The sequence below is a fragment of the Artibeus jamaicensis genome, unplaced genomic scaffold (assembly GCF_021234435.1).
Source record: "Artibeus jamaicensis isolate MK-2021 breed Jamaican fruit bat unplaced genomic scaffold, CSHL_Jam_final contig_3182, whole genome shotgun sequence".
Lineage (NCBI taxonomy): Eukaryota > Metazoa > Chordata > Mammalia > Chiroptera > Phyllostomidae > Artibeus > Artibeus jamaicensis.
The window spans coordinates 3,834,925-3,979,103 of NW_026521742.1; positions in this window are offsets into that span (position 1 = coordinate 3,834,925).

A 144,179-nucleotide genomic window follows, 5' to 3' on the forward strand; every position below is an offset into this window, starting at 1 on the left:
GAATGCTGAGAGGGCAATGTGCCCATTAGGTGATCCGTTAGAACATTTGTCCGCAAATGTATTATTTTGAGATAAATTAGCAAGTTTTAATCTATGTAAGTGATCCAGTTAGGTACAGGTTTGTTGTGGTGATTTTAGGCAGAGACCAGAAACCACTCCAGACACTGTCATCAGGAAAGGACTTAACACAGGCAATCAGGTGCTAAACAGGAAAAACCTGTCTTTTCTCCTGGGTCCCCATTTACCCTCTTAGTGCTACCACGCTCACAACACAGGATGGGGCAAAAGGAGGTTTAGTTGTGAGTATGTCAGACACAGAGTATATTCTTGTAGTATTATTATTTATTATATTATTCTCTATATGAACAATTGTAAACCTCCTTTTGCCCCACCCTGTACTTTTGACACTAGATATGTGGGACTTCTTTCCACACTAAGCAATTCTTTGTGATCCCAACTGGATAGCCCACAATTTAACTCAATTCTGACACTATCTACCTATGAAATAGCATCAGATCCCACAGGTTAAGTAAGGGCTCAGTCTCTCAACACTGCCCCTACTTCAATGTCAATTGCATGTCCAGGTTGTCACCTGTGCTTTTGACCAATGGGCTACAAATCAATCACAGGTTACTACTACCTACTCCTTGCTTTTGATTAACTTGCTGGAGCAGCTCAAAGAACTGAGAGAACTGTTAGTTACACTGACCAGTTTATTGGAGGATGTGATAAGGGATGCTGGTGAACAGCTAGATGAAGAAGTACATAGGGCAAGGTCTGGGAGGGTCTTGAGTGCAGAAGCTTCTGTCCCTATGGAGTTGGGGTATAGCACCCTCATGGTATGTGGATATGTTCACCAACCTGGAAGCTCTCTGAATCCCTTGCTATTGGAATTTTATGGAGGCTTCATTACATGTGTATCATCAATTACTAATTCCATTTCCAGCCCCTCTCCCCTCTCTGAAAAATGGGGGATGAGGCTGAAAATTTCAAGCTTCTAACCATGACTTTGTCTTTGTGGTGAGTAGCCCCCATTCAGGAGCCCATGTAGTCATATCATTAGAACAAAAGGTACTCCGAGTGTCTTTATCACAAGAATTTACAAGTGTTTCAGGAACTCTGTCCCAGGAACAGGGATGAAGACCAAACATATGTTTTTATTATAAATTGCAACATCACAAATGATCCAAAGAACTTTTGGCAGACATCAGGAGAAGTCATCAGTGATTCCAGGAAATTGGGCAGTTTCAGGAATTATAGGAAACTGCTACCCAAAGCAGGTAATTCAGGGCAGAATGCTTGGAAAGCATCAAAAATATTACACAGACTTCTGCAGAGATCCACACACCTGTGTCCAAGCATTGTCATTGATCCTGCTTCCCTGTGACCTTCCACATTGGATGTGAGTGCCTGTCATTGGCAGAATCTAAAGAGTCCAAAAAGAAGGGGCCTGCTAACTGTAGTTTTGGGGTTCTTAGCAGTGTGGCAGGTCAGAGGAGAGCTTAGAAGGGGTGGTGCTTGCTACTCAGTATCAAGACACAGAGTGGATCTTATTATGTGCAGATTTATTTGTCAATTCATCTACTCGCTTACTAAAATTTATTTGTGACCCCCAAATCAATATCCACAGTACTTTTGTGGTCATTCACAGTCATGTGCAGAGTAGTGGAAGTTTGAATTGCTTAACATACACATTTTCAGCTGAAGTCAAACAAGAAGACACTCTGCCTTGTTTCAGCTCTGATACCTTGAACAAGTGTGCTTATCCTGTTCAGTTTATTGCCATGTTTTTTGTTTGTTGGTGCTTTTTTGTTGTGGCGGTGGTGGCAGTTGGTGGTGGTAATTTTGCAAAAATAAAATAACCCCAAACACAGGAGCTGACATGCTGTCTAGTGTTCCTAAATACAAGGAGGCTGTGATGTGTTAGACAGGCTTGGTTCAGGCATTAGTTATGATGCTCTTCTATGGTCATGAATCACAATATATAGTAAATAAGGGATCTGTAAGCAGAAACACATATAATACAAGTTTATGTATTGATCTGTTGATGAATATGTGACAAGAGACTTGCAGAAACCTAACTCTGTAGGTACCCTAGGAGTGCTAATTCAGTACTTGTTAATTCACTGCTTGCTGTGAGTTGAAACCTGTAATTATCACAAATAATAAGAATCAACCGTAATATTTAGTATCTGATCAGAGATGCTATAAATGCATCTTTGATATGTTTCTGAGCTTGTGGTCCTCTTCTCTGTGGTGGTGAGGACAAGAGGCCAATCATTTGATCTTTTAGGACCTCCTTGTGAGAATGCCCACTTCAGAAGAGAAGTGATTCTGTTACAGAACCCCTCCAATGCTGTTTTGGAATAACTGTGGGGTTCGATTTTCCATAACCAAGAAGTGTGACTCCCAGTGCAACAGTTTGGTGAAAAAGGAAAGTTGTTTATTTAAAGGTTATACAGATTTAGAATAAAGGCAGATTTCTGCTGTTAAGTCCTGCTCCCTTTAAAAACATGCAAAGACACATATTCCTGCCTCCTTTTGCCGAGCCAGGCCAGTTTCAGAATACGCCAGTCAGGGGTTCAGTCTTTCAGAAAAGCAGAAGTCTGCAGCTCAGCACTCCTGGTCAGGGTTTAGGTCCAAGCCTCCCTCAAGAGTCTGGGTGTCTAAGCAGGTCCTGCATGGCCCCATCAGCTCTAACACCATCTTCTCCAATCAGATTCCAATCCTGGTATCTGGGCAGGAATCCTCCCACCTACCCCCCACCTCCAGCTCCAGTGACTCACTGGACTTGACTTTCAGACCACTTTTCTCTTATTCCAAACCATGTGGTAACCTCATATCCTGCCCTTCCTTCAGTGTGATAGTGTCCATGTTTTTTGCCAGTTCCCCAGTATCTTCTACCTTCTTTTGCCTGCCATCTTTAGTCAGGGCAAAAGTTCCCAGCAGTGCACAGAGATCCAGGGTGGGCATGTGCCCCCTGCCTCTTGCTCAGGCACTATATCCCAGCTATGTCACTGAATGTTCTGTCATATACACAATTGCCCTGGGCAGTAGCCCTCTTCCCTTGAGGAAAATATGGCTATTAACTTGCCCATTGTTATGCAATGTATCTTAAATGCCTCCCCTCTCCCCCCAAACAAGGATTGTGGGGGTTGTTCTCCTACTTTCAGGGAACTTATCCTCTGCACCCTGTTACAGTTCAGCATGGTTTTGTTAATGAAAAAACAGCACCAGATGTTGGACTGGGTTTAGCAACCTTGGTTCTTGAGAGTTTGGCTAAGAAAGAATTCAGAGCCAAGGAACTCAAATACCAAGAGAAAATTTATTTAGAAACCATGGAGGTAGAAGATGTGGGATCTGGAAACAAGTTACAGAGGCAAAAGAAGGGCCCTTGGAACATAGGAGAAACAAAGCAAGGATATAAGCACATGGGGAAAGGACAGAGGGAAAGGCTGAGGATTGGAGAGGGAGAGTGGGATAGAGGAGTGGAGGGGGTAGGGAGTGAGAGTCTTTGTCTTAGGGGTTTTATCTGTTTCCCAAAGTCAGGGATTTGAGGGGAGGTTTCAGGGGAGGATCTCAATAGAATATTCATCAGCTTTCCAGGTGTGTCAGTCATCTCAGGGTCATGGGCTCTAATGAGTGGTTGGCACCAGGGTAGGGGGTCATTAGTCACTGCAGTTGGTCCTGATGTCAGCCATGGCTTCTCTATGCCTGGCTTTGCTGTTCTTCTGGGCCTGGAGCTGAAATACAACTGAGGCCTGGATGTTATCTCTAGAGCTTAATGCTTAAGGGAATGGTCATGCAAGGGCTTGTATGGGAGTTCTATGAGGCTATTCTCCAACATTTCTTGTTCCTGCTCTAAGGGGATCTTCCACATGGCTGGTGACATGCCAGAGAAGGAAAGGTCAGGGGAGGGTCTGAATCATATGACCAACAATATGAAAGGTCAAGGGGTCTAAACTGTATGACTAACAATATATTAGGGGAGAAAAGGTCACCCTGGGGGCAAGGCCCACCCTAGTTTTGCTCCTTGCTAGATATCTGGAGCTTTCTGACCTGGTGACCTTCAGTACCTGGCCTATCTTTGCTATACTGCTCATGCTTGTCTAACTGCCTGCTACACTTTGATATAGTCAAGGCCAGCCCAAGTTCATGTACAGGCACTGACTTTGAAATTGAGACTCTAATTTTCAGCATGATTTCTCAAAGTCTATGCATCTTGTAGATTCTTAAAAAAAACAATGTATGCAATTAAGCAACCTTTGTCCTGAACTCCCAATGTTCTTCAAACTTTAAAAGGAAGAACATATAAGAATTCATGTCATATAGGGGGGGTAGAGAGATACCAGTTTAACTACTCCACAGTCCTCAGGCAAGTTTGCCCTTGTTTTAAATATAACCTGAAGCTCACCAAAGTTAAGAGGTTTGCCTGTGGCCACCTTAGGTCAAAAACCTGCCTCCTATTTTAGTGTCTTTTCTTTTTGCTTGGTTGCTTTAAAATAAAATTCAATTGTTTATAAAATAAGGAAGTTGAACAAGCAGATCTCTGAGATCTCTTACCAATCTAAAATTCCATGACTTTATGACACTGGCATCCATTGAAGGCTAACACTGTTCAAATACAAAGAGAAAGTTTATCTAGAAAGTCAGGGAAGTACAAGAAGTGAGCCATAGAAGCATTATGCTGGGGGCTGGGGCTGAGTCGATAAGGGAAGATTTAAGAAGAGAACACACTGAATATGTCATGGAGAGTTTATGTGTGCAAACAGGTCACAGAGACATAAAAATTTAAGTGATAGAGCATTGCATTTTTTGTGCCTTTGATCAAATGAAAACTCCTCTAGGAAGCCAGCCTTGATTTCTGCCCTCTTCCCAGCTAGAAATGATTCTATGATCTTCACTGTTATAGCATTAGCCTGATGTCTCATTAGTACTAATGACTAACATTCATTGATTGTGTATTACAATTATTGTACTTTACGTAGAGTTAAAATTAATCCTCACGATAGCCCTATGAGAGAGATGTTCTTACTGGCTTCATTTTACACAGGAAAACATTATCTTTCCTTTTCTGACTCTGACCTCCTGTCAGCATCGCAGGCTCTGACCACATTCTTTCCTGAGACCCTACCTTCCCTTTGCCTTTCATCACCCAGCATCTCCTGGTCTTTCTCTGCACTCCCTGACCATTACTTTTCCATTTTAAAAGTTAAAAAAATTATTTTGATCACCTTTACTGAGGTACAATTGCCATATAGTAAACTGCTGATGTTTTTAAAGTGCACCGTTTTACAAGTTTTGACATATGAATATACCTGTGAAATCATCATCACAGTCAAGAGGTTTTTGGTTTTTTTGTTTAAATCTGTGTGTCCTGTTGTATTCTCCGCCCTCCCATCCTCACTGCAGGCCACCACTGCTCTGCTTTGAGCCATTGAGTCAAGGCAGTACTTCACATTTTCTAGAATCCTATATAAAGGAAAATTCATACAGCATTTATTCTTTTTTGTATGACTTCATTCAATTCATAGAACATTTTGAGATTCATTCTTATGGCATCTACCTGTAGTTAATTCCTTTTTATTGTTCAATAGTATTCTATTGTATGAATATATTACAATTTGCCTATCTATTCCTCTGTTGATGAATATCTGGGTTGTTACTAATTTGGGACTATAACAAATAAAGCTGCTATGCATATTCAGAAAGTAGAAGTCTTTGTATACACACTTTCTTAATGTCTTCAGTAGATACCTAAGGGTGACATAGCCCTAGGGGTGCATATTTAATTTTTGATGAAGTGATACAATTGTCCTCACAAGTACTTTTTTAACTTCCCACCAGCAAGGTATATGAGTGTCAGTTCTGCTATACCCCTGTCAACACTTGGTATAGCTAGTCTTTTCATATCATTTTAGCCCCTTTATTAGGTGTATAGTTGTATCACATTGTGGTTTTAATTTTCATTTCCCTGATGGCTAATAATGTTGAACATATTTTCATGTGCTTATTTGCCAGCCTTACATATTCTTTAATGAAGTATCTGTTCAGATATTTTGCCAATATGGTTTTTAGTTTGTTTTCTTTTAATTAAATGTTGAGAGATCTTTCCATAATCTGGATGAAGTACTTTATTAGATATATGCTTGGCAAATATTTTTCCCAGTGGGTGACTTTTATTAATAGTGACTTTTGAAGAGCAGAGTTTTCTAATTTTGATAAAAGCCAATTTATTAACTTGTTCTTTTATAAGTAGTACTTTTGATATTATATCTCAGAAGCCTCTGGATAACCAAAGTTCACAGTGAATTTCTTCTGTTTTCTTTGAGATGTTTTACAGTTTTAGGTTTGACATTCAGTTGTCTGATCCATTTTTAGTTAATTTTTTATATGCTGTGAAGTATGATTATAGTCTTATTTTTGTGTGCATGTAGGGGGGTCATCCACTTGTTCTAACATCATTTTTGAAAAGGACACTATTTCTCCTCTACACTGCCTTTGCACCTTTGTTGAAAACAAGTTATGTGTATGTGTGTGTATAGTCTGTCCAGAAAACTTCCAGCCATCATTAATATAATGAGAATGGTTTGTGCAACACTGATGTAACCTGGCAGCCAAAAAGAGTGGACTGAAATGTGCATGTATGAACAATGATGACTTCACTGTACTAGTCAGTGGGGATGGTAGACACCACTGAGAAAGCATGTGTACTGTGTGGCTGTCACATTCAAAATGACTGAGCGAGTAGAGCAATGAATCTGCATCAGATTTTGCATTGTGCTTGAGCATTCCTCCATGAAATCTATTTAGATGATTCAGAAGGCCACATATGTGGGCAACTGGTGATTGGATGCTTCATCATGACAACACACTGCTCATGCATCACATCTTGTGCAGAGTTTTTTGGTGAAACATCAAATCACCCAGGTGACTCAGCCCCTCTACTGCCCAGAGTTGGTATTCTGCAACTTCTGTTTTTTCCCAAAACTAAAACCACCTTTGAAAGGGAAGAGATTTCAGACCATCAATTCAGAAAAATATGATGGGGATCTAATGGCAATTCCAACAAAGGATTTTGCAATGTTTTGAACAGTGCAATAGATGCTAGGAGAACTGTGTGAGGTCCCAAGGCGCCTACTCTGAAGGGGACTGATTTGTCATTATCCTATGTACAATGTTTCTTGTATCTGCTTCAATAAATGTCTCTATTTTTCATATTACATAGATGGATAATTCATGGGTAGACCTCATATATGTTACTGAACTCTCTTGTTTCTTTGATCTAGTTGCTTATTTTGAAATGAATATCATACTGTCTTGCTTACTGTAGCTTTAGAGTAAGTCTTGAAATCAAGTAACTTTAGTCCTTTAGTTTCCTAGTTACTTTTCATAGATGTTTGGTTACTCTAGGTATATTGTATTTACATATGTTTACATATAAGAATCACTTTTGTAATTTTTACAAAAAAGCTCACAGAGGTTTAAATTGGGATAGTGTTGAATGCATAGATCAATATGGGGAGAACTGACATCTTAGCAATATTGAATCTTCTGATCCATTAGCACAGTATATTTCTTTACACATTTAAGTCTTCTTCAATATATCTCCGAGTTTTGTAGTCTGTTGAATATAGGTCTTTTCCTTTGTCATAGTTTTTAAAATACTTAATATTTATTTCTGGTTAGTATAAATATTTTTAATTTTAATTTAATATTAAATTTCCATTTTTATTTATAGTATATAAAATTATAATGATTTTCATATATTGGTTTGTAACCTAAAATCATGATAATCTCACCAATCGGGTTTTCAGAAATTTCATCCTATTTTCTATATCAATTGTAGAAAAGGTAAAACTTTTCCTTTACCTGCTTAGTTTCTGTGACAGGGGCCTGTGGATTAAAATGACAAAAGACAGATTAATAGGAGGAAATAAATACAGATTTAATTAATAGTTTTAATTTTACATGCATAGAAATAAAAACTCAAAGAAGTAATTAGATTCAGAAACATATATACCATTTTAACAAAGTGTGATAAAGAGAAGTCACTAGACAAAGGAAAGGGGAGTTTGGGTTTCTTGGAAAGTAATTTGTGGGAAGGTAAATATATGGGGAAACTAATGAAAGTAAGGGTTATTCTAATAAAGTTTGTTTTTTATAGACTCTTCTCAATGCTGACTTTCTGTCTTTTTGATGGTCATAAAATTCCTCTGGACAGGGAATTTACAACAGCCTCATCTCTAAGAAGTGTCTGCTTTTAGTTAGATAAGGGAACCTCCAGGAAGGCTTCTTTCTGCCTCTGCTGATTCTCAATTGCCTTCAACTCAAAATAACCCAATACCTAAGTGGCATATTCTGGCCCCCTCCACAATCATGTCATCTACTTCATTCTTCTTAAGCTGAATGTCTTTTATTTCTCATGCTTTATGTTCTTCTTCACCTAACATTGCTTTCTGTATTTCTCACATGGGACCCAGTTCAAATACCACTACCTCTCTAAGGTCATCCCTGATTACCTAGACAGATTTAAAGTCTCTCTCCTGTGGTTGTTGATGGCATTTTGCGTATACCCCAATTATATGTATCATAATGCACTCTCATCATTCATTTCCTGTTTTTGTCTCATCTACTAGAAAATGAGAAAGACATAGATAATGAGACTATTTTTTTTATCAAAGGACATAACACAAGGCTTGGTACAAAAGCTAGATCTCAACAAGGTTTAATGAAAAGAAAGGGAGAATTGTACACCTTTCCTACGGGCAATGGGATTTCTAGAATTAATTAATCTTTGAAGCCAGAGAGAATGCCACATAGAAATGTAGATCATCCAACAGCATTAGACATGTTAGAAGTAGAGGACAATTATATTTAGAGAATACGCCTATGTTCAATTCTTCAGGCAGACATCTGTTTCTTTTGATCTACATCTAACCACACTGGATAAACTCCTTGCTCTACAACCATACAAATGCACAGTGTTTGTTGACAATGGACCACAAGATATCACAATGAATTTAGATGATTGGAAGGACAGGTTTGTTAACTCAGCATCTCAAGACACTGCCAAGTACATTCACATCAATTTGCAAAGCCACTATTCCAGTTAGAAGTGTCATCTTGAGAAGCTGCACTTGGAGCTCCAGAATTTCTTAAAACAAAATAAACACAAGGGTTTAAATATCAAAGGTTGAAAAGTCAAGTAGACCTTTGCTGACAAAGAAGAATCTTTCTGTTCCCAGTGCCCAGTAAATATGATCAAGATCAGACTTTGAGCATAAAAATTGGCCTCAGAGTTCTTATGAAAGGAGTTCTTAAGAATCTATGGATGGCCAGGCCTGATTAAAGAAATTAAAATCCAGTCCTTTGTTTTGCAGCCTTGGAATGGTGAGCTCTCTAGACTCTGAGGGCTGGCCAGTGAATCAGGGCTGAACCATGCCACTTGGGGCACCCATACTCCAGCTGCTGCTTGGGGTGTGGGAGTGGTGACATTTCAATGAGCAAGAGATCACCACTGACTTGAGCAGGCAGTAGTTTCTGCTGGCTACCTGGAACTTCTGCTGACATAACATTTGCTCAAGTTTTGCTGTGAGTATGCCAGGATATTAGATGATGACCAAAGAGAAGGAAATTGAGGTTGAAGGGAGTCAGCCCTTAGGAATTACTCAGTCTTAATAACTGATCACCAAACAGGCATGAAATGCTGGGACTAGGTATTGATTTCCAGCTTCTCCATTATGGATGAACTTTGGGGGTGAGGATGGATATTAAGTTAGGGCAGTAGGTACACCTTAGTGCTTGGGCCGAAGGATTCAGTCCATCTGCTGTAATGTAGAATTCTAGTTTTTCACACAAGAACACCTCTAAGAAGGCAGGAATAATTGTAATACAATATCCATTGTGTAGAATGTGTAACTAAGACCAGAAAGGATAATTGTTCTTGCCAAACATCATTCATTCATTCACTCATCCAGTGAATACTAGGTGTTAATGATGTTTAGAGGACACAGCTGTTTGCCTTAAGAATTCGTTGGACATAAAAATGTCTTCTAAACATAACTGACAAGTGTCAATCCCTTTGCAGTCTTTGGAGATATATTGGAGAAGAGGACAGAATGGATCCCTGCATTTCATTAAGTGCACACACTTAATTATCAAAGAGCCCATGTAATTATAACCATGATAAAATGCTCTGAATGAAAAGAATGACAGGTTGGGAGGGTATCAAACAGGGTGTGGACAATGACTGGTCTTGGATAGGTTGGCAGATCTAATGAGCTCGTCCTGGAGGGAATGGCTGCCTGGGGAAGAAACAGTGTACCTGAGATCAGGTAAGTAGGCATTTTCAAGAAGACAGATGGGGGAGGTTTTAAAGAGCATTTCAGACAGAACAGTGTGTGCCAAGACCCAGGGGACGGCCATAACTCAGTGCATCATGACGATGAAGAGAAAAGGATCAACCATACCCTGTAACGACAGGAGACTGCATTAAGAAATGTTGCCATTGATCCTCCAAGAAATGGGAAGCCATTAAAGAAAGAAATAACATAATCTTATTGTGTTTGTAAAAGCTCACACTGAAGAATGATGTTGGGGGTTAAAGGAGATGTTTATCAACCAGTAGGAAGGCCATTGCGATGGTGCAGTTGAGAGAAATTATGACTTGGATTTGGGTGGAGGCAGGAGAGATGAACACAAACAGACATCTTCCAAATATATTACAGAGCAAGATACATGTGGAAGGACTTACAGAGAAAGTAAAGAGGCCAAAGATGAAGGGGAATGGACACAAAGAAGGTAGGAACAAATCTTTTGTCTTCTGCTTGCAAATCCAATGCTCAGAAGTAAATGGTCGAGAGCAAGATTCAAGGCGCAGGAGAGATGGGCAGATCCTGACATATTATTCACGTCACTGTCACCTCTGTTGGCCTATCCTGTCACTCTCATAGCTGCTGTCATGAATACTAGTAGACAGGGGACTGTGCTCTAGTGGGGAAGCAGCAGTGGGAGAGGACCACTCAGAGAGACAGCCAGGAGCAGAACAGACCTGACTGAAGGATGCAGCTGCCAGAAAATAACCCTTCCCGAACAGTTAATCATCATTACAAGTCACCCTGTAATGGATTAATAAAACGTCCACTCCCCGGGCCACTGTGAACAAGGTGATGCTATCCTGGGGAGAGAAGGAGAGAGGCGGGGAGGGGAGGAAAGAGCACAGCCCCTGCCACATCCCAGAGCAGTGCCCACCCACTTTTCTCGTGTTTGAATGCCTCGGTTTATACATTTAATGGTAGAGGGTATTTCCTTTGCTCCTTCCAAAATAACTATAGAAGTCATTATCATCATTTTGCATCAAGAGTACCCATCACAATCTCATTCTTGGAAAGTTAACAAAAACATATACATGACTTTATTTAGCACACACATTTCTGGGATCCTATCTATTTAATCTTCTCAAGGATTCGAGGAATGGCATTTTGCAAATAAGGATCCTGAGGCTCAAGGAGGTTTATATCACCTACCTCAAAGTCATTTAAAAGAATAAATTGGCAGAGCCAAGATTTACACAAGGTTTCCTAAACCAAGCAAGTTGAATAGTTGACTCTGCTTTGAACCTAAAACCCTCGAGTCTCAGAACTTTACCCTTGTGATGCCAAGATTACAGGGCTTGGTGGGGTGGGTTCTGAGCTGAGTGGAGTGCTGGGACTTACTTACCCTGCAAGGCACTAGAGCTTAAAGCATCCTCCTTTTCTTTGAACTGCAGTGAAAATCCCCCGGTCCTCCTTCCACCCTCCACAGACTAAAACACACACTGAGAGGAAAATATAACATATTTTCCCAGTGTGTCATCTCACAGGAAAGGGTTCTCGGAGGTGCTCATGTTTTCTGTCCAACTGGAGCTCTAATGAGCCCTGCAGGGGAGAGTGCGTGTGGTCCCAACTCAGCAGTTCCCTCTCACAGGGTCATTGCTGTTTCAGCTGCTCAGGAGTCTCTGGGGTCCCAGAGGAGCCTTGGCTGCTTCCCCGAGATGGAGCAAAACTTCTGGGCTGACTACCCATTTGTCCACACAAATAAAGAGGAATTGCAAGGTTTCTTGGTCACTTCTCCATCTTTATTCATCTCACTGATAGAGGTGAATAAATATCTTCAAGAACAATTGTTTTGTGTGGTGGCTCATTGAAAAACAATGCTCCAGTCATTGCTCTTTGCAGGTCTAGCCCTTGATCCAATGGAGCTGTGTAGGCTCCAGGGCTGCTGTGTCTGCTCTGTGCTGCTGTGGACTCCATGATACAGGATGCAGCCGGTGGGGGGGGGGCCCAAAAAAAGATTTGGAATGGTGTCCAGAATTCAAAGTGTATAGGAATATTGGAGAGACATATAAGATGTCCTCACCCCCTCCCCCCAGGGGGAAGAAAGGAATGGAGCCAGGCCATTGAGAGCTGTTTTGCATAGCAACAGTTTTGTAGCTGGAATGATTATTTAACATATCTATAACCTTTAACTGGTTTCATAGATATGTTAAATAGCAGTGGCCAAGTTTGGAGCCAGGGAGAAGGTAGTGGACTGGGACTCAGGAGGATGTAACTAAGGTCGGCACTCCTGAGTGAGAAGGGCTTGGGGACTCAAGATGGAACTAGGGTCTGCGCTCCTGAGTGAGAAGGGCTTGGACTCAGAATGTAACGAGGGGCTGCGCCCCTGAGTGGAAGGCCTGTGAGGGAGAGCCACGCAGTTTCAGCAGAGTGAGGACCCCCTCTTGGTGAGGTGAAAGGAGCCACGTGGTTTTGGCAGGGTGCGGACCCCCTCTTTCCCAGGTGAAAGGGAAAAACCACGCAGCTTTGCCAGAATGCAGATCCCTGCAGCCAGGTGAAGAAGAAAGCCACATGCTTTTGGTGGAGTGCGGACTCCTGCAGCTTTAGTAGAAGAGGCCCACGAGGCTTTGGGGTGCCCCCTTTGGCCGCTTGGCCTGGGAAAGCAAGAGAGACTTTGACTGGAACTGGGTACAAAGAACTCTTGCCAGTGGACCATGAGAGGGTACCACAGTACTTTGGATTAACTCGAGATCCTGCACAGTGACACAGCTGACGGTGCCAGCAGCCTGCAATACAGACGTGTGCTCTTTTCCTGATTTACGGTACCCGGAGTTGGGACAGTGGGAGAAGGGAGTGCTGTGTGGGTGTAGGTGTATATATAAAGGACTTTGATATTTTAGTGGTGGCATTAGGCCTGAATAGCATTAAATAAACATTTTGTTTCCTTTTCACAAATCTCTGGCATTAAGAGATGTCTTTCCAATTGGCGGCAGACAGAAGGGCCCAGTAGATTCTAGTATTTTGTTTTTGGGAGGGGCCCCTGTTGTATAGCAGTTTTGGGCATCCCTAGGTGGGCCAAATATTGTATTGCCCCTCCCTCGGACCTCTTGTTGTTCAGTAACATCCAGACTGCATTTACCAACGGAGGAGTCAGTGGAAAACTAAAGGCAGTAAATTAGAAGGCACCAGAGTACTGCTCTGTGTCCCTTTCCCATCCCCCACATCCAGCTGCATGTCTAGCACAAGCTGTATCTCCCTCAAAGCTTTCCTCTCCTCTCTCCTTTCTTCTCCTCTTCTCTCTCTTCCCCCTCCTCTCTGTCTCCCCTCCTCTTTCATCCCCTCCCCTTATGCCCGTGGGAAACCTAGCCTTTGACCTACAGAACCACCCACAAAGGGCTGTCACTTCAAAAGACTGCTTATTTCACAAGTGAGTACATAACTATTCTTGCAAGATAATCTTAGAAACCATGGTGCTACTCAACATTCCGTCCCATTTTGGGGATGGTGCTGGCCTATGCAAGCCTTTTCTAGGCCTACTAATTCTCATAGGTTAATTAATAATGTATAGCACTTAGGCAATTTGGCTTGTAACATGATAGTCCATTTTATAAACTCCACACACTGGATATTCTAACATAACACTTAGCTGTGAAATGACCACAGATTTAGAACTCTTGGCTTGTCTTTAGGGCCTTGAGATTCCTGTGACTCCCAGATTTGACCCCTAAGTATGTTTAGGGAGTGGGCTTTTGGTTTTTGTTTTTGTATATCTCTCTATTTACTTTCCTTCTAGGACTCAAACACTTATAAACCTACACTCCAGGTTATTCTCTGATAATACTATGGTGTGAGATTCACCTTAAACACAGGTGCACAACAGGGAGCTACTTATAAAGAAGCCATTAATTTAAAATGAGTAAAAAATAAAATAAAAAAGGAGGTATAAGAGAGAAAAAAGAGTTTCATTGTGTTACTTTTTCCTATTCTCTTCTGAAAAATTGATTTTTTTGAAGGAATATTAAAAACCTTTTTGTTTAAAGAAAAAAAAGAAGTCCCATATTTGTGGCAAAAAGAAACAACAGGAAATCCATGTGCCTTCAAAACCTGTAGAAGAAACAACAAAGTTTTTATCCCTGAACATCTCTGTCTTGAAGAGTGGGATTCAGAGTGATTGTGGGGTTCCAAACACTTTCTTACTTCCTATGGTCCTACTGTGCATCAGTGGACATGCTAGGTGCTAGACATGTAGACATTCACCAGGCTCAGTTGTTCCTCAGGTATCTCACGATGGTGGGGAGGCAAAAGCAGCAAGTAAACATGTAATTATTAAAGTTAATTTGAAATGTGCTGGGGCCAAATCATAAACTCAGACTTAGTGATACAGGGTGCAGACAGGGGGGCCCCCAAAAACAGATTTGGAATGGTGTCCAGAATTCAAAGTGTATAGAAATATTGGAGAGACATATAAGATGTCCTCACTGCCCCCCCCCCCCAGGGGGGAAGGGATGAATGGAGCCAGGCCATTGAGAGCTATTTTGCATAGCAACAGTTTTGGAGCTAACCTCTGGAGGAATGGTTATTTAACATATCTATAACCTTTAACTGGTTTCATAGATATGTTAAATAGCAGTGGCCAAGTTTGGAGCCAGGCAGAAGGGAGAAGGTAGTAGCTGGGACTCAAGATGGGATCTATGAGCTGCTCTCCTGAGTGAGGAGGGCTTGGACTCAGGATGTAACTAAGGGCTGCGCCCCTGAGTGGAAGGGCCGCTGTGTGGGAGCTTGGAAAAGACTGGCTCCAGGACATGAAGGGTCCCTGCTTGGGCAGATGAGAGAGAGCCATGCGGTTTCAGCAGAGTGAGGACCCCCTGTTGGTGGGGTGAAAGAGAGAGCCACGCGGTATTGGCAGGGTGTGGACCCCCTCTTTCCCAGATGAAAGGGAAGAACCACGCAGCTTTGCCAGAATGGAGATCCCTGCAGCCAGGTGAAGAAGACAGCCACATGTTTTTGGTGGAGTGCGGACCCCTGCAGCTTTGGTAGAAGCCCACGCGGCTTTGAGGTGCCCCCTTTGGCTGCGGGGCCTGAAAAGCAAGAGAGACTTTGACTGGAACTGGGTACAAAGGACTCTTGCCAGTGGACCATGAGAGGGTACCACAGTACTTTGGATTAACTCGAGATCCTGCCTGCACAGTGACACAGCTGACGGTGCCAGCGGTCTGCAACACAGACGTGTGCTCTTTTCCTGATTTACGGTACCCGGAGTTGGGACAGTGGGAGAAGGGAGCACTGTGTGGGTGTAGGTGTATATCCTAAAGGACTTTGATATTTTAGTGGTGGCATTAGACCTGAATAGCATTAAATAAACATTTTGTTTCTTTTTCACAAATCTCTGACATTAAGAGATGTCTTTCCAATTGGCGGCGGACAGAAGGGCCCAGTAGATTTTAGTATTTTGGTTTTTGGGAGGGGCCCCTGTTGTATAGCAGTTTTGGGCATCCCTAGGTGGGCCAAATATTGCATTGCCCCTCCCTCGGACCTCCTCTTGTTCGGTAACATTAGCAAGTTGGGGGAGACTTCATCAAAGGGACTGAAATGTGAGATGAATATGGCCCAGGGGAGGCTCTTGGTCCCATTTGTTGACTGAATGTGTGAGCATGTGAATGCTGAACAAGGTTTATTTTCAACACTTAGAAAATTAGGGGTAAACCCAAGGAAAGACCATATTCAAATGCATCAGAAGAGAACTTGTCTGTTCTAAACCAGAGCATCCGCATGTCCTTTTGTAATCATTTTCCTGGCCGTCTCTGAATTGGAATCTGCATTCCTGGAATTTACAGGCTTCACAGTAAATAATATGACAGCTGTGAAAAGAGTGTGCCTCTTCCCTGGCCCAGGTCCCAGGTTTCAGAGGGCCTCCCTGGCAGTGCTTCAGGAATAATGCAAAAAGCCCTTTGTGGGTGAGCAGTGGTCAGCTGTGGCAGTCAGGGCTCAGGACTGGAGGTCAGAGCTGGGAGTTCCCTCACCTCACCTCCAGAGCTCTGGGTGGGCCTCGCAAGGCACTCAGCCTGCCTGCTTTCTCTCCTACAAGCCTGCCAATGTGCTGGTCAGTAAGTATCGGAGAGGGCAGAGCCTCTACTGTTACAAATAGCAGAGAAGCCTCACTGATGGCAGCATTGCTCTATTCAGAGTCATCCCCTTCACTACCAGAGTGCCTGTTCACCCATCATTCATTCATTTAGTCAGCTGGAATTTACAGAACACATACACGTGCTTCCTGCCACCCTGGCTCCTGGGTGTAAAACAGTTTGGGTCTCTGCACTAGCATAGATCCCATTCTTATGGGAAAGCCAGGAGAGGAAATACACAGTTACAGGAGTGTTTGCTCAGAACTGCCCCATATGCATGGGCTGTGAGGAGACTCTGCCTAGAATGTGAGGGCTGGAGACATTCCACAGGAGAGGCACTATGAGAGGTAAAATGTTATCTCTTGTTATGTTCACAGCTGAGAATAACATTTGTGTGTGTGTGTGTATATGCTTTCTGCCAGCAAAAGATGAAATGAAAAGACAAGATAAAACCTGGCTTTTGCTCTATGGCTCTAATCTATGGCTATCAGCCTTGAACTATGCCATGCCTTCATTTAATTCTGGAGATCCAAAAGATGTAAAAAATTAATAATATGGGAACATTTTGTGGGGATGTTGAGGGAAGAGGAGATGAAAGGTTAACTTTGAAAACAAGCAGGAAAAGAATTTGACATCTGAATAATGTGCCTGGGCAGTGTGCATCAGGTGTAAACGCTTTTGTTCTAAGATACATCAACTTTATTCCACCAGAGACCTAGGGATCAGAAACAAGGAGCTGATTTTAAAATAATAGTTATGAAAAATGATAAACCCCTAGAGATGTTTTGCATAAATTTCCAAAGCCAAGAAATTGTCAGCCGGGGCCATGGGTCAACACTGGGCTTTCATGGGCACTCTTATTTATTTTTTAAAAGATTTTATTTATTTATTTTTTAGAGAGAGAGGAAAGGATGGAGAAAGAGAGGAAGAGCAACATCAGTGTGTGGTTGCCTTTCCCATTGCCCCAACTGGGGCCCTGGACTGCAATCCAGTCAATTGCCTTGACTGGGAATCAAACCAGGGACCCTTTGGTTCACAGGCCAGCACTCAATCCACTGAGCCACACCAGCCAGGGCATGCTTACTTATTTTTTTTTCCAGTAAAATTGGGAATTACTTTTTATATATTTCCTGAGCTAAAGTGGTTCAAGTCACTGGCGATATATCATTTGCCCTTCATGTCCTAGTGGCCAGCTGTGAAAATGTGGAAAATAGATTAAAGACATCTTTTTTGGCTGTTTTTATGGCGTGCCAAAGAACTGAGTCCAGCTTTCTTGATAATTAAATCAAAAAGTCACCCAGGCTTCTCTGGACTGAGTGTTTTTGTTATCTTAAAATTTATACATTGAAACCCTAAATCCCATTGTGATGGTATGTCAGGGTGTGGTCTTTGGGAGGTAAGTACGTAGTCGTGAGCACGAAGCCCCATGATGAGATTACAGTCTTTATATGGAGACCAGAGTGGTGGGTCTGTCTCTTTCCCACATCCTCAAACCCCATTCACCAAGGAAAGAAAAGGTAATGTAAGGACACACACAAGGGAGATTGTCTGCAAGGTAGGCAGAGAGCCCTTACTGGGAAGTCATTTCGTCCCCACCTTGATCTCAGAATTGTCAGCCTCCAGAATTGAGAGGAATTTTTGTTGTTTATAAGCTGCCTAATCTATGGAATTTTTGCTACAGCAGCCAAGTGGACTAAAACACAAGCTAACTTATTTAATTGTTTTTAAGTATATCCCAAACTCAAACTTACCAGCTTGCTCCCTTAATCAGCTTTCTTATTTAGTTATCTAATTGTCCACCCCCCCTCCCCCCCCCCCCCCCCTGGTAAAAAAAAAAACACCCCCCCCCCCCTAGAATTCCAGTGATATGTACCACATTTGCAGGGGCCCAGCCCCAAGACAACTGAGTTACATGTGGCCTTTTCTCATAAGATGCATTCAGTGACCAAGTCCAGGAGAACTCCACTCACTGACCTTCCAAGACATCTGTCCTCTCTTCCACAGACTGTTACCTCAGCCCCCCTCTACCAGATGCATTCTAGCTTTAGTCTTTGTCTTTTTAAAAAAGAGTTTATTTATTCATTTTTTAGTGAGAGGGTAAGGGAGGGAGAAATAGAGAGAGAGAGAACAATAATGTGTGGTTGCCTCTCATACACCCCTCAGTGGGGACCTGGCCAGCAACCCAGGCATGTGCCCTGTGAGGGAATCAAACCAGCAACCCTTTTGGTTCTCAGGCTGGCACTCAATTCACTGAACCACACCAGCCTGGGCTAGTCTTTGTCTTTCAAGACATTTCTCTACATCACCTTTTCACAGTGACCCTCTGAAAGCAATCCTGAACACTATTTGTTTCCCCTTTGTCTATAATAAACAAAGATCCTCAAAACAGCATGTAAGACCTTTCCCAGTTTAGCTGTAAGCCCACCTTTCTTGTCTCATCTACCCCTCCCCCCTACCTCTGCATTTTTTGCTGTGATTAAAAGGACTTGCCTCTTTCTCCCTCTTTACATACACCTACCTCCTTGTCACTGGTTTTTGGTCCTTGGCACATATTTTCCCCAATGTTCAAAAGGCCTTCTCCATTTTTCTTTGCCATAATATCCCACACTCAAGGCCAAGAGTAGGGCCAGGCAATGATGCATCTATGACACAACCACAGGCTCTTCATTCACAGGCTATTTTAAGTGTTTGAGAACAAGTGCCTTCTTCATTTTATTCCCTCGGCCCTCAATTTTCTCACCCTTGTCCCAGCTCCACCCAGCACCTTATTCCTCAGTGCAGACTAATGCTGCCTCCTAAGAAACCCGGCTCCAAGGCAGAGATAGTAATGCCCTCCTTTTCAGCCTCCTGAGCTATGGAGAGTAATTTCCTCACATCTATTCCTATTATATATAGTACACAAATCTGTTCCAATATGTATTCAGTTTAATCCATCCAACATCCATTGAGAATTTGTCATGTTGTATGGATAAACATACTACACTGTAGTCATTTTGCTGTTACTTACAACCTCCCAAGACAGCTTCTTAAATTAAGTGCAGAACAAATGCTGATCGATACATTTTTGCAGCTACTTTGGGGTACACTTATTAATCCATTGGCATCAATTGTTCTCTGTATCTGTGACTATAGATGGTTCTGGAGGAAGATCCTAAAACATGAACAAGCTAATTTTGCAAGGCCCTTAAAACTCATTCTTTCATTACAGGATAAAAAAATATAATAAATTCAACTATTTGGGAGGTAATTTATGAAGGGTAGTAGATAACTTCTCTTTTCAGTCATACAAATTATTAATTGTGTCAAATTCCCCAAAACATCAATGATAAGCAAGTAGGAATCTACTTGAAATCCATTTGGCTTGAGTTCTATGTACGTCATTTGTGTTTCCATGATGTGGGAAGAGCGGTTTAATACTCCTGTACCTAAACTCACAGCCTTGGACATTGAGTAAAGAGTCTGGGAAAAAGGTAAGTAATCCTCCTGTGAGAAATAACCAAGAGGGAACTGCTAATAGTTGAGAACACCCCCTTGGGGGCTTATTAATATGTCATGTGGGAATTAGAGGGTGCAGTGTTTCATGAACAATATCCATCAATTGTGAAGAGTTGAAGGCACCTTTCTATATCCTTTCTGGTTTATGAGTTTGCAAGAGTTTCTCATGGTTGAAAAAAGAGGTTAGGAATCAGAAACAAACTCATTGAATGGATATATCTTATTTCAACCAATATTATGGATTATTTGGAAAATAATTGGTTTGTTACTTGTATTAGTCAGGTCTATTTTGGCTGAAAATGATAGAAACCAAAATAAGGGTTTTTTTTTTTACTTAAATAACTAGAAAGACAAAGTGTATATGGCTTCAGGCATGCATGGATCCAAATGGTTAAAATGATGACATTAGAAATGTGTTTACATTTTTTAGCTCTGCTTGTTCTATGTTCTGTTCATTATCAAACAGGCAAAAATGGCCACCGGAAGATGGAGGTTTATATTTTATCAGCTTAGAAACTTGTAAGAAATAAGCTTTTCTTTCCCAATATTCCAGCTAATGCATTGGCTGTGACTCAGTATTGCTTGGGTCGTATGTCATTTTCTTAACCAGTGACTACAAATGGGGAGAAATTGTGCTCTGCATGTCCACATCTGGCTTCCATGCCCAGTTTTGGAGGCACAAGTGGGATTAGACCCACCATTACATTGTGTGAACTGAGAATGAAGAATAATAGCACCTAAGTGGTTTCTAGTAATGATGAAATAATTAACTAACCCAATTTGATCCATTTTTTCAAGATAGTTTGTTCATTCATTCATTCATTCATTCATTCATTCGTTCATTTTCAAATCCAGTCTGACATACTTTGCTTTATAATCTGAGTGTTTATTTATATTTATGCTTAATGTATTTATTGATATATAGTTGATTTAAGCTGTTTTGTTGTTTTATACTTGTCTCATCTATTTTCCTTCCTCTGTTCCTTCTCTCCTTATCTTTTTAAATTAATCAAACACTTTTAATATTTCATTTTTAATTCACTGAATAACCCTTTGAGCTGTATTTTTCACATTGGTTTTATAGTGATTGCTCAAGGTATTACAATATACATCCTTATCATAGTCTCCTTGGATTTAACATTGTACCATTTTCTATAAAATGTGAGACTCCTGAAACTGCACCATGTAACTCCATTTACTGTGCCTTTGTGCTTTTTAGTGTTGCCACATATATTTTACAGGTCCTTAAAGCTACAAAGTAGTATTAACATTTGTATAGTAAATAGCCATGTGGCCTTAAATAACTTAGGAAATAATTGACTTTTCTATGTACTTACATAAAGTTGAAACCCCATTATTTCTGGTAACATTCTATAAAGTTGCTGTGAATACTACTACACTGTTGTTCCTAGAGGAAATACAAGGTTGGGTTCCTATGAGACTCTGGTCATGTTTTCATCAAGTGATCAATACCTAACCTCGTTTTATGTGTGTTTATGGACAAAGACACCTTAGTTAACGTATATTGTTGGTTCATTCACATTGAAATCGCAGCCAACAGTGCTGTAACTAATGCCTGAACAAAGTTTACTTGCACACAGTTTCACATAGGCACCTCACAGCCTGCTTGCACTTAGAAGCACTAGGCAGCGCTTCAGCACTATCTAAGGGCCATTTTAAACAGCAAAATCACCAACAAAAAATAGCACAAAAATGTGAAGAATGTGGTACTAAATAAAACATAGGAAGATCACTTGTTTATCGTGTGAGAGCTGAAATAGGAAGGTAGTGTGTCACCTCAGCTGGGAACACCAAACATCACAAATATGTTGTTGCTCTACACATGTCTATGAAGGGCTGCCAAACAACCACAAATATTCATTTCTAAGTTAAACATAAATATTAATGAATAGGCAAATTTGCAAATACAGAATCCAATGAATAATGAGAATTTAGTGGACTTACCATTTCTGGTGTTCTTCATTTCTTCTGTAGTACTTAATTTCTATCTGATTTTATTTGCTTTCAGGCTGAAGAAATTTCTTTAGCATTTATTTAAATTCAGGTCTGGTGAAAAGGAATTTTCTCAAATTCAGTTTATCTGAAATCTCTATATTTTGCTTTCATGTTTGAAGAATATGTTTCCTAGATATAGAATTTTAGGTAGAGAGTTCCATTGTCTCCTGATCTCCATTGTTCCCAAAGAGAAGTAATTTATAAATAGAATCCTTGTTCCCTGTATATAATATCTAATTCCTCTCTGGCTCCTTTGAAGACATTTTCTTCATCTTTGTTTTCTGGCCATGTAACTATGATGACGTACTTACAGTTTTCTTTCTACTTAACCTGCTGAAGGTTCTCTGAGTTTCTTAGATGTGTGAATTAATGGTTTCATCAAATTTGGAGAAGTCAACAATTACTTCTTAACATATTTTTTTCTGGCTTTTTCTCTCTCCTTTGGGGACTCCAGTTACACATATATAGGGATATTTGATATTATTTCACATGTTTCTGAGAACCTCAATTTTTTACAATTTTTTTCTCTTTCAAGTTCATAGTGACTTTCTTTTACTTTATATAATATTTTGTTAACCCCACTCAGTGAATTTTCATCTCAAATGTTATATTTTAAAGTTCTAAAATGTAATTTTAATTCTATTTTTTATAGTTATTATTCCTCTATTGGTATTCCCCTTCTGTTCATTGCTGTAACCACCTTTTACTTTATGACCTTGATTATATATTTAATTACTGCTTAAAAGTTCTTGTTTGTTAATTACAACATTGAGTCACCTATGGCTTTAGTCTATTGGCTATTTTTTCTCTTGACTATGGAGCATATTTCACTGTTTTTTCAATGTACAATAATTATTTGTTCTGTACTGGACATTGTGGATGCTGCAAAAACTCTGGATCAAATTATCTTCCTTGGGTGGTTTGGTTTTTGCTCTAACTGTGATTTAACCACAGGGGTACCTTTGTACTCATCATTAATTCATTCTAAAACTCATGACCAGTGCTGAAACCTAGGAGTACCAAATAATGCCACAACAAGGAAGGGTTGTGGCATTACTCACATAAATTCTAATAAGTGCCATGAGTCCCAAGCAGGTGCTGAGTGCTGAAACAAGTTTTTCTCATCAAATGTGACAAGTACAAGTTTTGATGAGTTCTGAAGATGATGAGCACCTAAGTATGACTGCTGGCAAATTATCTTGAATTTGTGGTTGTTTTTATTTTATCCTTTGTTAGCATGGGTCTGTCTTCATTTTTCTTTAAGTCTTAGGATAAATCCTCAGTCCTGGGAAATGGTCTGTACATAAGGCTGGGTCTTCCTTAGAAATCAGCAGAAAGCCCAAGTTGTTTACTAACACTCTGCAACTTGATGAGATTCAAACTCCGAACTCTATCTCTTCTCAAGTAGGTCACAGCTGAAATTTCTGCTCAAGTTTTCCAACTTTTCAGCTATTCTTCTCTGCCAGATGTTTTGGCATCTCCCCCACATATGCATGATTCAGATGTCAGTCGAGGACTTGAGAGGAATTTACATGCAGATTTGGAAACTTCTCTTCTGGTGGGTCTCTTCTTTAAACATTTTTCTCTCCCTAAATTTTCAGCGGCCCTGAGAGCCCCAAATTCTTCCCTCTAAGTGCATTCTCATTTCTACCTGCATTGGATTGTTTTCTAGTGCCACAAGAAAAGTTGTTTTTGTTTGTTTGTCCCAATTTATCATTATAACTGCATAAAGTTTAATGAGATATAAACTATTTCACAATTACTGGAATTGAAACTTTCATTTATTCTGTATTTAATCCACTTACTCAATGAGATACTTCCAACCTATGATTTAAATCTGTCAATGATGGTATGGGCAACTCATGGGGAAATGAGGCAGTGACATATTCAGAGAGACCCTCTATAGATGGATGGAGAAAACCTCTTCCTGGCAAGAGAGAAAACTAAGTAGAAAATACTGGAGGAGAGAACAAAGATTTCTTCTTGGTAGTGTGCGTAAAGTCTATATGATATGAAAAACAATTGTTCTCAGAGCAAAATGATTCTGCATAACTTTGGGTAGCCAGTGAGTGCTGGAGAGGTTTACATTTAATGAACTTTTGTAGATTTGTTTATTTGTTTGTTCTGTTTTGTTTTTAAACAGCTTTAATGAAAAATAGGGGTTAAGAATAACATAATAAAGTTTCATTTAGTGCACTGATTTTCTCTGAATATCTTTTCATTTTTTATTTCCCATCTTTCCCATTCAAAATAATAATTTTGAGATACATATATATCTATATACAGTGAAGATAAAAAAGATATTCATACTTTGGTTCAAGGAAATAGAAGTTTATTTAGTATTCAGTTAAATTTCAGGTCATCTGGGTTCTAGCCAGGTGTCTCAGTTTGTTAGAGCATCATCCTATTCACCAAAAGGTTGTGGGTTCAATCCCTGGTCAGGATGTGTATGGGGAGGCAACTAATCAATGTCTCTCTCTCTCTTTCTCTCTCTCCCTCCTCCCTCTCTCTCTAAAATCAATAATGTCATAACATAACTTCAAGTGAGGGTTAAAAAATTTTTTCAGGTCAGCTGGGAAAGGGGAAGTTCATATAGTCACTCATGCACCCAGGCTAACAAGTCTCTTATATTTCCTAATCTTGTGTTTTCCAGTGCCACATTGGATATTGCAGGTAGCACTAAGGAAAGTCAAATATTTTTTGTTCGTTTGCTTTGTGTTTTTTTGTATGTTTGTTTCTTTTTGAAAAGAAACTGTGCACCTAACATTAATTTACCACGTGATTTGAGCTGCACATCATGGCCTTTTTCCAGAATACCTGTCTCATCTAACAACCAAGGAGTTAAAATAGACGCATTCATCCAGACTGGTAGGAGGGGCAGAGTCGAGTGGCCAAGCAGAGAGCAGTCATGGAAAAAAAGTGGTGGCTGGTGGACCCCAGGGCATGCAAGGTAGCAGCAGGCGGAGCCAGTGAGGTGGCAGATTGTGGAGGGGCATGGTGCACAAAGTGGCTGGCGGACCAGGTGGTTCCACATTCGCACACAGATAAACCAGGCAAAACTGGGAAACAAGATGGACAGCACAACCCAGAGCCCCAGTGCAGAGAAATAAAGCCTCAAAACACCTATTGAAAACACCCGTGGAGGCTGAGGTGCTGGGAGACATCCCCAGCCTCACAGGAGATTTCATAGGAGAGATCTACAGGGTCCTAGAATGTACACAAGCCCACCCAGCTGGGAATCAGCACCAGAAGGGCCCAATTTGCTTGTGGGAAGTGGCAGAAGGAACTAAAATCCGGCAGAGAGGGGACCAAGGGCCATTGTTCCCTCCAAGGCCCCTCCCCCACATACAGCATCACAACCCAGTGATGTGGGTTGCCCCACCCTCGTGAACTCCTAAGGCTCTACTCCTCACTACGTAACAGGCAAGTCAGGACAAAAAAAAAATGGCCAAAACAAAAGGATAGATCAAAGCTCCAGAACAAATACAACTAAGTGATGAAGAGATAGCCAACCTATCAGATGCACAGTTCAAAACACTGATGATCAGGATGCTCATAGATGCTCAGGTTGAATTTGGTCACAAATTAGATGAAAAAATGAAGGCTATGGGAAGGAAACTGGGACTCTAATCAATGGAGTGGACCAGAAGGAAGAAAGAAACAATCAACCAGGAAAGAATGAAGAAACAAGAATTTTTTTTAAAGATTCTATTTACTTATCTTTAGAGGGGAAGGGAAGGAGAGAAGGAGAGAAATATCAATGTATGCTTGCCTCTCTCATGGGTCCCCTGCTGGGAACCGGCCTGCAACCCAGGCATGTGCCATGACTGGGAATTGAACCACGATACTCTGGTTCTCAGGCCTGCACTCGATCCACTGAGCTACACCAGCCAGGGGTAAGAATTTTTTTTTAAATGAGGAGAGGCTCAGGAACCTCCGGGACATCTTTAAATGTTCCAACATCCAAATTATGGGGGTACCAGAAGGGGAAGAGGAACACGCACGAGCGGAACACTTATTTGAACAAATAATAAAGGAGAACTTCCCCAATCTGGCAAAGGAAATAGACTTCCAGGAAGTCCAGGAAGCTCAGAGAGTCCCAAAGAAGTTGGACCCAAGGAGGAACACACCAAGGCACATCATCATTACATTAGCTAAGGTTAAAATGAAGGAGAGAATCCTAGAAGCAGCAAGAGATGAGGAAACAGTTACCTACAAAGGAATTCCCATCAGACTGCCAGCTGATTCCTCAAAAGAGACCTTACAGGCAAGAAGGGGCCAGAAAGAAGTATTCCTGATACCGGGTGCAGCCAAGAGGAGGGCCCCAAAAAGGATTTGGAATGGGGTCCAGAACTCAATGTGTCTAGGTAGTATTGGAGAGACGTATAAGATGTCCTCACCCCTTTTCCCACAGGTGTGAGTCAGGGGAAGGGGCACATGGAGCAGGAACATGCAGGGCTGTTTTGTACAGCCACAGCCTTGCAGCTAATTTATGCCATGGTCACTTAACATATCTATAGCCTTTGGCTGGTCACTTAAATATGTTAAATAGCTGTGGTCAGGCTTGGAGCCCAGGGGATGTAAGTCACTCCCCCCCATGATGTAACTGGGCAGTGGGTCCTTCAAGTTACAGCACCTATATGGGAGCTTGGAGAATATTGGCTGCATGACATGGGGCCATACCTGCCCAGACTCACAATGGCAGCCCAGTAAACTTGGAATAATACAGGAATGCTGGCAGATGTAACTGATTGTAGGAGGAGTGGGAAATGGGACTGTAGAGGAGGATTGGTGCAGGGATTTAAAACCCAGACTCGGCAGCCATTGAGGGGAGAAAGCCACTCACTTCTGGCAGAGTGGAGACCCCTGTAGCCATATGAAGGAGAAAGAGAGCCATGAGGCTTTGCCACAGTGGGGACCTCCACAGCTTTAGCAGAGAGAATCACCATGTGGCTTTAGCAGAGAACCACCACCTGGCTTTGCCAGAGTGGTGACCCTACCCTCTCCACAGCTCTGGTGGAGAGAAGAGTCATGTGGTTTTGGCCAGAGTGCAGACCCCTGCAGCTTTGGTAGAAGAGGACCGTGCAGCTTCAGGGTGCTCCCTTTGGCCACATGGCCTGGGAAGCAGGAGAGACTTTGCCTGGAAATTGGATACAAAGAACTCTTGCCAGTAGACCATGAGAAGGTGCCACATGACTTTAGATTAATTAGAAATCCTGCCTGGACGGCGACACAGGTGATGATGCCAGTGGCCTGAAACATGAATGCATGCTTTTTTCTGGAGTTACAGTGCCCCGAATTAGGGCAGGGGGAGAAGGAAGCACTGTGTGCATCTGTGGGTATCCTAAAGGACTTTGATATTTTAATGAAGATGTTAGGTCACTACTTTAAGTCTGTATAGCATTAAATAAACATTTCCTTTTCTTTCCACAAATCTCTGGCATTGAGAGATGTCTTTCCTATTGCTGACGAACAATCAAGCCCAGTAGGGGGTCCTTTCAGTATTAGTATACCGTCCTCAGCCCCTGTGTTCTATGACATTACAAGTCATGAAAGTCAAGGACCTACGTCCAAGATTGCTCTATCCAGCAAAGCTTTCATTTAGAATGGAAGGGCAGATAAAGTGCTTCTCAGATTAGGTCAAGTTAAAGGAGTTCATCATCACCAAGCCCTTATGATATAAAATGTTAAAGGAACTTATCTACGAAAAAGAAGATAAAAAATGTATAGTAAAATGACAGCAAACTCACAATTATTAAGAACCGCACCTGAAACAAAAATGAAAACAAACTAAGCAAACAACTAGAATAGGAACAGAACCACAGAAATACAGATCACATGGAGGGTTAACAGCAGGGGAATGGGATGGGGAGAGAGGGGGAAAAGGTACAGAGAATAAGTAGCATAGATGGTAGGTAGAAAATAGACAGGGGGAGGGCAAGAATATTATGGGAAATGTAGAAGCTAAAGAACTTATAAGTATGACACATGGACATGAACTAAAGCAGGGAATGGGTCGGGAGAGATTGTGCAGGGAGGAGAGGAGTGAAGGGGGGGAAATGGGACAACTAAAATAGCATAATCAATAAAATATACTAAAAAAGATGGTCAGTTTACTGAAATTGAAATATCTTAGGTCTGGTTTACATACAATTGCTCTGCACAGTGTTCAGTCACCAATCTGAAATGAACTGCTGTGGTATTACATTATACCACTTATCAGGAATATTCCTGAAAGATGCTTTAGGCAGCCATGTGATTGGACTAAGAGATCAGTAATTTGGATCTACCCTGATTCATGTGCAGTGGCTAAGTATCCAGCTAGATGGTCGGGAATCAGAATGTACAGAATAGAAAGATTGGCAAACTGTGGGGGCAACTTTGCCAGCAAGTCCCCCCATCTACCATGGATGAAAGTGAAACTACCAAGACATGACCTGCTTGGGGAGGAGAAGTGGTCAATCTCTCAGAGGAGAAGGGCCAAGAGCCCCTTCCTCAAGAGGCTTTATTGGGTTGTAATACACAGGAACACAGGTAAAGCTCATCAATCACTGCCAGGCATCCAGGATCAAACAGTAGATAATATTTCAAAGAAATCTGAGGGCTTAGTCTGAGTCAGTGTCTGTCAGGTAAGGGAGTTGCAAAAACTTTGGGAGACATACTCATTTCCTGCTTGGACCCTTATCATATGAATGAAAGCACTCTTAGCAAAGCAGGTTTCATAGGACTTTAGGAATTCTTTCTTATGCCTGATCACCCCGGATCCTGCTCTAGCTGGCAAGGGGCTGCACCACCTTCCCATCATAGGTTTTTGAGGCTTAAGTGGATTAGAGTCAGGAAGCACTTCTCCCAGATGGAAATGGGAAATCAGGCTATGTCAGAATAGCTAGTGGGTGAGGGTCCTTCACTCCCTCTTTGTTGCATGAGTCCTTCCATGATGGCCTCCCAGGTGATTGTGTCTGGCTTAGGTTGCCCCTCCTCTGAGGGGTCATACATGTCTCTGACTAACTGACCAAGTGTTGGGGGCAGGGGACCAGCTTTGTCTCCTTAGTGGCTCACATTCCAGAGGTCGCTCACTCAGCCTTAGCCAAGGGGGGCAGTGACAATTCCTGAAACCAGTCAGAGCAGTTCCCAACAGCAAACAATCTGGGAAAAAGATATGGAAGGAGCACAGGCTGCCAACATATTTATGTTCTGTATTAATGCTAAGCAAAGGTCACCACTGCCCAGGAGTCTGTCAGTAATCATATGGACAAAATGATACATTCCACAGATGTCAGTCTGTCACTTACCAAGCCATCCTGTGCTCTCTTAATGGGCTCAAGTACAAAGTTCCCATAGGACAGGGATAAAGACTATGGATTAGCTCACCAATATGGTCTGAGGTCCTAGGTTTCAAACAGCGGACCTGCTTTGGTGTCTTTCTCCACAGGGACCAGCCAGCTGCTTAATGAAAGATTGACCACATTGGTCCACTTCCTACATGAAGAGGGCAGATATACATTCTTACCAGAATAGACATATACTTGCCTTCCTTTCTTTCAATCCTTCTATCAGCACTAAAACCTGTGAACTTAATGAATGTCTTATTCTCAGTCATTATATTCTACAGAGCAACACTTGTGATGAGGGAACCTATATTTCACAGCAAAATAAGAGTGACAATGGACTCATGCCCATGGAATTCACTAATCTTACCATGCATCATATTACACAGAAGAGCTGGTTAGATAGATGGGGAAATGGCTCATTTAAGAGTTGATTATTGTGCCAGTTGGTAAAAAGTACTCTAAAAACCTGATGTTGGGTATAGTTTCAATAATTGACCAAGGTATGGAGCTCTTTCTTATTAAAATACCCAGTAAACAACTTGCAGATTTTTACTTCCCATCTTCGCCATTTTGCACTTAATTCCCACAGAAGCAGTGCTTCCCACAGAGTGCACAGCTAGGGTTCCATTAAACAGGAAGTTTAGCCTACTACTTGGCCATTTGGAGGATGTTTATGCCTTTGAACCAACAGGCACAGAAGGTCACTATTCCGGTGGCTGAAGTGGTAGATCTCAATTATTTAGGAGAAATTGGGTTACCCATTGTTACATAATGGTGATATTTTTCTGGTGAAATAATTTCTTAGTTCCATGTTGAATAGAAAACTGTAACAATGAAATAAAGACAGGATCACTCAATATTCAGTCCCTTCAGTAATGAAGGTTCACAGCACCACACAAGGTCAAGAACTGTGACCAGCTTGAGACCTGATTGAAAATCAATGGAGTGTGGAATGGTAGTGGAAGAGGAAAATTATAAATATCAACAGTGACTAGTTCTACAAGTGTAACTTTGCCTTCATGGGTTCTGAGTAATACATCCAGAAAAAAGGGATACTGATTTGGGTAAACTTCTAGCAGTCTCTACCACATTGCAGCATGGACAATTGGTCTTATATAATTAGTGAGCATGGTGGAAGTGAATTTGAACGTGGTTCACTCCAAAATTAGCCTCACTTTGCATTCAACATGTTTTGGCTCTAACCATGGACCTAAGCCTGTGTGATGTTCTAGAATTTCTCTCCAACAGCATGGAGACAAGTCTGGAGATCTAGCTCCAGGGACCCTAGAAACGTGACCAGTCTTATGTAACCTGGTCTCCTCTGAAACCACATCATAAACTGTTCTACGATTCTATGTATCTCAAAATGGTACAGAATATGACTTCCATAGCTACAAGCATGCCCTCTCCCATTGTCTCAGAAAAACAAAAAAGTGAAAAATTCAGGTTTTACTGTTTTCCAACTAGCATGCAGATAACTTGAAAATTAAGTGCCAGTGGAGGGAGAGAGAAAAGTCAGACAGCAGGTAATAAAGCAGAGTAGATGTCGACTGTCAGTAAGCTTAAAAACATGATTTACTGAGTTGATGTATAGTAGAAAATGGAATTTGCTGATCCAGGGCCAGCCATTCACTGAGCCATCAAACCCATGCCCCTGGCTGTATTTTTTTTTTCAGGGAAAGCAATTATCATCTCTCTCTAAGAGGATCCCACTTAATATGAACAAAAGACGACTAAGGCATGGTGTGCCATCCATTTTCCGGAGCCTCTGAAAGCTGCAGCTGGTCGGAAGTCCTAGCAAAATCTCTGGGCCTGAAATGGCAAGCAGCCTTTTCTTTCACTCCATCTGAATGACCACCTTGAAGGCAAATCACCAGGAGTGACAGGGAAGAGAGAGCCATGCGCTGAGCCGTCTGCCAGCCAGAAGGGGGAATTCAATAGCTCTCTTCTCAGAACTGAGCCCCAAGTCAGCCTTTCTGAGATCTGGTGACATTTCTGCCTATTAGTGAATGGAAACACATGCCTTTCATTCCCGAGTTGAGCGGTGGTGTTTTGTCTGCAGTGTCCTTGCTCTCCCTGCCTGATTGTTTGCTGAGAAAAAACAATTAAAGCTTCCATTCAATTATGGCCTGTTTGGGTCTGAAGAGCTATTTAAAACCAGAGAGCCTTATCATATTAATGAGCACTACTGCCAAGATTAATACCTGAGAAAGGGATTCCCTGGAGAATTGAGGAGCGGAGCGGAGAATATAAGGATGTTATGATCTTCACATGATAGAAAACTACTGATAAAATGGCACATTACCCCCAGAGATAGTGACTTTTGTGTTAAATAGGCAGGAAAATGAACATATATACTTCACATAACCTGATAGAAAATATAAACTCAGATGGTATGTGCAAACATTCATAACTCTAATTATCTGCCTAATATCCTCATTGCAGGAGGCCCAATGCTGGCTTTTTCTGGATGTTAGGCATCAAAACCAGGAAACTAGGAAGAAGAAAGAAAGGGAAGCCAGCTCAGAGTAGTCAAGGACTGTTTACATCAAACACTAGGAGAAACCAAGAATTAACCCAAATTTAAGAACTAGAAGCAGGGTTGAAGACAACACTATCACTCCAGGAGTTTGGAGTACAGCTGGTAGCAATAGGATTTAGGAGAGAGCAGATCAGCAGAAAGGGAGGCCTAGGCCATGCAGTAGCCCTGAAGAGTTTCTCAGGTTGGGGCACTGGGCATGGTCACCTCGCTGGAGAGGTGATGCATGCCCCAAGGTAGAACACCTTCTCAGCTTCTTACACACTGAGCTTTAAAAAAAATACCCTCATAGTAGCTCAAAATGGCATGTGGTCAATTTCCCCAAGTGTGGAATTATTGTAGAGAATGCAAATTGATTGACAACAATGTTTCAATTATTGGGTATTTTTAGAGAAACATATGTGCAAATACTCTCAAGAATAAAATGTATGAAAATATAAAAGTTCTATTAGTTTTGCTTGAATGGCTCCAGGTCATTGGTGATTTGTTTATTAAATACCAATGAAGTTCACCAGTGTTTAACTGTTTAGTTTTGTTTCGTTAGTTAAATGCCCATATTCTTATGCCTCTGAACCTCAGGAAGGCCCAGGCACTGGGAAAGCCAACTGAAGAAGTACCATAAACCAAGTTCATTGTTATTAATGGATTATGAAATTGGAAATGGGAGACATGATAATAATAGAAAATTCCCCCATTAGAGAGATTCTTAAGAATTGCATTGTGGTATCAGTGGAGGAGAGTAAAAACTAAACCTAAAGTCACTCAGTCAGCGGTCACTTAATAGCTGTGTAGCTTTGGGTGAATTTGTTACCTCTATGAACACAAGCACTGAGGAAAAAGGCAATGACTACTTTAAAGGGTAGTTTTGAGAATAAAAGAAGATTAAAGGAGGTATATTATGCAAAGAACTCAGCACAATGCCCAGAATGCAGTCAATTCATATTAGAAGGCAGTCATTGTGTCCATAGGTTTCAAGGTAGTTGATCACCTTGAAATCTGGTGGCAGGGGATAAGAAAGTAATTATATCTTTATTTTTCTCACTGGGTTGATGTGCCCTTGAAACGAGAGTTAAGAATACTTCATACTTCTTGAAAAAAATTGGCTTCAACAAACCCACATTTTGGAATTAGCATCCCTCTCTGCTAAAGTCAGAAAAAGATTGGGATCTGTTCTGAGCCCCACTAGCTGTGGATGAGAAGGTTGGGAAATGAGGACAGGGCTGGCAAGAAAATGGTCTCAGACCAGCAGTAAGCAGCCAAGTCTTGTGGTATAAAGCGTGCTAGGGGGCAGGTCTCCAACACTTCACTTTTGAGAAGTCAGGAGTGTCTAACAGAAGTGCACCATGAAAGAAGCTAAAGCAGCTGCTTACAATGCAAGGGAACATCCTACCTCTGGTGATGTCTGCTTGAGTGTTGCTCTTGCATGGTGATGTCAGCAGGAAGGAAAGGCCTGATGAACCTGAGTCCAAGCAGCTGGTGATGCTAGTGGGGGATGGCCCTGTACCACCTCTTACAGTGGCTATGGAGAAGGAGGTGGAGCCTAGCAGAGCCCAATTTTGTTGGAGAGAGAGAGAAAAGCAATCCCTCAGGAAGAGCTGGATGAAAATGCCGACAGCTCAGAGATGATCATTTGGCTGACCAGAGAGAAAAGCATGCCTCCCTAATGTTCTTCACCAGGACTTACAACCAGAAATTTGACAATTAGGAGGTCAAGTTCATTAGGGCCTAGAGCACTGGTTGATTAAAGTCTCTGCTCACCACCACCCTCCCACCCACCACCCTCTCCACATAGGAGTGGCCCTCTCAGAGTAAACTGAGGACCATGCCTATGTGGAGAAACCTTAGGGGAACAAGCATCCACAGCAAGATTAGCAAGACCCATGGGTCAATTCATAAGAGGAAACTGGAAGGGAGTCTTAAAAGCATCAGTGGAGTTTAGGGGCACTGGTATCTTTTTATTTTTAATGCTAGGCTCAGGTTACTTTTTCCTATACATGTACTTCAAACCTGTACAGAGATATGCCCAAAGCAAATTTGTGTGCACTGATAACTCAGTTAATATTTCTCTACTAAAAAGATAAACTTTAACAATTGACCAGGATTAATAATCATAAAACTTAGATTATTAAACTTAGCCAGGCATGGCCATTCTGTTGTATGTTGTTTTTAGGACTGTGACATGAATTCTATTTTACTGACTCAAATGCTGGCATTTTGGTGCCTTATAAATTTCCTAGAACATTTTCAGCTTCAAATAATCTGTCTGATAAATACATTCACTTTTTAAAAATAGCTTCACTGGAGGTTTCAGCCAAGATAGAGGCATAGGTAGAAACACTTCACTTCCTCGCACAACCAAAAGGAAGATAATGACCTATTTAAAAACAATAAACAGCCAGAACTGCCAGAAAATCAAACTGCATGGAACTCTGACAACCAAGGATTTAAAGACACATTCACCCAGACCAGTAGGAGGGGTGGAGATGGGCAGGTGGGCAGGCACGGAGGACCCACAGCATAGCTGTGGACTGCATGGGAGAGGTGGGGCTGGCTGACGGGGAAACTAAAGATTCTAAACCTCTAGCTGTAAAATTCCATAGGGGTTGTGAAGGTGGGAGAAACTCTCCTCCTGGGGGAGGAGAGTCATTGGAAAGGGGGGCTAGAGCAGAGCAAGCAAGCTGCACTGTTCCCTCTATAACCCACCCCCCACAGACAGCACCACAACCACAGCAAAGAGAGTTGCTCTGCCCTGGTGAATACCTAAGGCCCACCCCTTACAACATAAACAAAAACAAAGAAATGTGGCCCAAATGAAAGAAGATCAAAACTCCAGAAAAAGAGCTAAGCGAGGAGGAAATAGCCCACCTATCAGATGCACAGTTCAAAACATTTATAATCAGGATGCTCACAGAACTGATTCAGCCCTGTCACAAAATAAAGGAAGAAATGAGGCTAAACAAAGTGAAATAAAACAAAATATAAGGGGAACTAACTGTGAAGGAAAGGAAACCAGGACTCAAATCAATGATTTGGAACAAAATCAAGAAAGAAATATTCAACCAGAACAGAATGAAGAAACAAGAATTCAGAAAAATGTGGAGAGGCTTCAGAACCTCTGGGACAACTTTAATCATTCCAACATCCAAATCATTAGGGGTGCCAGAGAAGAAGAGGAAGAGCAAGAAGTGGAAAACTTATTTGAACAAACAGTGAAGGAAAACTTCCCCAATCTGGTGAAGGAAATAGCCTTCCAGGAAGTCTTGGAAGCCCAGAGAGTCCCTAAGAATTTGGACTCAAGGAGAAACACACAAAGGCACATCATAATTACATTACCCAAGATGAAAGATAAGGAATCTTAAAGGCAGCAAGCGGAAAGGATAGAGTTACTTACAAAGGAGTGTCCATAGGACTATCAGCTGATTTCTCAAAAGAAATGTCGCAGGCAAGAAGGGGCTGGAAAGAAGTACTTGAAGTCATGAAAGGCAAAGACCTACATCCAATATTACTCTATCCAGCAAAGCTATCATTTAAAATGAAAGGGCAGATGAAGTGCTTCCCAGATAAGGTCAAGTTTAAGGAGTTCATCATTACCAAACATTATTATATAAAATGTTAAAGGGACTTAACTAAAAAAATAGAAGAAGATAAAAAACTATGAGCAGTGAAATGACAACAAACTCATAACTATCAATAACTGAACCTAAAAAACAAAAACTAAGCAAACAACTAGAACAGGAACAGATCAACAAATGGAGATCATAGGGAGGGTTATCAGTGGAGGGGGAGGGAGGAAGATACAGAAAATAAGATGCATAATTGGTAGGCATAAAATACACAGAGAGAGGTTAAGTACAGTATAGGAAATAGAAAGGCTAAAGAACTTACACGCACAACCCATGGACATGAGCTAAAGGGAGGGAAATACTGGAGGTGAGGGTGAAGGACAGAGAGGGAAAAAGGAGAGAAAGAAATAATGGGAAAACTGTAATAATATAATCAATAAAATATACTTTCAAAAACAAAATTAAAATTAAAATAACTTCATTTATATATAATTGACATACAATAAGTACACATATTTAAATGTAAAATGTAATGTTTTAATGCCCATAGAACCATTATCTCTACCAAGGTAATGAACATATCCCTCACCTACAGAAGCTGTTTGTGCCCCTCAGTGATCTCTTCTCCACTTCTCTACCTTCATCCTATTCCCAGGCAACTGTTTACCTGCTTTCTGTCACTATGGATCAGTTTGCATTTTCAAGAATATTATATAAATGAAATCATACCGTATGTACTCTTCTGTCATCTACCATCATCCACTCAGCATAGTTATTCTGAGATTCATCCATGATGCTGCTTGGATCCATAGTTCTCTCTTGTCCATTGCTGTGTAGTATTTTATGATAAGGATATACCACATTCTGTCGATCCATTCTCCTGTGAATGGGCATTTGAGTTGTTTCCAGTGTTGAGCTATTACAAATATAGCTGAAAATGTAAGTCTCAGTGTAGAAATGTACTTTTATTTCTCTTGGGTATTTTTCCAGGAGTGGAGTGACTGGTGAAATTTGGAGTGATTGATATATAATAGTGATTCTGAGCTAGATTTCCAATGATGTGACTTAGTGAAACAGTTCTGATGTAAAAATAGCCAATGTGATTCTGTGTACAATTTTGTAACCTGTCAGAAATCTTTGTGGCCCAACTACCCAGGGGGAGGAACCCATAATCTGTGAACACTTTGGCTTCAGTGACTAGATTTTGATTTAGTCACTCAGCAGAAGTTTAGGAAACACAAATATCTCTCCTGCAAAGGTGATGATACCATATGCCTTGTTCCATTGACTCAAAATAGGCAACTAACCCAGTAACATAGTACTAAGGGAAAGGCATGCCTGCTTCTTCTACTGTTGCTTTCAGCTCCCTGTCCTAGCTCCTAGGAGGCAAGGGAAAGGACAACAGGAGTGCATCCACATATTGTGTAGTGACAGAAAGGGACATTTCCCACACATGCTGCCAGGTTAAGTTCAGTGGAGATCTAATCTCAGTATCTGTGGATTCTTTTCCCATTCATTATGTTCTAATCAGGCATGGCCCTTTTCAAAAAGAACACCTCTGAGATTCTCAGGGTGAGCAAATCTATAAAACAAACACAGTGGAATTTTGTTATTGGTTGTTTTTTTTTTGTATCTGCACATCTCCTTTGGCTTGGAAAGGAGGTGAGATATACAATGTCTAAGCTAGTGGAAAACAGGTGTCTGGGAACAGTGTAACCAACATTATGAAGAAGCATTGAGCCTAGAGAACTATGTCCTATCTGATGCAGTCCGTTATCTCATTTATCTCAGAACTTCTCATGGACATTTTATCAACAAGACCTTTGGCTACACCATAGACAGACATCAGAGGTCAGTTACATAAACTGGATATAAAAGGTATGGAACTTAGGATTTCCGAACCTGATACAGCCTGTCTCTTTTTATTAACATCCCTATTTCTAAATAAAACCTATTGACCTGCACAAACCAAAACATTTTTCTAAGCAATTCAACAGTATAAACACAAGCCCCAGGAAAATGATTAAACTACTTAGGAGATAAACAACTCCTTAAGCTTTGCAGAAGTACCCCTTCTTAAAAAAAGAAGTCATGCTTATCTGATGTTTTCTCTATTTATTAAAAGCAGGTCCCCTAAGAATCTTTGTGAGACAATGTTTTGTTGACCCAATTCTAATTATTCTGTGCATTTGGAAGAAACAAAATTACATTAATTTTGAAGTGTTCTGTAATCCGTAATCCCAGAATAATGGTTTTATTGAGTTGGTTTTGACATGATAGCCTCAACTTTTATTGAGAGATGTTGTACGAACTATGACTAACTTTATTATGTACTCTCAGGATTTTGTTCAGAGTATCATCTATGTATATCACATTGTCATCAAGATAATAAATTTATTTTAGAATTAATTGATGACAAAAATTTAGCTCCCCTGATGAATATATATCAAGTTTTCTTGTGAAGAGTGAAAGGTATACAGGCAGCATGTTTTTACCATGGTATTTTCTTCACTCTTCTTAGGGGAAATGTGCTCATGCCACTATCTTCTAATGGTATGAACTGAGTCTTGGTGAACCTCCCACAATTCATATGTTGGAGCCCTAATCTCCCAGGTGGCTGTCTTTAGAGAACTTTTCTCTCTCTCTCCCTCTTCCTCTCCACCTCATACAAAGAAGAGATCGTGTGAGGACACAGCAAGGTAGTGGCTGCCTCCCAGCTACAAGCCACAAGAAGAGGTCTCGGAATGAAACTTATCTTGCCGGCACCTTGATACCATAATTTTGGACTTCCCAACCTCCAAAACTGTGAGAAATAAATTTCTCTTGTTTAAAACCCCCAGTCTATAGTATTTTGTTGAGGCAATTCAAGCAGGCTAATATACCACAATACATTAAACCCATTCCATGATGGACAGAAACAAGTTAAGTATTAAAATATGAGGATTTTATTTCTATTTTTAGTTAGTTTATTGTCTTACTGTTTAATACCACTTTTTCATCTCATTCACCTTAGTGACTTGCAGAATATCTGAACTAGACAATAACTTTAATGAACTTTATTTCTTTTGAATACTTATATATAGATTCTTTAGGATTAGAAGAGAACTTAATAATCATCCAGTAAAAAAACATTTCATTTTGTAAATGAGAAAACTCAAGTCCAGAGAGCTAATTGGTCATAGAACCAAGTCCAAAGCTGATGTCCCTGTATTCTCTCCCAATCCTATTGGTTATTTCTTGATGCCAACATATAGTACCAGCTCCAAGTTCTTGATTGCCTACAAGGTAGCTGGTTAGAATACAGCTATATTCCAGACCATTTTGTTATTCAGTGTAACTTGTCTTGTGGGCAAGCCAGCCACAATATAATTATGCTGCAATTTATATTTTAAAAAGACATAGGAAGTCAGCCAGACTTAAGTTTGAAGTTGGCACAGGCCCATAATAACAGGGTGACAAGGACAGTTGCCTAACTTTTATGAAGTGCAGTTTCTTATTTGTGATAGAGAGGAATCAATACCTGTGTCATGAGCTACTTGTAGGAATTTAGTGGATCATTCAGTGGAAGCACCCTGCATCGTGTCTGGAGTGTTCAATAGATGTTGGCTATCTGGACCATGTATCTTCTTTTTCCATACAATCAACTACTAGTTGGGGGTAAACTTTTACTTGAATTCCCAGCTGATAACTTTCTTTGCCATCCGTGTGGTTTGGAAAGGCATGTCATGAAGTAAAAGAAGAAGAGAGAATTTGAGATTGATCTGCCGATAACTGCAGCAGAGGAGAGTGAGCAGTCGGGGATAAATGCATAGAGCAGGAAGGAGGAGAATTAGAAGTCATATTGGGAAGCCTCTCTATGAGATGAATGCATGTGCTATCTGAAGGTCAGTAGCTTACATGGAAAAAGAACAGGAGCAGGAAAATGAATTTCTCCTAACTGATGGGGCCTCTGAATGTGATTTATGAGAGAGATCAAACTGAGGGGTATTTGATAAGCTGACAGTACGGTGCACTGGGCCTTGGGTGAGGAGGTTTCAAAAAAGCATGCTATTCATACATACGATGCGACAGAAGTTAAAAGGAAAGCACAAGAATCACTGCTGCATTTTTATTAATTTATGAAAATTCAAGTTGTGCAGGATTTAAGGTTCTCAGACTTGGCCTGAAGCAAATAAATCTGTTATCTTGAGGTGAGTCACAATTTCCTAGGTGAGCATGTCACTCTTGAATTATTGTTTTCATTTTCTAGAATAATGTTTTATTTTTTAATTTAAAATTTAACCAAAATACTAGGTGCATATGTAAAAAAAAAATTAAATAGTTCAAGTGAAAGTTGGCCATCAAAAAAGAAACAGGCCCCTCCTTCTTCTAATCCCCATTTCTGACCACAGAGGCCACCACACTAAACTCTTCCTGCTTTTGTTTCTCTTCCAGATAATATGCCTCTAAAAATATTTCCTAATTTATTTGCTGACTTGCTAATATACAAAAGGAAAAATGTCAGTCGCTTACGGTATCTCTCCTCTTCCCTCCAGGGTCACTGCATTTATTTCATATAGAGCATAACAGAACCTACTTCAGTCCTATTTTTTTCTGTCTGTAATTTGTATTTTTTCTCATGGTTATACTTATAATTTTAAATAATATATTTAAACCTCTGTTTCTTCTTTTATCAATGTTATAGCAGATGCCCGACTTCATAACATCAATGCTGAGCCTTTCAGCACTCACACCCCTTTCTTTACTTCCCATCCAGCCCTCTCCCTATTATCCAACCTTCAAAAGCTGTAACATCATGTATTTACCAAGATCAAAAACACAATCCTAACCACAACCAAAATGAAGGCTTCTTTACTTCTCCCATAGATTAATTCTAAAGCTTGAAAACAAAGCAAAATGAAACCATTTGCTTTATCCTGACTGTATATAATTTTTAGTCTTCAGAGTCAGATAGGATACCAGGATTAGATTTCCATCTTGGGAATCATGCCACTCAGGAGAAAAGTTTCCTAGCGTGTAGACTGAATATATTTCTCTTTCCTTTTTTGAAACACTCCATTAGTGGTTCAGGGGAGCTGTTTAATTTTGTTTCATAGTTGGATCCTAGTTTCTTTCCCCCATTTGGAGTTCCTCCTTCTCTCCCTCCTTCTTCCCCTCAGTCTTTCCTTCCATCTTTCCTTCCTTCTTTCCTTGCACCCTTCCTCCCTCCCTTTATCCCGTTGATAAAACAATAATATGCCTTTACCACATCCTCAGAATCATCCAGTCAATCAAAGAATCCATCTGATAGAGCATCCAGCTTCTTTACTAGAAACACACTTCCTGGATCCTCCCAAACTCCTTCTTCAACCTCAGTCCAGCTGCATCCTGACTTCCATTTTGGAACTTCTCTCATTTCTGCTCTATAAGGACAAGTGGAGAAGGGAATGTTAAATGGCATATCTGTGGTGAGGACAAATATATATACAACTAAGTTTTTTGTGTCTGCTCCTCTCACGGCCAACATCTATTCTTTCAGACCTCTAGTTTAGACTCTTTCCTGGGTTATTCTCAGAAGGCAAGCTTCCCCACCAATTAACCCTTTTTTAGTGTATTCTGGGCTGATACTTGTTATGTTTAATCTATCAGTTTACTTTTATCTGATTTTCATTTTTTCCAATGTGTTGAAATATCTCAACCACCCAAGACAGCATCCAGCTCTTCCATCTCTTCCGTCAATTTGAGTGGGCATTGTTTTTATTTTACTTGGATTCCTCTGGGAGTCTCATAAGTGAAGTTGGTAGTGATCATTTTGTTTCCTTGGAAGAGAGAAAGCAGAAGGTAAGCCAATGACAGGTGTTGAGTAGAGGTGAACAAACTTGGAAGGTGAGGAGCTGGATGGGTCTTGTTTGATTCATTGATTCTGAATGTTACCAAAACCAAAGTCCATATGCCTGATGTTTAGAAAGACCAAAACACAAACATCAGAGTTTGGAGAAAGGAAAGTTTTATTCACTGAGAAGGTACCAACTGAGAAGATGGGAGACATGATGGTGCTAACAGCTTTTAAGGGGTTGGGGAGGGGACAAGTATGGGGAAGCGCTGGTGGGGCAAATTGTAATTGGAGAAATTTGGAGCTTGGTCATTCGTGGTAAAAAGGCATCTTCCGGGACAATAAACCCTTGGCTTCTGAAAGGGTTCTGATGCTTAGCTGCTAGTTATGCCCTGGTCCTTTGGTTCCATGAGGGTGGGGGGCAGGCGCTGGTTCCAGTTGCGGCTGGAGGCCAAAGTTCTCTCCTTTGCATATGTCCCTGATGCACAACTTTCAGTCTTGATCTGTTGTTTCTGAAAAGCAACTCAGTATTTTGTTAAACAAGACAGGACCATTTTGAGCTGGTTCTGTGACTACGTGAACTCCTCCTGCTATTTCTTTCTTGTCCACAACTCTCCACTGGCCACTTTTCTAGCCACTCGTTCACGAAACAGATGGAATATAAAGTGATCAAAAGTTGAGGAATCCCTCTTGCCATGGTTGTTGTTATTTTGATCTATTTTCAAAGTTAGCATTCCACTGATGATGGGAAGCTGGTGATTAATAAAAATCATGCCTGCCTTCTGGAAGTACAGTTAAGCATTTGTATTAATTTAAATAGTCACTCAGAGACACTTGAAAAAGTAGGCAGTTTTGTTGCTTTGCATGGCAATGAGTAGAGCATGAATTTATAAACCATTTCTCAACAACAAATATGAATGTATGATATCAAACTTTTATGGAGTGGGGAAGGAAGGGGTGGCAGGTTGGCCAGGGCTGCTTTTCTGTGCAGAATCCTAAGCATCAAAGTGGAGATTCCCCTGTGGTGGAAAAACCAAGAGAACTATGAAGATGGACATGGCTAAAAACACAGGCATCTTGGATAGCAGTTGTGTGGTCCTTAGATGGGCACATTGGGAGAATATAAAGAAGTCAAGATAGAGTAGGAAATTCCAAGTTTCTGGAGTCACTGACTGTGTTTTCTCCCTTCATGCCTCCCTGCCTCTACTGTGCCTACCATTCCAAGTTGAGTACAAATGAAGGGGGCATCTTATGGTTGACTGAATTCAGGCCTTGGACTATAGATCTTTCTTAGCTGCCTTCATTTGCTATTTCATCTTGAACGACTTATGTAAATTCTCTGTGCTGCAGGCCCCTCATCTGTGAAACAGGAAATGAGGATGAAATAATGAGGAATGAGGGGAAAATAATGGCCATTAAAAATGGCAACTCATATTCAAGTGTTTTGTTAGAATGGGAAAAAAGAAAAAGAAAAAGAAAAAGAAAGCATGGTCAGTAACTTGAAGGAAAAATCACTCAGGAAAGACTCCACATTTCAATTTTTCAGTTTCCTAGAGTGACTTTGTCATGACCTCTGGCCTGCCTTTCTCTGCCAAGAGCATGTGATGCCTGGGTGGGGTTGACTATAGGCACCGGATTTGAACTTGCTCTCTAGAGGCCTCTTCTAAAGGCATTAGCTTTGGAAGGTTTTGTTTAGTTGTATCTTCAAGATGATGGGCTTACATAGTTTTGACCTTTTAGGGTCTCTCACATGGCTATGTGTAGCAGGAGATGGATGAGGTGTGCAGGGGGAAATATAAGGAGTCACTCACAGGGTTGTACCTTAGTCCAGGCCCAATATCTCTCAGCTAGGATGCCCGAATCCCCCTCCTTCTCACACACACAAGTTTTTGTTCTTGTCATTTGTCACAGGCTTCTTAGGGAAGGATCTTTACACAAACATGACCCAGGAAACTAATGTCTAATGTTTATGAAGCCCTGTCTATTGATTCGACTTTCTTAGGAAATTTAAAAACGAATTCTAGGTTCAACATTGAATGATGCTCTGATGATTTTGGGTACCTTAGCTGCCTCCCCTGTAAAATGGGGATATTAGTGGTGAGGTTTCCCTGAGTAACAGCATGTGTAGTGCTGAGAATCGTGCCTGACACAAATACTCAGAACTGCCAGCTGCCTTTACTCAAATCCTACCTTTTTAAATAGAACTAAGTTTCTAGCCCAGATGCTTAGGATTACTGGGGGATTCCCTATAAAGTAATAGAAGATTACACTTCAGAGTCAGAAAGGAGCTGATCTTTGTTGTCCACATACTTTGTAACAGGCAGTGTCTACAGACTTGGCCTGTGCTATCCTGTCTCCTCCAAGAGTTACAGCCAATTTTTCTGATGAAGAGCTCATCAGGTTTGGGGAGTTAACCAAACTTTCCAGATTTCAGATTTATAAAACCAGAGGCACAAAAGGGCAAGGAATTATCCAAGGTCATGAGTTCCTGTTCATGTATTTGGTTTTGCTGGTCTGACAAATTTTGGAAAATAAACCTATTAAAAGAGATTGTGGAGCAGAAGGACTAGTTGGTGAAATGTGGGGGAATATTTCTCATTTTCACTAAACTGACATCCCCTTTGCAGAATTCTACAGTCCAGAATGGATGCCCTGTCTTTCCTACAGGACCTGGGCAAGGTCTTCAGCCTAAATGAAAATCAGACATTTGTGTGCACACCTTTGTGTGTGTGTGTATGTGTCAGAGAGGGGGGAGAGGAAGGGAGGGAGAGACAGGTGAGTCATTAAAGAAGTGGTTCAGCTAAATAAAGGATCTCATTATGTGTGCTATTTTTATTCCTCAAATGCCTGCCTTTCTCTCCCCCCTTGAGGTTCCTACTGAAATCTGACAATCAGGGTTGAACTTCACTGTCAGCTTCCATTAGGCAAATCAAGCAGGAAAAAAGGAGTGTGAGTCTGGCCTTGGCAGGGAGCTGATTCAGCAGTGATAATCTGCTTGAGCTTGTGGGGGCCAGCTACCAAAGGGTTTAATTAGTCAACTGAGGTGCTGTCTCCCCCCACCTTTCCTTCATTCACCAGCCTCTGAATCTCTCTCTGCCTTCTCTGCCTCTGATTCCTGGGAACCGAACAGCACAAACCCACTGCTGGCCCCCAGCACAGGCTGCCCTGTCTAGGGCATTTCCTCCCAGGCAGTCTGATGGGCTTGCATCTACTGTCTCTTTCCCTCCATCCCTTGGCTCACCCACTGTGAGCAAAGCTTGACCCTTCCTGGGAAAATGAGACTGCACAGGGGCCAAAGCCACAAGGATCTCTTTCCCAGAAACTAAAAAGTACCCATTTTTCTCCCTGACTCTGTCTCCATCTTTTCTCCTTCATTGGTCATGCAGCCATTCATTCAAAAATGAAATCACTGTGTCAATAGTGTGTGAAGCATTCTGGTTGGCTTGTAGGGAGATTCAGAGATGAGATCTCTTCCCTCAATGAGTAGAGGATCTAGAAGGAGATGGTGAATTTGTAAAGAAAGGAGAGGAACACGAGGCTGGTGGTTGTGTAACCAAGCAAACAGGGGCCCATGCATGTGGTGCCTTGACCCATGACCCAACAATTAGTGTTGGAAGAAAAAGGTTTTTATTCATGGGGTGCAACTTCAGAGGGGCTGAGAGCACTTCTGCTCAGAGCCCTATTCTCCCATGGGTCCCAGAACTTCCCCTGCTCCCTGCCAGGCTTTAAGCCAAAACCAAGACCAATCGTTTCCCACATCCTTATCTTACTCCAGCTGTGCAAACAGTTCTCCAGTCCCTCTGGTAAGTGTACTCATGGGCTTCAAAGTTGCCATCTCCTTACAGCAGCTCTCTCCTTCAGGATCTGGGGTACATTGTCCTCAGCCTCCATGTAATAGTGCAGGAAAGCATGTGTCATGATGCACTGGATCATGGTGGAGTCTGGGAAGGCACGAGTCCCAAGAAAGTGGCTTCTTCATATGTCCCAAGTCCCAAGGGTCCAGATAGAGTCCAGTTCTGTGAGGCAGCAGGTCAGTGTCTTGCAAGGCAGAGTTTTTGATGGCTTTGTAGTCAGCTAGAATGGGCACAATCAGAACAACAGCATGCCTTCTTCCGTACTACACCAGGTTGCATGGCCGAATCTTCTGTACAAATGTACTAGCTACTACATCATGGCTCTTTCTCCTCTACACTCACTGTGCCCACATGACTCCTATCTCACTACCCACAGCATGGATGAATCCCTCTCTCCTTCAGACCTCCCTTAGTTTAAATCCTGACCCAGAGCTTCCTACATGACCTCATACTTGGCATTATTCATTCTGAAAGTCACTACACCTTTTGTCCAGGGGCAGTAGTGCAGCTATTAATTAGCTATCAGCTTGCCATAGACATGCAAAGTATTTTAAATGCTCTATCAATCTCTTCCCCCACCCTCCAGCCCCCAACCATGGGCTGTGGGGACTTTGGGGACCCCTTGCTTGGCACCCCATTTCAGTTGTGGTCTAGAAAAATTAATTGGGTCAAGTGGACCTCAGGCAGCTGAAGTACAAGATGGAAAATAACATGTACAATAAGGTTAAGAGTGCTGGGAGCTCTGGGAGTTTGGAGGAGGATGACCCACTTCTAGAAAAGAACATTTCAAGAAGTGTCCTTGGAACTGGGTATTAAAAGTTGAGTAAGACATAATCAGATAGAGAGGGGAAGCTGCTGATCTCCCATGGTATCATCTCAGAGCATCTCGCATTACATCTTGGAGGTCACAGAAGGTCTCCATCTATAGCTGCTCCCTTGAGCTCTGTCCTACCTCCTAACCTCAGCCACTTCTGCCTCCTCAACTACTCTGGAGTCACATTTGGACAGTACCATTGTGCCCCTTCCCCTCTCCCCCACCCCACTGCTAGGTCACACAAGGACTTCCACCATAGAGGCTGATCTGGTGTAACTTCCTTTTAGTTCTTGCAGCTCCCCCATGCCATTTACTCATACTGGTGTAGGGGAGAGCCCTCTCCATAACTATGTGGCATATCTCCTTTTAGTCTTCTGCATCGTATGGCTCTGCTCAACTCAGTTTCTTGTAGCACCTAAATTTCCTTAAGTCTTACAGTCACTCTCTTTAAAATTTTGGATCAATTTCTTTAAGCTGAGATTCAAAAATGATAAATGCAATGCCAGCCTGAAAATACTTCCAACTTGCTCCCCATTGACCATCTTCTCAGGTCTGTGTCCCACACCTTGTATCTTTATCAGGTGGTCTGTAAGAGGAGGTTAGGGAAGGTGAGCTGATCTCCAGACCTGAGAATCTCATTATTGGGTAATCATAGTCCCAAGGACTCTTATCTCTTCCTATCCACAAAGTTTATAAAAACTTCAGGCAATTAGTGCCCTTTGTGCAGAGTCACTTGGTCAGCCACTACCAATTCTCATGATACAGCCTGCTCAGGGCTTCCATCTCTGTATTTTTTTAATCTGACTGAGCTGACAGGTGACTAGGATTCATCAGGGACCCAATCAGAGGCTAGATTCTGTCATTTCTCATGTGTCTTCTGGAAAGCACATACACACAAGGCCACTGCTTCTTCCTCATGGCAATTTTCAACTTTTCAATGGCAATAATCATTTCTTCCCAGTTCTGCCCCATCAGTTCCAGGCTATATATTCCAATTTCTGCTGGGTGAGGTCAGGTGTCAATATACACAGATGGGAATGTGAGACACCTGGCACCTCCTGAGTCCTCAGGTCTCTTCCCTCCCTGCCAGACTGCTGCTTATTCTCCAGGGTTCCAGCACTTTTCTCCAAACAACTGGGAATACTATCCTAGCTATGCGTGTCTTATGATATATCCTTCAGCATTAGATGAGATGAGGTGGGATTAAGGGTTCAAAAAACATAAAGCTCTAACAAATATGAAGTATCAGTGTTATTATTAAAAAGTTAACACTCTTTGGGATGGAGTTGGTTATTCCAGAGAATAGTATTTAGGGAGCCTGGAGGGTGGCTCCTAAAGGATTTTGACCTTGGACTAGTATTGTCACTAACAATGCAGAGGAAAGAATGGTCTTGGGTAGAATCCCAACTACGTTCCCAGCTAGCTGCTAGCCTCAACTTCTGTCTATAAACTGGGGACAAGTGGCTCAACTTACACTGTGCTCATGAGGGGCTTTAGGGAAAATGATCTGAGGATATGCCCTGCACAGAGCAGTTGAGCAGCTGCCAGGCTTCATTGACAAATGAGCTTGGTTCTCAGCAATCCAATGATGAAGGGGAGGGAGAGAACAAAACCCCAAATAAAGCCCTGCCTGTGTTCCCAGAATAATCCCGGAATTTAGGGCACTAATCAGACAAGCCAGGCTTTGCTGTGGTCTTTCATCTCCAACAAAAGTCTGTGACACGAGGATATCATTATCACTTGTAGCTCATCAAAGTAAATTCAGCATTTGTGGGTAAATAGAACAGATCACAACGAGTGTCCCTTGGAGAAGGATGCCCCGGCAGCACAGACAATGCAGATGAGGTGATGGAAGTGGGTCACACGTCTGCAGGGCTGCCTCAGCCAGCCGGCTGCCTGTGTTGTGCAGAATAGGACAGGGCCATTTTCTTTCTCTGCACGAATCCAGATTTTGGCTGCCCTGGGCAAGCACGCAGAAGGAGACAGAGGGGTGGGATGAGCCTCCACACAGCAGCGTGCTAGCAAGAGCCGGGACATTTTTACCCTGCCATCCCATCGGATGATCTGGCTACACAAAATGAGTGTGAATTATGGGGGCCTGCTGAGCCTTTGATTTCCCTCAGCTGCCATCCCAGCAGCTATTCTCCCAGAAATTAAGTGCATGTTTTATCTGCTTGCAGAGGGAATAAGAGTTCCATGTTTGCCTATTGCTTTGCCACCAGTGGTCCGTAGCTGCTCCTCCTTCCTCCCCAATTTCAAAGTGGCACTTTCCAAGGACACATGCCCTTCCTTTGGGGGCTGACTAGGGCCTGGAAGGCTTCCACTTAGAGATGCTGCTGATTTCACGAGACAGGACTTAGATGGAAGAAAGCCTTTAGGGAGAAGGATGCTTGTTTATTTATGTGAGTCATTATGTTTTTTCTTCCCCTCCCCTTTCTTCTTCCTCTTTCCCCTCTCTCTACTTCTCACCTTTATTTTTTGATGAGAATTTTTTTAAAACACTACTTTTTTCCTTTGACAACACAGTGAACTTTCTAAAGCAGGTCTTCTGGAACTTAAACGTGCGCACAAATCACCTGGGGATCTTGATGAAGTGCAAGTTCTGATTCAGTGTGTCTGGGGACTGACCTCAGATTCTCTAGGTTTTATAAAAACTCAGGTGATGCCCTGGCTGATGAGGCTCAGTATTCTGTGAACTGAAAAGTCGAGGGTTGGTTTTCCAATCAGGGCACATGCCTCGGTTTCAAGTTCAGTCCTCCATCAGGGCACATGGGAGAGGCAGCTGATCAATGTTTCTCTCCTTTTCTTTCTCCCTCCTTTCCTCTCTCTCTAAGATAAGTAAGCATGTCCTCAGGTGAGGATTAAAAAAAAACTCAGGCAATGATGATGCTATCTAAACCATACTTGGAGAGGCAAGGGTCTAATCACCTACATAATATCTTATTTCTCCTCTCAAAAACTCAAGGTGACTCAATGTTGCCTATGAAATCTAGGCTCTAGAAACCATGTGAAACTTTTCAGCTCCTGGTCATTCATTCATTGAATCATTCACTCATTCATACATTCACTTAGTCAGCAAATGTTGTGCCTCCTGAAGGCTGGAGTGCTTATATTTCTTTCCAGTGGCATCCCCTATCAGTCCCAACTATGGACATCATGTCCTGCCCAGCGCCCCCTCCTAAACATCATGAGTTTCTGTCTCTGGGTCTTGGTCTTGAACTCTGCTTGCCTTTTCAAATTACTTTTCATCCTCCAAAATGGTTTTTAAATGTTGGTTCTGCTAAGAAGTCTTCTCTGAGTCCTTCAAACATTTCTTTGAGTATGTCTAGGCATCACACACAAAATATTGGCCCAGCACTTATGACCTTACAGGGCAATTGGGGGATTTTGTGTTTATAACTTCCACTAAACTGAGATTTTTAAAATTATATTTTATTGATTATGCTATTACAGTTGTCCCAATTTTTCCCTTTTGGCCCCTCTCCCCAGCACCTCCCACTCCCTCAGGCAATCCCCTCACCATTGTTCATGTCCATGGGTCATGCATAGGTTCTTTGGCTCCTCCATTGCTTATACTGTATTTTACATTCCCATGGCTATTCTGTAACTATCTACTTGTACTTCTTAATCCCCTCACCTATTCACCCATTCCTGGCACTGGAATCCAGGGTTAGGGAACGTGGTGTGGGGCGGGGACTCCTCACTCCCAAGATATCCCTCCCAAATGTTTACCCACCACACATGGGTGTGGAACCAACCCTTCCACATCTCCACCCTTACTCCCTGTCTGGATGGATTCTGATAGATTATCAGAAGTTGGAAGTAAATAAAGTGTCCTTCACTACGATGAATAAAGTCTGGTACGTCCAGATAACAGGCTATTATTCTGCACTAAAAACAAATGAGCTATTAAGCCATAAAAAGACATGGAGGATTCTTAAATGCATATCAGTAAGGGAAAGACACCAGTATGAATAGCCTATAGGCTATACTATTCCAATTATATCTCATTCTTAAAAAGAGAAAACAATGGAGACAATAAAAAGACCAGTGGTTGCCAGGGGGTAGGAGGCAAGAGAGGCATAAGCAGATGGAACAGAGTATTTTCAGGGCAGTAACTACTCTGCCTGTTGCTGTAATGGTGGATACATGTCATTATACATTTGCCCCAACCCATAGAATATGTAATAGCAAGAGTGAACCCCAGTGTAAACTATGGACTTCGGGTGATTATGATGTGTTCATCAACTGGTTCATCAACTGTAACTAATGTACCACCCTGGTGGGAGAGGTTGACAACAGGGTAGGCTGTGCCTGTGTGGGGGCAGGGTGCATATGGGACATCTCTGTACTTTCCTTTATTTTGCTTTGAACCTGAAACTGTTCGAAAAAAATAAAGTCTTAAAACAAAATAATCTACACGTTGTATTTTAAAGCTTCTCCAGCAATGCACCTGTTCCATATCTTCGAGGTGTTCTTGACACAGAAACTGGGTGTCCCACTTCTCCTTGTTCCTGGAAGGGTTTGTCTTACTGCTTTGTGGCAATTTTCAAGCCTTTCATAAGAGTTTCCCCAGAGAATATTCCATGTGCATGGTGCTGGAGTGGGTGAAGACATACACATTTATTTATTTATTTATTATTGATTCAAACACGCTCAATTTATTTAAGCTGTACTGACTATCCTGTGGCCTCTGGGAATGTGTATAATTCTCAGAGGCAATGTTTAAACTACAGCAAACTGAAAAATTTATTTTTAAGTAACAACTTGCAGATCTAATAACCAAGGAAAGCTACACTGAACAGAGATGTTGTAAATCTATTATTCTAAGTATCTGCTTTTCTGACACAATTTTTCCTAAAGCCTTTGAAACACTACATTTCTGCCAGACAGGCATACATGAATTCCCAAACTGACTTGACAGATTTTTACAGCTTTTCCATGAGTCATATCACATGTTAGAAACACCCTGTGAGGATAAGGCCATCAGTGGGGTGAACCCTACTGAGCCAGGGAGTGTGAATCACAAGACATGGGATTCACAAGACTTTGAATCACAAGACTTTGGAAAGGTCTGGCCTAATGTGGGATAGCCAAGTTTGTGGGGTGTGAGAGTCTAATACAAGTGTAATGATGGGAAGTTGGGTCAGATTATCAGGGTTTTCTTAGAAGTCCCTACCTATAGGGCAGAACATCTTTTGGGGGTCCATGTTGGAAACAGCCAACCAAATCTGGGATATACCATAAGTGATGTCCACTTCTGGGGCCTTGAGTATGTGGACATAGCCCTATGGGTATTAGACATAGCTCAATCTCCTACAAAACCATTATAGTATTATATTTACCATTATACTATTTTCTATTCTAGGATTTCTATGTGGTTATTTTTATAAGTTCCAGCTCTCCATCCTGTAACCTATTTTCTTATCTCTATTCATCAGAGTTATTTCAAAGTCTTTGCCTTACTACCTGTCTCAACACAAGATCTATTTCTTTCTTCCATTTGTTTCAGTTCCTCTTGGCTTTCCATCACTTGCTCCTGTCTTCTGATATGCATGTTTTTTAATTAAATGCTAGGCATTTTTGTAAGAAAATTTTCAAGGGTTCTGGATAATTTTATATTTTTTTCCAGAGAGGACTTGAAGTTATTCCAACTATTATGTACAAATGCTCTCAATCAGTCAGAGACTGAGATAATTTGAGGCTACATTTAAGAATCTATATGGGCTTGTCTATTTTTGGTTAATATAGTAGTCCCCCCTTATGCAAAGTTTCACTTTCCCTGGTTTTAGTTACCTGTGGTCAACTGCAGTCTAAAATATTAAATGTCCCCACCATCATCATCATTTGTTTCTGACATTCGACCATCGACATCATCCTGGCTCAATGATTCAGAATCACTGGAAGGAGATGATCTTCTTTCCAAAACACTGTGAGAAGGTCAACGGTAGCCTAACACTAGTCACAGCGCCTATGTCATTGACCCTGCTTCATCACACCACGTAGGTGGCATTCTATCATCTCAAGTCATCACAAGAAGGGTGAGTACAGCACAATAAGATATTTCAAGAGAGAGATAGAGATCACATTCACATAACTTTTATTACAGTATATTGTTATAACTTGTTTATTGTTGTTATTAATATCTTACTGTGCCTACTTTATAAATTAAACTCTATCATAGATATTTATGTGGAGGAAAACACAGTATATATAGGGTTCAAGGCTATTAACACTTCAGGCATCCACTGGGGATGCAATGGATAAGTATTACCCACCCCCAACCTGTAGGTAAGACAGTGGGGAGGCTACTGAAGTTACTCCTGGAGCATAGCCATTTAGCATTCTCAATTAAAACTCACCAATGACTCCTTAGCCAACTTGTTGATTCTTCTGAAGTCTATTTTTTTTTTTGCTTAGTACCGCAAGAGTGCTAAGAGCTCTGCTTATGTATATATTTTCCCTGAGCTGTCATTTTCTGCTTTATCAGCTTTTGACCAGCTCAGCTTTGGATTCAGCAGATGCCATGAAACCAAATGTCTCTGCAGATTCTATTCTCCAGTATCTTGACTCTTCAAATCCTGGAAATCCTGGAAGCCCTGCCCTCTTATTTCTACCCCATGACATGATGGTGTGGAAAGCTCTAGGCTGTCCCTTTCTACTGGCCAGATAGGCTCCAGGCTGGGACTCAGCAAATGTCCTCAGGAATGGAAAGCATTCCTCACTTGGCTTCTCAAAACTGGGTTGCCTTGGTTATACTCTCATGATATCAAAAAGATTTTTTTATTTGCTTGTTTCTGATTTCATCAGGAATTCATAGCTGCTTTCAGTGAGATGATAGTTTTAAGAGAAGATGCCCACTGTACATAGAAGCAGAGCACTCAATAGTTCAGACTGAATGCTCTGCTTAATTGTATGGAGGGTTAGGAACAATGTGTATGGCAGCATAAGTTATAAGCGATGGTGTGCTGGTAAATGTTAAACAGCTGGTTCTCTGAAAAAAAAATCTCTTGTATGGTGTTTTCCAATTTCTATGGTGTAGTGCTCTACCATGCTAAATTTCCAGATACCAACATGATGTCACTTTACACAGACTTGGAAAGAGATGTGCAGTGTGACTGATGGGTGCTGGTACAAGCTGGCTTTTGCATACCACGGCCAATGTGGCACCTCTCTTTGAAGAGTCCAGCATACCATTGGTGGCAATTCAACTACATTGGGCTCCCTCCATCCAGGAAAGGCCAAGAGTTCTTCCATTTGTGAGTATTGCTTGTTCGTTTGTTTCCACAGAGCCTCTATTAGTCCCTTATGGGCAGGCTTACAAATGCCTGATCCACAGGTGTAAAATCACATATAATATAGCACCCATCCAGGGGTCTACTTCATAAAGAAGACGATTTGGGTATGAACATATTGTTCACCACTGTTATATGATACACAACTACACCATTCAGAAAGAAATGGCCTCATAGAATGTTGAAATAACCTTCTAATGGCACATCTGAAGTACAATCTTGGAGGCAATTCTCTGCAAGGACAGAGTGGCATCCTTCAGGAAGTAGCATATATATTAAATCAGAGAACTTTATATGGTACTGTGACCCAAATAGGAAGACTACGGGTCTGGGGACAAAGTGGAGGTAGGTTTGTCTCTACTTATCATCACAACCAGTGACCCACTGTAAGCTTTGTATCTCCTATTCCTGAAATCCTGGGTCCTGCAGGCTGATCTCCAAAAAGGATATAATTGCCAGAGGACATAGTAAAGGCCCCACTGAACCTACACATGCTGACAAGGTACTTTGGACTCCTTGTGTCCAGGAATCAGCAAATGAAAAGCAGAGTCACTAACCTGGCACCAAACCTATCGCTGTATTCTGTATACCACTATAAATGGCTGTTGGCACTCAACTTTTCATTGAAGAATAACAGAGCATTGAGGGGAGTGTGGCAAAAATGGAAGGACAGATATGTCCTGTTTCAGGGACACACAGGCTACTCAGGCTCATCTGTTTGCTGTGTTTGTCTCATTATTTAGAGATGTTCCAATTTTTTCCAAAGAATCCATAAATCTATAGTTGGCATAATATTTCCTATTTTTCAAAGTTGGCCACTGAACTTGGGTCTGGGGTCCCCACTATACTACTGAATTAAAGATAGCAAATCCCTGTCTGCTAGAGGAAACGCATATTGTTATGGTGAAGACTGGGCTCCCCAGGAAGCAGACACTGAGACAGATGATGTGAAAAGTTCATTGCAGCATGCTCTTGGAGATGAGGAAGGAGAAAGAACCAGTAGAAAGAGGGCGGATGGGCAAAGAAGCAACATCAGGCAGAAGGAGACATTTAACTGTTATGCACCTTGAACAGAGGCCTCAGCCAGTGTTATATTGGGAGTTCTCAAGATAGAATGACCTTCAGAGCTGTCCCAAGTTATAGTGAGAGGACCCAGCTCTCACCACCAGATTGATTTCTCATGGAATGCTGGCTCTTCTAGGAAGGGGTGTGGTCTGCTATTAAGTGGCTCTCTGCTGCTAAAGCCATCCCCCAAGGGAGCTAAGAGCTGATGACTATTTGTCGGCAGTGCTCCCAGCAACAGGGTGATAGGTCCTTATTCCAAGACTGCAATGTCCACTACAGATCAAGGGCTCAGAGGGGACCTGAGAAAGAGGAAGGTTACCTTCCTCTCTGGATTGAAGAGGAAGAGTGTTGTATTTAGTTAGAAACATTGATTATTTAGGAAGTATCCAGGAGGATGCCTGCGGGAGCCTTGATGATGTTTACGACCTTATTGAAGTAGAATGTCAGTTCTCTCCTGAGAGTGGAGACTTGAACACAAGTTCACATTGCCACTTTGGGGAGTACTGGCAAAGCTACCACACACATAGAATCTTAATGACTCTGTCAACCAACCCACTCATTTTACAAATGAGGTCACTTGGGCTTGAGAAAGTTGGATGAGTTGCCTGATCACAGCTGGCTAATCCCTGTTAGGGTGAGAACCAGAATCAGAATTCCTTGCTAAATCCAGGGCGCTCTCACTCTCTGCACCATTATGTCACTTCTGCTCTGTCCCATCTACCATTTTAGCCTTGCAAGCTGGAAGCCTAGATTTTTAATACACACTGCAACTGTGACTCTCGAGATACTGGTGAGACATTGCACACCCCCTAATGAGTGTGAATGAATTAGAGTATTATGTTGGAGTAATTTATGGACTCTGTCAAGGCAAAAATGAGAAATCCGATTTGCATAGTACACTATTGATTAGCATGCTGTATCATTCTGAACCCCATTCAGAATGGTGTTCGAGGAACTCTGAAATGAGAGGGGGATAGACACACAGGGAGCACAGAACGTCTCTATTTGTGAGCCAACTAAAACACATAGCCAACCCCAGCTGCCTCTGTCACCTCTCCTCATTCCCCCAGCACTATGGCACTGACAGATCTAAATATGAAGAAGAAAAATGTCTCCGGCAGGCTGTTATTTTGCTGCCTGAGTTGTGTCAAGGAAGTGTAAATATAATCACATTTTATCCGCCAATCTGAAATGGATTTCAGAGGAAGGGATCACAATGTTAGGAGAAATCTTTTTCGTTGTAGCATGACTTGATTGAAAATAACTCCCTTGTTACCATCAGTAATGTGTTCAAGGGAGGAAAAAAAATGGTACAGTTCATGACAGAATTACCAGGCAATTCAATCAAAACCCCTTGCCTCCCTTTTCAGGTTCTAAGGAAGACTGGTAAGTCCAAGATTTGCCTCAATAGCATGTGGATTGTTCTGAAAACTTCACTGAAGCATCTGCCTCTTCATTGGTGATGCTGAGCAACCCTGCAGAAAAACCAGCCCCTCCCAAGGCAGCCATCGAATCTCCTGGCTTGGCCAGTTTTGTGCCCTTTCGAGAGAGCCTTTTAATTCCAGAGCAGGATGAATGGGCTCTTGTTGCCCTTGAGTCCTAAATACACTGCATGTATAGCCTAATCATTAATTACTTTGGTTTTACTTTTTAATTCAATGAATATATATGCAATTGCCTATCAGATCTATTCAACCACTTGATAGCTGAACTGAAAAAATTGGATCTCAAAACAGAAGTATCTGATATTTCATTGGACTATGGAGACTTATTGTGTGTGTGTGCACAAACACACACATATTCATATATTCATTCAACTTTTTAAAATATTTAAAATCAGTCCTAAGTACACCACTCTTTCCTCACCAGGATAGCCCTTTGAGCATACCGACTGCACCACAGAGAACAAGCTCCCCTTTAAGGAGGATAAAATGCATGAAGGGCCATTCAGATTGTCCCGCAGCAGCCAGCAACCTGAGATCAAGCAGTCTGTTTCAAACTGCTCACTGTTGTCACAGCACATGTAATGTTGCTTGAATTAAGAGCAGGGAAAGCAGCAAAGATCACCTTAGGTGTCTGCCAATAATGTGACTTGACATTTTAAGCTGGTCTCCTATTACTTTTGCTCTTTTCACCGAGAAATGTCCACATGACACCTTCTCAAAATTGTCAAAGTACAAATGTGGCCCTAATCCCCCCTGCTCACCACACAGTTGCATTCTTGGATAAAATTACGTATCTAAATTTAGAAGTAGGCCAGGCTTTGAGGCCTGCCCTTTGTTCGAGGTCTAACGCATGAAAGACCTCGTGTTGGAGAATTTTCAGGCTCACTTGGAAGAGGGCATTTAACCCAGTTTGCTCTCCAGTGAATGCATCCGAGCTGACTGGGCTGTGGGAGAACCAGGCTGCTCGCCTTATGGTTTCTCTGCACTTTGACAGAGATTCTATCTGATGTCAGTGGGAGCTCTGTTTCCAAAAAGAAGCCAGAACACAAGAACGTGCATAGAGAAATGGAGAGCCAGGGTCTGTGTTTCAGAAAAATGTCTCTCTTGGTTTGTGAGCCAGTAACACCTCTGTGCCTAGGGCAGCTACAGTGGTATTGCTTGGAGTGTGCTGGGTGGGGCAATATTTTCTTAGGATGAGAGAATTAGAGTGGGAACATTTAGCCTATGTATTTTAAGGCAAAACTGCTTTCTGTAGTAAACAATTAGTAAAGCCATTGCTTGAGGCCATGTTGGCTTTTCCATTATCCCAGCTGCTACTCTAATGAAAGAACATTTCCCTAAAAGCACACAAAGTCCTGGCTGTCCATTAGTAAAAGAGGGTGAATATGAATCTCAAGCATTTTCTTTTACCCTGAGCCATACAGTTAGCACAACTCTTTCCCCCAGTAAATGCCCCTAATTGAGGCCCTAGGACTTAAACGAACAAATTATTATCTGTGACGATGTCATCATAAGCAGAATGCCAGTATTTTCTAGATTTCTCTTTGTTGTGGCAAGTTGTATCAATTAGCTTTTGTTGCACAAAAAACTAACTTACTTTATTTATTTATTTATTTATTTATTTATTACACTTGGGCCTACCCAATTTTTTTAATCCTCCCTGAGGAAATGTTTACTGATTTTAGAGAGAAAGGAAGGGAGAGAGAACCATTGATGGGAGAAAGAAATAGAGATCACTTTCCTCCCATATGCTCCCTGACTGGGGAACAAACCAGCAACCTAGGTATGTGCCCTGACTGGAAATTGAGCCAGTGACCTTTTGATGTACTGGACATCCAACCAACTGAGCCACACTGGCCAGAGCTGGCCCACTTAATTTTTGACTTTGGGCCCACTCAAATGGTACAGTATAATCTCCTCATCCAAAGTCAACTGGTTAGAAAGCATAATTCCATTTGCAACTTTAATTCTTACCTTGTCATATAATCTAACATATTTAGAAGTTCTGGGGATTAGAATGAGGACACCGCTGGAGGGCTGTTATCCTGAAGAATGAGATAATTTATACATATCTGCAGCTATCTACTTCTTCCTGCAGCTAAAGTGCACTCACATCTGCATTTCCAAAGGTCAGGGCCTGCATGAGCCAGGACCAAATTTTTTCCCACTGAAATCACTGTTTGGCCCTAAATGTTAGTAAAGTTAAACAGAAGTTTACAGTGCACATTGGGAAACAAGTCAAAGAATCATGTAAAATGAAGTAGGGTTTTAGGTGGGGATAGCAATCTGCACAGGAAGAAAGGAAGGAAGAAAGGAAATTAATATATATTGAACAGCTACTCCATTCCACACAGTGGAACAAGCCTATATATTTATTCATTCAACAAACATCTGTTGAACTCCTTTTTGATTAATAGCATATGTCAAAGTCTAGGTGCTGGGGATACCCTAAAGAAGGTGAACAGAATTCTTGCCCATAGGAGTAGCTGAAAAGCTAAGCAAAACAAAACAACACAAAAACAAATACACAAACAAATAATGTCATATGATGACAAATGCCATAAACATATTAAAGAGGGTAGGGGGAAGTGAGTTATAGAAGACCGGTAGCCTTGTATTATTGCCCTCATAGCTCTGGAGGCAGACGTCCCTGCCACCAAGGCTCAGCGTGCTAGACAGAAAGATGTGCAGTGAGAAGAGCTGTGTAATTCCAGCAATGACACTGTCTAGTATCACATAGCCTTTATTTGTAAAAGTCCCCGTTGCCAGCCAACAGACATATCAGCATGACCTCAAAAACAGGACAGCTTCACTTTGCATGTGCTGCCAGTGAACTCATGGGAGACCGCCTCTCTGGTCTTCTCAAGTCACCTGAAGTCATTCTTACCCGCAGGGTCAGAGGTATGCAAATGAAGGGGCTCAAGATCTTAAGGTACTGTGTGCTCATCCATTCCATTTGCATCTCTGGAGTCCCCAAATCTATTAAAAGCCTGTGAGGAGCCAGTCTGAAGAATTCAACAGCCCACTCTGTGGAAGGAAAGCAGGAAAGGCGTTCTTACAAGAGTACAGAGATTGTTTTAGGCCATCCCAAAGGGACAGTGAGCAGCCACAGTTGCCCAGGGCAGAAAGACCACCAAACTCCTCTGCTGCCTCTCTCCCTTTGTACAGCCTTCTTTTCCAGGGTCTCTGCAGCCCAGGTGTACTGGATAGTCATGCTGTTCTTATTTGTCACTCCTCTCCTATCCACAACCTTTGCCATGTGAGTTTACAGTCCCTCCCTCCCCACCAGGGGTAGAATATATTTCCAGCCTCATTGATATCAGGCTTGTTCATGTCAAGTGCTATGGCCATAGTGATTGTAGCAGAAATACACAAAGGCTTAAAGCATGCGCACGTGGTTACCCTTTTCTTCTTGTATTTCTACCATTGCCATAAAAGCATGCTCTGCACAGCCTCGGGTCCAACGTAGGTGAGAGCTTAGGGAGCAGCAGGAGCAGATCCACAACTTGGAGGCAAGAGCAACCAGACTGAGTCCAGATCAGATGACTCCCAGCAAAGTCCAGGCACATGAAAGAGAATAAGTGATTGTTACTTTAAGCCACTGAGCTCTGAGGTGGTTTCTTACACAGCATTATTGTTGCAATGAGCTGATTGACACACAGGGGAGCAGAATTTCCCTTGGTACAAATCTTGGTAGTAGTAACAAATATTCAAATAAGTTCCTTGAAGCCATCAGGGGGAATATTTTTTGAGAGCAGCAGCTGAACATGAGGCCAAGTTGAGCCTGAAACATCAGCAGAGAAACTGCACTAAGGGAGTCTTATTAACTAGAAAACTCCAGAGCTGACTCACTCGGTGACCCCAGAGATCAGGGGTCGCACTTTCTCTAAAGCCAGTAGCTCTGCTCTGCATGTGACCCCGGCTGGACTGAGTTATTTTGGATTTGTTCTTGTAACTCTGGGGCTTAAAATAGTCACTGCTGGGCCATCTGTCTTGGGATCCATCTCACTTCTGAAACGTGTAGCAGCTGTGGCTGAATTGAAAGCAGCTCCTGTTAAGAAAGTGAACAATCTCTCGGCTTTTCCCCATCCTATGAGTGTGCCCTGGAGAGAAAATAAAATAGAGGGCATTTGGCTGCCAAAGAAGGATAAGAGCTTCAGAAAGGAATCCGGGAGATGCTGGGCAGATAGAAAAAGAGAACTGGGACAGCTGCCAGAGGGCCTGGAAAGGAGCCAGGTTACATCAAGTTCAGACAAAGATGCTGCCAGCTTGAGGTGCAGAAGTAAAGGAGAGCAGTGCAGACCACGGCTCAGGGACAGCAGAGCAGCAGCAGTGTGTGGAGGAAAGGATGCCCAGTCAGGGGCCAGAGTTCCAGAGCTGAAGACTCACCTCTGCCATCAAAGCTGTCACCCTGTGACTGTCTGCAAGTCTCTGCAATTCACAGCCTGAGCTTTTGCACCTTCAAAATGGACTAAATAAACTGTATAGACCTCAGCACAACATAGCCAGTCTCAGTCGGATCTAGATGGTCATTTCAGCAGGTCAGAAACAGGGTCCATCCTTTGTACTTTAGTATAGTCCATTTCTAGGACTTGGCTGAAGTGTGTAGGCACAGGCATGCACACATAATTTAATTATTAAATTACTAAATGCCATGAATATATGTACTAAAAAATATTACTCGGATTCTTGGCAAAGTGAGAAACAGCTGTTGTCTTTTCAGAAGCTTTCTGGAAATTGCATCCTAATACAGAATAGTTAGCAATAGTCAACCTTCCCTCTTGACACTCTCATCAGAACAAGAAGAGCATCCGCTGTCCTGAACAGGAGTCCAGCCACCAAGGAAAAGTTACTTGCTAGTGTGGAGCTGATGGGAACCTGGGGGGAGGCTTGCAATCATGAAGATGGGACTGGCCTCTGGGAAAGTGCCTGTCTTCCATCTCTCTCTTCCCGAGAAGCGTGTCTTCCTTCTTTGCAAGCATTTCCACACTGTGACACCGGCACTGGAATTAGACACACCCTGGATTGCCACTTATGACCTGTATGATCTTTGCAAAGCTGCTTAATCTTTTCTCTCTGCTTCATTTTCTCCATTGTGAAGTGAGTATTAATAACATACTTCAAATGGTCGTTTAGAACAGGGGTGGGCAAACTGCAGCCTGTAGGCCAAGTCCACCTGCCAACCGTTTGTCTAAATGAAGTTTTATTGGCACACAGCCAGGCTCATTTGTTTCCCCATTGTCTGTGGTTGTTTTCATGCTTCAGTGGCAGAGTTGAGTAGCTGTGACAGAGCTACTGAAACCTGAAAGAGTTACTATGTGGCTCTTTGTAGAAACAGTTCGCTAGCTCCTAGTCTAAGGAGGACATGAAAGAACAAATATAAAACCTCTGAAACAGAATCCAGAACAGGGCTACAGCCGTGAAATGTTGTCAGTCAAAAGGGAATCAATAGAAATGTCTGCTTTGAGTTTTTGAAGAGAAAGGTTGTTGACAAAAACAAGCTGAGGTAGGGTATGCGGACCGCACGCCGGCAGGAGACAACAGAGGTGCCATAGGAGTCACATTCACACAACCTGGCATCCACGTCAGAGGCCCAGGAAGAGATGGACGTGGAAAAGCTCGTGAGGCTCCAGGGCAGTGAGACCAGGGCACAAAGGACAGGAGATCGTGACGCTGAGTCTGGAGGTGGGGACTGGCAGGTTTTCCGGTGAGTGTTTATTTTAGAGAAAGATCCTGGCAGGAAAGCGGTTAACCTGTTACATAGGAGCGTTCTTAGGGCACACGGGGGAGAGAATGTGCTTTCCCAACTGGAAAGCCCATGTGGTGTGGGAGGTGCTAGAACTACCTGCAAAGCTGCAGGCTCCACCACAATGCTTCCGATAGCCTTCACTGGCCACTCTCCTGAACACTCACATATAATTTTATCTCTTTCAGTCCACAATGATTCATCATTTTACTACCCTCTGTCAGCCAGGCTGTGCTTTGCCCACTCAAGTGTTTCCAGTGTTGCCTTAAAAATCTCAGTGGCTCACTCAACACACCATTCAGCCAGAAGTGGGAGCAGGTATAAGCAGGTTGCTGCCAGACAAACGGGAGCAGAACGGTGGAGAAACACTCAAAACTTTTTTTTTTCAAATAAAAGAAAAGGAAGAAAAATACGACCACACGAGCATTCTGAAATGGGCTGAATATTCCATTTTCTCAATGCAATTGCACTCAACACTAGCAGTTTTATACTTTCTGGATTTCAAATAATTTGAGGACTGACTGTCTATCAACACAAAGCCACTGCCTCCTATTCAAGAATTATTTCTTTACTTTGCAAGCTATGATATCTTAGCCACAAAATTCCAGAGTTACTATTTTATTATAAAAATAGACTTAAAAGATCAACTATTGTCCACTGAAGGCCTGCTGTGTGTCAAGCATTGTGCAGAAGGCTTTCAAGTACTTAGTTCCCTTTAATCCTCAGAAGAAGCCCTCCAGGTTTGAGAGACCTGTGCAGAGAATCAGCACCATCAGGCAACATGCCTAGGTCACACAGCCCATGGCAGAGTCAAAATTTGAACAAAGTCTATTGGATTGTAATCTCACTACCCTTTCAAGTTCACAAAGCCACTTTGTGAAAGACAGCGTCCAGAGTTGCCCCGGACACAGCGGGGGCAAGTGCAATCACATGCCTCACACGATGGAGTAGAGGCTGCTAGGAAGCACCCAATCTGGGGCATTGTGCCACACCAGACCTGCCTGCCCACCACCCTGCAACTGAACGGCAGACCCTACCTACACAGGAGTCTGACCACGCAGGGCTTATCATCAGTAAATCCAGGCTTCGTCACTAAGTTTCCAATCAATGCCATTGACCTGTTTTCCAACTTGAGTCGCATCTTCTCCCAGATGAGACTGAGGGTTGACATTGTTTCATGCGTTAGCTCTGGGCAAGAAGTAGAGGACACCTTTTCAAGGAAAACAATGCAAAGTACATTTTAATTTTCCTGTACTTAGCAGAGACTCTTGAAGTCAATTTGCCCTTTAGCGATGCTTTCCACTTGACTAGATTTAATAGTGTTTGCGTCTTTTCAGCCTGCTCTCTCAGCCAAACTTGCAGCACATAGTGAATATCCCGATGATGCCATGTAGTCCCATGAAAAGTTTTTGTGCACAGAGAACCAAAGTAAGACTCCAGCTACACATTACTTTTACCCAGCTCAGCTTTTGAGCTTTCCGTATGACTCCCAGAGCCTCCTGGGAATGTTGTACATGGGTGATAATTGGACTGTGTCCTGGGAGGGAGGCCACATATGAATAGTCCAGGTCTTCATCCCCGGAAAGAAGAGCATCTCCATGTGGAGACACAGGTCCTGAATTTCACCTCATTCTTAGGATGCTCTCATTCCACCTACAGCTGAGACCACGACCCTGTCCCTTGAGGTCACCGCTGTTCATCCTCTGCATTCTTTTCCAAGCTATAGTCCAAGGGTAGACCTAAGTCCTTTTCCTTGGTTTCTCTTTTTTACATAATGCAGCAGCAGTGTGGATTTCATAAAAGGTGATCCAAGAAGCACAGTCACAGTGAACAGATTTCTGCTGTTTTCTCCCTCCTGGTTTCTCTTACACAGTCTGGGAAGCCCTCGCTCAACAGTGCCCATATGTTCTGTGACTTGAAACAAAACAAAAACCAATTTTATCAAAGGCTAATTGTCATGAACAAAGTTTAGTCCCTACAATTTCTCACCTATATAATGAAATAAATAAAATGACATTATTCAAGGACCTGCTGTAACTTGCTGGTAGATGCACTGACAGTGATCATGTGACTACCCCATCTTTTCCTGTCCCTTTAAACTTGATTTCATGAGGTCAATCTTACCCTCTGTGAGGATTCTCCTCACTCGTTAAGTACTTGCTTTCTCTGCTCACTCTTAGACGATAGAACACCTAGAACTTACCTTAAATCACAGGCACAGATCTACTCAGAAAGGATAACATTCACACCACTGTTTAAACAGAGACTCTGATCTCAGCTGGGAGCCTGCAGTAAGAAAGAAGGCAAAGTGATCCATTTTCTCAAGTTTCTCTTCCTGTGCCTTCTCCTCTGTACCTCCCTCCACCCTCTGTCAGGTTCCCGCCACCCCCACAACTTCATCCTCACAGAGGCATCCAACCTGCAGCCCGTGGGCCACATGCAGCCTAGTACGGCTGTGAATGAGGCCCAACCCAAGATCATAAAGCATCATGAGATTTCGTTTGTGGTGATTATGTGTTGCAATGTATTTAATGCATGGCCCAAGACAACTCTTTTTCTTCCAGTGTGTCCCGGAGATGCCAAAAGGTTGGCCACCCCTGTGGGCTGATATACAGAGAAGAAAGGAATGGGCAGGAAAAGTGCTTCTTTAACTAGTTCCAGCACAATAGGGCTTTGTCTTCTCTGGGGCTGTTTGGATGTTTCAAATTGTTATTTTCTCACTGTGGTGCTTTGGGTGCTGCTCCCTTGACCTGGGAACCCAGGTGGATGTGGCAACTTACATGTCTTTCTTCAGCCCCTGGGCATCCAGTATGGTGCTCCAGCCTCCTTCTAGGGGTCTCCTGGCCACTCTGAAGAACCAAGATGACCCCACAGCTGCTCTCTCTGCGATGCCCTCCAAGTCTGCTCCTGGGAGCTCTCACATTCCTCACACCCCTCAGACCCTTGGCTGGCCAGCCCCAGTGCCTTCCTCCCCAGGCTCCATCACCAAGGCAGGAGGTCCGCCCTCCCAGCATCCTCCACTTGGGACAGAGTGTGATACAGTCCAAACACATTTTCCCGTTCTCGGGCATCAGTCTCCTGAAAACAAGAAACACATTTGGAAGCTCTCAACAGCATTTTGAAGCCCCTTTCCCTCACATGCTCTGGGGAAGTGACCCAGCGTTACAGCTTCCCCTTGTAGGGATATTCTCTAGAGTATTCCACATCTTACCTCACTCTGTCGAGTTGAATCTGCTAAGCCAAAAAACAGATTCTCCTTATTTTCTCTTAAGTAGCTGCATATGCAGATTTACCTCTCCTTGATTTAGAATGGAAAGCTAGCCATTGGCAAAAAGGGGAAACCAAGGCAGGAGCCTTGCTCTGCTTTCCTGCCTCAATGTCTTCCACTTTTCCTGGGAATGTTGCCATCCTGCCTAGCATGATGAAATGTTCTCCAGACATTGAATCTGCTGGGAAAGAGGCCAGAAGGAAGATTCTAACCTAGGTCCCCAGCCAGACCCCCCCCATCAATCCACCTCCCGATCTGAGCTGCAAGCCTCTCCCCATGACTCTGGGGGTTATGCGTGGAAGTCTCGACTTCAGTGGGGTAGTGGTGGGGATCCTGTCTGCTCACTTCCACTAGAGGTGAGCCATGTAGTGGAAACAGAATACAAAACGTAGATCTGGGAGACGCCCTAAACAGCCTATGGATAGGAAAGTAACAGAAGCTGGCCAGCAGGAAGGAGAAGTGAGTTTCTGGGAGATAAAATGCCACAAATGAAGGAGTCTGGCATGATAGTCCAACCTGATCACTGAGGCCTGTGGCACCAGGGAAAGGAAAGTGAGACATCATGTTCCTAAAAGTCAGCACAACTCTGCCATGGGGTCTCACCCACCTCTCTCGTCACCCCAACATCAGAGAAAATACAGGATAACGAAGAAGGACCGTTTCCCTGAAAACCATTGAGGGAGGTCACTGTTAGAGTCTGGAGGTAGGTGGAGATAGAAGAAAAATTAGTTGACGGGCATATCAGAACCACCTGGTATCAACAGATGGCCTGAGTTCGGAAGGTGAACCAGACAGAGGAAGATACCAGAGGGCATGTGGTAAGGCCACACTGCTTGACAAGTGAGGGTGTTTTTTCCAGCAGAAATCATTGAACATGGAGCAAACATTGAAAATTATCTTAATTAGCATCCAGAAGCTTGTAAGGCCTAGCAGAATAAATATACCCTAAGGTCAGCATAACATCTACAGAGATACCATTCCTTTGATGAGAATCATACGTGTAGAGTAACGAGTGGGAGGTGGTCAGGGATGGGCACTGGCTTCGCTATTCAAGGGCTGATGATCTCCTGCAGAGGGTGTCAAACCTCAAGTGACATCTGGGACTTTCAAAAAATAAATGTGTCCTGGGCCCCATGTCTGGAGTTCTGACTCAATGGTCTAGGATGAATCCGGAGCAGACAGAGATCATGAAAAGGGAGGCAAATGATGCTTGTTCACACCACTGGTCTGGAGCCACTAAATTAAGACTTGGACAGGTTTACACTTCTTTTCCACCTTTTTCCATCTGCTTCTGCATAACTTGTAACTGTTTGATTTTCCTTTAACACATCAGTGAGAAAAGGCTGGGGAACAGAAAATGCTGAGAAAATAAAGTTTCAATGGTTGGGGATGCTGAAAGCAATGACTCAGTACCTGTACATTGTGAGTACATTTTCATAGTCCATTTACTAAGTATAACCTTCATTCTACAAGTGAAGGAGAGTGGCTGATAAATTTTAAAAGGGTTAAATTCAAACAACTGGGATATTTGGAAATTCTGATTGACGAGTAATAGGTTACTAAGATTGTTTCACAAAAAAAAGCAGGTACGCACTTGTCCTTCCCCCATCACTTTTGTATAAGGAGAAATATTGTAGGACATTTCTGAAACTGGAGCATCAGTAACAAGATTCACATTTTGCTTTGGTAAGGGAGTGATTGCTCAGAAAGCTGGGCTAGCCAGCGACTTTGGAAGAGTAGGCCTGGATTTGAACTCTCAGCAGCATGTCTTCCCAGGTTGCAAGGACATCTCCACGACCAATCCTGACATCTTTTGGCACTTGGATTTTGATGGCCTAGACATCTGTGCCACATCAGAGTGACAGAGGCCAGCTTCTTGGTGTCACCTGGGGTCCTGCCAACTAGCTATTCCTGTGGTTCTAGACAAAGTCCTTCTGCATAGGAGTCAATTCACAGGAATTTGACATTTATATGAAATGGCAACCTGGTTCTATTTATTCAGTCTATTCAAACCAGGAAAAAGCCGATCCCCTACAAAAACCCAATATTTGGCTCCCTGAGACAGGAGAAATAAGCAGCCAAGAAGACAAGTTGGATGCAACACACTCTGAATTCTGACACACTCTGATTCATTCCCTTCACACCTGGCAAAGTTACTTAACCAAGAATCTCAGTTTCCTTCATGAGAATACAAGGGCTGCTCACACAATTCCATGTGTTCTCCCAGGCACTTGGCAGGTTGGCACTACGGCCATCACTTCCCCTTAGATGTTAGGCACAGCCAGGTGACATGCTTGGTTAGTGGCATGTGAGCATTAAAAGAGCCATGTCCCTTCTGGATGGCAGCTAACAACCAGCTTGCAAATCACCCTGCACTTTCCTGTGCTCCTGAAACTGGCAACGGTGGCTGTTCTATTACCAGGATCCTGGAGTGAGGAAACTTGGGAGCAGAGCTGCTAGCTGAACAATAACCAGACATGTCATGTGAAAGACTAAGAAACTGCTGTTCAGGCCCTAGCCAGGTAGCTGAGTTAGTTAGAGCACCATCCTGATATACTAAGGTGGTGGGTTCAATCCCCAGTCAGGATGCATACAAGAGTCAACCAATGAACGCATAAATAAGTGGAACAACAAATTAAAGTCTCTCTCCCTTCCTCTTTCTCTCAAAAATCAATTAATAACTTCTTTAAAAAAACCAAACTGTTGTTCAGTGACCACTAAGATTGGAGGCATGTTTGTTATCATAACATAACCTAGCCAGTCCTGACTGACACAGGGTCAGTTAGTTTTCAAGGGAGCAGAGGAGATTTAAAAGAAGCAAAGTCTGCAAAGTTCCTCTCACAATGATTGGCACATAGCAGATGATTAATTTATTCAATCTAAAAACATATATTAAAATCCTACTAAGTACTAGATGCTGGGGACACATTGATGCATACAACCAAAAGTGGCCTCTGCTCTCTCTGCTTACCCTGCAGACGTGATTCATGACTGGTGTGCTTTGCCATTGCTGTGTGTTGATAACGAGTTCCACTGGCACAAATGCTAGAGCAGGGAGTTTATCTGCACCGTTGGAGAGGGGATCGAAGAAGACATTAACATGCAGCATAGCTGCTACGTTTATTCTTAAGAACTAAAATCACATTGTGTATAAGGCACAATATTTTTGTGGTGAATTATGCAAATATTACATTTTACAAAACAATACTGATAATAGCTGCTACTTATTTTGTACTTGATATGTCCCAAATTCTGTGATAAATGTTTTCCACACATTATCTCACTTAGTAGAGTCCTTACAAGGATGTTATGACATTGGTATTATGCCCATTTTGTAATGAGAAAATTAAGGTTTAGAGACTAAATTACCTACACAGGGCACAGAACTGAGAAGCAGTAGAATTTGAACTTGAATTCAAATCTGGTAAAAAAAAAAAAACTTACAAGTCACAAGCTTATGATATTATCTCAACAAGAAATACAAAGAGGTACATATACTCCTATTGTTTTCTACACAGACACATTTTAGGCCTGAAATTTAACAACTGCTCTTTTGCAAAAGGTTTATTGCACTCAGGTTGCGTTAGTCTGGCTGGTGTCTCCTGGCAATATTTTGTTGTTGTTGGAACCTTCAGTGTCAGTCTTGGCAAACTGCAGGAAGGCAGGGACTGGTTCTGGATGCTGTGTTTTTCATCTTTGAGGGGCAAACTTGGCTCTGGTAAACTCCCCTGAGGCTGGTTGCTTAGGAAAAGGTGAATTCCCAAAGTTCCAGGATTGCTCAGTAAGCCTGTCGCTGCTTCCCCACCCTCCTCCACCCACAAGGTGTCTGAAATGCCGCATCCAAGAGCTCGAAGCAGGATGAATGCTGAGAAATGACTCGGATGCCAAGACGTAATCCTGATACTGTTTGGCCCACGGATGACTCAGAGCAGCCACTGTCACAGCCTCGTCTCCTTGAGAGCTCGTTGTCATCTGCACTAGGTGGTTTCATTCTGGGAGAAAGACAGCCACCAGCAGGGTTCTAGAAACATTATTTTCATTCCTCGTTTGACTGACAGGAGCAAGGTGACAGGAACAGTGGGCTTTCACATGAAATGAAGCCTCTGCCTCCATGTTATTCCAACAGTGGAGCTGTGAAAGCCACGCTCGCAATAACTCATCATGTCCAAAACGGAGTCATTATCTCCCCCTGCAAGCTGCCTCCTCTTCCCTCCCCGGCAGTCCCTCTCCTGGCTGGCAGCGTCACCATACACTGAGTCACCCAGCAGGAAAGCTAATAAGTAGGCGGGAAGGAGAGGAAAAGCCTCGGGAGGTGGAATTAGAAGAGCAGGAATTAATAGGCACAATGGAAGGACTTTGGTCAATTTACCTACCCTCTTGGAGCTCCGCTTTCCCCTTATATGGAAACTGTGATGATTATCATAGTGATGTGAACGTATAGAATTTCCTCTCTGTCCAGCCTTGCTCTGGGGTGTTTTTCCTGTTTAACCTGGTGATTTGTTTAACTGTAGTGGCCCATTTTGCCTTGCCAGGTCTGAGCATCATAGCCTCCTCAATTGGCCTGTCATTAGTATTAGTCTTGGGCACTTCAGAGGTACCAGCATATAGACCCAGCTTTCCCACTCACATGAGTCTGCCTTCTACTCCACTGTAACCATGTAAAACATATACTTCCTGATAGAATGCTTGATTTTATGATTATAGAAGTAGCATACATTTTGTTAAAAATGAAACTATAAAAAAGTACAAAGAACAGAATAAAATCATCACATAGCACATCTCAGAGAGAACCACCAGTGCTCTTTTGTTAGACTTCCTTCCTGTGCATGCTTATGAACACCTAAAAATTAACAACACTGAGACTGGAGAATCCTAGTTGCAGGAAGCAGTCAGTCAGTAGGCAGGTTGGGTGACAGGGATTTCACTGGGAGCAGGTGTCTGTGGGCTCACAAGGGTAACAAAGAGTCCTGAGCACCTTCACAGACAGCCAGGAGAATTGCTTCTGCACCTAACAATTCTGCCGTTCCCAACACAGAATTCTTATGCATTGTATGTCCAGAATAAGCTAACTTCAGTTAAAGACAAAGTGTAATATAAAAGGGACCAAGATTGAAACTATATGAAAACTATACAAAGGAAAAGAAAAGAAGCAGAAAAAGTGGCAAACGACACATGCATGGAGGAAAAGATAGTCTTTGAGCAGAGGAATGGTCCCATAGTTTTTATTCAAAAAAATAAAGCTCAAGGCAGAAATATAAGCACAGACAGAATAATGACATGACAACAGAATGGGATGAAACATAAACTGGCAGAAAGAAGTGAGTAAGAAGGAAGTAAAAAAGAAACAAAACTTCAGAGAAACACAAGCTACATTAAAGGCAAGACAAAAAAGAATTTGTGTGGTTGAAAACGCATGGTAATTATTATGAAGGAAAGGGCTGAGAAAATCAAGCAAAATAAAACAAATGAACATAAAAGAATAGCTGAAGTATATACATATAGTTCATAAATACATCTATACTTGTATCTATTGATCATCTATCTGTTTACATATCTACCTATCTATCCATCTACAAATCCACAGAGAGAATAAAACCAAGAGTTCTAGTTGTCATAAGTGTTATCCCCAAAGAAGAGACTAAAGTAATGAAACAAACAAAAAAATCCTATTTTAAGATTCAGTTCAAAAGCACTTTCTATAATAAAAAGATCAAATCCACATAATGAAAGCACACCCAGTTTCCAGAAACACTGACACGGAACTATTAGCACCAAGATATATTCTAAGAAATAGTGGGGAGTGTTCTTTACCATCTAGCCAAATTATCAAGTTGGTTCTAAGTACAAAAATCACTCGATGGGCCTCAACTTTCTCCATATTTAGTGCTGAAGACAGTGCTTTAGACTGTCTTTAGTGCTTTAGACATCTACACTCCCAAAGTCTTTAAGGTAAGAAATAGTGATCATTTCTCTGACTGCCTTATTTAACTTAGTATAAATGTTCTTTGGGCCCAACCATGCTGTTGCTGAGGGTAAAAATTTTCTTTCTTTTCTTTTTTTTTATGGCTGAGTAGTACTACATTGTGTAAATGTCCCATACTTGTTTTTCCACTCATCTACTGATGGACACTTGGGCTGCTTCCATATCATGGTGATTATAAATAATGCTACAATGAATATTGGGGGTGCTTATGTTCTTTCAAACTAATGTTTTGGGTTCCTTCACATATATTCCCAGAAGTGGGATCTCTGGGTCAAAGGGCAGATCCATTTTTAATTTTTTGAGGTATCTCCATACTGCTTTCCACACTGGCTACACAAGTCTTCATTCTCACCAACAGTGAAAAAGGGTCCCCCTTGCTCCACATCTTCTCCAGCACTTACTGTTTGTTGATTTATTGATGATAGCCATCTTGACAGGTGTGAGATAATATCTCACTGAGGTTTTAATTTGCATTTCTCTGGTGATGAGTGATGGTGAGCATCTTTTCATGTTCATGCACCATCTATATGTCCTCTTTGGAGAAGTGTCTATTCAGTTCCTTTGCCCATATGATTCTACCTCATAAGCGGAATCTAATGACCAAATTGAACTAACAAGCAAAATAGAGACAAACTCACAGATGGAGAGCAGGATGACAGCTGTGGGTGGGAGAGTTAGGGGGTGGAGAAATTGAGCAAAAAGGAAAAAGGGCTCATAGACATGGACAACAGTGCGTGGAGATTGTGGGGGGAGGATTATAAGGGGATTAAATGGTAATGGTAAAATTACAATTAAAAATTTTTGAAAAGAAATAGTGATTTAATCACTTTATACCCAAGATAACTTTTATTAAAGTAGAAAAGCAAAATAAAATAATTTTAGTATTGTCATAAGGATAGACATATAGATCAATGGGAAAGAACTGAGAGTCTAGAAATATACTCACATTTACATTCAATTAAGTTTTAAAAAATATTTTATTTATTTATCTTTAGAGGGGAAGGGAAGGAGAGAAGGAGAGAAATATCAATGTATGGTTGCCTCTCATGTATCCCCTGCTGGGAACTGGCCTGCAACCCAGGCATGTGCCCTGGCTGGGAATCGAACCATGATCATTTGATTCGCAGGCTCACCCTTAATCCACTGAGGTACTTCAGCCAGGGCTACATTTAACTAATTTTTAACTGTGTACCAAAACAATTTAATATTAGGAAGAATAGTCCTTTGAACAAATGGTTCTGGGAAAACAGAGCATCAACATGAAAAAAAAAGATGTTAGACTCATAACTTATAGCATGTACAAAAATTAAGTCAAAATGGATAAAAACTTAGTATTTCACAGCTAAATCTATAAATTCTTAAAGGAAAACATAGAAATAAATCTTTGGGATCTTGGATTAGGCAATGATTTCTTAGTATGACACCAAAGACACAAGTGACAAAGGGAAAACTGGATAAATTGGACTGCATTCAAATTAACAATATTCATGCTCCAAAAGACATGATGAAGAGAGTGAAAAGGCAACCCATGAGTAGGGGGGAATCTTTGCAAGCTATGTATCTAACAAGGGAATTATATCTAGAGTATGTAAAAAACTCTAACACCATAATAATAAAAGATGAATAACCCAATTTTTAAAAAGGCAAAAGATATGAATAGACATTCTCTAAAGAAGATATACAAGTGGAAAATGAGCACAAAAAATGATAATAAACATCATGAGCCATCAAGGAAATGCAAATCAAAACCACAATGAGCTGCCGCTTCACAGTCACTAGGATGGTGATAATGAGAAAGATAGATAATAAGTGCTGGTGAGGTTGTGGAGAAATTGAAACTCTTATACATTGGTGATGGGAATATAAACTGGGGCAGCCACTATGGAAAACAATAGTTTTGTATTTCCTCAGAATGTTAAATATGGAATTACCATACAACCCAGCAATTCCACTCCTAGGTATAGGCCCAAGAAAAATTAAAATTTATGTCCACACGAAAATATGTACATGGACTTCTAGCCAAGATGGAGGCATCAGTGGAAATACTGTACCTCCTCACACAACCAAATTTAAGGACAACAAAGATTTAGAAACAAAAACACAACTAAAACAGACATAAAATTGAACTCTACCAAAGTCCAACAACAACGAAACGTTCGTCCAGACCAGTAAGAGGGGTGGAGTCAGTGGCCAGAGGAGAGGGGTCACTGCAGGAAAAAGCGGTGGCTGCTGGACTGACCCAGGTGTGCAGGTGGCAGTTGGCAGATCCCAGGTATGGGGTGGCAACTGCCAGACCCAGTGAGGGCTGAAGGCAGCCGGCTGACTGCAGTCATACATTCACATGCAGATAAAGCAGGCAAAAAAATGAACAGTGACACAGACTGAGCAACCCAGGGCCCCACCAATGGGAATTAAAGCCTAAAAGCACTGATTTTCAGGGGTTGAGGTGCCAGGAGAGGCTCCCAGCCTCACAGGAGAGTTTGTTGGAGAGACCCACAGGGTCCTAAAATGTACACAAGTCCACCCACCCAGGAACAAGCACCAGAAGGGCCCAATTTTCTTGTGGGGAGTAGCAGAGGGGACTGAAATCTGAGAGAGAGCAGAACAAATGCCATTGTTCCCTCTCTGACCCCACCCCCACATACAGTGTCACAGCCCAGCATCTGGGTTGCCCCGCCCTGGTGAACACCTAAGGCTCTGCCCCTCATACATAACAGGTGTGACCTGACCAAAACATTGTGGGTCAAGCAGAAGAATAGTTCAAAGCCCCAGAGCCAATACTTCTAAGCGACCAAGAGATAGCCAACCTATCGGATGCACAGTTCAAAATACTGGTGATCAGGATATTCAGAGAACTGGATGATTTTAGTTGCAAATTAGATGAACAAATGAAGGTTACACTAAGTGAAATGAAGCAAAATGCACAGGGAACCAACAGTGATGGGAAGGAAACTAAGACTCAAATCCATGGAGTGGACCAGAAGGAAGAAAGAAACATCCAACCAGAAAACAATGAAGAAACAAGAATTTAAAAAAATGAGGAGAGGCTTGGGAACCTCCAGGACATCTTTAAATGTTTCAACATCCAAATTATAGGGGTACCAGAAGGGGAAGAGGAAGAGCAACAAGTGGAAAACTTATTTGAACAAATAATAAAGAACTTTCCCAATCTGGCAAAGAAAATAGACTTCCAGGAAGTCCAGGAAGCTCAGAGAGTCCCAAATAAGTTGGATTCAAGCAAGAACACACCAAGGCACATTATAATTACATTAGCCAAGGTTAAAATGAAGGAGAGAATTCTAGAAGCAGCAAAAGATAAGGAGACAGTTACCTACAAAAGAGTTCCCATCAGACTGTCAGCGGATATCTCAAAAAAGACCTTACAGGCAAGAAGGGGCTGAAAAGAAGTATTTCAAGTCATGAAATCCAAAGACCTACATCCAAGATTGCTCTATCCAGCAAACCTTCCATTTAGAATGGAAGGGCAGATAAAGCACTTCTCAGATAAGGTCAAGCTCAAGGAGTTCATCATCACCAAGCCCTTATTATATGAGATGTTAAAGGGACTTATCTAAGAAAAAGAAGATAAAAACATGAGCAGTGAAAGGACAGCAAACTCAGTTATTAACAACCACACCTAAAACAACAGCAAACTAAGCAGACACCTAAAACAGGAGCAGAACCATAGAAATAGAGATCACATGGAAGGTTAGCAACAGGGGAGTGGGAGGAGAAGAAGGGGGGAGAATGTGCAGAGAATAAGTAGCATAGACAGTGGGGAGAAAATAGGGGGAGGGCAAGAGTAGTGTGGGAAATGTAGAAGCTAAAGAACTTGTGACACATGGACATGAACTAAAGGGGGGAGTGGGGGGAGGTGGTGTGCAGGGTGGAGGGGAATGAAGGGTGGAATGGGACAACTGTAGTGGCATAATCAATAAAATATATTTTTAAAAAATGAAAAAAAAACTTGTACATGAATGTTCATAACAGCATTATTCAAAATAGCCATAAGTGGGACAACTCAAATGTCCATCAATTTATGAATGGGTAAATAAATTATGGTATATGCAAACAATGATATATTACTCAATGTGAGAAGATATGAAGTACTTATACAATGCACAACATGGAGAAACCTTGAAAACATTATGCTAAGTGAAAGAATTCATCACAAAAGACCACATATTGTATGATTTTGTTAGGTAGAATAGATAGTAGTAAACTAAGACAGGAAGGGGGAGAGAAACATGTCCCATCCACTAACTCAGCAGTCCTGAGCCCAGTCTGATAAGATTGCCAAGTATTCCAACATCACCAGAAAAACTATGATAGCACAGGAGGAGAGGAGCTCTTGAACTGTGTGTAGTATCTCTACCAGATGGGAAAAGAAAAATCTTGAGATGGTGTATCCATCCTAAGGCTTAGAAGAATGAAGAGGAGGGCATCCACAGTGCTCAAAGAAAAAGCCCATAAAACAACTTTGGCTGATTTCCCACCTCCTGTCATGTATACAAAATGAACAAGTGGAATCTAGAGCAAGATAAGGATTTGGGCTCACAGACTCCCACACATACCTATGTTTGGGTAGTCACTCCCCTGACCAGAAAGCTGGCACGGCCTTTACCCATCAGTCAATATATGTAACTTATTCATCCCCATTCTGCCAACTATGTAAGTCCTCAGAACAAAGGACCTCTCTCTCTCTTGCCATGTGGGCTCTGGACACTTGGCCTCTGGCCACCATTGCTTTTGCTACCCAAGCTCTTGCATCTCACACCCACCTTAGCTAGGATCATTCTCCCCTAGGAGAACCTAGCACTAGTAAACTTTGCTTGCATGCTAAGAGACTTGCTGATCTGGAATTCTTTACTGTTAGCAAGAACAACCAAGTTTCTCCTGTAATAATTTCATGTATGTAAAGTAACCAGAATAGGCAACTCTATATAGATAAAAAATACGTTAGTCATTGCCTAGGGCCAGGGGAAAGGCAAGGTAAGACCCATTTTTTTTACCTTGACAATAAGTTGCTGCCAGATTCCTTTTTGAAGTAATAAAAATGTTCTAAAATTATGGTAATAATTGCACAACTCTGTGGATATAATGTAGATCATTGAATTACACAACTTAAATGAGTGAATTATATGGTATGTGAATTATTACTCAATAAAGCTGTTAATGAGAAAAAAACATTTTAAAGTGTGTAAAAACTTAGAGAATATAAATCCCATAGGGTCTTGTTAAAGAAATACTAGATGATAAACTTCAGTCATCCAAGAAATGAACAGTAACATGGTAAACAGACTGGCTGTAAACATTGAATCAATCTAAGTATGGAAGTAAGCTAAAAAAAATGTGCTTTCAAAACAGTATTATGAATTCTAATATAGTGAATAAAATAGTAAACTCTCAGTCCATAGTGATGTAAATAAAGAAATAGGGAAGGAAAAGTTCTATCTTGTAGCAAAATTCAAACTAATAAGTGTAAACAAAATGATAAACATAGGAAATCACCATTTGACAGCCATCAGGGTTGTCCTTAGCTGTAGTGGGCCTCTGGCCATTGACTCAGGTGCACTGAGGTAGTTGGGCAGTAGTTTGGTGATGTACATGATACTGGCATGATCCTAGAATTCACCCCTACAAAATAATAACTAATGCAATGAAAAGTTAACACCTGGGGAATATAAGGGTGAGGGGGATATGAGGATTCTTTTTGGTAAGTTTGTATCTATTTCAAAATAAACTGTCCTTGAAAGGCAGAATGTGAATGTAAAAATGGTGTAATTATGAAAAGACAAAGAGCTCTGGGTCTTGGAGGGAGTGGTGCCTTTTTCCTGGAATGCTCACACACCCTGTGTTAAGATGATGGGTTCTCTTTGGTCATTCACGTCTCTGCCCTAATGTCCTCAGAAGAAGGCATCCCTGACCCATGTTGCCCCTGTTTTGTCTGTGGCATCAGTATCAACCAGCCTCATACTAGATATCTCTCACTTGATCTCCCGGGTTTAGTGTTCTGGTATGTCTCTCTTCCCATTATGATCGGGGACGCCACTAAGAATAGAAATTGCATTGTTGTGTTTCCTCCAGTTTTTGTCACCTGGAAAAGGGCCTAGCACCTAGTAGGTGCTCATTACATATCTTTTGTGGTTGAAGAGCTGGGGCGGGGAAGCAGGAGAGAACGTGGAAGGGAAAGTGTTCTGATTTTTCCTGTATGGCCAGTGAGACCAACAGACAAAATTTAGAGGGGAAAACTGCTAAACAGTATATGTCACTTGTAACCATTTGTGTAAGAAAGAGACTAAGAAGTAGGAGAATGTGTGGGCTGTGAAGGTTTAGCGCAACTCTGTGTTTGTATAATATTAAAGAATGACCCACACACACCCTTTAGAATCAAGGAGAATGTCTGGCTGACTCTGTTTCATTTAGGACAGAATATCATAGTTGTGAAACACATAGATCTTAGAATCAGACTGCTTGGGTTTAAATCCCAGCTGGGCTCCTTATTAGCTATGTGACCTTGGGAAAGTTACCTGAATTTTTCCTTTCTTGGTTTGCTTACCTGTAAAATGGGGACAATAATGGTACCCATCTTATGGAGAGGTTGTGAGTAGTAAAATGTAACGGGCCTAGAAGAGTGCTTAGTACAGAGTGTCAGGCATGATTATCATGAAAAGACTTGGATCTTTTGGTTAATCTCTGCTAATCAAACCATGATGGGATCATTGACTTCCCATTCTTCCCTCCAGCCATAAAATAGTCCTAGGATTTGCAAGAGAAATATAAACTACTGCTCAGTGTGAACTGTGACATTGATCATTCAGAGACAGCTCTACATCCACCTTTTTTTCCTTTTCTTCCTGGACACACAGAGAGGACCTGTGGCTGAGTTCTGACAATGGGATGTGACAGAGTGATGTACACTGTGTGAGATTCTGTGCCCCTCTCTTCTCCTCACATTTGGCCAACCGCAGAATATCCACTGAGGAACCCCAGGATCCTAGGGGATAGCAGAGTCTAGGTCCCAGAATGACCCTACTCACCTACACTTGCCTGTAAGCAGGAGAGAAATAACCTGTTATGGGTTTAAGCCATGGAGATTTGGGGCTTGTTTGCTATAGAATGAGTCTGATCTGGCTGAGTAATGCATAGCATTAGGCAAAGGAAGGAGGTGGGGAATAAGAGTAGAGGGAGAAGAATGAAGGGTCAGCCTTGGACTAAAAAAGTTCAGAATGATTGAAAGAGAAAAGAGACACCCAGGTGTACAGACAAAAACCTTACAATAATTGAGTTCAGAGAGCTGGGCTTAGAGAACTGCTGGAGAGAAGTAGTTAAAGGGAAAATAAAGGCTGCAGGGGTGGAAAATACCTGTAAGCATCTGAGGTCATGGAGCCAGCCTGGAGGGCAGCTACAGAAACCATACCAGGTTTCAGCTATAGTGAGCAACCCTAGCTGAAGGGCAAGGTCCTCTATCAGTGAATGTCAAGGCTGGGAAGTCCCATCATGCAGGCAGCTCCAATGAGACTGATTCTTAAAACCATGAAATCCTTCAGTGTATTGGGGTGACCACTCAGGAATTTCACCCCATCCTACAATTATGTTTGCCCATTCTCTGTTGGTGCCAGCTTCAGAATGTATATTAATGAGTCTATGAACTGATATCTATTCCCAACCACAGTAGTTACTGATCACTTTCCATGTAAGAGGCACTGTTCTTGGTTTTTTTAGAAAACAGAAAAAGTGTAAGAAATATTTTTAGACTTTGAGAATAATCTCACATTCTTGTCAGGAAGACAGTGATCACAGATGGGAGAGTGAAGCATAAAAAAAATAAAGGAGGAATGCTTGTGTGTGTGACACACCAAGGGAAATAGTTTGTAGTTGTTATTAGTGAGGGATTCTATTGCTTGTGCCCACCTCAAAACTGGGAAGCTTAGAGCAGGTTGTCCTCACTGCTGTTTTTGTAACCACATAACCAGCTCAAAATGGTCCACACTGTTTAACAAGATGTTGAGCTGCTTTTCAGAGACAACAGATCAAAACTGCGAGACGTGCAGCAGAAGAACATTCAGAGGAAAGAACTTTGACTTCCAGCTGCACCTGAAACCAAAGTCTTGCCTCCCCCATCCAACACACACAGAACCAAAGGACCAGGACATAACCGGAGCTTGAACACTGGAACACTTTCAGAAGGTAAGGATCCATTGTCCAGAAAGATCTGGTGTTGAAGCCCTTACCATAAATGGCCAAGCTCCAAGGCCCTCCAATTAAAACTTGCCCCACCAGCACTTCTGCATACCTGTTCCCCCCAACCCCTTAAAACTCCCCCAAAATCCTGGATTAAGGAGTTCAGACTTTTGCGTATTATCTCTCCATTCTTCTTGCTTTGCACTCTTCAAATAAAATAACCCTAATTTCTCCACTGAAATTCTTGGTGTTTAGTGTTGGATTGCTAGCACCAGGCAGATGAACTCTTACTGTTTGATAACATTTTTAAGAGGACTGGCTAACTCTTCCCATACGGGTGATAGTGGGGAATTTGCAAATAATGGCTGAGCCATGTGCTTGCCCTGGAGAAGAGCAAGGCTGAGGTTCTCTTCCATATCAATGGCAGAGAAAATAAATAAGGATAGGTCACTTGAGGTCATTTATTCCAGTCTTGGGAACGTGTCCCAATTTCTTTGGTGTACATAACTATTTATTTATGGAAAAAGTCAGGCTTTCCTTTGGAGTTATTAATTAGCTGAAAACACAATTAACAGAATATCTCTTGCCATTTTGGAAAAATAGGGAAATGATGGAAAAGCCATTAGAATGAAAAAAGAAGTCATACAATAAAGTCAAAAAGCTGGTGACACGGTAACAGCTGCCAAAACAATAAATAACAGCTGCCAAAGGGCCTTCCCCAATCACCATGGACCCAGACAGAGAAAAGGAGAGGCTTTGGAGTTTGGGCTCACAGAGACTTGTGGGTGGGGCTCCATGTCCATGGACATGTGAGCATTGCAGATATACCAACCCTCCCTTCTCATAGGCTGTGATTTTCGAGTTTACAAGTCTTTATAAGAGACTAGAGCCTCAAGCAAAGAAACTAAATCAACAAGCTGACAGGGTGTAAATTTCAAAGGAGAGCTGGGGAAAGGTAAAAATGCATCAAATTAAAATGAAGGGGAACCAGTTAGGGTGGGTTGGGTGGGGACAAGGACCAAAGGGCCAGAAGCAACTGGAATGATGAGAGCTAGACTGGCCTTCACTGTGTGGCCACAACAAAGCGTGTGTGTAGGTTCAATCAGTTAATGTTGAAGGGATAGATTTTCTCATCTCCCAAGGAAGGTTATTAGAAAAGCAAAAATCATGTTTGCTCAAGTATTACCCATGTCTTGACTTGCTTCTCTCTAAAGGTTATAAAAGTGAAGTTGATAGTCATTCCCACTTTACTTTATTTTAATGGGAATTATTATTTAATTTCTAAATATTTCTTGAGACCCTACAGTCTTTAAGGTACTATTCTAGGCTCCAATGACATAGCAGTGCACAGAATAGACAATGTCTGTGCTGTTACGTACTTTATATCTTTCCTGTTAGAAGATGGCTAACAAACTAATCTGTAAATGAATGATCTGCCGGGTGGTAATTATTGCTAAGGAAAAAAGAAAACAAAGTAAAAGGAATAAAGATTCATATACATAGTAGAGGAGTATTTAGGGATGAATCAAGCATGTAACAATGTGGCAAATAATTTGAAGAAGTTAGGCTAAGTAGAACACTTAAGTAAGAAGTTGAGCTCTGGCCCTGGCTGGTGTGGCTCAGTAGATTGAGCACTGGCGTGCAAACTGAAGGGTCACTCATTTGATTCCCAGTCAGGGCACATGCCTGGGTTGTTGGCCAGGTCCCCAGTAGGGGCATGCAAAAGGCAACCACACATTGGCCTTTCTCTCTCTCTCTCCCTCCCTTTTCCTCTGTCTAAAAATAAATAAATAAAATCCCTTAAAAAAGAAGTTGAGCTCTGAGCATTTCTGACAAGCAAAGAAAAAAAGGAAACCATCTTGAATTCAGAAGCTTAGATTATGTGAATATAGATAATATAATAATGTGTACATATACACACACATATATATAATTTTTTCAGATAAAATGTTTTTCCAGCACCAAACCCCAAAAGAAATTTATCTCAATAAACCTTTCAAATACTTCAAATTCAGAGAATGGAGAAGGCATTCATGTTCACAATTGTGGGCAAAGAATTTACGGATGAGGTGAGACAGAAAGTGGAGACTTCCTGGAGGAGAGGTGGGGACTTTCTGTGACATGGAGCTGGCTTTGGCCAGCTTCTCTCTGCCTCCTGTGCCCTGCTGTGACTTTCTGCAGTGGAGCTTTTCTCATGCACAGGCTGTTAAACCCTATTGTGCTGCTTTGACATCTGGAACAAATCCTTTTGTCATACACCGTCAGACTTTAAACAAATAAGAGCTAATGAGTTATCCAGACGCCATGATTTTGTCTCCACCAATAATTACTTTGTTCACTCAAGGGCAGTGCAGAAGCAGGGCGATCTCTCCTGTCCCACCTCACATTAGAATTCATTTGCTTTGGCAAATATCTGACGTGTCTGATGTTTACAATGTAACATATTTATTTTGCCAGGTCTGCCCTATACATCACCCTGTCCAGAGGCTCAATACCCTAAAGGTGTGGAAGGAATCTCCGTGTTGGACCGAACCCAGCAGTTTCAATCCCTATTCTCTCCATCACAATCTGAGTGTGCAAGGTCAAGCTGTGACCCTCTGTGGGCCTCAGTTTCCTCACCTGTAAACTGGAGGTAAACTTGTATTTCACAGGGTGGGATTACACAAGAACTTAACACAATATCTTTAGCACACTATAGAAAATTAATAAAATTTGTTGTTATCCTCTCCTCAGATCACTTTTAATTTCTGCGTCTTCTGAGAAAAAGGTCAATGGTATTTTTTTAAATAGAATATTTCTAGGTAAGTTCACTTTGAGAATAGTGATTTGTTATTTTTAATTTAAAGCCAATTAATCAGTTCGGTGAGAACTTTATCCCCCTACCTGATGTCTCTCCACATCTTTTGCCCCTGTGACTTCTAAAAGAGAGCTATCCAAAGTCTGGAATAAAAGAAAGTTGACAAAATAGAGAAAGGGCTCTTTCAGATAAAAGGATGTGTACTCTCTCAGGCTGACTCCCAGGGGTGTATTAAAACAGAGGGTGATAGCTAAGTGTCCCATCTCTGGGAGCAAGAAGCATGGAGAAGATGAGACCATGGTTCCAGGGATTTCTGTAGATGGTCTTCACCCCAGCCAGGCAGGTCTACCTCCAGCTGCAGTAGCCACAGCAGCTAGAAGAAGCCACTGACACCTTCAGGGGAGGAAGGAAGCCAAAGGTGAAACACATGAGCATGAGTGGAATGTCAAAATGTCATCTTTAAAAGAAATCCGGGATGGAGATTGGGGAGCACTCAGAACTATGTGGCATCTGTGGGAGGGTCAAAGGTGATTGGGTCAGGGGCCGTCAGCAGGAACAGGAGCCAGAACTACAGAGAAATGGTAGCCGTGACCAGTGTGTGATCTGTTCAGATCAGCCTCCATGGACAGTGGCTGGAGGTCTTTTTAAACTTTTCTTTTAATAAATTTATTAAGCATAAATTTTATATGGAGAACTACAAAACACAAAACTATATAAACAATGATTTGTCAACATGCAAAACATTCATAAGCATGATTTAGCGTCCAGCAGCCAAGAAACCTCCCTTGCACCCTGTCCAACTTCTAGTCCCGCCTTCCTCCAGGAAACTAACTGCTGTCCTAATGATGATATCCAAGATCCCAATAACTATTCTGCTTTTGTTTATAGTTACACCATATAAGCATGCACACTCAAACATAGTAGATTATTTCGCTTATTTCTTGAACTTTATAATTTTAAAAAGCATCATATACCACATATTTTTGTGTGTGTATATATCTGGCTTATTTTGCCCATTATGGTTTCTGTGAGATCCATTCATGCTGCTGTATTTAGAAACACATCATTTATTTCTGTTGCTGTGTGGAATTCCATCTATAAATATTCCATGATGTATTTATTCATTCTAACATTGACAGGCATTTAGATTGTTTAAAATTGATAACCCCAAATGCAGTTATGAACATTCTTTTTTTTACATTGAATAATAACATTATATAGGTTTCAGGTATACAATTCTATAATATATTTTCTGTACATTGTACTGTGTGTTCACCACCCCAAGTCAAATCTCCTTCCATCACCATTTATTCCTTCCTTTACCCTCTTCTACCTCTCCCAGCCTGCTTTCCCCTGGTAACCACCACACTGTTGTCTGTGCCTATGGGCCTTTTCTTAATCCCTTTACCTTTTCCACCCAGTCCCATTTAGATTGTTTACAATCCGTAATGCCAAACGCAGCAATGAATATTCTTATATGCCTCTTTTGGTGCATGCAAACACATTTCTGTTGAAGTTGTACGCATGTGTGTGCGCATGGCTGCATGCTAACTGGGAGAGGCATTGCTGGGTCATATGATATGAGTATATTCATGCTTAGTAGATAACGCCCAGCTCTTTTCCAAAGTGGTGAGATAGTAGCACTGTGGAATAACTGATCCTAATGGTTCTCCCACAAATAGCTCTTTGAAAAAAGTCTCAAGGCTCCCTCAAGTCTTCAGGAAAATGATTTCCAGACCTAATGCACAAAATCCTACTTATTTTAGCAGCCCTATCAAATTGTAGGATGCACATATATACTCAAAGAGTGATATTGCTGTCAGATCAGTATATAAAACTACTTCTACCTGGAATCAGTTTGATTGATATATACAGGTACCAAATATTTATACCAAATAATGCAATCAAATATACTAAATAATATATTATCATACCAAATAATATGTATTATATAATATATATTACCTACTTGTACCTATTTATAATATGTATTATCATATCAATAATATGTATTATAATAATATATCATTTACCAAATTTATATACCAAACAATATAATTGCTGGAGATATATATATATATATATATATACTCTTTGACCTACTGTGGGATTATATTCTTACACCCACTGCAAATTGAAAACATCATTAACTTAAAGATGCCTTTAATATACCTAGCACACCTTAAACACAATCAAAGCACAATATCCAAGAAACACTGACAAAACAGCACCCTGTAGAGTGTGGGAGGTTTGCCCGCTGGTCCAGTGGCTGACTGGGAGCTGTGGCTCCCTGCCTCTGCCCAGCATCAGGAGAGAGTATCATACCACACATCACTAGCCTGGGCCACAATCAAAATTCAAAATCTGAAGTATGTTTTCTACAAAAGGTATATCATTTTTGTACCATAGTGCCACAGTCCGGCTGCAGCTGGTCAAGGGGTCCCACAGGTGAGGGTAGGCGTCGGCGCTGGGTAACAGACGACAACACGCCTCAAAGGACAGTGAAGCTCTGTTCCATTTATTGCAAGTACAAGCAGGTTTTTATATTTTCATTTTAGGTAGTGATTAACATTTGCAGTATAACATGATCATTTAAGCAGAAAAAAATTAATACAAAGGTAATCAGTAAAAGTATGAAAGTTCCCATAGATTTAGTTATAATAAACAAAGATTATTTTAACCAGGAGAACTATTAATCAGACAATTAGAAGTATCTTATTGTATGTTAAAGTTTCTCAGAATTTGTCATAGGGCAAAAGGATACGCTAGATTGAGTAGAGAAAAATAGGAGATTTATTATAAGGCCCTTGTGATGTCTAACTTAGCTATCTACCTTTTTTTTTGTCTAAAGTGTTTTTCTGTGTATTATAAATTCTGACTCTTCAGTAACTGTTTAGTTTGTAATAACTAGCTAGCTTTTGTTATTTCTTTGCCTGTCTAGTTGATATATATTCTTATTCAAGGTAAAGGAGGGTCTATTCCTATGTTGCAGGGGGCTTTCAAGGGTACTTCTTTTGAGTTTCTCTAGGAGTTCTTTTATAGACATGTTTTGTACTTTGATTCCCTCTAAGAAAGCAGTGAGATCATCTCCTGATTTCCTAGAGTATTCTATCTTATCTTGGGTGTTTTTCCAATGATCTGTTATTGATTAAGCTTGAATTCTCAGATTGTTCTGGTTGTTTCTTTGTACCTATATTCCCTGACGTTTCTAGTATGATATCATTATTCTGTTCATTGAGCCGGGAAAGGTCTAGGCACACTATCTGAATCACTGCAAGGGTATTCATAATGATTAAAGCAGAAAAGGTCATGATCCCCAAAGCAAGCACAATCACAATAGGTATTGCAGGGCCTTCCATGCCACGTCCACCAAGTTGGAAACTGCTTCCTTGAAGTCTTACACCCCCTCTCAGGACCTTGTCACGGAGAGAGGGATCCAACAGTGGACGCGGCAGTGGATGTGGCACCATAGTAAAGTAGAAAAATCCTAAGTTGAACTATTTATTATAAGTTGGAAGCTTCTTTACATACATGATGAGGTCTGTTCAAAAAGAATCCATCCAAGTAATTTGAAAAATAGAGACATTTATGAAAGAAGATAAAAGATACAAGATACAAGAAATATAGTACATAGGACAATGATGCTGCAGTCCCCTTCAAAGTACACACCCTGGGACCTCACACAGTTCTCCCAGTAGTCATCAGCTGTCCCGTTGTATTTTCCTGAATCTCATTGACTATCTTAAATCTCTTCCCTTTAAAAGGTGACTTTAATTTTGGGAAAATCCACACATCATTGGGCACCAAATCTGGACTATAGGGGAGCTGAGTTACCTGGGTAATTTGATGTTTTTACAAAATCTCTGCATGAGATGTGATGTATGAGCAGGGGCATCATTGTGATGAAGCTGTCAATCATCAGTTGCCCATAGCTGTGGCCTTCTAAATCACCCAAATATTTTCCACAGAGGAATATTCAAGCTTGATGCAAAATTTGATGCAGATTCATTGCTGTACTTGGCTCAATCATTTTGAATATGACAGCTACACAGTACATGCTCACTCAACAGTGTCTACCACCCCCACGGACTAGTACAGTGAAGTCATCATTATTCACACATGTGCATCCAGTTCACTCTCCTTGGCTGCCAGGTTACATCAATGTCATGAAAACCACTCTTGTTGTATTCAGAATGGTTGGACTTTTTCTGGACCTTGTACATAGTATTATCAGCCTAGTTCTTTCTCACTTTCTCATTATGAGAAAATGCTGACAAAGACCCATGAAATACTTCTGAATACCCCTTCCCAAACCCTGCCCTTGCCCAACATTAAGAAGCAAAAGCATATGTAGCAGCAGATAACAAAAGTTGTTACCTGCCCCAAACTCAGAGAAGCATTCTTTCTTTTCAATCAGCTCACCAGCTGACTCTCACTTTGCCTTGTCAAACAGGTAGGAATGTATTCAACTACTTAGACCATAATCTCAGAAATTTGGAGTGTCCCTCTATCAGATATGTTTTTTGGCCTGGGAGAAGCATGCCCAAGTTTACAGAGTAGGAGTAAGTTTTCAAGGTGAACTGAAAAAGCACAAGGACAGCAAAAGTAAAAGTTATGATGATGATGAGTACACTAAAAGGAAACATAAGTGAGGCTTTTATAAGAATTCTGCCTCATGACAATGAGGATGAAAGACATAAGGCCAGGAGGAAAGCTTTTCTTACAAAAATACATTCATTCTATGCAGCAAAAAATTAGAAATAAATAACTGCTTTTTTATTAAATTAGAACCAAATGCATAGTTATTAAGCAATGGGAAAAAGATAAATAGAAGAGAACTAAAATGAAACATCATATTGGAAGTATATTGGCTGCAAATATTTAGACTATGGACCTTCTCCCAAGAGAAATGAGTACTAATAATAAACATAACATTTTATATTCAATCTCATTAGATTTTTAGACTCTCATAAACTTCTGCTTGGAATATAAAATGGTAGAAAACTCTGGAAAGCAGTTTGGCAGTCGGTGAAAAAATTAAAAATATTTGTGTTATATGATCCATAGATATTTACCAAAGAGAAATAAAACCCTATGACTGTAAAAGATTTGTATGCAATGTTTATAACAGCTTTGTAGTAGCCAAAAGCTCCACTTAACCCAAGTGTCCAACAGCAGATGAATGGATAAACAACCTGTGATTTATCCCTATAGTGGAATACTCCTCAGCCACAGAGGAGAAAAGATGTGCTGATGCCTCTGTAAAATGCAAGAATCTCAAAATAATTATGGTTTAACAAACTTTACTGTCCATTTTCAATTATGTGAAATTCTTTTTTTTAGGAAATTTTTTTATTTTATTGATCATGCCATTACAGTTGTTCTATTTCCCCCCTCCATTCCCCTCCACCCTACATACCCCTCCCCCACCATTTCCCCCCTTTAGTTTATGACTATGTATCTCAAGTTCTTTAGATTCTATATTTCCCCTATTATTCTTACCCTCCCCTCATCTATTTTCTATCTACTGTCTATGCTACTTATTTTCTGTACCTTCTCCCCCCTTCTCCTTCTCCCACTCCCGTTGCTAACCCTCCATGTGATCTTCATTTCTGTGGTTCACTCCTGATCTAGCTGTCCTCTTAATTTGCTTTTGTTTTAGGTGTGGTTCTTAATAACTGTGAGTTTGCTGTCCTTTTACTGTTCATCTTTTTAATCTTCTTTTTCTTAGGTAAGTCCCTTTAACATTTCATATAATAAGGGCTTAGTGATGATGAACTCCTTGAATTTGGTCTTATCACACTTTATCTGTCCTTCTATTCTAAATGAAAGCTTTGCTGGATAGATCAATCTTGGTTGTAGGTCTTTGGATTTCATGACTTGGAATACTTCTTTCCAGCCCCTTCTTGCCTATAATGTCTTTTTTGAGAAATCCATTGACAGTCTGATGGGAACTCCTTTGTAGGTGACTGTCCCCTTATCTCTTGCTGCTTCTAGAATTCTCTCTTTCATTTTAATCTTGGCTAATATAATTATGATGTGCCTTGGTGTGTTCCTTCTTGGGTCCAACTTCTTTGGGACTCTCTGAGCTTCCTGGATTTCCTGGCAGTCTATTTCCTCTGCCAGATTGGGGAAGTTCTCCTTTATTATTTGTTCAAATAAGTGTTCCACTTGTGGGTGTTCCTCTTCCCCTTCTGGTACCCCTATAATTTGGATGTTGAAACATTTAAAGATGTCCCGGAGGTTCCTAAGCCTCTCCTCACTTTTTTGAATTCTTGTTTCTTCATCCTTTTCTGTTTGGTCATTTGTTTCCTCTTTCTGGTCCACTCCTTTGATTTGAGTCCCAGTTTCCTTTCCATTACTATTGGTTCCCTGTGCATTTTTATTCATTTCAATTAGTTTAGCCTTCATATATTCCTCTAATTTGTGACTATAATCAACCAGTTCTGTGAGCATCCTGATCACCAGTGTTTTGAACTGTGCATCTGAAAGTTTGGCTATTTCTTGGTCTCTTAGATTTATCGGCTCTGGGGCTCTGAGTTGTTCTTGAGCCATGTTTTGATCTGTTCATGCCTGTTGCGTATGAGGAGAGGTGCCTTGGTGTTTACTGGGGCGGGGCCACCCAGGTCACAGGTTTGTGAAGCTGTATGTGGGGGCAGGGTCAGAGAGGGAACAATGGTGGTCCTCTCTGCTCATCCAGTCCACCTTGCTCACCCCCGCCTGCTTATCAGAGGGCAAATGTGTGAGTCTGCTGCCCTGTGCCAGTCACTGGGTCCTGTGAGATCTGTCTCAATGCTCACCTCTTCACTGGTTTATCTGCGTGCAAATTCAAGACCGACTGCAGACAGCCAGCAGCACCTCTTCCCTGGGTTCCACCTGTAGCTAGCCCGCACCTGGGATCTGCCCCCCGGGCTGCCTGTGCATGGCCTGGATCTTTTTTGCCTGACTGGCTCTGCTGCTGGTTTCACTCCTCTCACCGGTTTAGCTGAGTGGTTTGTTATTTCCGGACTCCGTATTTGATTTTCTGTGTGGTTTGGTTATGTTTATTATTATTAAAACTTTGTCGTTTTTAGATTTGGTTGTGCGAGGACAAAAAGTGTTCCCACCTGCACCTCCATCTTGAAGGAAGATATGTGAAATTCTTAAAAAATTCAAACTAATCTACAGTGACAAAAAGACCAGTGGTTACCTGCAAGGAGTCAGGGGTTTGGGAGTGAGGAGTTAGACACAGGGAATTTTAAGAGCAGTGGATTTGTTGTCTATGTCAATTGTGGTCACTGTTTCATGGATCTATACACATGTCAAAACTTATGAAATTGTACACTTGAAATGTGGGTGATTTATTATATGCCAGTTATTCCTCAAAATAGCTGTTTAAAACATACTACTATTTAATACTGACCAGTGTGGAATAAAATCTGCTTAATCACTCATTTCTGGTAACAGTACACATATTCATCACATGCATTGAAAGCAATTTTGCAAGTTGCAAGATACATTGCTTCTACTATTGTTATTACAGTGTGAATGAACTGTAAGAAAATCAGTTCATATAGGCAATGATCAGGTAGTTTGTGGCAGGTGCCATTTTCCCTGATTACTCTTGTAAGGAAACAAATACTTGGAGAAGTTACAGACCCACTTACCAAGAAGCATCTGGCTCCATGCATGCTATACCTAACACCAACCATTTGGCTAATGTTCATCCACAATTAGCAGATTTGCACTTTGTGCTTGACCCTTTGTTACTTGTGTTTGAAACAGAACAGCTAAGTTCTTTAATTACTCCTTTAGGGAGAGTTAATACTTTTTAAGTGTTTACTAAGCCTGAAAAGGTGATGGATTGCTCCTGGTTAATACTTTTATACTCAAGGTTAATTATTGTTTTCTGATAATATTTTTTATTCATTAACATCCTTTAATAAAATTGGCAACCATTAAGTGCACAAATCATTAATATGATAGCTAAAGTATCAAGGAAGTTTCAACCTACTGATTTTCTTGGTCCTAGGCAACACGGACAGACCCAGTAAAATAAAAATGCTCACCTTGAGCACTTTGTCTTTAATTAAATGATACAGAAAATACACTGTAAACAGCTTACTGTCTTCAGCAAGGCCGAGTAACCATGACGAAGGCAGGGCAAAGGACGTTGGGTAGAAAGAAGATGAAGCGTGATGGGAGCACAGCACAGCTGATTTCTCACTGAGTAAATCAGGCCCATAAATTTACAGAAAGGGAAAGAGGATCGAGGATGCAAAGATTTCTGACACTTCTAAGACCTCCTCTGAACCTTACATTTTAATAACTTATCTTTAAAAGATGATGTGTCCCTTGTTATGAAAGGGATATGAAAACACGCAAACTTCACATAGGTCTAGACTGGCTTTCTGCTGATTGAATTCTGCAGAAATCAATAGAGATTCATTTCACAGTCTGGAGCTATTGCAAGCGGCCCTTCCACAGGCAGACACGAGCAGAGAACTGGTGCATCTCTTGAAGAGGATTAAAAGGGAGCAAAGCATAGCTACAGATGTTCAACTAAATTCAGGTAAGAATTCTTTTTTATTTTTTTAAGAATTCTGATATTATAACTCAAAGCAATGGATGCAATTAATAAAGAATGAAAATTATGCAAATGCTATCGCTGCCTCCAAAACCATGAGGATACTGATAACACCCTTTCGCATGATTCCTTCCTCTCTTGCTTCAAACAATCATTTACCAAACACTGACAAGGATCATAGTGTAATGTTAGCTAGCAAAGTGTGGAAAGAGAGCTAGAGAAGAAGTATCTGACAGCCATCGTTCATCTTTGCCACTCTTGTACTGAAATATGGCTATTGGCCTCTTACTGCTTAAAACAATGAATACATGCCTTAGCAGGCATAAAATATTGTTCATATTCTGTTGCCCAATTCACTCATTTCTCCACATATATCCTTTCTCAATATCTAGTCTATGGATTTGGTATACAGGGGTGGGCAAAAGTAAGTTTACAGTTGTGAGTACAGTTTTTTCTTGTATTATTATTTATTAATTATTGTACTATTTATTTATATTGCAACCATAAACCTACTTTTGCCCACCTCTGTAGTATGGGATTAAGCATGGTACATATCAATTCGCCTAGTACTGATTACTAGATAGTAATACCAAACATTAGGGTCATTAATGCTAGTTGCTATAACAAATAAACAATATATATATTTTAGAGACAAATATTAAAAACTCACCCCAGCACTTGATCAGTCCAGCAAGGATATTTCTGGTTGGGTGGTTTTCTGGACAGCCATTGTTTAAGTAGTAACTGGACTCATGCTCCTTCCTTGGATTGTTCGTTGTCCTCCAGAACCTCCTTATAGTTCTCGGCTCTCTTGACTCACAGGTTTACAGGAGATTAGGGGCCAGGCCTGGAAGTGGTGTGCATCAGTATCGTCCTCATTCCACGGGGCAAAACTAGTTGCATGAGCCCACCTAGATATGAAAGGGTGTATCAATTATGTGTTGCTGTGTAACAAACCACCACAAAGCTTAGCTCATTTAATTAGTTCACAGTTCTGGGTTGGCAATTCATTCTGGACTTCACTGTGCTGACTCATACATACATACATCTCTGGGTTAGATTCTGCTTCTGGTGGCTGACTGACTGTTGGCTGGAAAAACAGGGATGACTTGTCCATGGAACTCTTATTGTCCTGCAGGCTAGCACAGGCCTGTTTTATGGCAGCTCAATCTTCTAAGAGTAGCAAGAGAGCAAGTCTCAGTGCACTAATCTTCCCAAATCTGGATTGTGTCCTCTACTGTGTCCTCTGCTTACAACAGGCTCCTTGGCCAAAACAAGTGTAATGACTTGAGATTATAAGGTGCCCCTTTGGGGAACTTGAGGTAGGGTGAATATATTTTATGTGAGACTTAAATCTTTGGAGGCTGGAGAGTACACTGTGGTAGGCAGAATAATGGCCTCCTGAAGATGTTTACATCTCAATCCCTATAACTTCTCAAAATGTTATGTTAGGTGGAAGGGGGAATTAAAGTTGCTAATCATCTGACCTTAACAAGAGGAAATTGTCATGGCCCAATGTAATTATAAGGGTCTTTAAATGGAAAAAAGAGGGAGGCAAATGAGTTAAAATAAGAGAGATGACATTATGAGAAAGACTTGGCCAGCCACTGGTGGCCTTGTAGATGGAAGGGGTCATGAACCAAGAAATCCAGGCATTATCTAAAAACTGGAAAAGGCAAGGAAATGGATTTTCTCCTAGAACCCCCAGAAAGGAATATGGTTTTGCCTGATGAAACTCATTCTGGACTTCTGGCCTCCAGAACTGTAGGATAATAAATTTATGTCACTTTAAGCCGCTAAGTTGTGGTGATTTGTTACAGAAGCAATAAGAAACTGATAGAACAAATGCCAAGTCCAGAGTCAGTGTGGGAGGGACTACCAAAAGGGCCTTTTCCCAAGGTAAACAAAGATATGAACCAATAGGGTCATTTCTGCAATTAACCCACCACAGGCTGCTAGAAAATACAGTATTCCCGAGTGTCCCAGAAGAACATGACATGGTTTGGTGGACACATAGCTTTGTCTCTGCTACCATCTGTATTTTAATAAAGAGTCCAGGAGACCTTGGTCTGCAGTCACTTTTGTGGATCACTGCCTACTTCGCAGCCAAATGACACTTTTCCAAATTTCTTGGCTGCAGTTTGACCAGTGCTGTGTCCCTCGGGTTTCATGATGCTCTCCCAGATTTCCACCCCTTTCTACCATCCAGTTCTCTCTCACTCCACTTTTCATCTCCAGATTTCCCTTTTCTTGGTAAAATGTTATTTATCACTGAAATTTAAATTAAATTTTCCCCCTGAGCATGTCTATCCACTTTCTCCCAAGCACATTCTTGATTCTTTTTATTTCTCCTCCCATCATCTTAGCAAATTTTCAAACCCAGTCCTATGAAATAGAATGAAGAACTGTTTGTGCAAATAAACCAACTTAAATATGGGCAAAGGACCTGAAGAGGCATTTTTCAAAAAATATATACAGATGCCCAACAGGTACACAAAACGGGTGCTCACCACCATCAGTCATTGGGGAAATGCAAATCAGAACACAACGCTATGTCCACTCACACCTGTTAGAAGGACTAGCATCACAAGATAAGATGTGGCACATGATGCTGAGGATGTAGAGAGAAGGGAACACTTGTGCACTGTTGGTGAAACTGTATATCGGTACAGCTATTATGGAAAACAGTATGGAGATTCCTCAAAAAATAAAAATAAAACTCATATAATCCAGCAATCCCATTCCTGGGTATTTATGTGAAGAAAACAAAACTATCTCAAAGAGGTATTCACACTCCCATGTTTATTTACAATAGTCAAGATATGGAAACAGCCTAACTGTCCAATGACAGATAAATAGATAAAGAAAGTGTGATATATATAACATCCTGCCATTTGCAACAACATGGATGAATCTGGAGAGCATTATGCTAAGTAAAATAAGCCAGACAGAGAAAAACAAATACTGCAATGATATTCCACACTTATATGTGAAATACAAAAGAGAGAGAGAGAGAAAAGAAAAGTCAAACTCAGAAAAAAAGTAGAATAACAGTTGCCAGGGTTGGGGGCAAGTGGGAAAAGTGAGGAGAATCTGGTGAAAGGACACAGTTCTAAGATGAATAAGTTTGGAGGATACAATGTACAGTGTGGTGGTTATAGTTAACAGCACTGTATTATATACTTGAAATGTGCTCAGAGAGCAGGTAAGAGCTCTCACACACTTGAAAAAAGGGAACTCTGTGAGGTGACGGATGGCGGGAATCCTTTCACAATGTATGTGCATATCAAATCACAATGTTGTATACTTTAAATATATTATAATTTTATTTGTCAATTATCACTCAGTAAAGATGGGAGGAAAGTGTGTTTGTTTAGTAAAAGAATAGAAATCTTTAGCCTTGAGAAGCTTACACTCTATCTGAGAAGTTAATGTCAGTGCCAAAATATATCTGGAATCTGTCCATGGTCCCCTTCTCAGTGGTCACCACCCTGGAACAATCCATCAGTCAAACCCAACTTGGCTCTTACAAACTGATGCACTCACCCACTGTTGCCACCTACAACACATTCTTCACTGTGAAGCCAGCTTCACATTTTAGAAAGAGCTTTATTGAAATACAGTACACATATCATACAACTCACTCATTCAAAGCGTACAATTCAAAGGCTTTTAGTATCTTCACAGAGTCGTGCATCCATCACTACAATCCATTTTAGAACATTTTTTCATTACTCTGAAAAGAAACCTCAGACTATTTAGTCATCATCCACAGTCCCCTCAGTCTACTCCCCTCCCCTTTGCAGAACACACAAATCTCATGTTATTTTCCTGCCTAGGCCTGTTAAATTGCTTCCCATCATCCCACTGCACTTATGATACTACTACAAATCCTTATGTTATTTGTGCCAAACTTACCTGTCCAGCCTCATCTGTGTTTGCTCCTCTAGCTCCTTGTCTTCTGGGAGCAGCAGTGTCCTTTCAGTTCCCTATATACCAAGCTCTGTTTGTGCTCAGGGCCTTTGCACATGCTACGTCCCCTGTGTGCACAGTGCCTTGCTCCACTCTTCCTTTGTCTAACTCTACTGCACTATTACATTTTACAACAGCAGAGAAGCCTTCCCTAAACTATTTCCTATCTCAATTAGATTCCTCTGTTGTACTTTCTCAAGGCATCTTCTAGTTTTATTCATAGACTTTACCATCATTTTAAACTATACATTCATTTGTTTGATGATTAAACAGAAGTTTTTTCTCTACTAAATTTACAATGTTCATAGACACAAAGATTGTGACTTTTTTCCATCATCAAATACCCAGTTCCCAGCACAGAGCCTGGAGTAGGAACACAATAAATATTTACAAAATAATGAGAATGAATGAAGTAATCTGAATAGTAAAAGCTAATGTATAGTTCTCAAGAACATCAAAATATTCATGGTATTTAACCAAGTAATAGCATCTCTGGGATTCTATCTTAAAATAATAATTCTAAATAAGGGGCAAAGTGTAATTTTTAATGCTAAAACTTTAGGACCCCACAAATACCCAATTATAGTGCAAAATTTATGTAGCACAATATAATCAATCAAAGGAACATTACACAGATATTAAAATTGAGGGTATTATATAAAATTGATGTAACATATTGAGTGGTATAATAACTTCAAAGCAGTTATGATTTAATAGAAAGTTAAAAAGCAAGATAGTAAATAATAATAGCAATGTAAAAATATGTCCATATATAGAAGAGTTTTATTACAAAGCCAAGCACAACATACAAACAATTATTAACTGTGCTTTCCTACAGTAGGTGCAGAAATTATTTATTTTTGTTTTGATTTTTACTCTTCTTATTTTTTTAATTTTGTTAATTAGCAGTTATTGCTTTTATGGTGAAAAATAGACCTTTTAACATGGTAAAAATAATTTCATATTTTTCCCAAGGAAAAGCACTTAATAAAGTGTTCGCTACCTAAGGACAGTCACCAGGGGGCTGAGGCCTTGCAGCAAGACAGGAAGGATGGTGGATCTGCCAGGCACCCCTCTCTGGCCGAGGAGCTGCTTACATGATCATTTCTATCTTTGCCACCTTCCTGAGTAGTGATGGCATTCTAAGCGACCCCACCTGCCTCCACGCACATTTCCTCTGAATCAGTCATGCTGTCCCTCTGTCTCCTGCTGTTAAAGTGACTGGCTTCCTGGCTGAAGTGAGTGCACCAGGCTGAGAAGGACTGCCCCTAGCACATTGTGCTAATTAGGAAAAGGCACCCTTCTATGGCAAATACAGCCTACAGCCAGGAGGTGAGTGTGGTGAGTAGACTCCACACTGGATTTCAGCTAACTCCTTCCCCTCCTGGCAGCTTTCCCCACCTCACCTCTGCAGGGTGCAACCCCTCTCTCATACCCATTTATCTGGGTAAAAACTAGCTATGTTTGGGGCCAATGAGCTCAGCTGGAGTTCAGCCAGCTAAAGTGAGATGTTCATTCCCATCCCATCATTTTTACATAACTCTGGCTGCATACACAACAGTACTGTACTGCACTTAGAGTCAAAGGTTCTGGCAGGCAGGGGACCTGCCTGTAAAGTTATCAGAAGCTTAGTTCCCAGAAGCTCAGATCTGAGTACTGCACAAGCATTCCCACTGGGCTGGCAAAATATGCAAGCAGCAAAAAAGGATTCAATTTTTGGCGTATAAATGCGAGAAGGGAATTTTTTAATAATCTACATTATCTGATGATAATAAGACTATGGATTTCAGGAGAATAATCATAACAAGAACAACATTAGAGTGGTGATAGGTAACAGTAGTAATAACAAATTCTAAAAAAGCCTAAAAGATGTAAGAAGAGTAAGGAGATTTAACAACTAAATAAAATGTGTGGCCCTGGTTGGATTTTAACCAGTAAAAAAAAACAACTGGAAAATTTTGAATCAGGTTCATAGGTCAGAAAGTAGTGTTGTATCAATGTTAATGTCCCGAATTTTGATAACTGTACTGTGATCATGTTAGATGTGTGGCATTTGGAAAATCTTGATCAAGGCGATTTAGGAATTAGGTTTGATCACATTCACAACTTTTTTAAGTTAGAAAAAAACAACACACACACACACACACACACACACACACACACACACAGGCCTAATGCCTCCACATTTTATAAATGAGGACACTGAAAATCTAAGTCACCAGCCCAGACTCAGACAGCAAGTGGGCAGCAATGGAGGGAGAGCTCTCTCCTCTGCCTCCTGTGCATGAGTCAGGCCAACAGGGCCCAGTGGGTGGCAGCAGGCTCTGAAAAAATAACCCTCAGTTGTTCTTTATTTGTACCCTTGGTCTGCTCGGTGTGGTAAGGCTTAAAATCCCCAGAAGCATCCTAGGGAGGGTGTGAGCATGGTAGAGGGAGAGATGGAGCATCATCAAAGACAACTTATCCCAAGCTTAGCCATAAAGAGGTATTACATTCGCCTCTGAGAGACAGGTCTCTCAAGGCTTCAGTCTTTTAGGAAGTCCAGAATCTACTGCCATACTGGCTGCCTGAGAGAAGTCCTCACATAGACTATGAGGAGAAGGTCAGTGCAAAATCACAGCACAGGGGTCAACATAATGCTTAGGGGATCCTGGAGCTGGAGGCAGATGGGTTCTGCCAGGCACTCTCAAGGATTTTGCTCCAATTGGAAAGGCATTAAATTCACTATACAAAATAGTATCCATTGCTTTTTATCCTTAAATAAATGCTTATGCTAAATAAATCACTAAAGAGGGGTCCTGAGTTGGGTGTCTCCATCTTTTAACCAACAGATGAGCAGATTTCACCCAAATCACAGAGACCTCCCCCGGAGGGCTGTTTCTCACTGCCTGAGGCTGCAGAGAGCCAGGCAACCTTGTCCAATTCAAACTATGGGACTCATGGCCTGATATGGTCTTTGGTTGGGACAGGGAGAGTCGCATTTACTATAATGGCTGTGCCATACATTCACTGTGACTTGCTTTCTTGAGTCCTCGAGGGTCAAGGTGAGACCAATTTTTAGAGTGGTTGATTTTTAGGTACTTACCTATCTTTGGAAAGCAAATTCTCCTTGCATTGACTGTCCCTATATTTCAAAGTTTTGGATCCCCTTCCTCTTTCCTACCTGATGCCTCCAGTGTGTGTGTGTGTGCACTCACATGTGTCTGCACCAATTGGCTGGTTTCCAGTTTACAACCCCACTTATAGGAACTTATAATTCAGCTTTTTCTCCTTATTAAATTAGTAATTATTCCCTATAATGCTCATCTTCAAAAAATTGTTATCTCTTGACATCTACTGCTTCCTCTCCTCTAGTTGTGCCATTAAGTTTATAACCTTTGAAAAAGTTCTTTATTGACATTTTTTTAAGTTGGGGTTTGGAACACATCGAGATACACATGTAACTTTAAACTGTTTGGTTTGACTGGATGTGAGAGGTGCAGGTCCTCAAAGACTGCTGAACTCAGCTGGATCAGATGACTGTCAGCAAGGGTGTCCACCCATGGCTCGTGGGCTGCATGCAGCCCAGGATGGCTATGAATGCTGCCCAACACAAAATCATAAACTTACTTAAAACACTATGAGATTTGTGTGTGTGTGTGTGTGTGTGTGTGTGTGATTACGTGTCACAATGTATTTAATGTGTGGCCGAAGACAACTCTTCTTCTTCCAGTGTGGCCCAGAGGCACCAAGAGGTTGGACACCCCACTAGAGGTGCCAGCTAGCTCTAGGGCAGAACAAAGATTGCTTCCACTAAGTCCCCCTAGAGACTGTCTGATCAACCCCTCCCCTATGATTCACAGCATGCTGGTTTCTGCTGGGTCCTGGAACAGACCATTTCCCTGCTCCAGGCAAGCGTGAAACATGTTTTTCTGTTATCTAGGGTGGATTACTCCCAGTACCCCACCCATCCTGCCTTGTCCTATATAAGCTTTTAGCACCTGTTGTGGATGATATCTATGGCATTTTGTTGCTGCCAGGGAGGCACTGCCTACAGTATATCAGTTCCCATAATAAACTCTTACTGTAATGATACAGTTGTCAGCCTCTTCCTCTGGTCTTTAAGCCCTGGGAAATCTTTCTCAAGAGTGACTAATGGCAGGCAAAGCCAGGAGCTGCTGGACAGGCCACCAATAATTATTTCATGGTTCAAATCTGTGGAAAATTTGCTGAAGTCCTAAGGTTGTTGTGGATCCCACAGTGATCACACATTCCAGATTAAATCCTTTCTGAAGGCCAAGATAAGGCAGCATGCTCTTACTGAAGGTGCAGATGGACTGCAGACATCACGAGTGACCTACTGGCAGCTAAGGTACACTTCCTAAGGACCCCACAGCCTCTTTCTGGTTGCTTGGAACATGGGTGAGGTTCACCTGGCCATGCTGCTGGTAATGAGTGGAAACTCTGACAAACTGTGTGCTGGAATCAGAGCCAATAACAGGGCACTGGCTGTGTGGTCACTAACACCCTGCTCCCTCTTGCAACCTGTAGTAATGCTCAGATCCCAGCCCATCAGCCTGCCCCTCACTCCCAAGCCCCAGAGCCTCTGAGGCTGGGGAGACTATTTTCTCCTTTTCCTTGCCTCCTCAATGAATTTGACCTGAATAGCCTGAGACTCTGAATCTCATAGTAATTATGACAATAGCAGGCACTTATTGTTTGCTTAGCACCTGACCTCTAACTCACATACCACTGCTCTGATAGAGGCTCTCTCCAGTCTGTCCTTCCAACCCAATCAATTTAATTTTTAAAAGTTTTCATTGAATGTTTAACCTGTGTCAGAGCATATTGATTTTCCCCTCCAAAATATTTATTAAACAATTGCCTGCTTTTCATCTCTTTTTTTTATCATCTGAGTCCAGCCCTTACCTGCCATCTGTCTCCTGGATAGTGGTCAGGACTTCATAAACTTACAGGGCGCCTTTGTTCCACCTTTTTCAGATCACCCTCCAGCCTGAGGGATCTTCCAAAATGATAGTCCTTGGCAAGGCACCTTCTTGTCAAATACTTTCAGTGATACCACATCACCAGCAGGACACATTCTGTTTATTCTCTGGGCTCACAAATGCCCCACTCAGTGAGCCCTGTCTGGGTGCCCAGCCTCCCAGAACACCACCTACCTCTGATCTTATGCAAAACCCCACACAGCTGCATGCATCATGCTGCTTCTCTTCCAGCTGAAATCACCTTCCTCTGTTTCCTTCTGGCTAGCTCCAACTTACTATTATGTATTTTCACGATCTTTTGGTGTGTCCTTACTAGGCTATGAACTGCTAAAGGCAAGTCTCTTTCTTAATTAATCTTTGAATTACTATCTTTAGGAAGTAGCTAAGCACACATTACATGCTTTAAAAAAAAGCTCTTATCACACATTTTATGTGTCTGACACTGCTCACCACCTTACAAACCTTTCTATAATCTGCATGATAAATGTGCACCTAACATATGGCATGAGCTGTTTTACATGCATACCTTTACTATCCAGAGTGATTTTTAAAGACATAAACCAGATCCCACCTTCTCCTCCCCGGCCCTCTCCCCGGCTCGCTCACTGTGCCAGGACCACACAGGCCTTCTCCATGCCCAAGCATATGGCAGGCTCCTTTCTACCCCAGTGCAGTGCCTGTGTTATTCCTTCGGCCTGGAACTCTCTGGCCTCAGACCTTTACCTGTTGGACTCTGCTTTGTCATGCAGGTGACAGCTCATCTGTCACATCCTCAGAGGGCCCTTTTCCTCTCTGACATAGCCTCCTCCTCCAGCCCTGAGTCAGGAATCGACTGCCACAGGAGCCCCTTTAATTTTCATTACAGCCCGTCTCTAAACCTGACGATTTCTTGTTCCTGTGAGAGAACTTAGTGCTGCCTCCCACTGGACTGGAAATGCCAGAGGAGCAGGGACTCATCTGCCTTGTTCTCTCTCTCCCAAGCTTAGAACGCATCCTGGCACATGGTCTCAATAAAGTTTTTGAGTATCCAATTTGTCCTTCTGTACCATCTCATGAGTTCTATGCTATTATTATCCCCATTTTACAGGTGAGGGAAGAAAGGCTCAGAGAGGTTTACTGAGTAGATGGTACAGCTATTCAGATGAGAAACTAAGCCCGTTTGATGTTATAGCCGGCTTTCTGATTCCTATACTAGCTCATGCCTTACACATCTGAGATGGCGTCTTTGTCTGGTCCCAAACTGTTCAATTCCTGGTACTTCTACTTCTCTGCTCTGTCCCTCAGGTTTTTTTCTCTCTCTCCCCTTCTGCCCGGCTTGGCTGCACACACTCAGAGCTGTCTCAGCCACCCCACAGTTTGATCAGACTTCCCGCTACAGTCAGGTCAGATGCCTGTCATGGTATCTGTATCTACCACTGCCTAGGCCACCGTGTCCCCTGCCAGTGCTAGCATTTCATGACAGCATATGTTTTTGAATGTCTGCTTTATTACTCTTTTAAAATGAAATGTACTTTTGAAAGGGCAAGTAGCATTCTGGAGGCTAAGCTTTGGCGTGTATTTAGGGTAATTGAGATGGCATTTGCATTAGCAATCAACTCCCTTCTTGCACAGAATGGCTTAAGGTCACAATATCAATCCCAAATTTGGTCTCTATATCACAAACTATAATATTATTTTCCTTTGGGAGCTGAGATCTCAATTTTGATGATGTTCTCCAGCTTTCTTACCATATAAGAGACAGTCTAAAATTTAATCCTTCATTCATTTATTCATTTCACACAAATTTCTAGCTCTAGCAAAGTGTACAAAGTGCTAAGTGCTGACGTGGCATAGATGTGTAAGACATAGCCAGTCCCTCCCCACTGCCATGGTCATCAGGGGCTGGAAAATATATGATGGTTTCCCCAAAGGGGTAATAATTTTTACTTTCACCCTTGTACCAGATCCCTCACTCTACCATTTTGATCTCTTAAAGTCAAAAGAGCTTTCCTTTGACCATGAAAAAGCACCCGAGGTTACATGAGAAACATTAGCTGGTGCATAAAACTGTCAAACTCCTGAAAAGAAGTAGCCTAAAGCAGACACTCCTAAAGACAAAGATTGAGCAGCACATGGGAGATTAAAGGAAGCATTTTTCACCTCCCAGTGTGGAAGAATGCCCAGTCACAGAGCCAGAAGAAGACCTGAGGAGGTCAGCTGAGATGACTGGACATCCAAGTTAAGGTAAATTAAGTGGAGGAGAGGGAGGAAGAAAGAAGGGAAAGTAAGAAAGAAAAAAACCCAAAAAACAAACCCTCAACACCCATACCCTAAAGCAGTGACAGCATATTTAACCTGGGGGATGCAGAAAATGTCCCTTATCCCCCATGATTTGGGGATAATAGAGGGAAGTAGGAGCAACCAAGTGGTGGGATGCTGGTGTGCATTCTGCCAATTTGGGGGCTGCCTTTCCTGCTCCAGAAGCCTATGTCTTCCCTTGCTTAGATCTGCTGATTTAGGCTCTGCTTGGACCAGCTGGCTTGCATCAGAACAGAGATTATAAAGCTGTCAACACCAAATGATTAAGCTCTGTGATTTTAAAGACTTTTTTCTTCCCAGGTTTTTCCACCTCCAACTGACGTTTTCACTCTCTGAGGCGAGGCTAGGAGAATGTTGGGAGCTGTAGAAGAGCCCCATAAAATCACAGACCCTACCACATGGGGGTCAGGCAAGAATTCTGAGACTATATTTTAAGTGTTCACAGGCTTTCTGTGGTCATTACTTGCTTTAGATGCCCATCTGATTAGGGAAGGAATCTGCCCTCCTTGATGAGTAATTATTGTAGGACCCAATTTTTTTGATATTAAGATAATTTTGCTTACATACAAGTTTGTAAATTGATCCTATTCCAAGAAGATCATTATTACCTTTGAAAAGCCCACTTTACATCACACTGTGGATTTGAAGGCAGAACCATATCAAAAGAAAAGAAGATAAAGGCAAATGCTTCATTTCCAATCCCCTTCTTCCAGCCCATGCCTCCAGAACAGCACCATCCATGAGGGAAATGAGCACAAAGACTTCGGTTTTCCCCTTAAAGGAGCCATTAGCTCGGGCATCAGCAGAGGGCTGCAACTGGCCCTTCCCTTTTAGGTTTCCTGTGTGTAATTGTTGCTAATGCAAATTCATTAGATATTTCATTAGCTACGTCAAAAACCTATATCCTGATCTTTAGCTGAAAACATCTCTGAATTAGATCATGAAAATTAGAATAAAACTTACTCGCTGGTGGTAGTTAATGAGTCATGACTAACTAAGGAAGAGGGAGGGGATGGGAGAGTAGCTCTCCTTCCATGAGGCCGGTGGTTATGTGGAAGGGAAATTACTCTTCATTTTGTGAGTTCACTGAAGGATGAAGCCATCATTGCTGAGTGTGCCAGACTTCCTGACCCAGCTCCTGGGCTTCCGGGGCCTTTCCTTCTACACCCTGGGGGAAGAATATCAAATATGGGTAGTGAAAGTTAGTCCTCAAGGTGGAGACCAGCCTTCAGTGGGTGGTATCTTTAGTGGAGTGCCAAAGCGAAGGCTCTTTTATCTTCTATGAGCTTTGGTGGAGACAATCAAAGAGGCATGACCTCTGATAATACATTTCTCACACGGAGGAAACTGAGGTTGCAAAAAGTTAGATGGTTTGTTCCTGGTCACACAGGAACAATGGAATGATGGGGACCCAATTCAGTCTTCTGGCTCCATGTACAATGTTCTTTTCTCTGTACCATAATGCTTTCCAAGTGCTTGGCAACAATCTACCCCTCACTTCATACCCACTCTGTGGGACGTGGTGGGATGGTATAGATAGATAGAAGGGTAATGCGTGATCGCTGCCTTCCTGGGATAAAGTAGAGTGGGGAGACGCTATCAGCACACAGGTGTTTACAGAGCAGTGCCACATATGCCCTGATAGAGGTTCGCAGACAGTGCTCTTGGCATATGGAGGTCACAGCCCTTTACCGCCTGGAAAGTCTTAGAAGAAGATACTTCAGTGGAGACTTTGAGTATGACATCATTAATTCATGTCTGAGATTTGAGGGCAAAAAGTTGATTTAGGAGGTATATGAACACCAGAAGGAAAATAAGAAATAGAGAAGGGGAAGAAAATGCATCCATAAGGATGTGTTAAGTCAGCTTTCACACTCTGTGGAGTAACTCTAGAAATAGGTACCAAACACATGTCTCAGGAATATCTCACCTGAGAGGCAAGGGCACTGGGGTATTTATTGTCAACATAAGAAACACTCAAACCCATAGAGAATTTTTGTGAGTTTATTTAAGCCAAACTGACAATTGCTGGAAAGAAAACCTCAATGGATTGAGAAAATGCTCTGGAAAATGGCCATTTTGCACCTTATTTTATACATGATAATCAAAAGAGAAGACATTAGTGGGTTACATGAAATCCAGTGGTGATAGATTAGAGAGGTGGGAGAAAGCAAAGTGGGGAAACATCTAGGATTGGATAAAAAGTGAAATGATAAGACACATGCTTTTTTTACATAGGTGGGTACAGGATAGTTAACAATGAACAATTAACAGATAACAGTAACTGTGGAGGGACTTCTGGTTTCTCTCTGGTGTGGTGCCTGTATTCTGAGGGGTATGGATAATAAAAATTACTTTTACAGTCCAAAAGTATGTTATCTGAGATGCAAAAAGAGAGTACATAGGCTCCGTTAAGGTAAAGATCAACTTTTGTTAGGGAAGATTCCAACCTAGGATATGACTGCCTGCCATCACCTGCTTTTAGTTAGAAAGTTTTTAACTTCAGACCATCCTACTTGGTTACTTTAGGTCTCTAAATTTGGAAGGCCACCACGAAGGCCTCCCCTGAGCTTGTCAGGATTAGCATGCAGCCCCTTTTCATCCACATTATGCACAAAGTCATGGTTTGAGTTCTGCTCCTGGTGGGTAATGCTGGGTGTCTGGCATTTGCAGCCTATCTTGCAGGGACAGATGGCCATCTTTGGCTTGATGGAAGCCCTCAGGCACAAACACACAGATGCTTGCAGTTGCGAGCCTACTGGATACCCTTACATGTATAAGGTATGAGGGTGGAAGATGGAGCACTGGCAATATGTGTTCCAGTGGGCAGAAGGGGAGCCATTGGCAGCAATGCAAAGGCATAGAGCCCCACAAAATTGTGGTGTGTTGAGAGCAAAAGAACTAAAAAAAAACATTTGATACCTAAACTGCAGGATTAAGATGATGAACATGTAGACAGGTGAAACCATGGGGCTATTCTGTGCCTTGCTACATAATCTGAATGACCATATTCTGTTATCCTGGTTGATTGTGTATAAGACAGAAGAAGGGAGAAGTCTAAGATGACTCAAATTTCTGCAAGAGGGTTCAGAGAAAGAACATGCACAAGTCCTGAGCCAGCATAGACCGAGACTCAGTTCATGCAGGTGTGATGGGACCTGGGTCCCTTCCCAAGGGTTGCAGGGCCTCTAAGCACCAGGAGGAGAGAGCAGGTATAGAGCATTCTTCAGAACCCCTGGCCCTGACCGAACAGCAGGTCACAGGTAACTCACTCCAACTGGGACTCACAGTTAGCCTGGAGCCTGCAACAGGTCGACCTCACAGCTGGGAAACACAGATGGGTGGGTGGGGCTGCTGCAGCTCTCTCTTCTCCCTTCCGGCCCCTCCCAAACATCACCTGGCCACTCACAAGTCCCTTTCCCTCATGGTCCCTCCCACCGGGGAGTCTTACTGCTGAAGGACTTTCAACCAGGACCTCAATTTACCGAGAGCAAACTTCCCTGCCTTATAGTCTTCTTAGAATGCTGGTTATATCTTTTTTCTTAACTTACATTCTACTTTGCCTTCTGGGCCTCCATTTCCTGCTCTGGAAAATAAGAGGATTGTTCTACATTTGCAAAAGTCCTTCAAGCTCTTATGTTTGCCTGCTTTCTTCTCTGTACACACATCAAAAATGGGGGAATAGGGATGCAGAAAAGGGCACGATCCCATCTCCCTCCGGAATTGGGAAGACTGTGTAGATGGGGCACATCACACAGGGACTAAGGACAGCTAGGATTATAATGGGAGCTGAGAAGAAAGGGCAGAGGTCAGGGAGTGAGGGGAAATGACTTGATAATTTTGAGAATCCTATCCAGACATGCAAGTCTATGATTCAGTGTTTCTATGGACACTTTGGGGAAAATAAACAAAAATCTTTAACAGATTGCTCTCAGAACTTCCTGTGACTGAGAAGGGCAGCAGGTGACAATGACATCATTTTCATCACTCAAAAGCTCCAGCCTCTTTCACACCTGAGTCCTGCTCTCAGCAATGAGAAGCAAAGAAGAATTGTTTCTTAACCACCAACAAGTTAACTTGTGTGCAGTGATGCGGGATTAGACAGGACTCCTTACTGAGGGATTTAGTCCATCTGACATTTAGTAGGTACTCAATAAATCCTAGATGATGACTGAAATAATATTGATGTGTCTATAGAATTTCATTTTCTGGAGAGTTGTGAAAATAAATGAGATATTCACCTGTATAGAATAATGTAGAAAGAGTCCTGTTTGGAGGCTGGAAGGTGGACTTTTCAACTTCAGAGCAGAGTTCTCAATTCATGGTCTCTGAGCCAGGAGCATCAGCTTCACCTGGGAACTTTAACATTTTTTTAACTCTCCAGGCTCCTTCTCTGATCTATTGAATCAGAAACTCTGGGTGGGGCCCAGCACTCTGTCTTAACCAGCCCTTCAAGTGACTCTCATGCTTGCTCGGGTTTAAAAATTACTCTTTTTCCAGAACTTTATGTGACACCTCTGCATGGATGAATTTAACTCAAGTCAATCAGAAAAGAAAGGAAGGGAGGGAAGGGGAAAGTGGGAGAGGATGAGGAGAGAGAAATTCTCTGGAGTTCTAGAGCGACAGATGCAAAAGACCAGGTATCTTTAAACCTGTCATTTGAGAGGAGGAGTGGACCAAGGAGTTAAACAATAAATGTGGGGACAGTTAATCTGGCTTTCCAGCCCTTAATCTGTTAGCAATAAACTGTCACCTTCACCAAGTTGTTCAGCTTCTCCGAGCATCTGTAAGATGAAGGTGCCTGCCTACATGGTCTCCAGAAATAGAAACGTGTCCAGAGGGAGTGTGTAGGATCTGCCCTGCACCTCCATAAACTGAGCCAGCTCATTCTATTGATTCCTGAGTGGGTGTCCACCATATTCCATAACAACCTGCCCATCAGGTCAAAAACATCGCCCAAATTGTTGCTCTCTGTTCCCTGTAGAGCTAATAGAGACTGGGGCTCTTCTGTAACATGCTTGGTGTTGTACATTAAGAAGCGTTTGCTTCCTTCTGGCATAGCACCTGGAGTTGCTTGCCTTGTCTGAGAGATGGATGGCAAACCATTTCAGCTGGTTTTGCTGCCAAGTGCCTGCACTGCAGCCTCTGGGGCAGAACATGATTGAGCTAGGGAGGCTGAGCATCAAGACTCTCCCTGAGGACTCCCTTTTTCATTTACATTTCCAATTTCTAGACTTGTCAACAGTTTCCACCTCTCTTCTCCAAAAAGAACAGACACTTTAAAACAAAGGTTGATTTGTTTTATTTGTTCATACATGCAGACAACAAAATGGTGGTTACTGGAAAAAGGGTGGTTACCCTTTATGTAGAGGGTAAAGGGGGTCAAATATATGGTTGTAGAAGGAGACTAGACTTTGAGTTGTGAGCACATAATGGAATATACAGGTGATGTACTATAGAATTGTACACCTGAACTTATATAATGTTACTAAGCAATGTCATCACAATAACTACATTTTTAAAGAAAAAGTAATCTCCCTTTAAAACTGCTTAGGGGACTCAGCATCTCTGGCTGTGAGACTCTCATTTGCCAAGAGTAACAGCCTTCTCTACTCATAGTCATGAGAGTCATCTTGGGGCTTACTGCTCTCAGGGTGAGATCTCAGGGAATGAGAAGAGACCCCATTCTCTAGCTGCATGCCAGCCTACCCACTCCCTCCTTCAACTGACCATTCAAAGCACCCTGGCTCTGTTCCACTCATTTCTAAAATTTGAGATATCATTCACATACTGTAAAATTTACCTTTTTATTCATCACCTCCAAAGGAAACACTATATTCATTGAGCAGTTACTCCTGATTCCCTGCTGCCTCAGCTCCTGGCAACCACTAATCTTCCTGTCTCTATGGATTTGCCTATTCTGAACATTTCATACAAATGGAATCATATAATATGCAGACTTTCTTTCACTTACCCTAATGTTTTCAAGGCTCATCTATGTTACAGCAAGTATCAGTATGTCATTCCTTTTTATAACTAAATAATAGTCTCTGGCATGAATACACCACATTTGATTTACCCATTCATTTGTTGATGGACATCTGGATTGTTTCTGCCTTTTGGGTATTATGAGTAATGCTGATGTGAACATTTGTGTGGCAAGTTTCTGTTTGAACAAATTTCAATTCTCTCCAGCTACATATGTCAAAGTGGAACTGCCATTTCATATGGTAACTCCATGTTTCACTTTTGAAAAACTGCCAAACTTTTTTCCCAAAGTGGCTGCGCCATATACATTCCCATCAGTAATGTAAGAGGATTCCAGTTCTTCCATCTTCTCACCAACACTTGTTGTTTCCACCCTTTGGGATGATAACCATCCTAATGGATAGGAGGTGTTATCTTGTGGTTCCGATTTGCATTTCCCTGATGATTAGCAATGTTGAGCACCTTTTCACATGTTCATTGGCCATTTGCATTTGTTCTTTGGAGAAATGTCTATTCAAATCCTTTGCCTACTTATAAATTGGGTTATTTTCCATTTTCTTTCTGAGTTGTGTTATTTGCATATTCTGTATACTAGACTTTAATCAGCTATACAATTCGAATACATTTTCTTCCATTCTGCAGGTATCCTCTAATATACAAGTTTTTAATTTTGATATAGTCCATATTTTATTTTTGGTTTCTTTTGTTTTAGGTGTCAAATATAAGAAAGTGTTGCCTAATCCAAGGTAATGAACATTTACATCTAGGGTTTCTTCTAAGAGTTTTATAGTTTTAGCTTATATGCCCAGGTCTTTGATCCATTGTTAGGTAATTTGGTAATTGTTGTATTGTTGGCACTATTACAGACACCCCTATTTTCTTCCCCTTTGCCCTCCTCCACCCAGCCCCCTCTCCATGGCCTTCACCACATCGTTGTCATTGCCCATGGGCTATGCATATACACACATGTGTCCTTGGGCTAATCTCTTCCAGTTCCCCCCAACCTCTCCCTTCTGAGATCTGTCAGTCTGTTTGTTCCATATACATATGCCTCTGGTTTTACTTTGTTTGTCAGTTTATTTTGTTCATTAGATTCTACATGTGTATATGGTGTGAGGGTAGGGTCTGACTTCATTTGTTTTTATGTGTATATTCAGTTGTCTTGCACTATTTGTTAAAGAGACTATTGTTTCCCCATGAATCCTTCTACCACTCTTATAACCTCTAGGAGATCCAGTATCCTGTGTGTCACCCATTTATGTTTAGTTTCTCCTCTCTTGAAGTTACATGGTCCACTCACTGAGGGCAGAAACTGGCAACAAATCTTTGACTCTTCATGAGGGTGGGCACAAGATTATTAAAAGCTTCTCGGTGCATATATACTGAATAATTCTGGAAACTGCTGCAGACTCTTCCCTTTCGAGTATTTTTCATCTAGAGGTCCTAAGTTTTCTGTATAGCCTGCACTAAAGTTAATGTAGTTTAACACAATTTTATGAAGTCAGAACCAAAAGCAGGCATGGGGGAGTGAAGGACAGTGGCTTCAAGTGAATTTAAGCTCCAAAGCCTGTGAGTTCTCTATGGGGAGGTCTGGCAACCTGGTTCCTTCACCATCACATCCAGCTGCTCAAACTGACCCAGTAGCATAGAGAACCATAGGCCTTCTCACTCAGCCAGTGAGATAGGGGGGTGGTGGGGAGGCAGTGCAGAGCCGGACAAGGCAGGGAGAGGAAAAAGTGTTTAGAGGAAGAAGGGCCTTCCTTAGAAAAATCCTTAAGGAACAGAGACACAGAGGGGACGACAGGGGCCAGGGAGCTGGAGGGTAGGTCTCAGGACTCTCTACACACACTGGAAGCTGCCCTGAGAAAGTCAACTCCCCCCAAAAGAAAATATAAACAGCCTTTGCTTGTTCCTGGCAACAAATTGTTAAAATAATGGGCTTATGTTTCAAAGGTTTCTTCCCCTGTGTTTGATCAATAAAATGTTCTTTAGATCAATACAAATGTAATTTCACTGCTGGCAGCCATTTACAGCATACAGTGGAGAGGTCGCTGCCCAGCAAGCCCAGCTCCTGAGCATTGTGCAAGCAACACACTCTGCCAGGAGTGGGGGGCGCTTGAGAACAGAGGGCAAGCTGATGAGATTACCCACCAATAAGCTCAAGGTTGACACCAACTCAAGGCCTCCAGGAGAAATCATCTGACTTTCCTGAATTCATATTTAAAGCTAGATAATAAAAAAAGTACAGCATTGATAATGTTTATTTAACACTTCCCATGTGCCAGAAACTATTCTAAGTGCATTCCATGAATTAACTCATTTAAATCTCACATAAACCCAGTGAAATAATCCCACTATCACTCTCCTCTTTTTGATATGGCTATTGGGGCACAGAGAGGTTTAATAACTGGGATCCAGGCACACAGCTAATGAGGAGCTGAACTGGCTGGGACTTGAACACATGCAGTCTGATTGCAGAGGTGGTAAGCATGGCAGAGTCCTCCCTCCATCTGAGTATCACTTGTAGCCCTTGACATTTATTTATTAGATGCTGACCACATGCCAGACACTGTACTTTGTACTTTCATGTGATTGGCATATTTTGTTCCCCAAAATCTTTTCTTTTATAGATGAGATACAGAGGCCTAGAGAAGGTCAATGATTTGCCCAAGTTTCATTGCCAGGAAGTGGCAGAGCCAATATTCAAACCCGGGGGCTCTCAAGCCAATGCTACTGTGCTGTACTCTGGTCTTCTGGGAGGCAGGTGAGTGGCCTGTGCATTTCTTTCTTCTCTGGCAGCTGCCCCTGTGAAGGACAGAGGATGTGTGCCCAGGTAGCTCAGACTGAGGAAAAGCCCCTGAGAGGCAGAATGAGTGGACCAGGGGCTCCCTCAGAGTAGGGCTCACTGCTCACACTACTCTGACAGTCTTCAGAGCCCACGGAGAGAAAGGCTGTCTGAGTTCAAATTCCCGCTCCTGCTGTGGTCCCACTCTGCTCCTGCTGCAGGCTGAGCCTGCTACTGGCTGAGAAACAGATTAGCCTGAGTTCAGTTCTCAGACATTCTCTGAGCCTGCACTCCCACTACCCAGCACAGTCAGGTCTCTGACAAAATGAGACTCTAGATGTCTGATCCCCTTTCTAGGCAGTGAACTTCATGAAGATGGGGCAGGTGAGGAGTCAAGAGCCCTGGATGGGGCCACAGTCAATGTGTTCAGGTCCCAAATCAGCAGTGTGTGCTTGAGCAAGTCCTTTCCCTTCCCTGGGTCACTCTTCCCTGTCTATAATACAATGAACTTGGGCCAAGTCATCTCTAGGTCTCTTCCAGTTCAAACACTGTACAAATCAGTAGAAATGAAGGCCAGTCCTCCTAGGACAGAGGTTAATGTTTCATTCATTCAGCAATATGTGTTGAATGCCCATGATGCACCAGGCATGCAATTCAGCAATGAGCAAGAGAGACAACATTCCTGGTTGTCTTTGTGAAGCTTAAGTTTTCATGATTTGTGAGGTGCCAGATTCATTATTCATTCATTCATTCATTCATTCATTCATTCATTCATTCATTCAATAAGGACCTCAGTTTCGGGTGAAATGACAGGTGCTGCTGAGGAGTCAGACCAAGCCCTGCCCTGAAGGCACTAAAATTTAAGCAGGGAAGTGAAGCATGTCAATTTTGAGATTGGGACCAAATCCATGCTTGTTCTAATTCTATTCCCAGCATAGTGTAAGAACTCACCAAAAGAGTAGAATTTCAGATCTATCCCCAAAGCGGCCCAGGAGAACAGGGAAGCTGGGAAGGAAGACTGGAGGCACTCTGGCAGAGTGCCTGAGGAGCAGGAATGCACGGGAGCCATTCTTGCTCTGAGTCACATGGACGTGTCAGGTGAATAAATGAGAGACCAAGCAGGGCAGACCTCAGTGTCAGGCCTGCTGCATCTTAGTCCATACTCTGCTGTCCCAAGGGGCAAGCAACAATATGTAGGTAGACTCTAACCCTTCTCAGAGCTCATCAATAAAATCCAAGGTGCTCAAGCTAAAGTTAGGTTGTGGCCAATCTTTGCACCTGTCCCCACATTTAGCAGGGCCTCTGAGTTTTCCAAGTCTTCCCAGAGTGTCAGAGTCTTGGGGTGCACCCCTATTAGATGGGTGCACCCCAAGGCTCTGTTTCACTTTAGATAGCCTAGACATTCTTTGCCCATAGCGCCTCACTTTCTGGGAGTCAGAATTTGTTCATACCCCCTCGTCAAGGGATGGTTGAATACAATAGCTATCATTCCACCTTCTCAGCAGCCATGCCAGCTTTCTTCCAGCTCCCCATTCCCTGGGTCTCAGCTGCCACAAACCCTGACATCATCATCTAGTTAAGGGCCATGGCCTTTGACAGGCCACTTTTCCTCTGCTGACCTCAATTGCTCCCTCTGTAAACTGAGGATAATTTCACCTATATTGAGGGCTTGACAGAGCTGTGTTGAAAATCACATGAGATAAATAGAAAATAATAAACTATTAAGTGTTATGAATAGAGGTAGTATTAATGATGAGAATATTTAGGACACACACCAGAGTGACAAGAGATGGAGATTTAGAACAATTTCTCTTTCCACTGAAAGGTTCAGATTCAATTAGCCATACCTGAGCACCTGATGTGTGCCAGGCACTGGCATAATTGCTTTTATGTTTCTAACCTCATTTAAACATCACATAATTCCTTTCCATTTACAGATGGAGAGACATAGGCTCTGAGAAGCATTATATTTACCCAAAGACACAAATCCTTAAGCACCTGGGTTTCCTGGAGTATTTATCTGGCCCTTTAAGTCACAATTACACAGAACACTAAACTCTCATCCACATGGTCTCTGGAAAAATACAAAGTGTGCTGTACTCCTACCTTTAAATACAAGCCCTCTGCTTTCAGACCCAATTAGGAGCAGGTAATTACCTGTGGGAAGTGGGGAGTTGGGCAGTTTGCTGGATTGAACAGAGAGTCCTAGAGCTAGTCTTTCCTAGTTATCAATAAAATACTACAACAAAATCATTATTTGGCAATGTGTTTATTTAATATTTCATTGCATCAGCCCAGGGTGGAAAGTAGCCACAATCACCTCTCTATGATGACACATCATGTTGGTGTCCCTGACTTCACTGCTCATGTTTGGCAGAGATGTGGCATGCTACAGGATGACCCAGTTTTCCCAGACTTCCATAAAGAGGTAGATATAATCTCATATCCCTCAGTCCCCCCAGCTGGAGCCCTCGGTCTTACCACTGTAGTCTCAGCCTTGAATAGTCCCTGAGATGATCCTGAACCAGTCAGGCCAAACTTCAACTCCCCGAGTCCTGCAGCTGGAGGCAAGAGAGCTTAACCAAACTGTTGTTGCTAGGTGTCAGGTACACTAGAATGAGCCCTTGGCATCCTATGCTCACAGAATCTAGCAAGCCCAGACACAAACCTGGGCTTCCAGCTTAGCTTTCCTGCCCAGCCCGACAGGCACCTGCCAGGAGGGTATGCTCAGCCTGGATTGCAGTCTGCTTGATGAGGTCTGCTATACACTGTCCAACCACTTCCCTGGGGACTGAATTCTGCTCCCAGCCCACCTGTGCCAATCATGATCCCGCTGCCTTCTGATTCTGAGTATTGTCTGTCTCCTGCTCATGGACACCTGCCTAAACTGCATTTCAGCTTCTTGACCCTGTTGATCTCTATGGACCAGCTGTTGGCTGTCCACATAAGTGTCACTTAGTCCTGTCTTCCTCCTGTTATGCTAGGCTGAGATGCCAGGGTCCCAGAATGTTTTCTGTAAGGAGTAATGGGCCTTCCATGCCTCTTCATTCCTATTTTGTTAGAATAGTGTGACTGCCTAATTGAAGGGCATTTGAAAGTCACTGAGTGAACAAAAAATGCTTTGATGCTGCCTGGTTCTTTCTCCCCTGGGACCCTCTCAGTCTTGGCAACTTCCCACCATTTTACTTGTTCCTTGAAACAGACACATAATCGCAGAGTCCAGGTGGGCCGACATGATGGCAGAGTCCTTGGTACCCCACAAGACAGCAGGCTATAGCTTTGGGACTTTCCCTGAAGGGCAAGAGGAGTTGGTTCTTACTGGTGAAAATGTGGAGATGTTCCCACTTTACACTGGGCAGGCAAGGAAAGAGTCAGAATGTACTTTGCCATTAGCAGGGAGTTTTCCATTTGGGGTACCATGTTGATTAACTGCAAGGCATGATGGTCGAGGGCAAACTCTTGTCAACACCAGGCAATCACACATTCCTCAGGCTTCATTCCCTGGCTCATTCAAATAGAAACATTAATCACACTATATATCAGGTTACCTGTGATGGATGTGGTTATGAGGTTGACAAGATCTCTGCACTCACAGATGCACTGCTCAGCATCCATGAAATAGCAGTGTTTGGTGGGCAATGCTGAGGGTATGCAGGCCACTCTAGCCTTCTTACTTGGCTTCAACCTGCCAGTCATTGATTCTATTTTTTGCCTTCACTTTGGCCAATACTAATGAGGTCAGACACCTCTAAATTCAACATGAAGTACATCAAAGCAGAGAAATAATTCTTCAAATGCACCAATGAGCCACATGCTCCAAAAACTGGAGAGACTTCCTAGGAAACCAGTGAGGCACTTGGATGATTTACAAATTCTATCAGATTATTTCTTGCAGTGTCAACGACTAGGAATCTACACTATTTCTATCAAGAGAAAAATTTCCCAAAGCACACCAGTCACTTAGTCTGCATAGTGCCTAATGACTAATCCAACAACCAGTTATTTCGGTGAGTTGTAGACAGTCTCCCCAGGCCTCGGGCCTGAGAGTATGATTATGGAAACTGGATGTCTTGGCCTCTTGCCCAATGGCAGACAAATATGAGCTCAGTTTTCCTTCTTTTATGTGGGCTAACTAAACCCTTGCCATGATCCAAATGACAATGATCCAAATTACAGGATTAGTGTCTTCTGAGAATCACAATGTTAGGAAGTCTTATAGAGGTGACAGAATTTGTGTGTACATTTAGTGCAGAAACCTCAGAATTATACTTCTAATTTTGTTTGAATACCTCCTATAGCAGAAAGCTCACTCTGTAATAAGTCATCCACTTCCATTGTGGAGTTATTCCAAGTTCCAGAAAGTTCTTCCTTATAATGAGCTGAAATCTACCTCCTGGAACTTTTACCCTGTCGATTCTATTCTGCACCATATGGAATTAGTCTAGTTCTTCTTCATGAAAGCGTTTAGAATTCCTGAAGATGCTCATTCTGGCTTTCCTGGAACTCTAGCTTGCAGATGAAGATCATAAGATTTCTCAGCCTCCATTGTTACATGAACCAATTCTTATCATCTCTTCATCTCTCTGTCTCTCTCTATCTCTCCTTGTCCATAGGTTGTTTTCTCTTGAGAACCCTGATTAACACAATTCATAAATTTGAGGGCACTGTTCACTTGGCTTGCCATCCTATCCCCCAAGCATCTGAGGCCATCTGCAAGGGACTTCCCCTGAGGAGGGACTTGCCTTCATAAAACAATGGGGAAATCGTGGGCTGGCTCTGTACCCACATCCACTGAGAAAGCGGGAAATCTCCACCTAAGGATGTTTGCAAAGCTGCGACTTTCCCACCCTGAATATTGTCCCAGAAGCAGGGAGAAGAAAAATGAGAAAACAGAAAGTTCTGCACAACAGGAAACCAAATCAGAAAGCTGTGAAAATCGTGTATCCTTTTGAGGCATAATGGTTTTAATTTTCTCGGGCCCTGATCTCCCTGGCAACAATTTAGAAATGCATAAGCATTTATGAATCAAAGTTGGGCACGTCTGCATGTTTAATTATGTGTCATTGGATGGAAACCTTCCTTTTGATCTCAGCATTTAAAGGGATTTGTGCTTTTACAATTACATTTTGTTCTCCTCCCATAGTCAGTGTAAGTTATTGAATAGTATCAGTACGGCTGCGGTGGGGGCGGATGCTGAGGAATCCAGGGAGATTTTTGTTCTGCCTGGAATGCAGTGAGTGCTGCCCACACAGTTCTATTCCTGAGAAATGAGAGAGCTGCTGGGACCACTCCACTGCACTGTGAGCATCCCTGTCAATAAAGCCCCGCACCTCGCCCTGAGGATGCTGCTCCAACAAGGATCAGAGCTTCTTTATATCTAAGACAGTGTAGGGTCTCCTTACCCTGTTCAAAAGTGACAACTGATGAGCCTCTGAATCTCCCCAATGACAGATTGATCCTAGATGGATTCCACCTTCACAGTAGATGTCAGTGGGTTGCCTAATGGATATCAGATATCAGATGGATGTATCAGAGACAAATGGAAGGCTGCTTATTTTCAACAGAATTTAGATTGTTTTTCCTTCATTTTCTAAAACTTCTCTTTCTTTGCCTACCCTCCTCCCTTCTTTCCCCGTTATTTATTCTCTTCCTCCCTCTCGCCCTCCCATACATAACATATTGTAATGACTCTCTGAGTCATCCATTAGGGACATACATTAAAGACTTGTCAGGAACTCCTAGGGTCTGCATGTGAGCACTCCTAACCCTTCCTGTGAGGAAGTCAGTTGGATCCAGAAGTACCACACCATGGACACAAAGGTCATCATCACAAACATTCTCCCTCAGAGGAACTGACCTGAACTGTTTATTCACTCAGGCATTCATCTATTTAATATTCCTCGAGGCCTGCCAGTGTCTTAAGGCTGTGAGGAAAGACTGGGTTTCCTCCCTACTCCACCATGTACAAATTGCTCTTTCTCATTATGCCTCAGTTTCCTCATCTATAAAATGGGCATAATAAATCCTCACTGGATTAAAGTGTAAATTAATACATAATAATTTAGAGTGCTTTCCTTAAATCCTGGAGGTTATAAACCACATCCATACTTAGTGACATAAAAGTCACCACCTTAAAACAATTGCAGTTTCTATTTTTTGTAATAGGACACAAAGTAAATATTTTAAGCTTTGCAGGCCATGCAGTCTGTTGCACCTACCCAACTCTGCTGTTGTAATGTGAAAGTAGCTGCAATATTTATTTATTTATTAAAGCAGCTGCAATAAATATATGTTTTGGTCTTCTTCCACATTGGCTCACAGCTTTCAAACCTAAGCTAATCAATAAAAACTATGGAAGAAACTTTTTTTACAATATTTAGTCTTTTGCCTTCAGTTCCTGGAATCTCTTCAAAGCCATAACATTGAAATGGGGGTCTTATTATTCAGAATAAGCCCCTTTCAACTACACCTGACTTTATGTTAGTAAAGTGACTTTTGGAATGCTCCTCTTTGACCTAAGAATGGAGGCTTGGTTGCCCAGGGAACCAACCAGGTGATTAAAAGCTTAGAAATTTCAGCTTCCCTCCCACCACCCAGGAGAGGGACTGGAATTGAGTTCAATCGCCAAATGGCCAGTGACTTAATCAATCATTTCTGTGTAACAAAGCCTCCCTGAAAGTCCCTGAACTACGGAGTTTGGACAGCTTGGTGAAGCAAAACACTTCATATGCTGGGATGGTGGTACAGCCCAGATTCCACAGGGACAGAAGCTCCTATGTTCAAAACCTAGTCCTATGTATCTCTTCATCTCACTATTCATTTTTATCCTTTAAAATCCTTTGCAGTAAATTGGTAATCCAGTAAACTTGTTTCCTGAGTTCTGTGAGCTGTTCCAGCAAATTAATTGAACCTGAGTAGGGGGCTGTAGGAACCTCCAATTTATAGCCAGTTGGTCAGAAGCACAGGTGACACCCTGGACTTGAAATTGGCATCTGAAATGGGGGTGGTCTTGTTGGACTGAACCTTTACCTATGGGATCTGAGGCCAACTCCATGGTGATCATGTTGAGATTGAGTTTAGATTTGTAGGACACCCAGCTGATGTCACAGAATTTCTTGATATTTGAAAACCTACACATCTGTTGTCAGAAGTGTTGTGAGTATGGCAATCATGAGAAAGTAAAGAGAACACATGGAAATGAGTTTTTCCTTTAGAGCAGCTATAGACAACACATAAACAAATGAGTGAGACTGTTTCCCGATAAAACTGTATTTACAAAAACAGGATACAGGCCAGATTTGGCCAACAGGACATAGTTTGCCAAGTCCTGACTTAAAACCACAACCATTTATTTGCCTCACAGTTCTACGGGTTGACAATTTTGATGAGGATCCAGTGTATATTTTTTTCTGGCCTTGGCTAGGCCTACTCATGTGTCTGCAGTCAGCTGCCAGGCCAGCTGGGGCTGGCTCATCTTGGATGGCCTCAGATGCTCCATGTGCTCTCTCATCCTGCAGCAGGCTAGCCTGGAATTGTTCAAATGGAGGCTGGCCAGGGCTCCAAGAGACCCAGCAGAAATATGTAAGTCTCTTCAGGTCTAGGTGTGCCACTGATGAAATGTCTGCCACTTCTGCCACATTCTATTGATCCAAGCAAGCACAGGTGACACCGTGAATTTGCAACTGGCATCTGAAGTGGGGGTGGTCTTGCTGGACCCAGAGTCAATGGCCAGGGAAACAGACTCTATCATTGGATGTAACAGCTGCAAATTACACTGGAAAGGAGAATGCATACAGCAGGAAGTTTACCACAGGCATTTTTGCAGTCTACTCACTGGCATATAACAAGTGCTCTATAAAAAGTAACTTTTAGCATATAGTTCTTATCTATCATGTTCTGTGGTAGAAATAGGAGAGATTATAAAGCTGTGAAGTCCTAGCTTTGAAATGCTCCAAGTCCAAAATGTGAAATAACATTTGTTCATAAATAACTATAACAAAGAATAAAAATAAGAAGTGGTTCTCTAGCTTGGATTTCAGAGCTCAGGAGATATAAGTAACTAAAGTGCAGGAGATAAAAGTTATGGTAAGTTTATGTGATGGGGGAAGCTTTGGAAAACCTTTGCTCACCCAAAACCCCAGGCACCCTGGGAGAGCAATAAGGCCGTCTGGGAAAAGCAAACAGCAGGATACTCACAAAGACTGGGACTAGCACCCCCACTGATAGAACTAATTTTCACATTTAGCCTTTGTACTCTGCTTCTGCCCCGTAGATAGAACTAACTTCCACATTCCACTTCTGTATCTCACTTTGCTACGTAGACAGGAAGACCCCGTAGACTACATAAACCCCAAGAATCCTTTGTTCGGGGCTCAGAATTTGGAGACTGACTCCTCTGGGCCCATGCACGTTAATAAACCTCATACTCCAGAATCCCTCTGTGTCTGATTGCTTCGTTTTCCTATAACATATGTACCACTTGAGGACTATATCTCATATTTCTTCATGACAAAACAGTCATACATAATGTCCTAGGCCCCAGGCACCTTTGGTGATAGTGGGATAATAGTGATGTAGCCCTCAGGCTCATAATGGAAGAGCACCTGCCCGGGTTGCCTTTCATAGTCACCCTCATAATCTCTGGAGGTGAGAATGTCCCAGTATTATCTAACCCATGGATTTTCTTATCTCCATTACACAGCAGAAGAAACATATGGGTAGTTGTAAAGCAGTAGCCCTATAGGCAGAAGAGATTAAGCCAGACCAGGGATAGCATTAGAGATGGAGAGGTCAGTAAGCACAAAGGCCCTGAAATGCGAGCAGGCCTGGTGTGTCTAAGGAACAGTTAAGAGACTGGTATAGCTGGATCAGAGTGAGAAAGTAGGACAGTGGCGATAACAGAGTTAGAGGGTACCACTAACTGCAACCAGATCACGCTATAAGGGGTATAGAGAATAGGAGACAAGAGTCAAAGCAGAAAGACCAATAAAGAAAGGTGCTGGTTGTTTGGTCTAGAATGGTTGAGGTTGGGTGAAGTTATTGGATTGTAGATATATTTTGCTGTGAAATATGCAGGATGTGTTAATAAATTAGTTCAACAGAGTGATAGAGATGAATCAAGGACAATTTCAATGTTGTTGACTTGAACATCAATAAGGCCAAAGGTGCTATCATCTGAGATGGAGTAGACTGGAGCAGGAATTAGGTTTGAAAAGAAAATTCAAATACTGAATTTTGACATGAGACCTACTAATGTAAGAGGTAATGTTGAGTAAGCACTTGGAATGTAGGTGAGAGGTCAGGTTGAAATCATGAATTTAGATCCTATCAGTGCCTATGTCATTTAAAAGCTCAGGGTATATGAGATCTCCTAGAGAGAAAGGATCGAAGAGAGGAGAAAAGTGAGGTATGAGCCCTGGGCACTGCAGTGTTCTACAGTCAGGGAGACAAGAAGGCTCTAGCACAGGAAACTAAAAAGAAGAACAAGAGAGAGTGGTGCTATGAAATCCAAGGAAGAAAAGTCTTCCAAGAATAGAGGAATATTTTATTCAATGTATGGAACATTGCTAGTAGGTTAAGTCAGATGAGAACCAAAACTTAGGTTACAATTAGCCACATGGAGACAGTCAGATATTTGACGAAGTTAGTTTTGGTGCCATCATGGGGGAAGAAAGACTAAGAACAGTGCATCCAAGCTAGAATAGAAAGAGAGGAATTGGAAGTATAGAAAGTTATTAAGAATTTTTCTTTAAGAGAGGCAGAGAAATGGGCTAGCAGTTAAAGGAATATGTGACCGAAAGTGAGGGGTTTTCCTCAGTATATTTCAGCATGTTTGCACATTTGGGAGGAAAAAAGGGCAATTGCAAGAGCAAAGTTCTCATCTTGTTGGCAAGAGGAGATAAGACTAGTGCCCTGGAAGGTTGGCACTGGGTAGGAGCAAGGGACAGGTCATTGATGGTAATGAGAGATAAGGTAGGGGGACACATGATAATAATGAAGTATAGTTGGTAGTAGGAAGCCTTCCAGGTGCTGCACTGGAAAAGAAAGAGAGAGGATATCAGAAGTTTGAGGAAATAAAATGTGAAATTGTCTCAACAGAGAGTGGAGGAGTGAATTTATTCAAGAATTGTGGAATTGCTAAGCAGCGCTGAAGCCCTACTTATGTGGTCATTAATTTAAAGTGAGACCAACTAGCAGGACTGGGTGATGCTTTCCTTTCACATTCAGCAGCTTAGAGGAAAGAATGGAATTTGCAGCTTCAAATTTTAAGCAGATTTAGTGTTTTGCAATTCTAGTGAGACAAGAAAAAGGAAGCAAGAATATGAAGAATGTATAATTGGGAACTGAGGGTACATGCAAGAGAGTGAGTCTAATGATGGGGCAGAGAATGCAAGAAGGGTGGTGGGGCCTGAGAGCAGATGAGTTGGGTGTCTGGATGGAATGAAAGGACTCCTGGAGGGAATGGGGGAGAAAGGTGGAACCCTTCATATCATGTTCAAACAGTGAAATTTGAAACCCAGTTGCCAGACAAAGACAACATCTTGGACATGACCATGGCTGAGCTGGCTCATGGACAATCATTGGAGAAAAGAAGGCCAAAGAACTTTAAGGTCAAATTATTATAAGGATTACTTGCATAGTTGCATAAATGACCAAAAACTATATTGGGAATATTGGTGGAGAAGATGGTGTTAAGTCAGGTGCCAAAATCTTCCATGAATGAAGAGAGAAGGCTGCAAAGCTATAGAATATGGTTGTAACCAGGAGTAATGGTATATGCAGTATGGTCTTACAAAGTGAGCTTCCAGGGAGCTGGTCTCTAGGGAGAGGGCAGCAGGAGTAGCCTGGAACAGCAATGAAGAATGCGTAGGAGGTTGGGTGGGGAGTAAGCACTGTCATTTGATAGGGTTGCATAGGCTTCTATCAAGAGACAGCTTAAGTTCAGTACGAGCAATAAGAGGACATTAGAGAGAAGGTTTAACATAAAGAGGTTTGGCCTGGTGACCTACCATAAATTTCAGAGGAAACCTGAGAAGGATTTGGAAGGTTGAGGGATTTTAGGGGTTTTCATCAGATAAGAATTGCTTATATTGATGTGGATATCTTAGCTTCTTCTAGTGACCAAAGCAAACCAAGAAGTGAGGCATGAAGACATTGGTCCTGGTAGTCTCTTAGAGATAGATAGATAGATAGATAGATAGATAGATAGATAGATAGATAGATAGATAGATAGATAGATAATAAAATGGCATATTGGACAGTCTCAAACTCATTAAGGAAACCCTAAGGATCACAGTAAGTATAGTTTAGGAGCATAAGCCTACAACTAGAAGAGAGAGCTGAAAATCAGGACAACTGAGATTTATTCCCTTTCTTTTTTTGAGCCTCAGTTTGGGTGTATGATTGGATGAGTATATAGTTGTACAGGTTTGTGGTTGTTTGGGGGTGTGAGTGTGTGCTGGAGGAGGAGTGTGGTTCAGACAATCTCTAAAGTATGTTGTAGTTTTGGTGATCTGTGACATGACCCACATGCCTATTTAATTTTGGGGCACGTCTTTACATAATATTTCAGCATCTATGAGCAGAAGCCTGGCTGACATTGTCTCTCACTTCACTGATTTGGGCATCAAACTATCATTGAATAAATATGTGGCCCTGACATTTCTCTGTCTACACTATTAGCAGACTCCGCAGCACTGAAGAGTAGCAACCCCTTCCACAGGCTTCCGTCTCCCGCATCTCAGGGCAGACTCAGGGATGTCACCATCAAAACAGCTTTCCCTGTGCCTTTCCTGCACAGCACTTTCCCTAGTATCCTCATACTTACAGCTAACTATTCCCTTTCCTGTCTCTTCCATGACCAAGTCATCTCCAGAAGAGCAGGAACCTTATCTACTTTTTAAATCATTTTATGCTCACTAAATATTTGTCCAATGAGTGAAAAACAAAAAAGTGTATGGGAGGGAAATTAGACTCATTCTTGGTGTCACCATGAAGTTCAAATAAAAAGAAGTAATAAGATGGACCTAGGAAGAATTTCCTAGTAATTAGAGTTGTACAATCAGAGAAATTTCTGTTCCCCAAAGAGTGAGCTCTTTCCCATTTTTCAAACTAGAGCTGCATGTTCAGGCCACTGACCATGTGATTTTTCTGCACTGGGTCAAAAGTTGAGTTAAATGAGGTTTTTAAAAAATATTTTATTTATTTATTTTTAGAGAGAGGGGAAGGGGAAGAGAAAGAGTGGGAGAGAAACATCAATGTGTGGTTGCCTCTCATGTGTCCCCCATTGGGGACGTGGCCCGCAACCCAGGCATATGCCCTGACTGGGAATCGAACCAGCAACCCTTTGCTTCACAGGCCCATGCTCATTCCACTGAGCTACATCAGCCAGGACAAGATGAGTTCTTAACTGACCCTAACAGTTCTATAAGTCAATGATACCAAAGCTCTAAATATTGTCAGTGAAAAAGTATCCAGTGAGCTCTGGGGTTGATGGGTTGCCTAATCATATGAGCTTGAATTTATCCATCCACCTATTCCTCAAACCACAACAGAGTACTCAAAGTCATGCCATGTCCTGTGGAAATGTAGATGAAAAGTGTATGTTCTCTGAAGGGTCCACACTTTACTTATTCTCATTATGAGGATGTAGAAACACACACATACATACATACTACTACAACTAACATCTAATACTTATGTGGTACCATCTACAGCATAGGCACTGTCTAGGTGTTCTACAAATATTGACTCTTTGTCCTTACAACAACCCTAGAAGGCAGATACTATTACTATCCCCATTTCGTATATCAGAAAACTGTACTTAGAGCCTGCACTCAATTTATTTTATGTTTTGACATTATGAAAAGGGCCCTAGTTTTGGTTACAGTCCTGTAGATTTCAAACAAATACTTCTAAAATTAAATTTGGGGTGTACAAACATTTCTTCCAAGCAGCATCATAGAGAGGAAAGAGTATTGGTTTAAAACTCAACATCCTGGGTTCTGCAGTTAGCAGCATGATTTTTTAATAACTACCTTCCCCTTCCTGGGCCTCACTTTCTGTCTCTTTAAAGGACTGTATCTTTGTGGTGGTTGGGAGGGAGGGTGGTAATGCCTGGATTTAGCAGAATCAAAGGATACACTCTTATAAAGTGTACACTGAACGACTCCTGAGGCCACCAGGCATGCAGGCTGCGTGTGACTGGGGCCACATGATGGGGCTCAACGTGGTGGCCAGCTCTCAGGTGCCTTTTGCACCTAATGACTGTGTAATTCAGTAACGGTTTTCTCCCATTCATGTAAAGCATTATTCTTGGTATGGGATAAGGGACTTACTTTTCCCTCAAATATTTTCTACGCTTTCTGATTTTCAGGTAAAACTTAATTCCACTCAGAACTGTCCATGCAGAAAACAATCTTCTCCAAACTCCTTCAGCATCTTTACTTGCTTTCAAAATTTCCCCAGAGAAATCTCCCTGCTGTGCAGGAATTTGTGCATACTGAGCCTGGAAAACCAATGGCAAGTTCTGTGTTTTCACGGTTGAATAATTTCAAGCCAAGCCCAAAGTACGCTAGCAGTGGAGTCGGAGAGCAATCCACAACGGAGGCAAGTAGGCCATCTTACACACAGCCAAGTGGGTGACCCCGATGTGCCACAAGTTCCAAGGCCCCAGAAAGGAGTAGTAATATACATGACCACCTCCATTCTCATCTCTTCGAATTCACTTACTGATGCCTGAATTGTTTATTAAAACTCAGCATTTAAGACTTCTTCACCCTCCCTGGTGTGGCTCAGTGGATTGAGCACTGGCCTGAGAACCAGTTCAATTCCCAGTCAGGGCACATGCCTGGGTTGCAGGCCAGTTTCCATCAGGGGACACATGAGAGACAACCATACATTGATATTTCTCTCCCCCTCTCCTTCCCTTCCCCTCTAAAGATAAATAAATAAAATATTTTTTAATTCTTTAAAAATAAATAAATACAGAGTTCTGTTTCTTCTGTCAAAATACAAATGTCAAATTCACAAGTTCCTACCACTGTTTATTGAGAACCTATTGAGTTCTATGCCTATCTAATTATGTTAATAGACTCTAAAAGTGGGCAAAAGTGTCTATTTTAATAATTAATTTCTTCTACTATATAATTTTAATGTGCTTATTATAGAAAATTTGGAAAATAAAATTTTAACACTATTTTTGTTTTTATTTAGCTTTCCCATTTCTTCTTTGATTTTAAATTTTATACACTATTTATTTTTTGCTTTCTCTAGTCTATTTGACAAAATCATACTACATATAAATTTCATGACATTTTAACTTTTTATAGCCTGTGATTATGTTATAAACAATTTATCTCACACCATCAGTCTCTTTGTCAACATAATTTTTAATTAAAAGTTTTATTGACATAATTATACACATACAGTTCTAAAAATATATATACAGAGTGCCCTTTAGTCATTTTCCCCCAATGTAGTTTTGCATCTTGCAAAACTACAGAACAATGTTACAACCAGGAGATTGACATTGATGCAATCCACTGATCTCAGATTTTCCCAGTTTCACCTGTAACTCCTTTGTGTGCACACATAGTTTCACACAGTGTTACCAGATGTGTGGATCCCTGTGCCCATCGCAGTGGAGGTGACCAACAGCTCTGCCTCCACAAGCTCCCCCCGTGCCCTTCGACAACCACAGCAACCTCCCCCTTCCCTAACTCTGGGCCTTCACTAAATCTGCTGCCCCTTTCTACAATTTTGTCATTGTGACAGTATTATGTGAATAGAATCATGTAGCATGTCACATTTTCAAGTTGACTTTTTTACTTAGCATAATTCCTGGAGATTCATCTGAATTTTTGTGTATATCAATAGTTTGTTCCTATGGAAAGCAATATGGAGGTTCCTCAGTTAAAAATAGAACTACCAGATGATCCAGCAATTCTGCTTCTGGATATATATCCAAGGGAAATAAAATCAGTGTCTTGAAGAGCTATCTGCACCCTTATTTCATTGCAGCAGTACTTACAACCAAGCTATGGTAACAACCTTAAGTGTCCACCAGCAGATAAAGAAAATGTGTTAAGTATATACAATGAATGTAAGAAAGAAGGAATTGGTTCCATCTGCAGTAACACGGGTGGACCTGGAGAGCATAAGGCTAAGTGAAATGAGCCAGACAAAGAGAGGCAAATACTGCATGCCATCACTTACATGGGAAAATCTCTTTCTAAAAAAAGTCAGACTCAGGCCCTGGCTGGTGTAGCTCAGTGGATTGAGCGCGGGCCTGCAAATCACACTATTGTGGTTCAATTCCCAGTTGGGACACATGCCTGGTTTGCAGGCCAGTTCCCAGCAGGGGATGCATGAGAGGCAACCATACATTGATATTTCTCTCCTTCTCTCCTTCCCTTCCTCTCTAAAAATAAGTAAATAAAATCTTTTTTAAAAAGTCAGACTCATAGAAACAGAGTAGTGAAGTGGTTGCCCGGGCTGGAGGGAGGGGGTGGAAAACAGGAAGAGGTTGGTAAAAGGGTTCAAACTTTCAGCTATAAGATGAATAAGAACAGAAATTCTTTTTTACTGTTGAATAGTATTCCACAGCCTATACCATATAGTTTATTTAAGCATTCACCCTATTGAAGAACATCTGGGCTGTTAGTAATATAGCTGTTACACTCAGGACATTGTGTAGAGAAAAGATTTTCATTTCTCTCTGATAAATGCCCAGGAGTGCTGAACCCTGTAGTACCTATGCCTTGAACGTCGTAAGAAGCTGCCAAATGGTTTTGCAGAGTTCCTGTTCCATTTTACAGTCCCACCAACAACAGCATGATCCAGTTTCTCCACATTCTCACCAGCTTTTAGCATTGTCAGTACTTTTTATTTTGGTCATTCTGATAGATCTGAGGTGATGTCTCTTGTGGTTTAATTTGGAGGAGCCTTTTAAATTACAAATTCAATTTACTTAATGGTCATAGGACTATTAAGATTTATCTATTCATCTCAGTTGAATTTTGGCATTATGTAGTTTTTTGAGAAATTGGTCTATTTTTCTAAGTTATTGAATTTATGAGTGTAAATTCACTTTTAATATTCCCTTATAACGTTTTAATGGCTGCAGAACCTGAAGTGATATACTAGAATATAACATGCATGTAATATTGCAATATAATATACTCAATATTAATGATTTGTGTCCTCTCTTTTTATTTTGGCCAGTCTTCCTAGTGATTTATCAAATATATTATTTTGAAGAACCAGTTTCTCATCATTGATTTTTCTCTTTTGTTCTGCTTTCCTTTGTTTAATTGATATTTCCTTTCATATTTATCATTTCCTTTCTTATGCTTGCTATTCTGATCTTCATATTCTAGCTTCCTAAGATAAGCACTGAGATTATTCACTGAGATCTTTTCTCTTTTATAATGTAAACATTTAGTGTTGTAAATTTCCCTGTCAGCTTTGCTTTAGCTGCACTCCCCATATTTTGATGTTTTATTTTCATCTTTATTCACTTCTATGCATTTTTATTTCCTTTAAGACTTCCTATTTAACCCATGAACTATTTAGGAATATGTTGCTTACTTGTTCCTGCTCAGAGATTTTTCTGTCTTTCTCTTATTGGTTTCTAGTTTGAATCTATAATCAGAGAACACACTTGATGTGATTTCAATTATTTTAAATTTGTTGAGGTTTGCTTTATGGCCTAGGATAAAGTCTTTCTTAGTGAATGTTCCATGGGTACTTAAAAAATCAAATATATCCTCCTGTTGCTTCTTGGAGTGTTCTACACATGTCACTACCTATTAGTTAATTGTATGGTTCAGACCTTGTATGTTTTTGAAGATTTCTATGTAGTAATTCAGTCATTAGGAGGGGAATGTTGAAGTCTTGAACTATAATTGTGGATTTTGTCTAGTTTTCCCTTCAGCTCCAGCAATTTTAGCTCCATGTATTTCAAGTCTCTATTGTTTGGTCTTTATACATCTGGAATCATACATATATAATATATATATGATTATATATATGATTATATATATTTATATCTCTCTGTGTAGTAATTTTCTTTGCTATGAAGTCTAACAGATATAAATATAGCCTCATTGATTGTTTTCTTAGTATATTTTTATTTGTTTACTTTAAGCCTATCTATAACATTGAATTTGAAGTGAGTTCTTGTAATTAGCACAGAATTGTGTCTTATTATTTATATACTCTGTCAATCTCTGTCTTTTCATTGGTGTATTAAGACCACTTACAATTAAAGAAACTTTGATATGCTAGAGTTTAAATCTTTTTTGTTTGTTTGTTTCTATTTTTGTTTGTTCATCCATTTCTCTTTTCTTGGCTTCCTGTGAATTAATTAAATGCTTTTAGGAGTATATCTTTATTTATTTAAAATGTTTCTGAGTATATTTCTGTGTGTAGAATTTTAGTGGTTACTCAAGGTATTACAATGTACATAATGTGCCAGTATTCTACTACTTTGAGAGAAGTACAGAAATCTTCTATTTAGATATGTTTATCTTTTCTACCTTTACATATCAGTCTTGAGTATCAGATGGTGTTATGTGTTTTTTGTTTCAATCATCAAATATAATTTATAAAGCTTCCGAGGAAAAGACCATCTATTTAGTGTGTATCCATATTTTTGTTCTTTCCATCATTACTTCTTCCATCTATCCGCTCCAAGGTTTGTTCTTTTATCATCTCCTTTTGTTTAAAGAACTTCCTTTAGCCAAAATTTAAAGGTAAACCTGCTAGTTACAAATTCTTTCAGTTTTCCTTTGAGAATGTTTTTCCCCTGAATTCCGGAAAGATAGTTTGGCTAGATATAGAATTTGTGCCTGGCATTCTTTTCTTTCAGCACTGAAAAACATTATTCTACTTCCTTCTGACTGGCATGGGTTCAGATGAAAGATCCACTCTCAGAACTGGTGTTCCCCTGTAGGTAACATGTTGTTTCCCTCTGGCTTGTTTCAAGATTTTTTTTATTTTTAGTTTTCAGAAGAGTAGTTATGATATACTTTAGCATGTATTTTTGTGCATGCTCATTCTGCTTGTGTTTTGTTCAGCTTCTTGAATCTGTAAGTATTTTTTGCCAAAATTTGGAAGTTTTCATTATTTCTTCAAATATTTTTTAGACCCACTTTATTTTTCCTCTTCTTCCAGGAGTCTGATAATATAAATAACAGATCTTTTACTAGTGTTCCATATGATCCAGAGGCTCTGTTAATTTTTTTAATCTATTTTTCTCTGTTATTGAAACTTGGCAACTTCCATTGACCCATCTTCATATCCACTGATTCTATTTTATCAGCTATACTACTGAGCCCACAGAGCAAGAATTTTTTTCAATTTCTATTGTATTTTTACTTTTACAATTTCCATTTGATTATTTTTGTTACTGGTATTTCTCTGCTTAGATGTTCTATTTCTTTGTTAGTTTCAACTTTTTTCCATCAGTTGTTGAAGCTCTTTATGACAGCTGCTTTCAAATCCTTGTCAGATAATTGCAATATCAGATTCACATCAGTGTTCATGTTATCTTTGCTCATTCACTTGTGTTTCCTTGATTCTTGGTGTGACTGGTGAGTTTTTATGGCATTCTGACCAGTGTGTCTATTGTATTAGGAGACCCTGGGTCCAATTTCAATGTTTTATTTAAGCAGGCTACATGCTGCTTAGATTTAGATGTGAGTCCTGGTCTACTTTAGTGGGCTCTGATTCCAATGAGATTTTTGTTTTTAGAGCTTCTGTGTTATTTTTATTCTGTTTGGTTTATCTGGTACTGTCTGAGTCCCCACTTGATCTTACTAGTGCTGCCTGAGGAGCTGGGAAGGATTTCTTTAAGGTAGACTACTCAATATCTCTTGATAGGTAGAGGAGTCTCAGGCCTTGGGCATGAAGACACTTCTCCAGCCAGCAACCGAGGTGGTGTCCTCCTTCCCATGGTCCAAGAGTACTGTCTGGACCAGAAGCACTTATGGTGGAAGAATCCTGCTATTGGTGTCCATGATTCCCAATGTGTCTGGAGGTGAACATAGTCTCAGGTCTATGGGACATAGAGGTTTCCTGGGCCAGGCTATTTGTTGTAGCAGGTCCTTCTCGCCAGTGCTACGTCTCTGCCCCAATATCTCTCAGTGGGTAAGTGAAGTCTTTGGCCTAACAGGAAAGGAGGATGCTTCTCTTGTCTACTATTAATCTCCACTGCAGTTGTGCCAATCCCTCCTAGTATGATAGGTAGAATTTCCATTGATCCAGGGAAAGAATTGCGCTACCTGGATTACTTACCATCTATAGCTAGGTTGGGAATTGGGAAACATGGACCTGGAATACTATCCGTTCAGTGTATAAGACACATTCCTACTGGACTGTTCCTCCAGTACTGGAGCCCCTCTTACTAACTTTCAGAGTTTACCTGTGGTTGACACTTGCATTATTTCCAGAGTTTATAGTTGTATTTTTGGGAAAGAACAGGGAACTATGAGTATATCATTTGTCCAGACTGAAAATCTTGGACCATAAAATACAACTTCATAGCTCGATAATATTTCATTGTGTGGCTTTGGAATAGTTTTATAGCCTGAGTGTGCAATAAAAGGAAAACATTTCTCCTAATACTTTATTATTTTTTTAAAAAATCACTCCTTGCATAAAAGTTATTTCCATATTTTGGACTCTAAATCATAGAGTGTATTACCAGAATAGAAACCATGTTTAAAGGTTCACTAGTACTGCATTTTGATAGTATTCTGATTATCTATAGCTGTGTCATAAACCACCCTACACTTTTTGGCATAAAGCAGTAGCAATTGCATATTATTATCTTTCATGGCACTATGTTTAGTTGAGTGGTTCGCACTCAGAGTCTCTCATGTAGTTGCAGTCAGACATGACTGGGGCTGGAGTCATATTGAAGGTTTTCTCATTTATATGACTGCCTGGTGGTGGTTTATAGTAATTGTGAACTGGGGCCTTAGCCATGCTATTGGCCAGAACACTGACATGAGGTTTTGTTATGTGGCCTGGGATCCAGCACAGTGGCTGGATTCCAAAAGCTAGTGTCCCAAGAGAGAGTTTAGTCTAATGCTGTATTGCCTTTTGTGACCTAGCCTTGGATATCATACAGCATCTCTTCTACCACATTCTATTAGTGAGAAGTGAATTGCTAAGACCAGATCACATTCAAAGGGAAGGGTACTAGATCAGTGAAGTGACAAGATACTTGAAAACATGTTTCAAAGTCACCACATATAGAAAGGAAAAGGGAAAGCAGTGGCTGGCCAGTCAGGAGAGACACACGCCAGATGTACATATTATAAGTCAGTGGCCAACTCTGTAGGCAAGAGAAGGAAAGTTGAGGTTAATCTCATACATTGCAGGAGAGGGTTTGACAAGTGAGCTATAGCAGTAACTCCCTGCTATTTGTATAGGGACTACCAGGAATCATAAAATCTCTTGAGATAGAAAAGTGGCTTCTTTCAACCATTGGGACAAATTCTGCATTTCTTATTAAATAGGAAGACTAAGTACTGTAAAAATTCTAGGCTACAAGAAGGAAAAAAATATGGTTGTGGTGAGTTTATGCACATGCCAGTGCTCTGATAAATTCTGCTCCATGCAAAATCTTATTATGTTTCTCAAAGAAATCAATAACAGGGCACCGAATGTAACACCCTGAATGGAATGTTCCCAGTGGTATTTGGTATTATAAGAGCACAACAGGGATAATGTGATACTCTGACTAAGGTGGCCCATGTGTTCAGACAGAATATTTCATCCATGTGACAACTCAGAAAGAGGAAAGGAGGCAAAAGTTTATGCTGTTTTTCATATATTATAAACTATATGTCTTGTGTTTTCATTATATTATTAATGTAGCTCTTTGATACACTCACTAATTGTTTTGTTCCAGTCTCCTGCCTTATAGGAGAACACTATATATTAGTTTTAATAATTAAACTAAATTTGGGTATAGACAGAAGGCAACATTATTCTATCTGGTACTGAACTTCAAATTCAGATTCTCCCCCTTGTCCTCCACCTGTACTCATGCTACTTGAAATTTCAATTAGGTGCTTCAGCTGTTCAGGTCAGTCTAGGGTAGTAAAACAACCCTCAACCACTTTCAGGCCAAAAAAAAAGTTATAATAAGGAGTGTCATTTTCTGGGTATTTTAAAAATCCAGTCCAGAGGCATATCCAAACCTAAATCATCATTCACTTCAAATTTCATCCCTGATCTGGGAAACTTGCAGTGAGCCAGTGGGTGGTTGCCTCCTTTCTCTTTTTCATGACACCACTTTCTGGCTGAACTTTGTGTCCCTCCAGACTTGGAAAGGTCTAGGGAACAGAGGCAAGAGACAGGAAAGTTCTTATTTGACTGATACCACTGGTTGTCATTGGACCTTCAGCGTGTAAAAATTCTTTTTCATGGGGGACTTTTGAGAGTTTTTGGAGATGTCTTCCCCATGACCAGGGAGCCACCTCTTCTGCACTTCCCTCAAGTGGGCACTCTTCCCTAGGCTGCTCACTCTTGGCCTGCAGTCCACCTGCTGTTGGGGTCACCTTATCCCCATTGGAGAGATTCCCCTTAGCAGGTCTGCATCTGTCACACAGAAACCTCCCCAGACTTTGCTGTGCTCACTCAGGACATACAGGCCATTCCATTACAGTCCTGTCTGCCTTGGGGCCAGGCATGAGAGTTCAAGTCTCTCCCCACAGCCCTCCAGGCACAAGTAGATCAAGCACCTACTTCCCTGTGTTCTCAACTCCAGGGCCACAAGGAATGCCCCCAGGTGGTTCTCTTCCAGCCCCTTTCTCCTGACCTGAGGCCCCCATGAGGAGGAGCAGCAGGATACGCTGATGACTCTCTCCAGAGAAATCCTCCACATTGTCCTTAATCAACTCCTATATAGTCAGCCTGGTCTATGGGACTACTGCTGGCTGAAGCAGCTTCACAGTTTCTTAGCATGTCTTGCAGGTGGTCTGGGACCTTCATTAAGGACGTTTGTGTACTTGGCACCTCTCATGCTGTTCTTGGCCTTTGTGGGCTCTGCCATAAGTCGGAGCAACATGATAACAACTATTTTAACATAATTTTTTCTTGACACTTCATTTCACTGGAGATATTGAGTAGGAAGCATGAAAAAGAATACTTTAATAGAAAGGTACTTGGCAAGCTCCTAAAATGAAGAAATATTAGGAAGACTTACTATATGTTTCAAGCCTCTACCCATTTCATGTAATCGGGTTTTTTTGTTTCAAATTATTAATTTTAATATTGATAAGGTAAAACTTTTTCCCAATGTTTTAAATTATTTTTATTTCCTTAAAAATTGCCCGTTCATGACCCAAACTTTTTTGGGTTTCCTTGTTTGTTTAATAAGAGCTCTTTGTATCTTATGGACCTTAACCAATATTCTGTTAGAACCATTTTGATTTATTCACTAAAAAAAAAATTCCACCCTAGTAGCTCAGCTGATTGGAGCATTGTTACATATACCGCAAGGTTTTGGGTTCGAGTCTCAGTCAGGGAACATACCTAAGTAGCAGGTTTGATCCACAGTCAGAGTGTGTATGGGAAGCAACCAATCTCTCTCTCTCTCTCTTTTTATCTCTCTTTCTCACTAAAAAAAAAAAATCCAAGTTAGGAGTTTGGATTTTATTCAATATGTAATGGAAAACCACTGGAAATTTTTATACGTGGAAGTGACATAATGTTATATTTTCATCTAAATTTTTTAAAAATACCAACTTCCTCAAGGTATAATTTACATAAAATTAAAGTACTTATTTTAAATGTATAGTCTGATGAGTTTTGAAAAATATATGCTTCTATGTAACCTCTATCTCGGTGAAGTTGTACAACATTCCTATCGCCACAGAAAGTTCCCTCCTGCCCCCTTACAGTCCCACCTGTAAGCCCCCCCTCCCACCCCCAACCCGACCCCAGCACTCGGCCAGAGTTTCTGCAGACCCTTCACCCCATTTCCCTTCGTGTTACCGTCTTATATAACCAATCACACCTCAATAAAGCTGGGGGAAATTACATTAAATGAATGAAACAAAACAAATGTAATCTTGAACTGGATCTTGAAACAGAAAAAAAGGACATTAGTGAGGAAATCTGATTAGAATGTATAATTTGGTTCCTAGTTTTATGTAATGATCTTAAACACCAAAAGATGGGATAGGCTCTTCACGGGACAAACTGCTTCCTGGGACCCAGCACTTCCGAGGCTGAGTGGTGAAAGATTCTGCAGCTTTCCTCTGCAGTTAGGACGGAGGTAAGTCTATCACTTACCTGAGAGCTGAAACGTAATAGCAGTTCCTTCAACGACCAATGTAAACAAATTTCTTTGCCAGGGTGTTTCAAGTAAGTACTCTGTCCTCAAGCCAAACACACTCCAACTGGAAAAACACTTTGTCTTGCTTGGGGTCTGGTGGGGAGAGTCCAAGCCCCATCGGTCAATCCTGATTGATTGTCCCATAGAAATAAAAAATAAAATAAAATAAAATAAACCTCCTGGAAGCTAGAATATTATTTTTTAATGTTTTTACTAAGGAGATTTACAGAGCCATAGCCTGGATACTCAAGATCTGACCCTATGGTTGGCAGCAGGTAAAAAAGGCACTTAATCTGGCTGTAAAGAAGAGAAATTGTTGATGCTGGCAGGGCGAGCACCCTGGCCAGCCCCGCTCTGGAAGGCTCTGACTGACACCTTTATCGGGGTCCAGCCAGGAGACCAGGAGCTGGGCCAGCGGTTGCTAGGAGAAGCACAGGAGTAGATAGAGCTTTGCCCCCACCCTACCCCTTCCTGATATCTTTTCTGCAGATGCAGTTTCAAATGGACTGATTGATCCCAGATTTTTTTCCTTTCTCTGGCAGAGCCAGCCAAGTAATTTAGACATTTCTATTAGATTAGGAGCCAGGAAATGAGAAAAACCCTGTATCACAAGGGAGTTGTTCTCAGGTCACATGCCTGCCTTGTAGAAATGCAGAGAAATAAACAGATATGTTTTGTTTGGGGGAAGCCAAATACATGGTCACCTCTGTCATTTCTCGGTTCTTCCTCCTGCCTCACACTCCCTCTGGCACCCCCAGCTACCCCCCATCTTCCCAGCCTGTCTGAGCAGTCTTGAACACCACAGTTTTAGAATCATTCTGTCATGGGATCACTGAGACACAGGATCTTAGAACCCCAGAATGTTAAATGCTTGATGGAGTGGAAACAGCATGTACTTCTGAGTCGGGCAGAATGAAGGTGCAAATCCCAGTTTGCTGCTTATTAGCTATGTGACTGCAGGTCACCTAATCTCTTGAAACCCTGTGTCTCTTAACTGTGAAATTGGGTCAATGGCCATGACAGTCAAATTGGACAACACATATACCATGCACGTGATAGGAACTCAACTACCTTAATCCCTACAGATTAGATTTTCAGAACCTTGAAATCTTAGAATTTAAAATATAGCAATTTAAAAAATGGGCATTTTTAATTCTATTTTCTATGGCATTTATTCATTTCCTCTAAACAATCCATAGGTTGTCTATGTTCCTTTTAAAATACAGCATTCAGATCTGAAGTAGTGTAACCAGTAGTGTAACCAGAGTAAAGAGCTATAGGTTACTGTTGCATCCGAATGATGACCCTTGTTGAACCAGTCAAGGCCTCTGAGTCTAAGCTGAGGCCTCTCTTTGTTATTTGTACAGCAATTTTGGGGAGTTTAAGTAGAGAAATTTACATTCCTACTACATTCCATCTAGTCAGATGTGCCTGTGATTCCAGCCTACGGAGAGACTAAATCATGTCCCTCTACCTGTCTGTCCCCATCCAGGGTGGAGGGGGGAGTCTAGACGAATTACACACCAGGGCACTGACTGGCTATGTTTGCTGGTGATCATTAAAAATTCACTCAAATGACCACGCCCTTCTCTCTCTCTGGCACTCTCCTTTATCAACACTCTTCTATGCACTGGAAAACTTAGGCCTAGGGAAGAAAGCATAAGTCTCTTCTACTGCTTCCATGAAAGACACTCCAGTTGACAGTGAGCCCAGGTAGTCTTCTGTCCCCTGTTAACTCCTACGATGAAGCCAAGTATGGAAGGCACCAGCAAACCTAATGATTATGTCCTCTGATGTACTTGGAACTAGCCACTATGGGGTTCTGAACTCTGATCTGAGGATGTTTCTGCCTAAAAACTTAGGATAAATGCTATTTCATGTGGCTTAATAGAGCTTACCAGAGCTCTTAATCAGAGTCCAGAGCCCAAACCCAGTGAACATTAGTCACTTTGTTTTCTTTTGTTTTGCCCCAGTGAGGACATCTCCTTTAGAAACTCATCATGATGAGTAACTAGGGTGTTGCTCAGGATTTGAGCATTCTTGGGCTTCATGATACCACATTAACATTCTCAAATCTTCTACTATTTCAAGTCATTGATGGTAGCCAAAGTCTTTACCAATAGTTGAACAAATAGAAAAAAATTGTTCTTGATTCTTATAATCATGGAGACTTCATTTTAGAGTTGACTTTCCAGAAATTGGCTCTCACCTCCCTCACATAGTGGACTGTCTAGCTGGCCATGCACCATATACTGGATATGCCAAATTGCAGGAAGCTCACTATTTGGTGGAAATCATTTAACAATTAATCCTTAAATTCAACTTTAAGTAGAAAAAGAATCTATAATCTTATAACTGTGTTAGATAATCCTGAGCTCAGAAACAGTAAATTCACATCTACACCACTCAGAACTGTGAAATTGATGACTACGTTGCACATAATAGATGCTCAATTAATACATGCTTAATCTATAAATTTAATAGTGTTGTTTATTACCCTGAGGGCACAGTGGGTTATTTTTTTAAATAACTGGCCAGTCTTGTCAGGAGATTTGAAGAGAGTATTTAGTATAAGATTATTTTTCTTTTGTTCAATTTTCCCAACATTTAAATAAATAAATCCTAACAGGCAGTATGGCAGATGCTGGGAGAAAATGTAATTTAAAACTGTCACCCTTGATCTTGCGGATTCTAAATTCTCAAATAAGGCAAAAGGGATGTTCACGGGGCTACTTATTTTTGCAACATTTTGAGTTACACAGAGCAATGCACTAAGTGTCAAGAGAGTGGGAAGCAGAGAAATCTCTAACACAATGGCACAGAACCGACCCTGCACCCTGAGGCTCTCCTGTAATGCTGAGGTCTTCCAGTAATAAAGTAAGCTGAAGATGTTGACACCAGCCCAGTGTCGTAGTTAACACAGCCTGGTGTACTTGTCCTAAACACCAGCCAGTCGGTCCTCAACCACTGGCACCAGCAATGGCTAAAACCATAGAATACTCTGATCCCTAGCTCCTGTTTCCCAAGGAGTGGGTAGTTCAAGAGCAGAGGGCTGTGGCCAGGAAGCCCGAGCTTTGTCAATATGCTGGTCATTAGTGAGCCTGAACGCTGCCAGTGTTCCAAACATGGTGCTACGGGGGACAGTGAGGGGCAGGCAGAGGTTACCCACAAAGTCCTTGCCCCATAGAGCAGAGGGTCTGGTCCTGGACACCGATGTGGAAGTAAACACGTATCATGCAGAGAGCAACAGAACCCAAAATGGGGACACAGTGCCTGACAGTGTTTTTTTCTGAATTGTGACTTTACTTCTATGAAAAGTCTGCACTAGACACTGCTGATTATCTCCCTTATAGCCAATTCTCACTCTTTTTTTTTTATTATTAACAAAATCTTAACTTGAGTGCAGGTAACAGTACTTCATCCTTGGATCTCAAGAAGGAATGTCCCTAAGTCAGAACAAGGAACGAATCCCAGTTTGTCTAAGCCAGTCACAGTGTGGAAGAGTTGCAGTCTGCAACCCGAATTCATTCTGACCACCTACTGCTGCCACTGTCACTGACCCAAGCCCAACCTGGGACTCATTTTCCAGCTGTGTTTAGCTGGGATGGCCATGTGACTATGCTCCTGGCCATTCAGCTTTAGTTTAACTGATAGATGCAACTTCTACCTCACTTGCTGAAGAGGGTATCCCAGACTCTGCACTTCCATTCTTTCCATCTCCCCACTAACAGAACCCATCAGCCTGGATTTCTGAGTTACTGTGTGGAACAAAGCTACCTGTCAACTGGGAAATTCTACTTCAAAATAAAGGAAACCTTTATATTCATTGATTAATAGAACTTGATTTTTTTTTAGATTGCTTTATTTTGGAGTCCTTTTTACAGCAGTGTGGCACTACTCAACTACTTTTTGTGGAATTTCCTTTTCTTTGCTAGATTTTAACTATCTAAGTTTCTCTTTTAGATAGAAATGGATGTATGACACAGATCTATTCAGTAAAATAGATGAGGAAGGCTTGAAATTTTTCCTACTTTGAGTCAGAAGAAGGAAGATAAGTAGAAAAATCTGCTGAGGAAAATTTATTGTTTGTTTTTGATGTTTTCTTCATACTTAAGATTCCCACATGTGGTCTTGATGTCTGAGCTGCTGCAGCCATCTTGTGAGTATGAGGAAAAGCCAAGAGAATCCAAAGAAGCCAGGCTAGAGTTCTGACACCACTGAGACAATGAACCCACCCTGGAAGCACCTCTGCTAACTCTCTGTGTGTGAAAAATGTAATGGCTTTCCTGCTTAGGCTGCTCTCATTCTGACATTATGTTGTACGGCATTCCTAAAAGATACAAAGCCTTACAAGGTGAACACTTGAAACTTCTTTTATGGGATATATTAAATCAGTCACCTTTAATTTACAAATCACATGATGGAAAACATTTATCATCTGTTCATGTAAATAAAGAATATACGTGGCTCCTTTTATCATTCATTTCTATTGAGGATGAACAGTGTCATTACACTCGTTACCGGAAAAATCTCAGCTTGCTCAGTTATTAGCATTGTAGATGAATTCACTCAGTCAGTATTTCCAAAAATACAGCACTTCCAGTAAAGTGGAGGTGTATGAGGAAATATAATTGGACATGAGATTATCCTGAAACATCAAGCATACATGGCAAATCTAAAACATGTGTGTTTTGTGTTACATGTGTCTAGCTCACAAACAAAGATAGCTTAGTTCTTGCATCACTGGCTGCTCGTGAAGAGTTTAAATTCCTCCTGCTTGTGCACTCACCGTGGAAACAGCATCCCTGAACAAGGCCCCTGACCAATTACAGGCCTTTCTTAAAGAGCACTGGGAAGCTTAAAGAGGAGTTCTGTAGACATTTTCGTACCAGTGTAAGGCCATTTATTTAGATACCCTAAAGTGTATAAAGGGAGTTTAGGATCAAAAATTGGTTTGCATCTAGACACATGCTAATAGATTTCCTGTTACTTAGGATCTCCAAGACATCCTATTCCTTGAAAATAAGAAAGAATGTCTTATATCCATGACATCGCCCTCTGTGTGCCTTTGCCTCACCATGATTTAAAAGTATTCATTTTCCCCCTAAGAGCTACTTTTTCCTAGTGCTTCTTAATAGTATAGTCATTTTATTTACTGAAGTGCAGAAAAGGGATTTAATTTTTTTCTCAAATAGAAAATGCCTCTCCATGAATCAAATGTATTCTTGCTACCTGAAAACAGTTTCAGGCACAACCCCCTATGCAAAGGATTCACAAGTTAATAGCTTTTGTTGCAGGTATGATCCACCCTGGCAGGGAAAGTCCTGAGTAATCCTTTGGAAGAAGCGGATGCTGCCATTCTGCAGGGTCAGGCAGAGAGGCACCTTAGGCTGTGTGCCACTGGCATCAGAGGTTGAAATTCTCCGTAAGTGATGTCTGGATGTGCTGGAAAGCAAGTTAGCAAGTGAGAACACATGGAAATACACTGGGATCCAGCAGGGTATCAGAAGACAGCCTTCGGGTTGCAGGAAGGGGTGCAATGTTGAAAAAAATGGATGAGAGAATGTCGGGCTGTGTTCCAGCTCCTAAGCTCAGTTATACTACCAACCATTTGATGCAATATTTTCTTGAGTATCTGGTGGGAGTAGACTCAGAGGGTGAACCCAGGCCCAAACCAGACAGATAGTGAGCCAAGTCGGATGTAATAGATAGGCATGCAGCAGAAGAGAGGCCTCAGGTATATGTGCATTTTATTATGAAGTCCAAGTCTTAGAGCAGCAATTTTCAACCTTTTTCATTTCATGACACACGTAAACTAATTACTAAAATCTGTGGCACAACAAAAAATACCATATATTTTTGCTAAAACCCCCAAAAGGTATAATTTTGATTCATTCACAATGCACAGCTATTATTGTGTTGGCTGTTGTCATTTTTTTATTCAACAATCTAAGGGAAAAGAAGTCAGAGCCCCTGACTAAGTAGTCAGGAAATGCATATTTTAAACATTTTTGTGGCACACCAGTTGAAAATCACTGTTAGAGCAATTTATCAGGTGGGAATGAGTGGCCACCCAAGGGCCCAATTATAAGCAGAGCCAGAATCTAATGGTAGCATTTACTGAGGCCTGAATCAAGGTGAGGACATGGACGTATGATAGGACTGTAGTGCAAGGTCAAGCAAACAGAAATGGGTCACAGAAGGGCAGTTTGGCCCAAGAACACAGGCTCAGAGACTAGGCAGGATGGCCTTTATTACAAGTACCCCTTATCATATCTGCTTGCCACTTGCTGTGAGTTCACTCTTTTATTCCTTTTTCTTCTAAGTCCTCTTCTGGTGTCATATCATTAGCCTCTCTGCCTAAAAAATACCCTAAAAGCTTGTGACTCAGACCAATTATACTGCTGTGCATTGGATAGGAAGTTGTTTTGCTGATTTCTCGGGCTTCTTTACATGGCTATAATTTCTAGGAATTAGTTCTGCTGCGGCCAATACTTTCAAGAAATGGCAATGCCTCTGCTTTAGGGACCAGCTCAGGACCATCTCCTATAGAAACACCTTGGACTTATAAACAAAGCAAGACCATTGCTTCAATGGGCTTGAGGTCCTCTGCAAGGGATAGAGTGTATTCCAGTGGGTCTCAGCTATGATCACAACAACCAACCAGTAGGTGCTTCCCTTGTCTCTGTGAATTAAATCTGTGATGAACGGTCAGTTCTACTCAGCTCAGCTGAGCTCCTTCAACTTACAGGAAAAAAGTCATGATCCCCAGCCAGCCCTTCTAGTTGACCTGTCAAGACAAAGGTCCTTGGTCCCCCCAGCATTTCAGTCTCCTCCCAAAGGTGTTCTGTATCCCCCTCCCTGGGGCACCTGCTCTAGAGTGGTGAAGAGCCCCAGTCCCTCTCTGTCCCCTGCTAGTTTAGTATCCATGACTCTCTTTCAATCCTGTGTCTCCAGCATCTATGCTTCATTTCCCTTATCGTCAATCCAGACCTTTCTGTCTGTCCTCTGCTTCCCAGGATTCTGGGGAGAGGGGACTGAAATATGTGACCTCACCTCAAGACCTTATATTTCATACATAGGTGAGAAGGTGTGTCATTTTAATATATTTCTACAAAATCTGTTCTCATTTAGATTGTCTTTCCTTCTATAAGCCACTGCACTATCTGAATATCATTTATTTCCTTTCTGAAGCCTTCTGCAGACCCACTTTTGTTTATGAAGAATGTCTCCTAGCACTGGCCTGGCACCCCAGGTTGGGGTGAACCTTGGGTGCTGGTCTCAGCACAGGCCCAGTGTGGGCTCAAGGAGACCATGGAAGCCTGAGGAGTTGCCTGCCCTCAGGTGTGGGGCAAATGAGGCAGATCCATAAGACAAGCTCTGGGGTCCTTCCAACCATATTTTGTACATTGCTTAACTGTCCTATGGTATCTCCCCTGGTATATTTTCATTGTTCCTATCTGTGAAGTTTGAAGAGGAGGTGGTTGACTAGCATTAGAGTTGGTTTACAGAGGATGTAATAGGAAAGCAGCACCTGAGCAACCCAGCTGACAAGGCCAGGGACAGCCACATGCCCAGCACGAAAGCCTTTCATTGGCTGGAGAAAGAGGAAAGCCCATGAAGACACAATGGCTCATGTCTCACCAGTTAGAGGCTCCAGAATTCCTGCACAGGAAAGGACTCAGTCCCTAATACCACATGAGGTGGTTGAAGGTGAGTTTACAAAGTCCTTCTCAGTCTTCCCCAAAGACTGAGACAATAGCAGGCAAAAGTCTGTGTCAAAGACCGGGAGAAAGGGAGGACTACTTGATGCCTTTTCCATGCAGAATCTAATCCACTTTTTACTGCTAGTGTTTTGCCTTTGAACTTCAGCTCCAATATCAAGTGTTTTGTCTTATTTTACTGTGACTGAGGCTACTGCTTGCTCCCTATCCATTTCTCAAGATATCCTTAAATAAAGCCTTCCTTTAGTCCCCCAGTTCTGCCTGATCCAGTCTCTGTGGCTGAATTCTGCACAATGAAGTTTTTCGTATTGGTGCCCAGCTCCCTGCTTCTACCTCTGCCAATTGCTGCCGTCTTAGAATCTGTGCAGTACTCCACCCATGATGTCTACAGTGAGCACTTACAATGTGCTAGACATCAAGAACCCAAGTATGTCCACCTGGCACTGTGTCTTAATCACCTGCAGAGACTTTTTAATACATCTGATCTTAATGGCCTGCCTTCCTCATCCCTTTTCTTGCCAACTGACAAAACCTGTCCTGCCCACCTGTTCTCCCAACCTGGGTCTGTGGCCTCTGTTTCCTCATGTTTCTGAGGGTGGCTCAGATTGAGCAGGGCAGGAACAAAAGGAAGGACATGATTAGTATAAAGAACTGTGCTCATTTTGCAGTTTCATCCTGTCCACAGCAGGTAGGCAGGCACAGCTCTTCTTTACATGCAAATGATCACTTTGTATTGCACTAATGCCCCCTGCCTGGGACACTCTTTCTCCAATATCTGCAGCACCTGTCATTGCCACTTAAAATCTTTACTCAAAAGCCATCCTCTCTACGAGGCCTCTCTTGATGGCACATTTTAATGTCAAACACCTGTCCCCCAGCCTCCCTGTCTCCTTCCCTGTTATATTTCCCTCCATGGCAGCCATTGCCATGTCACATTCTATATCATGCATTTAGATATTGTTTGCTGTTGTTCACCTGCACTAGAACATCGGTTCCATGAGAGCAGAGTTTTGTCTGTTTTATTCAGTGTTATCACCCTACCATCTAGAAGCAGGGTGGCAGAAAAGGTGCTCAAAGAATTGTTATTGAATGAGTGAAAGAAAGTGTACAATCTATGATGAACTGCCCTGGGGACTCTCTCTATTATCTTATTCAATCTTTTCTCCACTGTGTTGTTATCCTTCATCTAAAAGAGTCAGAATGTCATTATAATGAGTGTGGGTCATTCAATTTGCAAGTGACAAGCCTGGGACGTGTGGCCATGCCTGCCTCTAAATGTACTATATTCCTCAGTAACATACATGGCCTCATTATAAGGATAAAGAGAGAAGGAAGTGGAGACAGGTAGGAGGGAAGAATGTGACAGCAATACCTAAACCCTGGTAAATTCAAGTAGAATATTAAGAGTTTCATGGCCAGCACAATGTCATGATCAGAAGAACCGCGTGGCCAGTTTTGTTGTTTTGTTTGTCTAACTTGTTAGTACAGCTTCAACAAAGTAGAGTCCACCACGTGTGTAGGCCATATGGGGAAGAAGAAGATCTTTGTGAATTAGAATGATTTCCCCTTAGGAATCATATATCACCACCATCCCCATTCAGGTGGCTCCTCAGAGCTACAAATATTATAGATGAAAGAGTGCATTCACTAGCCTGCCCAAGGGGAGGAGAAGAAGGCAGCCCAGCCAATTGGCCCTCTTTTAAAATCTTCTTGGGAAAATGCATGATGTATGAGCCATTTAGAACTGCCTCTCCCTGTCTTTTAAGTGAGCGCTGCACAGAAGCAGCAGCGGCTGTTAGAGCCAAGATGTGGGGCCTCTGTGAATGGAGTCCCTCTTCATATTTCTAACAGATGGATGGAAAACCAGTCTTTGGGCTAAAGATAACCTGGGAAATAGAATTTGCTCTCAGAGAAGTATGATTTAACCTCCCTTCCATGGAATTTGAATGCTTCCAATTTTACTGTTTTCATGTTTCATAGATACACTGAAACTTAGCACTATACACAGGGAAGAACTCACTATGAAAAGCATAAAGATAAAACTGTGAAGGACTTGCTTATCTGCTAACATAACGTTGATAGTACCTGCAATCCCATGATGTCCTGCTTTGAAATCCAACTCATCTCTGGACGAAGAAGCCCCTTCTGAGGAGACCCTGCATGATTGTCCCTTCTATAGCACGTGGACCTTGGCTTATAGTAAGTCTGTATGTCTGCTAACCAGCACAGGACCTGGAGGATAGAAACCTTAGCCTTCTATTCTCTTGGTCTTCTCATCTGTAAAATCAAAAGGCTGGACAAGTTCAATTCTCAGGACTATTCCACTAAAACATCCTTTGTTTTCATGTCCCTGTGGTTAATAAAGGATGCTATTTTTGACTGTTCAGTGGTCTTGACTGTCCTTCACCCCTAGTTATGCTGAATAAGATATCCCTCCCTTCTCTAATTTACCCCAAACATTAGCTTGGCTGATTATTTGGTATGTCTGAGGATGATCGGTACATTAGTATTGACTGAGATAAGGCTTCTTGCTAAATTTCTACCGGTAAGTTTCCTAATCTCTCTAGGTCTCAGTGCTGGTCTCAAGGCTTGGCTATTTATAGGTTAAAAAAACGCAAAGGTGATCAATACTAGATCATGTAACAAATAAGTAGGACACATAACCAGGCATCCTATTTCTTGACATTTAGATATATATCAAACGACTGAACCGTAAGTAGCAGTTTGACATCATTGCAAGTGAAGTACACTTATTGCTGTGACTCTGGCTTAGTCTGCTGGGGCTCCGCACAACGAGCTGCACTCTCACTTGTTTTCTGTGTCCTTTCTCAGAACAGTAAGTTCTGCTGTGGGAGTCCCA